This window comes from Crinia signifera, chromosome 5, assembly GCF_055691185.1.
Source record: "Crinia signifera chromosome 5, ASM5569118v1, whole genome shotgun sequence".
Classification (NCBI taxonomy): Eukaryota; Metazoa; Chordata; class Amphibia; order Anura; family Myobatrachidae; genus Crinia; species Crinia signifera.
The window spans coordinates 3,930,990-4,062,025 of NC_139221.1; the positions used below are offsets into that span (position 1 = coordinate 3,930,990).

At 45.1% G+C, this 131,036-nt stretch overlaps 1 protein-coding gene across 5 annotated transcripts; it reads right to left on the reverse strand.

Moving 5' to 3' along the window:
• Positions 1–39,404: 39,404 nt before the first annotated feature.
• On the reverse strand, positions 39,405–120,780 carry SMARCD3 (SWI/SNF related BAF chromatin remodeling complex subunit D3). 5 transcript variants are annotated; one of them, XR_014474763.1, is made up of 13 exons: positions 120,554–120,780; positions 120,422–120,464; positions 103,598–103,786; positions 76,772–76,894; positions 72,387–72,482; positions 71,225–71,326; positions 69,928–70,089; positions 61,419–61,516; positions 52,276–52,411; positions 43,660–43,782; positions 43,446–43,547; positions 40,524–42,857; positions 39,405–40,479 (listed from the first exon to the last, which is right to left on the reverse strand). XR_014474763.1 is itself a non-coding variant. In XM_083186528.1 (12 exons), exons 1-12 carry the CDS (start codon positions 120,730–120,732, stop codon positions 42,804–42,806), a joined length of 1,341 nt encoding a protein of 446 aa, XP_083042654.1. In that variant the 5' UTR covers positions 120,733–120,780; the 3' UTR covers positions 39,405–42,803. The 5 variants fall into 5 exon arrangements, 2 of the variants coding, with proteins under 2 accessions (XP_083042654.1, XP_083042653.1); XR_014474761.1 differs by having other exon boundaries at positions 39,405–39,995; positions 40,084–42,857; XR_014474762.1 differs by having other exon boundaries at positions 39,405–39,687; positions 39,732–42,857.
• Positions 120,781–131,036: the final 10,256 nt, after the last annotated feature.

Sequence of the window (131,036 nt, forward strand, 5' to 3'; positions counted from 1 at the left end):
TTGCAATATTTGCGGATAACACAAAGTTGAAATTAACTCAGGAGAGGATGTGGAAACGCTACAAAGTGATTTAAATAAACTGGAAAGGTGGGAAATGCAGTTTAACGTTGAAAAATTCATTATGGGAACAGAAATTAACAAGCTACTTATAGGCTAAATGGAATTATTATAGGGAATTCTGCTATAGAGAAGGACTTGGGAGTCATCATAGATGAAAAATTGGGTAATAGTGCACACTGCTCACTGGCATGCATTAAAAGGGGAATGGATTCAAGGGATGCCAATGTGATAGTGCCTCTTTACAAGGCATTGGTGAGACCACACTATATTGTGTTCAGTTCTGGGCACCGCACCTTAAAAAGGACATAAATGAATTGGAACAGGTACAGAGAAGGGCGACTACGCTAGTAAAAGGTATGGAATCACTAGAATACAAGGATAGGTTATACCAGGCTGAATATGTTCTCACTGGAGAAACGGAGGGTGAGAGGTGATATGATTAGTATGGTCAAATACAGGATTGGGAATCATATGGAACTGGGAGATGATTGGTCAGTAACAGGCCTATACTTAGGACACGCGGCATGTACGGAGGCTGAGAGGTGATATTAGTATGTTCACATACATGATTGGGAATCATATGGAACTGGGAGATGATTGGTCACTAACATACCTATACTTAGGACACGCGTCATGTACTGAGGCTCGAGGAAAAGAAATTCCATACTGCATTAAGAAGAGGATTCTTCACCATCAGAGCAGTAACATCCTGGAAATCATTGCCGGTGGGGTGGTTACAGCAACTACTGGTAATGAATTTAAATGAAAACTGGATGCATTTCTGGCCACTAAGGGAATCCTATAGATATGACTTACTCATAGTCAGTAGTTACAAGTTAGATAGGATGAACTCGATGGACTAACGTCTTTTTTCAGCCTTAATTACCATGTTACTATGTTACCCTTGCAGATCAACACCTCAACTCTGGCACACCAAATTTACCAGATATCTGCAAACATGGTCATGTAATAGGATATCACACTCTAAAGCAGACTTCCTCCGTTACATATTTATGTTCCCATCACACAGTCATACTTCAAGAACATCATCTCATCCCAATCTTCTAACCCCTGGCGCTATCTGCCCTTGACTTTGCCACCTACTTCACATCCAAACAGACCATGAGCAAACCGGCCCTCCTTTCCCAACCACCCCTCCCCATCCATTTCACCAATAGTATGACTTCTTTATCCCTGGTATCTGGAGATGAAGTAATGGCTCTCATCCGGTCGTCACCCCCCCCCCCACACACACACACACACACCCTCCCGCCTTCTCCGCTACCTCTCTCCTTTTGCCTGCTCCCACCTTGCACATCACAATCTCTCCCTCTCACCGGGCACTGTCCCCTCTGCCTTCAAGCATGCCCTTATCTCCCCAATTATTTTAAAAACCTAACATTGATCCTAACACTCTCCAAGAACTGACACATCTCTCTCCAACTACCGACCCATCAACCCCCCTTAAGTGCCTAACTTTCCTCCCACTCCCTGCTTGACCTATTCCAGTCTGGCTTCCGTTCTCTCCACTCCACTGAAACTGCCCACACAAAAGTCTGCATTGATCTTTATGCTGCCAAATCTCTCCTCCAAATCCTTTACTCCCTTGGTCTGTGTGATACTGCTTAGTCCTGGCAGTCCTCCTGCCTCTCTCCCCTCTCCTGGCTGTTCTACAGATGAAGCAGCTCTCATTAGAGATATTCTATCGCCAATCGCCACTGCTTGCCACCCACCAGAAGGGGGCACGCGAGTGTGACTGTCCTCCTACCTCTCTCTGGTCATGGCTGTTCTACTTCTCTGCCCTCTCCTGGCTGCCTTCCTGCCTCTCTCTCCTCTCGACTGTCCTCCCGCCTCTCTCTCCTCTCCTGACTGTCTTCCTGCCTCTCTCTCCTCTCCTGACTGTCTTCTTGCCTCTCTCTCCTCTCCTGACTGTCTTCTTGCCTCTCTCTCCTCTCCTGACTGTCTTCTTGCCTCTCTCTCCTCTCCTGACTGTCTTCTTGCCTCTCTCTCCTCTCCTGACTCTCCTCACGCCTCTCTGAACGCTCCTTCTCCATCTCCTATCATGACTCCACCTCCCCCACTTCCACTAACAGTAGGTGTGCCCCAAGGCTCGGCTCTTGGTGCTCCTCTCTCTCTCTGTAAATATATATCCTCTCTAGGGCCCTTATTCTGATCGGTGCAGATATTCCCGCATTCTTACGGAGCGGTCCGCACGCCACGGTGTTCTGCCGCGTGCGGCCATCGTCCGTAGAAACGCCCACGGGTCCTCCGCATTCGGACGGACTCACTCTTTAAGAACAGGGCGTGTTTACGGACGACATACAAACCATGCGTGTGCGGGAGAAACACTCAGATTCTGCACGGTATTACAGAGTATTACAGAGTATGCTCGGGAATACCGCATCCGAACGGGAGCCAAGCGGTGCTACCGCACGTAAGCGGAGTATTTACGCCAAACAACCCACTATTATGTATCTTCTGCAATACATCACATGACCCACTTATTCAATTACCTATCCTCATAAAAAACTTCTTATTTTGAATTGGAATCAATTAGATGCCAATATATCCTTACAAGCATGCCTAACACATGCATTGCACACATTAACCCTTACAGCAATTGAAGTGCAATGGTTTCAATTAAAGCACTGACAAGCGTCCTATTAGTGAGTAATGAGTAAAGGAGTCGATTCTATTGGGTTCAGGTGTTAATGCTTGTAGTCATTAGGCGTACGTTCGCCTACCGCATGAACGAGTGGTGTCCGCAAAGCAATAGTACACTTGTGGACACCGCACATTTCTTCCCTTTTTGATCGCGTGCATTCGGAGTGCTATCCGAATGTACGCCCCCCAACATAAGTGTACTCCCCCGTGTCCGCCCATGTTTCCGCCCCGTTTTGCCCACTTTGAAACTACGCCCATGTGTCATTCCGCATGACGCCCATAATACGCCCATATTTCCCGACTGATTGCGGGGAACAGTTTGGGACGGGATTTGGCCGAACTGGTACGGAGTCATGGCCTGGCACATGCGCGTTGCGTTCTCCACGCATGCGCAGACGGCGTAAAGACGCCATCCGAAAGTATGCTGTAAAGTACGCGTCAATCAGAATAAGGGCCATGGTGAGCTTATTCACTCTTCTGCCCTACAATATCACCTCTCTCCTGACCTCTCTCCTCCAACTCTTTCCAACTCTTCTGATCTCTCTCCGCTATCTCTTCTAGGATGTCCCTCCGCTTTCTTATACTTAACACGTCTAAAGCTGGATACACATGATAACATTATTTTTCCAATCTGACTGCTTGGATCTGGTCATTTCTATCCATTTTTCAGCTTTTAAGAGTAAATGGTTGATTGAAATTTGTTCCCAGATTCCCATTTACAACCAGACAGATTGTAAAAGATAATCTTATACAGGTCGGTTAGCCCTTATCCGAAATGCTCAGGACCAGGAGCATTCGGATAGGGGATTTTTCCAGATTTTGGGAATAGTTTGTTTTTTCATACTCCCCAAGTCCCCAGGTGTCCTGCAGTGTTCCTCAGCATCCAAGACATTCCTAGTCCCAATGATGCATTGTGGGTGTGGTGATGATGTCATTGGGACTGCGAATGCCTTGAAAGATGGACGCCACGGAACACTGCAGGACAGCTAGGGGCTAGGTGAGTATAAAAACACTTTTGATAAGTGCTGGGAGGGAGGTTGGGTCCACCCTACAAGAAAATGAGATATTCTGAAAAACTACGGTTTGCGGAATATTTCGGTTTTTGGATGTCGGGATAAGGGATACCCAACCTGTAGTGTGTATACAGCTGAAGGCTGAGCTGATCACCTTCCCACCCTCCCACATAACCTCACCTCCCACACTGTCACTATATATTGATAGGACAACTGTCTCTAGTCCCTAAGTGGGCTGGTTCACTCTCAGAGGCAAATTCCTTCTCAAATGGACAGAACCATGTGCACTGCAGGTGGGGCAGATGTAACATGTGCAGAGAGAATTAGATTTGGATGGGGTGTTTCTTCAAAGTGAGATCTATATTGCAGTGTAGAAATAAAGCAGTCAGTATTTTCACTGCACAGAAACAAAATAACTCACCCAAATCTAACTCTGCACATGTTACATCTGCCCCACATGCAGTGCAGCATCTGTCCATTTGAGGAAATGAGACGCTAAATTGTCCTTTCCGAGCAGAACTCTGATGAATGACCACTGCACAGCAGGGAGCAGGCTTTGTGTCTGTAGTTCCTGTGTAAAGGTGTTAGTAGTGGGACTTGTGTATGAGATGTGTCAGGGTATCCATGCTTCCTGTCTATTTGGTAAATAACCTAGGGAAATTGGATTGAACCTTTTGTCATGTAATCTGGATATAATTATGCATTGGAAATAAGATGGTCTGATTGATATATGAATATATATAGGGTATCGGGATCTGACCATGCCAGTGTGTTTTCTGCCTATATAAAGAGGGCCTGTGAGCCTTGGTATTTGTACATCTGCCTGTATCTGAACGCTGGAACATCTGTATGCTGTGCCTCCTAGGGGTCTAGGAGAGGGTCCTTTTCAGGAATTATATTTGAGCAATAAACATCCTTTGCCTCAAGACGACCGTTTTCATCTTGCGATCAGCGGGAATCAGCCAAATGTAATCCCGTTCTCTGACTGTACTGGGTAAAGGATCCAGCGTCTCACCATTCTGCTCTGCCAACTATGGAAGCAGAGGTCTGGTCTGTGACCAGTGGGGGACCAACTGATGTCAGTCGGTGGTATGTCAGCAGAGTGTCAACGCATACAGCCTAGCGGGTAGTACTCAGGTGCCTGCCTTTGGGCCTGAGGAGGTTTCCTTGGTTCCAGACCCCACGTGGTAGGAGTCTGGTGGTGGCAGCAATATCCCCGTCCACTGCGTAGTGGGTGGAGTCAGTAACGGGTGGTTACTGATGGTAACAAGGAATCCCCTTATTGGCCAGGTCCCGTGAAACTGTGATTCCGGAGGAGGGAGCCAGAGCATGGGCAGGCGTCCAATCACACAGCCCCACATACCTCTCAGTTATTATATCACTTATACTACACATATATATACATGGCCACATATATACTCTCTGAAGAAGCCGCTGACAACCATGAGCAGGCGGGGAAAAGCGTAAGAGGAATATCTTATTGGCATTACATTTAAGAGGACTGGTACCCTCTCGACCACTCCGCTCTGCACAAGATCTGCGTCTCTCATCTGAGCGGATCACTAGCTCCCATTCACTATTACAGGACTTTCATCGGGCTGCTCCCATCCTATGGAATGCCCTTCCACGCACAGTAAGACTCTCCACCAGCCTCCAAACATTCAAGCGTTCCCTGAAAACTCACCTCTTCAGGCAAGCCTATAATGTTTAAGTTCTACATGCATAACCCTCTGAGGCACTTATGTATTATATAGCTACCCTTCTGGACTTGTAACTTGGTGGGACTGCTATGGTATTACTGGTGCCTGTCCTTGTGTTTCCCCCTATATCCCTATAGATTGTAAGCTTGCAGCAGGGCCCTCCTACCTCCAAGTCTGTATGTTGTTACCCAGTTTGTTTTATCACTGTCTACTATTGTAAAGCGCAACGGAATCTGCTGCGCTATATAAGAACCTGTAAATAAATAAATAATAAATAAATAAATACCCTAAAAACCATTACGACCAGCTTACCTGAAAAACCACTCCGGATAAAGTTGTACATTTGGCTAACCAGCGCCATCAACTGGGAGAACAGGATATAGCAGCACAGGGTCATCTGTAAGGTACCAAATTTTAAAACTGTCTGGCCAGACGAGAAAAGGGATTATAAAGCCCTCTAACAACTAGAGAACAGTCTTTCTGCCTCGAGCAATCCCAACTAGAACAGCAGCACCTAACAACGAGTGAGGTCTGGCCGACCAAAATGACTATTATAGTAATTATAGTCATTACTATTGAATCTAAAATCGACTTGGTGTAGCGCAGGACTTTTTTGTTTTTCACTTATACTACACGCACCATCATATTATCTCATCTCCAGCCCCACACACCTCTCAGTTATTATATCACTTATACTACACGCACCATCATATTATCTCATCTCCAGCATCACACACCGCTCAGTTATTATATCACTAATACTACACACACCATCATATTATCTCATCTCCAGCATCACCCACCGCTCAGTTATTATATCACTCATAATACACGCACCATCATATTATCTCATCTCCAGCCCCACACACCGCTCAGTTATTATATCACTTATACTACACGCACCATCATATTATCTCGTCTCCAACATCACACCGCTCAGTTATTATATCACTTATACTACACGCACCATCATATTATCTCATTTCCCGCATCACCCAGCGATCAGTTATTATATCACTAATACTACACGCACCATCGTATTATCTCATCTCCCGCATCACACCGCTCCGTTATTATATCACTTATACTACACGCACCATCATATTATCTCATCTCCAGCATCACACACCGCTTAGTTATTATATCACTAATACTACACACACCATCATATTATCTCATCTCCAGCATCACCCACCGCTCAGTTATTATATCACTAATACTACACGCACCATCATATTGTCTCATCTCCAGCATCACCCAGCGCTCAGTTATTATATCACTAATACTACACGCACCATCGTATTATCTCATCTCCAGCATCACACACAGCGCTCAGTTATTATATCACTAATACTACACACACCATCATATTATCTCATCTCCAGCCCCACACACCGCTCAGTTATTATATCACTTATACTACACGCACCATCATATTATCTCATCTCCAACATCACACCGCTCAGTTATTATATCACTTATACTACACGCACCATCATATTATCTCATCTCCAGCCCCACACAAGGCTCAGTTATTATATCACTAATACTACACGCACCATCATATTATCTCATCTCCAGCATCACACAGCGCTCAGTTATTATATCACTAATACTACACACACCATCATATTATCTCATCTCCAGCATCACACACCGCTCAGTTATTATATCACTAATACTACACGCACCATCATATTATCTCATCTCCAGCATCACACACCTCTCAGTTATTATATCACTAATACTACACGCACCATCATATTATCTCATCTCCAGCATCACACACCGCTCAGTTATTATATCACTAATACTACACGCACCATCATATTATCTCATCTCCAGTCCCACACACGGCTCAGTTATTATATCACTAATACTACACGCACCATCATATTATCTCATTTCCAGCATCACACACCGCTCAGTTATTATATCACTAATACTACACGCACCATCATATTATCCCATCTCCAGCCCCACACACCTCTCAGTTATTATATCACTAATACTACACGCACCATCATATTATCTCATCTCCAGCCCCACACACCGCTCAGTTATTATATCACTAATACTACACGCACCATCATAGTATCCCATCTCCAGCATCACACACCCCTCAGTTATTATATCACTAATACTACACGCACCATCATATTATCTCATCTCCAACATCACACACCGCTCAGTTATTATATCACTAATACTACACGCACCATCATATTATCTCATCTCCAGCCCCACACACCGCTCAGTTATTATATCACTAATACTACACGCACCATCATAGTATCCCATCTCCAGCATCACACACCCCTCAGTTATTATATCACTAATACTACACGCACCATCATAGTATCCCATCTCCAGCATCACACACCCCTCAGTTATTATATCACTAATACTACACGCACCATCATATTATCTCATCTCCCGCTTCACACCGCTCAGTTATTATATCACTAATACTACATGCACCATCATATTATCTCATCTCCAGCCCCACACACCTCTCAGTTATAATATCACTAATACTACACGCACCATCATATTATCTCATCTCCAGCCCCACACACCTCTCAGTTATTATATCACTAATACTACACGCACCATCATATTATCTCATCTCCAGCATCACCCACCGCTCAGTTATTATATCACTAATACTACACGCACCATCATATTATCTCATCTCCCGCATCACACCGCTCAGTTATTATATCACTAATACTACATGCACCATCATATTATCTCATCTCCAGCATCACCCACCTCTCAGTTATTATATCACTAATACTACACGCACCATCATATTATCTCATCTCCAGTCCCACACACGGCTCAGTTATTATATCACTAATACTACACGCACCATCATATTATCTCATCTCCAGCATCACACACCGCTCAGTTATTATATCACTAATACTACACACACCATCATATTATCTCATCTCCAGCATCACCCACCGCTCAGTTATTATATCACTCATAATACACGCACCATCATATTATCTCATCTCCAGCCCCACACACCGCTCAGTTATTATATCACTTATACTACACGCACCATCATATTATCTCGTCTCCAACATCACACCGCTCAGTTATTATATCACTTATACTACACGCACCATCATATTATCTCATTTCCCGCATCACCCAGCGATCAGTTATTATATCACTAATACTACACGCACCATCGTATTATCTCATCTCCCGCATCACACCGCACCGTTATTATATCACTTATACTACACGCACCATCATATTATCTCATCTCCAGCATCACACACCGCTTAGTTATTATATCACTAATACTACACACACCATCATATTATCTCATCTCCAGCATCACCCACCGCTCAGTTATTATATCACTAATACTACACGCACCATCATATTGTCTCATCTCCAGCATCACCCAGCGCTCAGTTATTATATCACTAATACTACACGCACCATCGTATTATCTCATCTCCAGCATCACACACAGCGCTCAGTTATTATATCACTAATACTACACACACCATCATATTATCTCATCTCCAGCCCCACACACCGCTCAGTTATTATATCACTTATACTACACGCACCATCATATTATCTCATCTCCAACATCACACCGCTCAGTTATTATATCACTTATACTACACGCACCATCATATTATCTCATCTCCAGCCCCACACAAGGCTCAGTTATTATATCACTAATACTACACGCACCATCATATTATCTCATCTCCAGCATCACACAGCGCTCAGTTATTATATCACTAATACTACACACACCATCATATTATCTCATCTCCAGCATCACACACCGCTCAGTTATTATATCACTAATACTACACGCACCATCATATTATCTCATCTCCAGCATCACACACCTCTCAGTTATTATATCACTAATACTACACGCACCATCATATTATCTCATCTCCAGCATCACACACCGCTCAGTTATTATATCACTAATACTACACGCACCATCATATTATCTCATCTCCAGTCCCACACACGGCTCAGTTATTATATCACTAATACTACACGCACCATCATATTATCTCATTTCCAGCATCACACACCGCTCAGTTATTATATCACTAATACTACACGCACCATCATATTATCCCATCTCCAGCCCCACACACCTCTCAGTTATTATATCACTAATACTACACGCACCATCATATTATCTCATCTCCAGCCCCACACACCGCTCAGTTATTATATCACTAATACTACACGCACCATCATAGTATCCCATCTCCAGCATCACACACCCCTCAGTTATTATATCACTAATACTACACGCACCATCATATTATCTCATCTCCAACATCACACACCGCTCAGTTATTATATCACTAATACTACACGCACCATCATATTATCTCATCTCCAGCCCCACACACCGCTCAGTTATTATATCACTAATACTACACGCACCATCATAGTATCCCATCTCCAGCATCACACACCCCTCAGTTATTATATCACTAATACTACACGCACCATCATAGTATCCCATCTCCAGCATCACACACCCCTCAGTTATTATATCACTAATACTACACGCACCATCATATTATCTCATCTCCCGCATCACACCGCTCAGTTATTATATCACTAATACTACATGCACCATCATATTATCTCATCTCCAGCCCCACACACCTCTCAGTTATAATATCACTAATACTACACGCACCATCATATTATCTCATCTCCAGCCCCACACACCTCTCAGTTATTATATCACTAATACTACACGCACCATCATATTATCTCATCTCCAGCATCACCCACCGCTCAGTTATTATATCACTAATACTACACGCACCATCATATTATCTCATCTCCCGCATCACACCGCTCAGTTATTATATCACTAATACTACATGCACCATCATATTATCTCATCTCCAGCATCACCCACCTCTCAGTTATTATATCACTAATACTACACGCACCATCATATTATCTCATCTCCAGTCCCACACACGGCTCAGTTATTATATCACTAATACTACACGCACCATCATATTATCTCATCTCCAGCATCACACACCGCTCAGTTATTATATCACTAATAATACACGCACCATCATATTATCCCATCTCCAGCCCCACACACCTCTCAGTTATTATATCACTAATACTACACGCACCTTCATATTATCTCATCTCCAGCCCCACACACCGCTCAGTTATTATATCACTAATACTACACGCACCATCATAGTATCCCATCTCCAGCATCACACACCCCTCAGTTATTATATCACTAATACTACACGCACCATCATATTATCTCATCTCCAACATCACACCGCTCAGTTATTATATCACTAATACTACACGCAACATCATATTAGCTCATCTCCCGCATCACACACCGCTCAGTTATTATATCACTAATACTACACGCACCATCATATTATCTCATCTCCAGCATCACACACAGCGCTCAGTTATTATATCACTAATACTACACGCACCATCATATTATCTCATCTCTAGCATCACACACCGCTCAGTTATTATATCACTAATACTACACGCACCATCATATTATATCATCTCCAGCCCCACACACCTCTCAGTTATTATATCACTAATACTACACGCACCATCATAGTATCTCATCTCCCGCATCACACACCGCTCAGTTATTATATCACTAATACTACACGCACCATCATATTATCTCATCTCCAGCATCACACACATCGCTCAGTTATTATATCACTAATACTACACGCACCATCATATTATCTCATCTCCAGCCCCACACACCGCTCAGTTATTATATCACTAATACTACACGCACCATCATATTATCTCATCTCCAGCCCCACACACCTCTCAGTTATTATATCACTTATACTACACGCACCATCATATTATCTCATCTCCCGCATCACACACCGCTCAGTTATTATATCACTAATACTACACGCACCATCATATTATCTCATCTCCAGCATCACACCTCTCAGTTATTATATCACTAATACTACACGCACCATCATATTATCTCATCTCCAGCATCACACACGGCTCAGTTATTATATCACTAATACTACACGCACCATCATATTATCTCCTCTCCAGCATCACCCACCGCTCAGTTATTATATCACTTATACTACACGCACCATCATATTATCTCATCTCCCGCATCACCCACCACTCAGTTATTGTATCACTTATACTACACGCACCATCATATTATCTCATCTCCAGCCCCACACACCGCTCAGTTATTATATCACTAATACTACACGCACCATCATATTATCTCATCTCCAGCCCCACACACCGCTCAGTTATTATATCACTTATACTACACGCACTATCATATTATCTCATCTCCAGCCCCACACACCGCTCAGTTATTATATCACTTATACTACACGCACCATCATATTATCTCATCTCCCGCATCACCCACCGCTCAGTTATTATATCACTTATACTACACGCACCATCATATTATCTCATCTCCAGCCCCACACACCGCTCCGTTATTATATCACTAATACTACACGCACCATCATATTATCTCCTCTCCAGCCCCACACACCGCTCAGTTATTATATCACTAATACTACACGCACCATCATATTATCTCATCTCCCGCATCACACACCGCTCAGTTATTATATCACTTATACTACACGCACCATCATATTATCTCATCTCCCGCATCACACACCGCTCAGTTATTATATCACTAATACTACACTCACCATCATATTATCTCATCTCCAGCATCACACACCGCTCAGTTATTATATCACTAATACTACACGCACCATCATATTATCTCATCTCCAGCCCCACACACCTCTCAGTTATTATATCACTAATACTACACGCACCATCATATTATCTCATCTCCAGCATCACCCACCGCTCAGTTATTATATCACTAATACTACACGCACCATCATATTATCTCATCTCCCGCATCACACCACTCAGTTATTATATCACTAATACTACACGCACCATCATAGTATCCCATCTCCAGCATCACACACCCCTCAGTTATTATATCACTAATACTACGCGCACCATCATATTATCTCATCTCCAGCCCCACACACCGCTCAGTTATTATATCACTTATACTACACGCACCATCATATTATCTCATCTCCAGCATCACACACCGCTCAGTTATTATATCACTAATACTACACGCACCATCATAGTATCTCATCTCCCGCATCACACCCCACTCACTTATTATATCACTAATACTACACGCACCATCATATTATCTCCTCTCCAGCATCACCCACCGCTCAGTTATTATATCACTAATACTACACGCACCATCATATTATCTCATCTCCAGCATCACACACCCCTCAGTTATTATATCACTAATACTACACGCACCATCATATTATCTCATCTCCAGCATCACACACCCCTCAGTTATTATATCACTAATACTACACGCACCATCATATTATCTCATCTCCAGCCCCACACACCTCTCAGTTATTATATCACTAATACTACACGCACCATCATATTATCTCCTCTCCAGCATCACCCACCGCTCAGTTATTATATCACTAATACTACACGCACCATCATATTATCTCATCTCCAGCATCACACACCCCTCAGTTATTATATCACTAATACTACACGCACCATCATATTATCTCATCTCCAGCATCACACACCGCTCATTTATTATATCACTTATACTACACGTACCATCATATTATCTCATCTCCAGCATCACACACGGCTCAGTTATTATATCACTAATACTACACGCACCATCATATTATCTCATCTCCAGCCCCACACACCGCTCAGTTATTATATCACTAATACTACACGCACCATCATATTATCTCATCTCCAACATCACACCGCTCAGTTATTATATCACTAATACTACACGCACCATCATATTATCTCATCTCCAGCCCCACACACCTCTCAGTTATTATATCACTAATACTACAAGCACCATCATATTATCTCATCTCCAGCATCACACACCGCTCAGTTATTATATCACTAATACTACACGCACCATCATATTATCTCATCTCCAGTCCCACACACCGCTCAGTTATTATATCACTAATACTACACGCACCATCATATTATCTCATCTCCCGCATCACACACCGCTCAGTTATTATATCACTAATACTACACGCACCATCATATTATCTCATCTCCAGTCCCACACACCGCTCAGTTATTATATCACTAATACTACACGCACCATCATATTATCTCATCTCCAGCATCACACCGCTCAGTTATTATATCACTAATACTACACGCACCATCATATTATCTCATCTCCAGCCCCACACACCTCTCAGTTATTATATCACTAATACTACACGCACCATCATATTATCTCATCTCCAGCATCACACACCGCTCAGTTATTATATCACTAATACTACACGCACCATCATATTATCTCATCTCCAGTCCCACACACCGCTCAGTTATTATATCACTAATACTACACGCACCATCATATTATCTCATCTCCCGCATCACACACCGCTCAGTTATTATATCACTAATACTACACGCACCATCATATTATCTCATCTCCAGTCCCACACACCGCTCAGTTATTATATCACTAATACTACACGCACCATCATATTATCTCATCTCCAGCATCACACACCGCTCAGTTATTATATCACTAATACTACACGCACCATCATATTATCTCATCTCCAGCCCCACACACCTCTCAGTTATTATATCACTTATACTACACGCACCATCATATTATCTCATCTCCAGCATCACCCACCGCTCAGTTATTATATCACTTATACTACACGCACCATCATATTATCTCATCTCCCGCATCACCCACCGCTCAGTTATTATATCACTAATACTACACGCACCGTCATATTATCTCATCTCCAGCCCCACACACCGCTCAGTTATTATATCACTAATACTACACGCACCATCATAGTATCTCATCTCCCGCATCACACACCGCTCAGTTATTATATCACTAATACTACACGCACCATCATATTATCTCATCTCCAGCATCACACACATCGCTCAGTTATTATATCACTAATACTACACGCACCATCATATTATCTCATCTCCAGCCCCACACACCGCTCAGTTATTATATCACTAATACTACACGCACCATCATATTATCTCATCTCCAGCCCCACACACCTCTCAGTTATTATATCACTTATACTACACGCACCATCATATTATCTCATCTCCCGCATCACACACCGCTCAGTTATTATATCACTAATACTACACGCACCTTCATATTATCTCATCTCCAGCATCACACCTCTCAGTTATTATATCACTAATACTACACGCACCATCATATTATCTCATCTCCAGCATCACACACGGCTCAGTTATTATATCACTAATACTACACGCACCATCATATTATCTCCTCTCCAGCATCACCCACCGCTCAGTTATTATATCACTTATACTACACGCACCATCATATTATCTCATCTCCCGCATCACCCACCGCTCAGTTATTATATCACTTATACTACACGCACCATCATATTATCTCATCTCCAGCCCCACACACCGCTCAGTTATTATATCACTAATACTACACGCACCATCATATTATCTCATCTCCAGCCCCACACACCGCTCAGTTATTATATCACTTATACTACACGCACTATCATATTATCTCATCTCCAGCCCCACACACCGCTCAGTTATTTTATCACTTATACTACACGCACCATCATATTATCTCATCTCCCGCATCACCCACCGCTCAGTTATTATATCACTTATACTACACGCACCATCATATTATCTCATCTCCAGCCCCACACACCGCTCAGTTATTATATCACTAATACTACACGCACCATCATATTATCTCCTCTCCAGCCCCACACACCGCTCAGTTATTATATCACTAATACTACACGCACCATCATATTATCTCATCTCCCGCATCACACACCGCTCAGTTATTATATCACTTATACTACAGGCACCATCATATTATCTCATCTCCCGCATCACACACCGCTCAGTTATTATATCACTAATACTACACGCACCATCATATTATCTCATCTCCAGCATCACACACCGCTCAGTTATTATATCACTAATACTACATGCACCATCATATTATCTCATCTCCAGCCCCACACACCTCTCAGTTATTATATCACTAATACTACACGCACCATCATATTATCTCATCTCCAGCATCACCCACCGCTCAGTTATTATATCACTAATACTACACGCACCATCATATTATCTCATCTCCCGCATCACACCACTCAGTTATTATATCACTAATACTACACGCACCATCATAGTATCCTATCTCCAGCATCACACACCCCTCAGTTATTATATCACTAATACTACGCGCACCATCATATTATCTCATCTCCAGCCCCACACACCGCTCAGTTATTATATCACTTATACTACACGCACCATTATATTATCTCATCTCCAGCATCACACACCGCTCAGTTATTATATCACTAATACTACACGCACCATCATAGTATCTCATCTCCCGCATCACACCCCACTCACTTATTATATCACTAATACTACACGCACCATCATATTATCTCCTCTCCAGCATCACCCACCGCTCAGTTATTATATCACTAATACTACACGCACCATCATATTATCTCATCTCCAGCATCACACACCCCTCAGTTATTATATCACTAATACTACACGCACCATCATATTATCTCATCTCCAGCATCACACACCCCTCAGTTATTATATCACTAATACTACACGCACCATCATATTATCTCATCTCCAGCCCCACACACCTCTCAGTTATTATATCACTAATACTACACGCACCATCATATTATCTCCTCTCCAGCATCACCCACCGCTCAGTTATTATATCACTAATACTACACGCACCATCATATTATCTCATCTCCAGCATCACACACCCCTCAGTTATTATATCACTAATACTACACGCACCATCATATTATCTCATCTCCAGCATCACACACCGCTCAGTTATTATATCACTTATACTACACGCACCATCATATTATCTCATCTCCAGCATCACACACGGCTCAGTTATTATATCACTAATACTACACGCACCATCATATTATCTCATCTCCAGCCCCACACACCGCTCAGTTATTATATCACTAATACTACACGCACCATCATATTATCTCATCTCCAACATCACACCGCTCAGTTATTATATCACTAATACTACACGCACCATCATATTATCTCATCTCCAGCCCCACACACCTCTCAGTTATTATATCACTAATACTACAAGCACCATCATATTATCTCATCTCCAGCATCACACACCGCTCAGTTATTATATCACTAATACTACACGCACCATCATATTATCTCATCTCCAGCCCCACACACCTCTCAGTTATTATATCACTAATACTACACGCACCATCATATTATCTCATCTCCAGCATCACCCACCGCTCAGTTATTATATCACTAATACTACACGCACCATCATATTATCTCATCTCCCGCATCACACCACTCAGTTATTATATCACTAATACTACACGCACCATCATAGTATCCCATCTCCAGCATCACACACCCCTCAGTTATTATATCACTAATACTACGCGCACCATCATATTATCTCATCTCCAGCCCCACACACCGCTCAGTTATTATATCACTTATACTACACGCACCATCATATTATCTCATCTCCAGCATCACACACCGCTCAGTTATTATATCACTAATACTACACGCACCATCATAGTATCTCATCTCCCGCATCACACCCCACTCACTTATTATATCACTAATACTACACGCACCATCATATTATCTCCTCTCCAGCATCACCCACCGCTCAGTTATTATATCACTAATACTACACGCACCATCATATTATCTCATCTCCAGCATCACACACCCCTCAGTTATTATATCACTAATACTACACGCACCATCATATTATCTCATCTCCAGCATCACACACCCCTCAGTTATTATATCACTAATACTACACGCACCATCATATTATCTCATCTCCAGCCCCACACACCTCTCAGTTATTATATCACTAATACTACACGCACCATCATATTATCTCCTCTCCAGCATCACCCACCGCTCAGTTATTATATCACTAATACTACACGCACCATCATATTATCTCATCTCCAGCATCACACACCCCTCAGTTATTATATCACTAATACTACACGCACCATCATATTATCTCATCTCCAGCATCACACACCGCTCATTTATTATATCACTTATACTACACGTACCATCATATTATCTCATCTCCAGCATCACACACGGCTCAGTTATTATATCACTAATACTACACGCACCATCATATTATCTCATCTCCAGCCCCACACACCGCTCAGTTATTATATCACTAATACTACACGCACCATCATATTATCTCATCTCCAACATCACACCGCTTAGTTATTATATCACTAATACTACACGCACCATCATATTATCTCATCTCCAGCCCCACACACCTCTCAGTTATTATATCACTAATACTACAAGCACCATCATATTATCTCATCTCCAGCATCACACACCGCTCAGTTATTATATCACTAATACTACACGCACCATCATATTATCTCATCTCCAGTCCCACACACCGCTCAGTTATTATATCACTAATACTACACGCACCATCATATTATCTCATCTCCCGCATCACACACCGCTCAGTTATTATATCACTAATACTACACGCACCATCATATTATCTCATCTCCAGTCCCACACACCGCTCAGTTATTATATCACTAATACTACACGCACCATCATATTATCTCATCTCCAGCATCACACCGCTCAGTTATTATATCACTAATACTACACGCACCATCATATTATCTCATCTCCAGCCCCACACACCTCTCAGTTATTATATCACTAATACTACACGCACCATCATATTATCTCATCTCCAGCATCACACACCGCTCAGTTATTATATCACTAATACTACACGCACCATCATATTATCTCATCTCCAGTCCCACACACCGCTCAGTTATTATATCACTAATACTACACGCACCATCATATTATCTCATCTCCCGCATCACACACCGCTCAGTTATTATATCACTAATACTACACGCACCATCATATTATCTCATCTCCAGTCCCACACACCGCTCAGTTATTATATCACTAATACTACAAGCACCATCATATTATCTCATCTCCAGCATCACACACCGCTCAGTTATTATATCACTAATACTACACGCACCATCATATTATCTCATCTCCAGTCCCACACACCGCTCAGTTATTATATCACTAATACTACACGCACCATCATATTATCTCATCTCCCGCATCACACACCGCTCAGTTATTATATCACTAATACTACACGCACCATCATATTATCTCATCTCCAGTCCCACACACCGCTCAGTTATTATATCACTAATACTACACGCACCATCATATTATCTCATCTCCAGCATCACACCGCTCAGTTATTATATCACTAATACTACACGCACCATCATATTATCTCATCTCCAGCCCCACACACCTCTCAGTTATTATATCACTAATACTACACGCACCATCATATTATCTCATCTCCAGCATCACACACCGCTCATTTATTATATCACTTATACTACACGTACCATCATATTATCTCATCTCCAGCATCACACACGGCTCAGTTATTATATCACTAATACTACACGCACCATCATATTATCTCATCTCCAGCCCCACACACCGCTCAGTTATTATATCACTAATACTACACGCACCATCATATTATCTCATCTCCAACATCACACCGCTTAGTTATTATATCACTAATACTACACGCACCATCATATTATCTCATCTCCAGCCCCACACACCTCTCAGTTATTATATCACTAATACTACAAGCACCATCATATTATCTCATCTCCAGCATCACACACCGCTCAGTTATTATATCACTAATACTACACGCACCATCATATTATCTCATCTCCAGTCCCACACACCGCTCAGTTATTATATCACTAATACTACACGCACCATCATATTATCTCATCTCCCGCATCACACACCGCTCAGTTATTATATCACTAATACTACACGCACCATCATATTATCTCATCTCCAGTCCCACACACCGCTCAGTTATTATATCACTAATACTACACGCACCATCATATTATCTCATCTCCAGCATCACACCGCTCAGTTATTATATCACTAATACTACACGCACCATCATATTATCTCATCTCCAGCCCCACACACCTCTCAGTTATTATATCACTAATACTACACGCACCATCATATTATCTCATCTCCAGCATCACACACCGCTCAGTTATTATATCACTAATACTACACGCACCATCATATTATCTCATCTCCAGTCCCACACACCGCTCAGTTATTATATCACTAATACTACACGCACCATCATATTATCTCATCTCCCGCATCACACACCGCTCAGTTATTATATCACTAATACTACACGCACCATCATATTATCTCATCTCCAGTCCCACACACCGCTCAGTTATTATATCACTAATACTACAAGCACCATCATATTATCTCATCTCCAGCATCACACACCGCTCAGTTATTATATCACTAATACTACACGCACCATCATATTATCTCATCTCCAGTCCCACACACCGCTCAGTTATTATATCACTAATACTACACGCACCATCATATTATCTCATCTCCCGCATCACACACCGCTCAGTTATTATATCACTAATACTACACGCACCATCATATTATCTCATCTCCAGTCCCACACACCGCTCAGTTATTATATCACTAATACTACACGCACCATCATATTATCTCATCTCCAGCATCACACCGCTCAGTTATTATATCACTAATACTACACGCACCATCATATTATCTCATCTCCAGCCCCACACACCTCTCAGTTATTATATCACTAATACTACACGCACCATCATATTATCTCATCTCCAGCATCACACACCGCTCAGTTATTATATCACTAATACTACACGCACCATCATATTATCTCATCTCCAGTCCCACACACCGCTCAGTTATTATATCACTAATACTACACGCACCATCATATTATCTCATCTCCCGCATCACACACCGCTCAGTTATTATATCACTAATACTACACGCACCATCATATTATCTCATCTCCAGTCCCACACACCGCTCAGTTATTATATCACTAATACTACACGCACCATCATATTATCTCATCTCCAGCATCACACACCGCTCAGTTATTATATCACTAATACTACACGCACCATCATATTATCTCATCTCCAGCCCCACACACCTCTCAGTTATTATATCACTTATACTACACGCACCATCATATTATCTCATCTCCAGCATCACCCACCGCTCAGTTATTATATCACTTATACTACACGCACCATCATATTATCTCATCTCCCGCATCACCCACCGCTCAGTTATTATATCACTAATACTACACGCACCGTCATATTATCTCATCTCCAGCCCCACACACCGCTCAGTTATTATATCACTAATACTACACGCACCATCATAGTATCTCATCTCCCGCATCACACACCGCTCAGTTATTATATCACTAATACTACAGGCACCATCATATTATCTCATCTCCAGCATCACACACATCGCTCAGTTATTATATCACTAATACTACACGCACCATCATATTATCTCATCTCCAGCCCCACACACCGCTCAGTTATTATATCACTAATACTACACGCACCATCATATTATCTCATCTCCAGCCCCACACACCTCTCAGTTATTATATCACTTATACTACACGCACCATCATATTATCTCATCTCCCGCATCACACACCGCTCAGTTATTATATCACTAATACTACACGCACCTTCATATTATCTCATCTCCAGCATCACACCTCTCAGTTATTATATCACTAATACTACACGCACCATCATATTATCTCATCTCCAGCATCACACACGGCTCAGTTATTATATCACTAATACTACACGCACCATCATATTATCTCCTCTCCAGCATCACCCACCGCTCAGTTATTATATCACTTATACTACACGCACCATCATATTATCTCATCTCCCGCATCACCCACCGCTCAGTTATTATATCACTTATACTACACGCACCATCATATTATCTCATCTCCAGCCCCACACACCGCTCAGTTATTATATCACTAATACTACACGCACCATCATATTATCTCATCTCCAGCCCCACACACCGCTCAGTTATTATATCACTTATACTACACGCACTATCATATTATCTCATCTCCAGCCCCACACACCGCTCAGTTATTATATCACTTATACTACACGCACCATCATATTATCTCATCTCCCGCATCACCCACCGCTCAGTTATTATATCACTTATACTACACGCACCATCATATTATCTCATCTCCAGCCCCACACACCGCTCAGTTATTATATCACTAATACTACACGCACCATCATATTATCTCCTCTCCAGCCCCACACACCGCTCAGTTATTATATCACTAATACTACACGCACCATCATATTATCTCATCTCCCGCATCACACACCGCTCAGTTATTATATCACTTATACTACAGGCACCATCATATTATCTCATCTCCCGCATCACACACCGCTCAGTTATTATATCACTAATACTACACGCACCATCATATTATCTCATCTCCAGCATCACACACCGCTCAGTTATTATATCACTAATACTACATGCACCATCATATTATCTCATCTCCCGCATCACCCACCACTCAGTTATTGTATCACTTATACTACACGCACCATCATATTATCTCATCTCCAGCCCCACACACCGCTCAGTTATTATATCACTAATACTACACGCACCATCATATTATCTCATCTCCCGCATCACACACCGCTCAGTTATTATATCACTAATACTACACGCACCATCATATTATCTCATCTCCAGTCCCACACACCGCTCAGTTATTATATCACTAATACTACACGCACCATCATATTATCTCATCTTCAGCATCACCCACCGCTCAGTTATTATATCACTAATACTACATGCACCATCATATTATCTCATCTCCAGCCCCACACACCTCTCAGTTATTATATCACTAATACTACACGCACCATCATATTATCTCATCTCCCGCATCACCCACCGCTCAGTTATTATATCACTTATACTACACGCACCATCATATTATCTCATCTCCAGCCCCACACACCGCTCAGTTATATCACTAATACTACACGCACCATCATATTATCTCCTCTCCAGCCCCACACACCGCTCAGTTATTATATCACTAATACTACACGCACCATCATATTATCTCATCTCCCGCATCACACACCGCTCAGTTATTATATCACTTATACTACAGGCACCATCATATTATCTCATCTCCCGCATCACACACCGCTCAGTTATTATATCACTAATACTACACGCACCATCATATTATCTCATCTCCAGCATCACACACCGCTCAGTTATTATATCACTAATACTACATGCACCATCATATTATCTCATCTCCAGCCCCACACACCTCTCAGTTATTATATCACTAATACTACACGCACCATCATATTATCTCATCTCCAGCATCACCCACCGCTCAGTTATTATATCACTAATACTACACGCACCATCATATTATCTCATCTCCCGCATCACACCACTCAGTTATTATATCACTAATACTACACGCACCATCATAGTATCCCATCTCCAGCATCACACACCCCTCAGTTATTATATCACTAATACTACGCGCACCATCATATTATCTCATCTCCAGCCCCACACACCGCTCAGTTATTATATCACTTATACTACACGCACCATTATATTATCTCATCTCCAGCATCACACACCGCTCAGTTATTATATCACTAATACTACACGCACCATCATAGTATCTCATCTCCCGCATCACACCCCACTCACTTATTATATCACTAATACTACACGCACCATCATATTATCTCCTCTCCAGCATCACCCACCGCTCAGTTATTATATCACTAATACTACACGCACCATCATATTATCTCATCTCCAGCATCACACACCCCTCAGTTATTATATCACTAATACTACACGCACCATCATATTATCTCATCTCCAGCATCACACACCCCTCAGTTATTATATCACTAATACTACACGCACCATCATATTATCTCATCTCCAGCCCCACACACCTCTCAGTTATTATATCACTAATACTACACGCACCATCATATTATCTCCTCTCCAGCATCACCCACCGCTCAGTTATTATATCACTAATACTACACGCACCATCATATTATCTCATCTCCAGCATCACACACCCCTCAGTTATTATATCACTAATACTACACGCACCATCATATTATCTCATCTCCAGCATCACACACCGCTCAGTTATTATATCACTTATACTACACGCACCATCATATTATCTCATCTCCAGCATCACACACGGCTCAGTTATTATATCACTAATACTACACGCACCATCATATTATCTCATCTCCAGCCCCACACACCGCTCAGTTATTATATCACTAATACTACACGCACCATCATATTATCTCATCTCCAACATCACACCGCTCAGTTATTATATCACTAATACTACACGCACCATCATATTATCTCATCTCCAGCCCCACACACCTCTCAGTTATTATATCACTAATACTACAAGCACCATCATATTATCTCATCTCCAGCATCACACACCGCTCAGTTATTATATCACTAATACTACACGCACCATCATATTATCTCATCTCCAGCCCCACACACCTCTCAGTTATTATATCACTAATACTACACGCACCATCATATTATCTCATCTCCAGCATCACCCACCGCTCAGTTATTATATCACTAATACTACACGCACCATCATATTATCTCATCTCCCGCATCACACCACTCAGTTATTATATCACTAATACTACACGCACCATCATAGTATCCCATCTCCAGCATCACACACCCCTCAGTTATTATATCACTAATACTACGCGCACCATCATATTATCTCATCTCCAGCCCCACACACCGCTCAGTTATTATATCACTTATACTACACGCACCATCATATTATCTCATCTCCAGCATCACACACCGCTCAGTTATTATATCACTAATACTACACGCACCATCATAGTATCTCATCTCCCGCATCACACCCCACTCACTTATTATATCACTAATACTACACGCACCATCATATTATCTCCTCTCCAGCATCACCCACCGCTCAGTTATTATATCACTAATACTACACGCACCATCATATTATCTCATCTCCAGCATCACACACCCCTCAGTTATTATATCACTAATACTACACGCACCATCATATTATCTCATCTCCAGCATCACACACCCCTCAGTTATTATATCACTAATACTACACGCACCATCATATTATCTCATCTCCAGCCCCACACACCTCTCAGTTATTATATCACTAATACTACACGCACCATCATATTATCTCCTCTCCAGCATCACCCACCGCTCAGTTATTATATCACTAATACTACACGCACCATCATATTATCTCATCTCCAGCATCACACACCCCTCAGTTATTATATCACTAATACTACACGCACCATCATATTATCTCATCTCCAGCATCACACACCGCTCATTTATTATATCACTTATACTACACGTACCATCATATTATCTCATCTCCAGCATCACACACGGCTCAGTTATTATATCACTAATACTACACGCACCATCATATTATCTCATCTCCAGCCCCACACACCGCTCAGTTATTATATCACTAATACTACACGCACCATCATATTATCTCATCTCCAACATCACACCGCTCAGTTATTATATCACTAATACTACACGCACCATCATATTATCTCATCTCCAGCCCCACACACCTCTCAGTTATTATATCACTAATACTACAAGCACCATCATATTATCTCATCTCCAGCATCACACACCGCTCAGTTATTATATCACTAATACTACACGCACCATCATATTATCTCATCTCCAGTCCCACACACCGCTCAGTTATTATATCACTAATACTACACGCACCATCATATTATCTCATCTCCCGCATCACACACCGCTCAGTTATTATATCACTAATACTACACGCACCATCATATTATCTCATCTCCAGTCCCACACACCGCTCAGTTATTATATCACTAATACTACACGCACCATCATATTATCTCATCTCCAGCATCACACCGCTCAGTTATTATATCACTAATACTACACGCACCATCATATTATCTCATCTCCAGCCCCACACACCTCTCAGTTATTATATCACTAATACTACACGCACCATCATATTATCTCATCTCCAGCATCACACACCGCTCAGTTATTATATCACTAATACTACACGCACCATCATATTATCTCATCTCCAGTCCCACACACCGCTCAGTTATTATATCACTAATACTACACGCACCATCATATTATCTCATCTCCCGCATCACACACCGCTCAGTTATTATATCACTAATACTACACGCACCATCATATTATCTCATCTCCAGCCCCACACACCTCTCAGTTATTATAGCACTTATACTACACGCACCATCATATTATCTCATCTCCAGCATCACCCACCGCTCAGTTATTATATCACTTATACTACACGCACCATCATATTATCTCATCTCCCGCATCACCCACCGCTCAGTTATTATATCACTAATACTACACGCACCGTCATATTATCTCATCTCCAGCCCCACACACCGCTCAGTTATTATATCACTAATACTACACGCACCATCATAGTATCTCATCTCCCGCATCACACACCGCTCAGTTATTATATCACTAATACTACACGCACCATCATATTATCTCATCTCCAGCATCACACACATCGCTCAGTTATTATATCACTAATACTACACGCACCATCATATTATCTCATCTCCAGCCCCACACACCGCTCAGTTATTATATCACTAATACTACACGCACCATCATATTATCTCATCTCCAGCCCCACACACCTCTCAGTTATTATATCACTTATACTACACGCACCATCATATTATCTCATCTCCCGCATCACACACCGCTCAGTTATTATATCACTAATACTACACGCACCTTCATATTATCTCATCTCCAGCATCACACCTCTCAGTTATTATATCACTAATACTACACGCACCATCATATTATCTCATCTCCAGCATCACACACGGCTCAGTTATTATATCACTAATACTACACGCACCATCATATTATCTCCTCTCCAGCATCACCCACCGCTCAGTTATTATATCACTTATACTACACGCACCATCATATTATCTCATCTCCCGCATCACCCACCGCTCAGTTATTATATCACTTATACTACACGCACCATCATATTATCTCATCTCCAGCCCCACACACCGCTCAGTTATTATATCACTAATACTACACGCACCATCATATTATCTCATCTCCAGCCCCACACACCGCTCAGTTATTATATCACTTATACTACACGCACCATCATATTATCTCATCTCCAGCCACACACACCTCTCAGTTATTATATCACTTATACTACACGCACCATCATATTATCTCATCTCCCGCATCACACACCGCTCAGTTATTATATCACTAATACTACACGCACCTTCATATTATCTCATCTCCAGCATCACACCTCTCAGTTATTATATCACTAATACTACACGCACCATCATATTATCTCATCTCCAGCATCACACACGGCTCAGTTATTATATCACTAATACTACACGCACCATCATATTATCTCCTCTCCAGCATCACCCACCGCTCAGTTATTATATCACTTATACTACACGCACCATCATATTATCTCATCTCCCGCATCACCCACCGCTCAGTTATTATATCACTTATACTACACGCACCATCATATTATCTCATCTCCAGCCCCACACACCGCTCAGTTATTATATCACTAATACTACACGCACCATCATATTATCTCATCTCCAGCCCCACACACCGCTCAGTTATTATATCACTTATACTACACGCACTATCATATTATCTCATCTCCAGCCCCACACACCGCTCAGTTATTATATCACTTATACTACACGCACCATCATATTATCTCATCTCCCGCATCACCCACCGCTCAGTTATTATATCACTTATACTACACGCACCATCATATTATCTCATCTCCAGCCCCACACACCGCTCAGTTATTATATCACTAATACTACACGCACCATCATATTATCTCCTCTCCAGCCCCACACACCGCTCAGTTATTATATCACTAATACTACACGCACCATCATATTATCTCATCTCCCGCATCACACACCGCTCAGTTATTATATCACTTATACTACAGGCACCATCATATTATCTCATCTCCCGCATCACACACCGCTCAGTTATTATATCACTAATACTACACGCACCATCATATTATCTCATCTCCAGCATCACACACCGCTCAGTTATTATATCACTAATACTACATGCACCATCATATTATCTCATCTCCAGCCCCACACACCTCTCAGTTATTATATCACTAATACTACACGCACCATCATATTATCTCATCTCCAGCATCACCCACCGCTCAGTTATTATATCACTAATACTACACGCACCATCATATTATCTCATCTCCCGCATCACACCACTCAGTTATTATATCACTAATACTACACGCACCATCATAGTATCCCATCTCCAGCATCACACACCCCTCAGTTATTATATCACTAATACTACGCGCACCATCATATTATCTCATCTCCAGCCCCACACACCGCTCAGTTATTATATCACTTATACTACACGCACCATTATATTATCTCATCTCCAGCATCACACACCGCTCAGTTATTATATCACTAATACTACACGCACCATCATAGTATCTCATCTCCCGCATCACACCCCACTCACTTATTATATCACTAATACTACACGCACCATCATATTATCTCCTCTCCAGCATCACCCACCGCTCAGTTATTATATCACTAATACTACACGCACCATCATATTATCTCATCTCCAGCATCACACACCCCTCAGTTATTATATCACTAATACTACACGCACCATCATATTATCTCATCTCCAGCCCCACACACCTCTCAGTTATTATATCACTAATACTACACGCACCATCATATTATCTCCTCTCCAGCATCACCCACCGCTCAGTTATTATATCACTAATACTACACGCACCATCATATTATCTCATCTCCAGCATCACACACCCCTCAGTTATTATATCACTAATACTACACGCACCATCATATTATCTCATCTCCAGCATCACACACCGCTCAGTTATTATATCACTTATACTACACGCACCATCATATTATCTCATCTCCAGCATCACACACGGCTCAGTTATTATATCACTAATACTACACGCACCATCATATTATCTCATCTCCAGCCCCACACACCGCTCAGTTATTATATCACTAATACTACACGCACCATCATATTATCTCATCTCCAACATCACACCGCTCAGTTATTATATCACTAATACTACACGCACCATCATATTATCTCATCTCCAGCCCCACACACCTCTCAGTTATTATATCACTAATACTACAAGCACCATCATATTATCTCATCTCCAGCATCACACACCGCTCAGTTATTATATCACTAATACTACACGCACCATCATATTATCTCATCTCCAGCCCCACACACCTCTCAGTTATTATATCACTAATACTACACGCACCATCATATTATCTCATCTCCAGCATCACCCACCGCTCAGTTATTATATCACTAATACTACACGCACCATCATATTATCTCATCTCCCGCATCACACCACTCAGTTATTATATCACTAATACTACACGCACCATCATAGTATCCCATCTCCAGCATCACACACCCCTCAGTTATTATATCACTAATACTACGCGCACCATCATATTATCTCATCTCCAGCCCCACACACCGCTCAGTTATTATATCACTTATACTACACGCACCATCATATTATCTCATCTCCAGCATCACACACCGCTCAGTTATTATATCACTAATACTACACGCACCATCATAGTATCTCATCTCCCGCATCACACCCCACTCACTTATTATATCACTAATACTACACGCACCATCATATTATCTCCTCTCCAGCATCACCCACCGCTCAGTTATTATATCACTAATACTACACGCACCATCATATTATCTCATCTCCAGCATCACACACCCCTCAGTTATTATATCACTAATACTACACGCACCATCATATTATCTCATCTCCAGCATCACACACCCCTCAGTTATTATATCACTAATACTACACGCACCATCATATTATCTCATCTCCAGCCCCACACACCTCTCAGTTATTATATCACTAATACTACACGCACCATCATATTATCTCCTCTCCAGCATCACCCACCGCTCAGTTATTATATCACTAATACTACACGCACCATCATATTATCTCATCTCCAGCATCACACACCCCTCAGTTATTATATCACTAATACTACACGCACCATCATATTATCTCATCTCCAGCATCACACACCGCTCATTTATTATATCACTTATACTACACGTACCATCATATTATCTCATCTCCAGCATCACACACGGCTCAGTTATTATATCACTAATACTACACGCACCATCATATTATCTCATCTCCAGCCCCACACACCGCTCAGTTATTATATCACTAATACTACACGCACCATCATATTATCTCATCTCCAACATCACACCGCTCAGTTATTATATCACTAATACTACACGCACCATCATATTATCTCATCTCCAGCCCCACACACCTCTCAGTTATTATATCACTAATACTACAAGCACCATCATATTATCTCATCTCCAGCATCACACACCGCTCAGTTATTATATCACTAATACTACACGCACCATCATATTATCTCATCTCCAGTCCCACACACCGCTCAGTTATTATATCACTAATACTACACGCACCATCATATTATCTCATCTCCCGCATCACACACCGCTCAGTTATTATATCACTAATACTACACGCACCATCATATTATCTCATCTCCAGTCCCACACACCGCTCAGTTATTATATCACTAATACTACACGCACCATCATATTATCTCATCTCCAGCATCACACCGCTCAGTTATTATATCACTAATACTACACGCACCATCATATTATCTCATCTCCAGCCCCACACACCTCTCAGTTATTATATCACTAATACTACACGCACCATCATATTATCTCATCTCCAGCATCACACACCGCTCAGTTATTATATCACTAATACTACACGCACCATCATATTATCTCATCTCCAGTCCCACACACCGCTCAGTTATTATATCACTAATACTACACGCACCATCATATTATCTCATCTCCCGCATCACACACCGCTCAGTTATTATATCACTAATACTACACGCACCATCATATTATCTCATCTCCAGTCCCACACACCGCTCAGTTATTATATCACTAATACTACACGCACCATCATATTATCTCATCTCCAGCATCACACACCGCTCAGTTATTATATCACTAATACTACACGCACCATCATATTATCTCATCTCCAGCCCCACACACCTCTCAGTTATTATATCACTTATACTACACGCACCATCATATTATCTCATCTCCAGCATCACCCACCGCTCAGTTATTATATCACTTATACTACACGCACCATCATATTATCTCATCTCCCGCATCACCCACCGCTCAGTTATTATATCACTAATACTACACGCACCGTCATATTATCTCATCTCCAGCCCCACACACCGCTCAGTTATTATATCACTAATACTACACGCACCATCATAGTATCTCATCTCCCGCATCACACACCGCTCAGTTATTATATCACTAATACTACACGCACCATCATATTATCTCATCTCCAGCATCACACACATCGCTCAGTTATTATATCACTAATACTACACGCACCATCATATTATCTCATCTCCAGCCCCACACACCGCTCAGTTATTATATCACTAATACTACACGCACCATCATATTATCTCATCTCCAGCCCCACACACCTCTCAGTTATTATATCACTTATACTACACGCACCATCATATTATCTCATCTCCCGCATCACACACCGCTCAGTTATTATATCACTAATACTACACGCACCTTCATATTATCTCATCTCCAGCATCACACCTCTCAGTTATTATATCACTAATACTACACGCACCATCATATTATCTCATCTCCAGCATCACACACGGCTCAGTTATTATATCACTAATACTACACGCACCATCATATTATCTCCTCTCCAGCATCACCCACCGCTCAGTTATTATATCACTTATACTACACGCACCATCATATTATCTCATCTCCCGCATCACCCACCGCTCAGTTATTATATCACTTATACTACACGCACCATCATATTATCTCATCTCCAGCCCCACACACCGCTCAGTTATTATATCACTAATACTACACGCACCATCATATTATCTCATCTCCAGCCCCACACACCGCTCAGTTATTATATCACTTATACTACACGCACTATCATATTATCTCATCTCCAGCCCCACACACCGCTCAGTTATTATATCACTTATACTACACGCACCATCATATTATCTCATCTCCCGCATCACCCACCGCTCAGTTATTATATCACTTATACTACACGCACCATCATATTATCTCATCTCCAGCCCCACACACCGCTCAGTTATTATATCACTAATACTACACGCACCATCATATTATCTCCTCTCCAGCCCCACACACCGCTCAGTTATTATATCACTAATACTACACGCACCATCATATTATCTCATCTCCCGCATCACACACCGCTCAGTTATTATATCACTTATACTACAGGCACCATCATATTATCTCATCTCCCGCATCACACACCGCTCAGTTATTATATCACTAATACTACACGCACCATCATATTATCTCATCTCCAGCATCACACACCGCTCAGTTATTATATCACTAATACTACATGCACCATCATATTATCTCATCTCCAGCCCCACACACCTCTCAGTTATTATATCACTAATACTACACGCACCATCATATTATCTCATCTCCAGCATCACCCACCGCTCAGTTATTATATCACTAATACTACACGCACCATCATATTATCTCATCTCCCGCATCACACCACTCAGTTATTATATCACTAATACTACACGCACCATCATAGTATCCCATCTCCAGCATCACACACCCCTCAGTTATTATATCACTAATACTACGCGCACCATCATATTATCTCATCTCCAGCCCCACACACCGCTCAGTTATTATATCACTTATACTACACGCACCATTATATTATCTCATCTCCAGCATCACACACCGCTCAGTTATTATATCACTAATACTACACGCACCATCATAGTATCTCATCTCCCGCATCACACCCCACTCACTTATTATATCACTAATACTACACGCACCATCATATTATCTCCTCTCCAGCATCACCCACCGCTCAGTTATTATATCACTAATACTACACGCACCATCATATTATCTCATCTCCAGCATCACACACCCCTCAGTTATTATATCACTAATACTACACGCACCATCATATTATCTCATCTCCAGCATCACACACCCCTCAGTTATTATATCACTAATACTACACGCACCATCATATTATCTCATCTCCAGCCCCACACACCTCTCAGTTATTATATCACTAATACTACACGCACCATCATATTATCTCCTCTCCAGCATCACCCACCGCTCAGTTATTATATCACTAATACTACACGCACCATCATATTATCTCATCTCCAGCATCACACACCCCTCAGTTATTATATCACTAATACTACACGCACCATCATATTATCTCATCTCCAGCATCACACACCGCTCAGTTATTATATCACTTATACTACACGCACCATCATATTATCTCATCTCCAGCATCACACACGGCTCAGTTATTATATCACTAATACTACACGCACCATCATATTATCTCATCTCCAGCCCCACACACCGCTCAGTTATTATATCACTAATACTACACGCACCATCATATTATCTCATCTCCAACATCACACCGCTCAGTTATTATATCACTAATACTACACGCACCATCATATTATCTCATCTCCAGCCCCACACACCTCTCAGTTATTATATCACTAATACTACAAGCACCATCATATTATCTCATCTCCAGCATCACACACCGCTCAGTTATTATATCACTAATACTACACGCACCCTCATATTATCTCATCTCCAGTCCCACACACCGCTCAGTTATTATATCACTAATACTACACGCACCATCATATTATCTCATCTCCCGCATCACACACCGCTCAGTTATTATATCACTAATACTACACGCACCATCATATTATCTCATCTCCAGTCCCACACACCGCTCAGTTATTATATCACTAATACTACACGCACCATCATATTATCTCATCTCCCGCATCACACACCGCTCAGTTATTATATCACTAATACTACACTCACCATCATATTATCTCATCTCCAGCATCACACACCGCTCAGTTATTATATCACTAATACTACATGCACCATCATATTATCTCATCTCCCGCATCACACACCGCTCAGTTATTATATCACTAATACTACACTCACCATCATATTATCTCATCTCCAGCATCACACACCGCTCAGTTATTATATCACTAATACTACATGCACCATCATATTATCTCATCTCCAGCCCCACACACCTCTCAGTTATTATATCACTAATACTACACGCACCATCATATTATCTCATCTCCAGCATCACCCACCGCTCAGTTATTATATCACTAATACTACACGCACCATCATATTATCTCATCTCCCGCATCACACCACTCAGTTATTATATCACTAATACTACACGCACCATCATAGTATCCCATCTCCAGCATCACACACCCCTCAGTTATTATATCACTAATACTACGCGCACCATCATATTATCTCATCTCCAGCCCCACACACCGCTCAGTTATTATATCACTTATACTACACGCACCATTATATTATCTCATCTCCAGCATCACACACCGCTCAGTTATTATATCACTAATACTACACGCACCATCATAGTATCTCATCTCCCGCATCACACCCCACTCACTTATTATATCACTAATACTACACGCACCATCATATTATCTCCTCTCCAGCATCACCCACCGCTCAGTTATTATATCACTAATACTACACGCACCATCATATTATCTCATCTCCAGCATCACACACCCCTCAGTTATTATATCACTAATACTACACGCACCATCATATTATCTCATCTCCAGCATCACACACCCCTCAGTTATTATATCACTAATACTACACGCACCATCATATTATCTCATCTCCAGCCCCACACACCTCTCAGTTATTATATCACTAATACTACACGCACCATCATATTATCTCCTCTCCAGCATCACCCACCGCTCAGTTATTATATCACTAATACTACACGCACCATCATATTATCTCATCTCCAGCATCACACACCCCTCAGTTATTATATCACTAATACTACACGCACCATCATATTATCTCATCTCCAGCATCACACACCGCTCAGTTATTATATCACTTATACTACACGCACCATCATATTATCTCATCTCCAGCATCACACACGGCTCAGTTATTATATCACTAATACTACACGCACCATCATATTATCTCATCTCCAGCCCCACACACCGCTCAGTTATTATATCACTTATACTACAAGCACCATCATATTATCTCATCTCCAGCATCACACACCGCTCAGTTATTATATCACTAATACTACACGCACCCTCATATTATCTCATCTCCAGTCCCACACACCGCTCAGTTATTATATCACTAATACTACACGCACCATCATATTATCTCATCTCCCGCATCACACACCGCTCAGTTATTATATCACTAATACTACACGCACCATCATATTATCTCATCTCCAGTCCCACACACCGCTCAGTTATTATATCACTAATACTACACGCACCATCATATTATCTCATCTCCCGCATCACACACCGCTCAGTTATTATATCACTAATACTACACTCACCATCATATTATCTCATCTCCAGCATCACACACCGCTCAGTTATTATATCACTAATACTACATGCACCATCATATTATCTCATCTCCAGCCCCACACACCTCTCAGTTATTATATCACTAATACTACACGCACCATCATATTATCTCATCTCCAGCATCACCCACCGCTCAGTTATTATATCACTAATACTACACGCACCATCATATTATCTCATCTCCCGCATCACACCACTCAGTTATTATATCACTAATACTACACGCACCATCATAGTATCCCATCTCCAGCATCACACACCCCTCAGTTATTATATCACTAATACTACGCGCACCATAATATTATCTCATCTCCAGCCCCACACACCGCTCAGTTATTATATCACTTATACTACACGCACCATCATATTATCTCATCTCCAGCATCACACACCGCTCAGTTATTATATCACTAATACTACACGCACCATCATAGTATCTCATCTCCCGCATCACACCCCACTCACTTATTATATCACTAATACTACACGCACCATCATATTATCTCCTCTCCAGCATCACCCACCGCTCAGTTATTATATCACTAATACTACACGCACCATCATATTATCTCATCTCCAGCATCACACACCCCTCAGTTATTATATCACTAATACTACACGCACCATCATATTATCTCATCTCCAGCATCACACACCCCTCAGTTATTATATCACTAATACTACACGCACCATCATATTATCTCATCTCCAGCCCCACACACCTCTCAGTTATTATATCACTAATACTACACGCACCATCATATTATCTCCTCTCCAGCATCACCCACCGCTCAGTTATTATATCACTAATACTACACGCACCATCATATTATCTCATCTCCAGCATCACACACCCCTCAGTTATTATATCACTAATACTACACGCACCATCATATTATCTCATCTCCAGCATCACACACCGCTCAGTTATTATATCACTTATACTACACGCACCATCATATTATCTCATCTCCAGCATCACACACGGCTCAGTTATTATATCACTAATACTACAAGCACCATCATATTATCTCATCTCCAGCCCCACACACCGCTCAGTTATTATATCACTAATACTACACGCACCATCATATTATCTCATCTCCAACATCACACCGCTCAGTTATTATATCACTAATACTACACGCACCATCATATTATCTCATCTCCAGCCCCACACACCTCTCAGTTATTATATCACTAATACTACAAGCACCATCATATTATCTCATCTCCAGCATCACACACCGCTCAGTTATTATATCACTAATACTACACGCACCATCATATTATCTCATCTCCAGTCCCACACACCGCTCAGTTATTATATCACTAATACTACACGCACCATCATATTATCTCATCTCCCGCATCACACACCGCTCAGTTATTATATCACTAATACTACACGCACCATCATATTATCTCATCTCCAGTCCCACACACCGCTCAGTTATTATATCACTAATACTACACGCACCATCATATTATCTCATCTCCAGCATCACACCGCTCAGTTATTATATTACTAATACTACACGCACCATCATATTATCTCATCTCCAGCCCCACACACCTCTCAGTTATTATATCACTAATACTACACGCACCATCATATTATCTCATCTCCAGCATCACACACCGCTCAGTTATTATATCACTAATACTACACGCACCATCATATTATCTCATCTCCAGTCCCACACACCGCTCAGTTATTATATCACTAATACTACACGCACCATCATATTATCTCATCTCCCGCATCACACACCGCTCAGTTATTATATCACTAATACTACACGCACCATCATATTATCTCATCTCCAGTCCCACACACCGCTCAGTTATTATATCACTAATACTACACGCACCATCATATTATCTCATCTTCAGCATCACCCACCGCTCAGTTATTATATCACTTATACTACACGCACTATCATATTATCTCATCTCCAGCCCCACACACCGCTCAGTTATTATATCACTTATACTACACGCACCATCATATTATCTCATCTCCAGCCCCACACACCGCTCAGTTATTATATCACTAATACTACACGCACCATCATAGTATCCCATCTCCAGCATCACACACCCCTCAGTTATTATATCACTAATACTACACGCACCATCATATTATCTCATCTCCAACATCACACCGCTCAGTTATTATATCACTAATACTACACGCAACATCATATTATCTCCTCTCCAGCATCACCCACCGCTCAGTTATTATATCACTAATACTACACGCACCATCATAGTATCTCATCTCCCGCATCACACACCGCTCAGTTATTATATCACTAATACTACACGCACCATCATATTATCTCATCTCCAGCCCCACACACCGCTCAGTTATTATATCACTTATACTACACGCACCATTATATTATCTCATCTCCAGCATCACACACCGCTCAGTTATTATATCACTAATACTACACGCACCATCATATTATCTCATCTCCAGCCCCACACACCTCTCAGTTATTATATCACTTATACTACACGCACCATCATATTATCTCATCTCCAGCATCACCCACCGCTCAGTTATTATATCACTTATACTACACGCACCATCATATTATCTCATCTCCCGCATCACCCACCGCTCAGTTATTATATCACTTATACTACACGCACCATCATATTATCTCATCTCCAGCATCACACACCTCTCAGTTATTATATCACTAATACTACACGCACCATCATATTATCTTATCTCCCGCATCACACACCTCTCAGTTATTATATCACTAATACTACACGCACCATCATATTATCTCATCTCCAGTCCCACACACGGCTCAGTTATTATATCACTAATACTACACGCAACATCATATTATCTCATCTCCAGCATCACTCACCGCTCAGTTATTATATCACTAATACTACACGCACCATCATATTATCTCATCTCCAGCATCACACACCGCTCAGTTATTATATCACTAATACTACACGCACCATCATATTATCTCATCTCCAGCCCCACACACCGCTCAGTTATTATATCACTAATACTACGCGCACCATCATATTATCTCATCTCCAGCCCCACACACCGCTCAGTTATTATATCACTAATACTACACGCACCATCATATTATCTCATCTCCAACATCACACCGCTCAGTTATTATATCACTAATACTACACGCACCATCATATTATCTCATCTCCCGCATCACCCACCGCTCAGTTATTATATCACTTATACTACACGCACCATCATATTATCTCATCTCCAGCATCACACACCTCTCAGTTATTATATCACTAATACTACACGCACCATCATATTATCTCATCTCCAGCCCCACACACCTCTCAGTTATTATATCACTTATACTACACGCACCATCATATTATCTCATCTCCAGCATCACACACCGCTCAGTTATTATATCACTAATACTACACGCACCATCATATTATCTCATCTCCCGCATCACCCACCGCTCAGTTATTATATCACTTATACTACACGCACCATCATATTATCTCATCTCCAGCATCATCAGCATTTTACACCATCAGTTATCTCTGATCATGGCTTGGTGATGGTTGGGAAATCTCTGTCCCTCAGCCACAACATTTGTACACAGTTTCTACAGGAAGCAATAATGAGGGTCTAATTCATAGGTAGAAAGCACATTTATTTCAATGTCATATTGTGACTACACATATAGCAGCTACAACATTAATACACAGGGTTAAACAGCTACATCTACCCAGTACTAACACCCCAACTACCCACCCTGTGCTAGAGCCCACTCACTCCGACTAGAGATCTTACCTAGTGTGATGAATCAATTATGAGAGAAATGTAGTCAATCCTCACGGGCAGTATCTTGTACGGAGCAGTGACATGTAAGCAATAGAAATGTTTGGTACTTTGCAAGAGGCAGGGGGCGGTACCTAGTATGGAGCAGTGATGTGTAATTGAGCCTCATGGGCGGTACCTAGTATGGAGCAGTGATGTGTAATTGAGCCTCATGGGCGGTACCTTGTATGGAGCGGTGATGTGTAATTGAGCCTCATGGGCGGTACCTTGTACGAAGCAATGGCTTTTACTTTAGTCACATGGTTCTTAAGAAACTGTAGTGTACTAATTCATAAGTAATTCACCCTTATGGGAACTACTTTGCAGGGAGCAGTGACGTGTAAGTCATTATCATGGCCAGTCCCTTGTAGGGAGCAGAAAAAGCCACAGACATGGGTGGCACCTTGCAGGGAGCAGTATTGTGTAATTCATCCTCATGGGCGGTACCTTGTAGGTAGTAGTATTATGTAATACATCCTCATGGGCGGTACCTTGCAGGGAGCAGTGTTATGTAATTCATCCTCATGGGCAGTACCTTGCAGGGAGCAGTGTTATGTAATTCATCCTCATGGGCAGTATCTTGCAGGGAGCAGTGTTATGTAATTCATCCTCATGGGCAGTACCTTGCAGGGAGCAGTGTTATGTTATTCATCCTCATGGGCGGTACCTTGCAGGGAGCAGTGTTATGTTATTCATCCTCATGGGCGGTACCTTGTAGGTAGTAGTATTATGTAATACATCCTCATGGGCAGTACCTTGCAGGGAGCAGTGTTATGTAATTCATCCTCATGGGCAGTACCTTGCAGGGAGCAGTGTTATGTAATTCATCCTCATGGGCAGTACCTTGCAGGGAGCAGTGTTATGTAATTCATCTTCATGGGCAATACCTTGTAGGTAGTAGTATTATGTAATTCATCCTCATGCGCGGTACCTTGCAGGGAGCAGTATTGTGTAATTCATCTTAGGGGGCGGTATCTTGAAAGCAGCAGTGATGTGTAATTCATTCTCATGGGCAGTACCTTGTAAGGAGAATTCATCATGGGTGGTACCTTGCAGGGAGCAGTGAAAGTCAAAGACATGGGATGAACCTTGTAGAGAGCAGTGATGTGCAATTCATCCTCATGGGCGGTACCTTGTGTTCCAACTCTGCTGTAGAAGTGTAAGCACCAGGAGGAGCAGGGTGACAGTGTTAGTAGTAAATGATAGACACTGCTCCCTATAATGCATGTGTACCTCAGTTACACTGCTCTCTATAAAGCATGTGTTCCTCAGTTACACTGCTCCCTATAATGCATGTGTACCTCAGTTACGCTGCTCCATATAATACATGTGTTCCACAGTTACACTGCTCAATATAAAGCATGTGTTCCTCAGTTATACTGCTCCCTATAAAGCATGTGTTCCTCAGTTACGCTGCTCCATATAATACCTGTGTTCCAGTTACACTGCTCCCTTTAATGCATGTCCTCCTCAGTTACACTACTCTCTATAATGCATGTCCTCCTCAGTTACACTACTCCCTATAATACATGTATTCCTCAGTCACACTACTCCCTATAATGCATATCCTCCTCGGTTACACTGCTCCCTATAATACAGATGTTCCTCAGTTACACTACTCCCTATAATGTATATCCTCCTCAGTTACACTGCTCATCATAATACAGATGTTCCTCAGTTACACTGATCCCTATAATACAGATGTTCCTCAGTTACACTGCTCATTATAATACAGATGTTCCTCAGTTACACTGATCCCTATAATACATGTCCACCTCAGTTACACTGCTCATTATAATACAGATGTTCCTCAGTTACACTGATCCCTATAATACATGTATTCCTCAGTTACACTAATCCCTATAATGCATGTATTCCTCAGTTACACTGCTCATTATAATACAGATGTTCCTCAGTTACACTGCTCATTATAATACAGATGTTCCTCAGTTACACTGATCCCTATAATACATGTCCACCTCAGTTACACTGCTCATTATAATACAGATGTTCCTCAGTTACACTACTCCCTATAATGCATGTCCACCTCAGTTACACTGCTCATTATAATACAGATGTTCCTCAGTTACACTGATCCCTATAATACATGTATTCCTCAGTTACACTACTCCCTATAATGCATATCCTCCTCAGTTACACTGCTCCCTATAATGCATGTCCTCCTCAGTTACACTGCTCCCTATAATACAGATGTTCCTCAGTTACACTACTCCCTATAATGTATGTCCTTCTCAGTTACACTGTTCCGTATAATACAGATGTTCCTCGGTTACACTACTCCCTATAATGCATGTGCTCCTCAGTTACACTGCACATTATAATACAGATGTTCCTCAGTTACACTGCTCATTATAATACAGATGTTCCTCAGTTAAACTGCCCCTATAATACATGTGCTCCTCAGTTACACTGCTCCTTATAAAGCATGTCCTCCTCAGTTGCACTGCTCATTATAATACAGATGTTCCTCAGTTACACTGCTCGCTATAATACATGTGCTCCTCAGTTACACTGCTCCTTATAATGCAAGTCCTCCTCAGTTGCACTGCTCATTATAATACAGATGTTCCTCAGTTACACTGCCCCTATAATACATGTGCTCCTCAGTTACACTGCTCCTTATAATGCATGTCCTCAGTTGCACTGCTCATTATAATACAGATGTTCCTCAGTTACACTGCCCCCTATAATACACGTGCTCCTCAGTTACACTGCTTATTATAATACAGATGTTCCTCAGTTACACTGCCCCCTATAATACATATCCTCCTCAGTTACACTACTCCTGATAATGCAGATGTTCCTCAGTTACACTGCTCATTATTATACAGATGTTCCTCAGTTACACTGCTCCTGATAATGCAGATGTTCCTCAGTTACACTGCTCCTTATAATGCATGTCCTCCTCAGTTACAACCCAGGCACTCATCACTATTATCGGTTAATTGGCACTTTCACTAGTCAGAAACTGAATCTCTTGTTATGGGGCATGTGACAAGTTCGAGAGGACAGGTCTCGGTTGTCGCAGAGGGAGGAGCCACGTCCTCCATGCAGCATGCAGGAGCCTCAGATGAGAGGCAGCACCAGAGGTGTATGAGGACTTGTCCTGTGAATGTATCATGAAGGAGCGGTTGGGGGCCACACGTCAGCAGAGGAAAGTGCCACTGACTGTGACAAGGGGCCCCGGAGATTACGTGTTTCTGACGCCCAGAGATTGTTCCAGCTCTTGTCGCCTCTGCTGGATCTGTAAGACAAGTGCACATTATCCATATTATAGTAATGATGACACAGAGACACGAAGCGCGCAAGTTCTATCAGAAAATGTGCGACGTTTCCCTTAATACACAGTGTGTGCAGTGTGACGTGTGTATGGGCAATGGGAGACCACACAGGGCAGTAACTGGCATCAATATATACACTGCAGAGGAACAGTATATACCTGCAGAGGGGCTAAGGGTGGCACCTGAAAGCAGAGGGTTGGGATGAGTGGGAGCAATACATGGGCCCAGCAGTGACTGACCATTCATACACGTGGACAGGTCTGGCATTAAACCTGCCCCAATCTAATCTCCTGATCCTCTGGACAACCCCTTTTGTGGGCACAATTACGCCGGACAGTCTTACGGTTCTCTACCATCCTGCAGAAAATGACTGTGAGGACGCAGAGGCTGTACTGCCCTGTACAAGGCGCCACACAAATCTGCGCGGACACACCCTTACCGGGCGTACGGCTCTGCATGGTCTATACACTGAGCTTCATAGCTCTGTGTCAGGCACTGAACATGCACTGAAAAAATACATACGTGTCACATACGTGGCACTGGCTGCTCACCTTGCAGTAGAAGTATCGGCTGACGGCCTCCTGAGACCACGGCTCCTGATAAAAGTCTGCTCTTCTCTCCTGTTCTGGATTTCCCACCACATCCGTCATAATCTAGGAAGAGAGGAACATCTGGCGCCGTTAGTGAGAGGGTGAGAGTAGCCGGCATGCAGAGGGCAGCGTGACGTGTGGCAGTGGGGCACAGAGGATCATGGGATGTCCTTACCTTCAGGTCTCTGCTCTGAGATAACAGCCACTCCTGGATGTAGCCCTTCGGATCTCTAGAGAAGCTCAGCATGAAATCTCGCTGTATCTTCAGCTGATTAATGGATTCGATTGTCTCATGGATCTAAGGTGAGAAATGAAGAAATGAGGCAACACAGATCTGTGAGCCACTGAGACCGCCATATGCAGACCATGCTGCACATGAGAGGGAAGGTGAGCCACTGGGACCGCCAGACGCTGACCCTGCTGCACATGAGAGGGAAGGTGAGTCACTGGGACCACCAGACGCTGACCCTGCTGCACATGAGAGGAGGGTGAGTCACTGGGACCGCCAGACGCTGACCCTGCTGCACATGAGAGGAGGGTGAGTCACTGGGACCACCAGAGGCTGACCCTGCTGCACATGAGTGGAGGGCGTGTCACTGGGACCACCAGACGCTGACCCTGCTGCACACGAGAGGAGGGTGAGTCACTCGGACCACCAGACGCTGACCCTGCTGCACATGAGAGGATGGCTTGACACTGGGACCACCAGACGCTGACCCTGCTGCACATGAGAGGAGGGTGAGTCACTCAGACTGCCATACACTGACTCTGCTGCAAATGAGGTGAGGGTGAGCCACTGGGACTCCCAGACGCTGACCCTGCTGCACATGAGGGGAAGGTGAGCCACTGGGACTGCCAGACGTTGACCCTGCTGCAAATGAGGGGAAGGTGAGTCACTGGGACTGCCAGACGTTGACCCTGCTGCAAATGAGGGGAAGGTGAGTCACTGGGACTGCCAGATGAGGACCCTGCTGCACATGAGGGGAAGGTGAGCCACTGGGACCGCCAGACGCTGACCCTGCTGCAAATGAGGGGAAGGTGAGCCACTGGGACTGCCAGATGAGGACCCTGCTGCACATGAGGGGAAGGTGAGCCACTGGGACCGCCAGACGCTGACCCTGCTGCAAATGAGGGGAAGGTGAGCCACTGGGACTGCCAGATGAGGACCCTGCTGCACATGAGGGGAAGTGAGCCACGGGGACCGCCAGACGCTGACCCTGCTGCACATGAGGGGAAGGTGAGCCACTGGGACCGCCAGACGCTGACCCTGCTGCAAATGAGGTGAGGGTGAGCCACTGGGACTGCCAGGTGAGGACCATGCTGCACATGAGGGGAAGGTGAGCCACTGGGACCGCCAGACGCTGACCATGCTCCAAATGAGGGGAAGGTGAGCCACTGGGACCGCCATACGCTGACCCTGCTGCACATGAGGGGAAGGTGAGCCACTGGGACCGCCAGACGCTGACCCTGCTGCACATGAGGGGAAGGTGAGCCACTGGGACCGCCAGACGCTGACCCTGCTGCAAATGAGGGAGGGGCGAGTGACTGGGACCGCCAGGCACTGACCCTGCTACAAATGAGGGGAGAGCGAGTCATTGGACCGCCAGACACTGACCCTGCTGCAAATGAGGGGAGGATGAGTCACTTGGACCACCATATGCTGACCCTTCTGTACATGACACCTGTATACCGCGTGTGACTGAGGCTGTATACGGAGCAGACTGTGCTGAGTGATGTGGTATGTGACACCTGTATACTGCGTGTGTGACTGAGGCTGTATACGGAGCAGACTGCGCTGAGTGATGTGATATGTGACACCTGTATACTGTGTGTGACTGATGCTGTATACGGAGCAGACTGTGCTGAGTGATGTGGTATGTGACACCTGTATACTGCGTGTGTGACTGAGGCTGTATACGGAGCAGACTGCGCTGAGTGATGTGATATGTGACACCTGTATACCGCGTATGACTGAGGCTGTATACGGAGCAGACTGCGCTGAGTGATGTGATATGTGACACCTGTATACTGCGTGTGACTGAGGCTGTATACGGAGCAGACTGCGCTGAGTGATGTGATATGTGACACCTGTATACCGCGTATGACTGAGGCTGTATACGGAGCAGACTGCGCTGAGTGATGTGATATGTGACACCTGTATACTGCGTGTGACAGGCTGTATACAGAGCAGACTGTGCTGAGTGATGGGATATGTGACACCTGTATACTGCGTGTGACTGAGGCTGTATACGGAGCAGACTGCGCTGAGTGATGTGATATGTGACACCTGTATACCGCGTATGACTGAGGCTGTATACGGAGCAGACTGCGCTGAGTGATGGGATATGTGACACCTGTATACCGTGTGTGACTGAGGCTGTATACGGATTAGACTGCACTGAGTGATGTGATATGTGACACCTGTATACCGCGTGTGACTGAGGCTGTATACGGAGCAGACTGTGCTGAGTGATGTGATATGTGACACCTGTATACTGCGTGTGACTGAGGCTGTATACGGAGAAGACTGCGCTGAGTGATGTGATATGTGACACCTGTATACTGTGTGTGACTGAGGCTGTATACGGAGCAGACTGCGCTGAGTGATGGGATATGTGACACCTGTATACCGCGTGTGACTGAGGCTGTATACGGAGCAGACTGTGCTGAGTGATGTGATATGTGACACCTGTATACTGTGTGTGACTGAGGCTGTATACGGAGCAGACTGCGCTGAGTGATGTGATATGTGACACCTGTATACCGCGTATGACTGAGGCTGTATACGGAGCAGACTGCGCTGAGTGATGGGATATGTGACACCTGTATACCGTGTGTGACTGAGGCTGTATACGGAGCAGACTGCGCTGAGTGATGTGATATGTGACACCTGTATACCGCGTGTGACTGAGGCTGTATACAGAGCAGACTGTGCTGAGTGATGGGATATGTGACACCTGTATACTGCGTGTGACTGAGGCTGTATACGGAGCAGACTGCGCTGAGTGATGTGATATGTGACACCTGTATACCGCGTATGACTGAGGCTGTATACGGAGCAGACTGCGCTGAGTGATGGGATATGTGACACCTGTATACCGTGTGTGACTGAGGCTGTATACGGATTAGACTGCACTGAGTGATGGGATATGTGACACCTGTATACCGCGTGTGACTGAGGCTGTTTACGGAGCAGACTGTGCTGAGTGATGTGATATGTGACACCTGTATACTGCGTGTGACTGAGGCTGTATACGGAGCAGACTGCGCTGAGTGATGTGATATGTGACACCTGTATACTGTGTGTGACTGAGGCTGTATACGGAGCAGACTGCGCTGAGTGATGGGATATGTGACACCTGTATACCGCGTGTGACTGAGGCTGTATACGGAGCAGACTGTGCTGAGTGATGTGATATGTGACACCTGTATACTGTGTGTGACTGAGGCTGTATACGGAGCAGACTGCGCTGAGTGATGTGATATGTGACACCTGTATACTGCGTGTGACTGAGGCTGTATACGGAGCAGACTGCGCTGAGTGATGTGATATGTGACACCTGTATACTGCGTGTGACTGAGGCTGTATACGGAGCAGACTGCGCTGAGTGATGTGATATATGACACCTGTATACTGCGTGTGACTGAGGCTGTATACGGAGCAGACTGCGCTGAGTGATGTGATATGTGACACCTGTATACTGCGTGTGACTGAGGCTGTATACGGAGCAGACTGCGCTGAGTGATGTGATATATGACACCTGTATACTGTGTGTGACTGAGGATGTATATGGAGCAGACTGTGCTGAGTGATGTGATATGTGACACCTGTATACTGCGTGTGACTGAGGCTGTATACGGAGCAGACTGCGCTGAGTGATGTGATGTGTGACACCTGTATACTGTGTGTGTGACTGAGGCTGTATACGGAGCAGACTGCGCTGAGTGATGTGATATGTGACACCTGTATACCGCGTGTGACTGATGCTGTATACGGAGCAGACTGCGCTGAGTGATGTGATATGTGACACCTGTATACTGCGTGTGACTGAGGCTGTATACGGAGCAGACTGTGCTGAGTGATGTGATATGTGACACCTGTATACTGCGTGTGACTGAGGCTGTATACGGAGCAGACTGCGCTGAGTGATGTGATATGTGACACCTGTATACTGCGTGTGACGGAGGCTGTATACGGAGCAGACTGCGCTGAGTGATGTGATGTGTGACACCTGTATACTGTGTGTGACTGAGGCTGTATACGGAGCAGACTGCGCTGCGTGATGTGATATGTGACACCTGTATGCCGTGTGTGACTGAGGCTGTATACGGAGCAGACTGCGCTGAGTGATGTGATATGTGACACCTGTATACCGCGTATGACTGAGGCTGTATACGGAGCAGACTGCGCTGAGTGATGTGATATGTGACACCTGTGTACTGCGTGTGACTGAGGCTGTATACGGAGCAGACTGCGCTGAGTGATGTGATATGTGACACCTGTATACTGTGTGACTGAGGCTGTATACGGAGCAGACTGCGCTGAGTGATGTGATATGTGACACCTGTATACTGCGTGTGGCTGTATACGGAGCAGACTGATGTGATATGTGACACCTGTATACCACGTGTGACTGAGGCTGTATATGGAGCAGACTGCGCTGAGTGATGTGATATGTGACACCTGTATACCGCGTGTGACTGAGGCTGTATATGGAGCAGACTGCGCTGAGTGATGTGATATGTGACACCTATATACTGGGTGTGACTGAGGCTGTATACGGAGCAGACTGCGCTGAGTGATGTGATATGTGACACCTATATACTGCGTGTGACTGAGGCTGTATACGGAGCAGACTGCGCTGAGTGATGTGATATGTGACACCTGTATACTGTGTGTGACTGAGGCTGTGCATGGAGCAGACTGCGCTGAGTGATGTGATATGTGACACCTGTATACCGCGTGTGACTGAGGCTGTATACGGAGCAGACTGCGCTGAGTGATGGGATATGTGACACCTGTATACCGTGTGTGACTGAGGCTGTATACGGATTAGACTGCACTGAGTGATGTGATATGTGACACCTGTATACTGCGTGTGACTGAGGCTGTATACGGAGCAGACTGCGCTGAGTGATGTGATGTGTGACACCTGTATACTGTGTGTGTGACTGAGGCTGTATACGGAGCAGACTGCGCTGAGTGATGTGATATGTGACACCTGTATACCGCGTGTGACTGATGCTGTATACGGAGCAGACTGCGCTGAGTGATGTGATATGGGACACCTGTATACTGTGTGTGTGTGACTGAGGCTGTATACGGAGCAGACTGCGCTGAGTGATGTGATGTGTGACACCTGTATACTGTGTGTGTGACTGAGGCTGTATACGGAGCAGACTGTGCTGAGTGATGTGATATCCGACACCTATATATCGCATGTGACTGAGGCTGTACACGGAGCAGACTGCACTGAGTGATGTGATATGTGACACCTGTATACTGCGTGTGACTGAGGCTGTATACGGAGTAGACTGCGCTGAGTGATGTGATATGTGACACCTGTATACTGTGTGTGTGACTGAGGCTGTATACGGAGCAGACTGCGCTGAGTGATGTGATATGTGACACCTGTATACTGTGTGTGTGACTGAGGCTGTACACGGAGCAGACTGCACTGAGTGATGTGATATGTGACACCTGTATACCGCGTGTGACTGAGGCTGTATATGGAGCAGACTGCGCTGAGTGATGTGATATGTGACACCTATATACTGGGTGTGACTGAGGCTGTATACGGAGCAGACTGCGCTGAGTGATGTGATATGTGACACCTATATACTGCGTGTGACTGAGGCTGTATACGGAGCAGACTGCGCTGAGTGATGTGATATGTGACACCTGTATACTGTGTGTGACTGAGGCTGTGCATGGAGCAGACTGCGCTGAGTGATGTGATATGTGACACCTGTATACCGCGTGTGACTGAGGCTGTATACGGAGCAGACTGCGCTGAGTGATGGGATATGTGACACCTGTATACCGTGTGTGACTGAGGCTGTATACGGATTAGACTGCACTGAGTGATGTGATATGTGACACCTGTATACTGCGTGTGACTGAGGCTGTATACGGAGCAGACTGCGCTGAGTGATGTGATGTGTGACACCTGTATACTGTGTGTGTGACTGAGGCTGTATACGGAGCAGACTGCGCTGAGTGATGTGATATGTGACACCTGTATACCGCGTGTGACTGATGCTGTATACGGAGCAGACTGCGCTGAGTGATGTGATATGTGACACCTGTATACTGTGTGTGTGTGACTGAGGCTGTATACGGAGCAGACTGCGCTGAGTGATGTGATGTGTGACACCTGTATACTGTGTGTGTGACTGAGGCTGTATACGGAGCAGACTGTGCTGAGTGATGTGATATCCGACACCTATATATCGCATGTGACTGAGGCTGTACACGGAGCAGACTGCACTGAGTGATGTGATATGTGACACCTGTATACTGCGTGTGACTGAGGCTGTATACGGAGCAGACTGCGCTGAGTGATGTGATATGTGACACCTGTATACTGTGTGTGTGACTGAGGCTGTATACGGAGCAGACTGCGCTGAGTGATGTGATATGTGACACCTGTATACTGTGTGTGTGACTGAGGCTGTACACGGAGCAGACTGCACTGAGTGATGTGATATGTGACACCTGTATACTGTGTGTGTGACTGAGGCTGTATACGGAGCAGACTGTGCTGAGTGATGTGATATCCGACACCTATATATCGCATGTGACTGAGGCTGTACACGGAGCAGACCACATGTGTGACCCCAGGTATTCTGGCATGTCCATGGGCATAATGTCCCATAATAAATGTAACACTACACGTTCCTCGGATATATATAGAATAAATGTAACACTACACATTCCTTGGTTATATATATAATAAATGTAACACTACACGTTCCTCGGATAGATATAGAATAAATGTAACACTACAGGTTCCTTGGATATATATAATAAATGTAACACTACATGTTCCTCGGATAGATATAGAATAAATGTAACACTACACGTTCCTTGGATATATATATAATAAATGTAACACTACATGTTCCTCGGATATATATAGAATAAATGTAACACTACACGTTCCTCGGATATATATATATATATATAATAAATGTAACACTACACGTTCCTTGGATATATATATATATATATAATAAATGTAACACTACACGTTCCTTGGATATATATAGAATAAATGTAACACTACACGTTCCTCGGATATATATATATATATATATATATATAATAAATGTAACACTACACATTCCTCGGATATATATATATATAATAATTCTAACACTACACGTTCCTCGGATATATATTGAATAAATGTAACACTACACGTTCCTCGGATATATATAATAAATGTAACACTACTCGTTCCTCGGATATATATATAATAAATGTAACACTACACGTTCCTCGGATATATATAATAAATGTAACACTACACGTTCCTCGGATATATATATAATAAATGTAACACTGCATGTTCCTCGGATATATATATATATATATATATATATATATATATATATATATATATATATAATAAATGTAACACTACATGTTCCTCGGATATATATATAATAAATGTAACACTACACGTTCCTCGGATATATATATATAATAAATGTAACACTACACGTTCCTCGGATATATATATAATAAATGTAACACTACACGTTCCTCGGATATATATATAGAATAAATGTAACACTACACGTTCCTCGGATATATATATAATAAATGTAACACTACATGTTCCTCGGATATATATATATAATAAATGCAACACTACATGTTCCTCGGTTATATATATAATAAATGTAACACTACACGTTCCTCGGATAGATGTAGAATAAATGTAACACTACATGTTCCTCGGATATATATATAATAAATGTAACACTACACTTTCCACGGATATATATATATATATATATATATATATAATAAATGTAACACTACACGTTCCTCAGATATATATAATAAATGTAACACTACATGTTCCTCGGATATATATATAAAATAAATGTAACACTACACGTTCCTTGGATATATATATAATAAATGTAACATTACACGTTCCTCGGATATATATATATAATAAATGTAACACTACACGTTCCTTGGATATATGTATATAATAAATGTAACACTACACGTTCCTCGGTTATATATATAATAAATGTAACACCACACGTTTCTCGGATATATATATATACAGTATAATAAATGTAACACTACACGTTCCTTGGATATATATATATAATAAATGTAACACTACACGTTCCTTGGATATATGTATATAATAAATGTAACACTACACGTTCCTCGGTTATATATATAATAAATGTAACACCACACGTTCCTCGGATATATATATAATAAATGTAACACTACACGTTCCTTGGATATATGTATATAATAAATGTAACACTACACGTTCCTTGGATATATGTATATAATAAATGTAACACTACACGTTCCTCGGTTATATATATAATAAATGTAACACCACACGTTCCTCGGATATATATACAGTATAATAAATGTAACACTACACGTTCCTCGGATATATATATATACAGTATAATATATGTAACACTACACGTTCCTTGGATTTATATATATATAATAAATGTAACACTACACGTTCCTCGGATATATATAATAAATGTAACACTACACGTTCCTCGGATATACCTTGTTATCCAGTGCGGATATCTCTTGCTGGTTAGCTGTGGACAGCAGAAAACTGCTCATCTGACTCTTGAGAGGATCTTCCACCTCCACGTCAATGTCGTAGCAAGCAGTCTTCTTTTGGTCGGTGGGGTCCACACTGCAAGGACAGGTCCAGTGACCCAAAACGTGATGAATTAAGTACCCACAATAATTAAGATAACATTGCATATAAGTGGGAGATTGTGAGCTTAGATAGTGCAGTACTGGTTCTATGTCTGTATTTATTATATGTTTAACCTTTTACTGACCACTTCTCTTATTTACATGTTTGAAACAACCTATACTATAGACCAGTGGTAGCCAACTCCAGTCCTCGAGAGCTACCAACAGTTCACATTTTCCAGCTCACCTCGCAGGTACACAGGTGCACTCATTACAAACTGACACAATTTGAAAGATCCACAGGTGGAGCTAATTACTTCACTTGTGATTCTGTGAGGAGATATGGAAAACATTAACTGTTGGTAGCTCTCGAGGTCTGGAGTTGGCTACCCCAAGTATAGCCCATCTGTACGGTTTAATTGAATACTGTATTCCATGCAGTAGCCAGTGTATAAAATACCAATTTTTGGGGCTGTTCCCACTCCCCCCAGACTCACATACTTACTCCAGTTGGAAATTTTGGATTACATTTGGAAACCCCTGTAAAAATCCTGCTTTTGTCACTGGAGATGGTTGAGACCGCGTAAGAGATGAATGAGACGTCGAAGAAAAAGGTGATATGGTGTAGGGCTTGGAAGATGGGTGAGAGGGTGTGGGAGATGAGTGAGAAGGTATGGGAGATAGGTCAGAGGGTGTGGGAGATAGGAAGTGTAGTACATGGGTGGGGTGATGAAAGAGAGAGATAAGAAGAGATGGGTGAGACCATGTAGGAGAGAGATGAGACGTGTAGGAGATACTGTAGGTGAGACAGTGTAAGAATTGATGAGTGAGAAGTTGTGGTAGAAGCGTTGTATGAGATGGGTAATACTATATAGGAGATGGATGATAGGGTGTAAGAGATAGGTATGTTGGTGTAGGATTTGAGGGGTGACATAGTGAAGAACATGGGTGAGAGGGTATAGGAGATAGGTGAGATGGAATAGGAGGGAGGAGAGCGGGTGCAGGAGATGGGTGAAAGGATGGAGAAGATGGTTGAGATGGTCTAAGAGTATATAGGAGATGGGTGAGAGGATATAGGACTGGGGTAGCCAATTCCAGTCCTCGAGAGCTACCAACAGTTAATGTTTTCCATATCTCCTCACAGAATCACAAGTGAAGTAATTAGCTCCACCCGTGGATCTTTTAAAATGTGACAGTGAGTAATAAGTGCACCTGTGCAGCAGCTAGGTTTTCTGGAAAATGTGAACTGTTGATAGCTCTCGATGACTGGAGTTGGCTACCAATGATAAAGGAGATGGGTGAGATGCTATAGAAGATATGTAGGAGGGTGTAAGAGATAGGTCAGATTGTGTAGGAGATAGATGAGATGATGTAGGCTATAGGTAAGAAGATATAGGAGGTAGGTAAAAGGTTGGAGGAGATAGATGAGGCGGTGTAGTAGGAAGGTGTCACGGACCCACCGGTCGCCTGTTCAAATACGTCAATCTGAGCAGCTCCGGCTGTGACTGGGGTTCACTTTGGACACTCGGGTTCCCTCTTTGAGGTACACTGCCACCAGCCAAAGCCTAATTTTAGCTCTTTGAAACTGTGCAAGGAGCGGCTTGGCTCGCACCTGACCACACAATGCAATATAAAAATGGTAATGCTCTCTCCGTTGGCTTACAGGATCCTAAGAACACAAAACCAGAACTGAGAATATGTATTATTTATTCCTAGAAATACTACAGAGCTTTAGTGATAAAAAATGGTTACAAGATATTACAATGATTTTAAAAGTACACACAAGAGAAATGCAATTCAGAAATAAAAGGGAATAAAAAAGAATGACAGAACTGTATCCTACACCCAAATAATCATTCTGTAGTGGGGGGGGGGGGGGGGGGAGGAGAGTGTGTGTCTCCACAAGAAATCTCTGGTCGCTTACAGCCAGTTTGCTCTACCCCCAAGTAGTGACAGTGACCTACAGTATTTGACAAGAGGGACAGTTATACCTGCAGCCTCCCTCATCCCTCCCACCCTTGGGATTTTTAACCATTCCCTTGCCGAGCCTAGGGAATGTCCATAGATACAGGATCTGTCATATGAAGTATTCGTCTGCTGTTTTCAAAGGGATTTATAACTGGCAGGCTTCCCTGATAAGAGGTCTAAACTGGATGGGGGGAGACAAGCTCTGTCCTCTCCATGGTTTCCAGGGGCTTCAGATCTTTATCTGACATCCTACCTTCAAAGGATTACTACAGATGGTCACTCTCAGGGAATGTCCACAGTGCTTACACTCTGCAGGGGTCACATTAGGGTTACACACCTACTACATGACATGCCCTGATCTCACACATAATAATAGCAGACATATTTTTACACACAATACCAGAAATACATTAATCTCACACATAATAATAACAGCAGACATACTTTATTTTGATCGATCACCTGATCTGATCGTTACAGAAGTTGAGATGTTGGAGGAGATAGATGAGGTGGTGTAGGAGGTAGGTGAGAGGTTGGAGTAGATGAGGTGGTGTAGTAGGTAGGTGAGAGGTTGGAGTAGATGAGGTGGTGTAGTAGGTAGGTGAGAGGTTGGAGTAGATGAGGTGGTGTAGTAGGAAGGTGAGAGGTTGGAGTAGATGAGGTGGTGTAGTAGGTAGGTGAGAGGTTGGAGTAGATGAGGTGGTGTAGTAGGTAGGTGAGAGGTTGGAGTAGATGAGGTGGTGTAGTAGGAAGGTGAGAGGTTGGAGTAGATGAGGTGGTGTAACAGGTAGGTGAGAGGTTGGAGTAGATGAGGTGGTGTAACAGGTAGGTGAGAGGTTGGAGTAGATGAGGTGGTGTAGTAGGTAGGTGAGATGTTGGAGGAGATAGATGAGGAGGTGTAGTAGGAAGGTGAGAGGTTGGAGTAGATGAGGTGGTGTAGTAGGTAGGTGAGAGGTTGGAGTAGATGAGGAGGTGTAGTAGGAAGGTGAGAGGTTGGAGTAGATGAGGTGGTGTAGTAGGTAGGTGAGATGTTGGAGGAGATGAGGTGGTGTAGTAGGTAGGTGAGAGGTTGGAGTAGATGAGGTGGTGTAGTAGGTAGGTGAGAGGTTGGAGTAGATGAGGTGGTGTAGTAGGTAGGTGAGAGGTTGGAGTAGATGAGGTGGTGTAGTAGGAAGGTGAGAGGTTGGAGTAGATGAGGTGGTGTAATAGGTAGGTGAGAGGTTGGAGTAGATGAGGTGGTGTAGTAGGTAGGTGAGAGGTTGGAGTAGATGAGGAGGTGTAGTAGGAAGGTGAGAGGTTGGATTAGCGAGATAGTTACATAGTAGAAAAGGCTGAATAAAGCCTTGCGTGCATCTAGTTCAACCTAGATTTTTATATATTATCCCTTGTTGTATAGCCTGTTCTGAAAATTTTAAAGAAAGATTATGATTCTTATTTGTACCCATGGAGGTTTTTAACCAATAAATGTTTATCCAACCTTATTTTAAACGTATTTATTGTTTCTGCCGACACCACTTCTCCTGGAGGAGAGTTCCAAAGTTTGACTGCATTGACCGTAAAGAAATTTTTTCTTTCATAACTTAGATTCCCCATACCCCTAATTAGCTTTGTTGCTCTTCTTTGATTTTTTCTACTTCTATGATGTCCTTTAGATGGGGTCTAACCAATGATTTGTACAGAGGCATAATTACTTTTGAGTCCCTAGTTTCCATGCCCCTTTTAATACATGCCAGAATTCTGTTGGCCTTTTTTGCTGCTATGTGACATTGAGCATTACACCCCAGTTTGTTATCTATTTGGACTCCCAGATCCTTTTCCAGTACTGAATTACCCAATTCACCCCCACTTAGGTTATAACTAGCACACTGGTTATGTCTCCCAAGGTACATGACCTTGCATTTATCCACAGTGAAACCTCATCTTCCACATTTTTGCCCACTTGTCTAGATTGTAAAGATCATTTTGAAGCATGGTGACATCTTCTGTTAAATTAATAACTCTGCTCAATTTTGTATCATCCGCAAAGATGGATACATTGCTGAGTAACCCCATCCCAATATCGTTAATAAAAATGTTAAATAAAATGGGCCCTAGAACCGAACCCTGTGACACTCCACTTAGTACTGGTATCATATTTGATACGGCACTGTTCACAATTACTCTTTGTTCTCTATTACACAGCCAGATCCCAACCCATCTACAGATAATTGCCCCTAATCCCAGGTCCTCCATTTTATTTATCAACTTCTGAGATGAGGCATTGTAGTAGGTAGGTGAGAGGCTAGAGGAGATACATGAGGTGGTGTAGTAGGTAGGAGAGAGGCTGGAGGAGATACACGAGGCAGTGTAGTAGGAAGGTGAGATGTTGGAGGAGATAGATGAGGTGGTGTAGTAGGTAGGTGAGAGGTTGGAGTAGATGAGGCGGTGTAGTAGGCAGGTGAGAGGTTGGATAGTGAGATAAAGTGGTGTAGTATGTAGGTGAGAGGTGAGAGGATATGGAGGCAGTGTAGTAGGTATGTGAGAGGTTGGAGGAGATAGATGAGGCGGTGTAGTAGGTAGGTGAGAGGTTGGAGGAGAGAGACGAGGCATGAAGTAGGTAGGTGAGAGATTGGAGAAGATAGATGAGGCGTGTAGTAGGTAGGTAAGAGGTTGGAGGAGATAGATGAGGCAGTGTAGTAGGTAGGTAAGGGGATGGAGAAGACAGATAAGAAAGTGTAGTAGGTAGGTGAGAGGTTGGAGAAGATAGATGAGACGTATAGTAGGTAGGTGAGAGGATGGAGGAGACAGATGAGACATGTAGTAAACATAGAAACATAGAATTTGACGGCAGATAAGAACCACTTGGCCCATCTAGTCTGCCCCTTTTTTAAACATGTTACCTCAAACCATATTTGATCCTTATTTTTTTGTAAGGATATCAATATGCTTATCCCAAGCATGTTTAAATTCTACTACTGTATTTGCGTCTACCACCTCTGATGGTAGGCTATTCCACTTATCTACTACTCTTTCTGTGAAGTAATTCTTCCTCACATTTCCCCTGAATCTTCCTCCCTCTAGTTTCAGTGCATGTCCTCGTGTTCTGTTGCTCCTCTTCCTGTGAAGAATATCTCCCACCTGTACCTTGTTATAACCCTGATATATGTGAAAGTTTCTATCATGTCCCCCCTTTCCCTTCTCTGCTCTAAAGTATACATATTAAGATCTTTTAGTCTTTCCTGGTACATTTTGTGATGTAGGCCATGCACCATTTTAGTTGCCCTTCTTTGTACAGTCTCTAATGTATTTATATCCTTCTGGAGATATGGCCTCCAGCACTGAACACAATACTCTAGGTGAGGGCGTACCAATGACCTATACAGTGGCATTATTACTTCTTTCTTTCTACTGCTGATACCTCTCCCTATGCAACCAAGCATCTGACTTGCCTTCTTCATTGCTTTGTTACATTGCCTACCTGCTTTTAAGTCCCCTGAAATAGTGACACATAGATCCCTCTCTTCCTCAGTAGTTTCCATTATAGTGCCATTTATACTATATTTAGTCTTTGGATTTCTGAGACCCAAGTGCATGATTTTGCATTTTTTGGCATTAAACTGTAGTTGCCATGCTCTTGACCATTCCTCTAATCTACCTAGATCCTCAATCATTTGTTTTACCCCTCCTGGTGTGTCTACCCTGTTGCATACCTTTGTGTCATCTGCAAAAAGGCACATTTTACCCTCAATTCCATTTGCAATATCACCAATAAAGATATTAAAAAGCACCGGTCCAAGTACAGATCCCTGGGGTACTCCACTTGTAACCTTTCCCTCCTTTGACTGTACTCCATTTACTACAACTCTGTTTTTTGTCCTGCAACCACGCTCTTAAACTATCTTAGAATCCAATTCCAAGCTTTCAAGTTTATTTAACAGTCTGTGATGTGGGACAGTGTCAAAAGCTTTACTAAAGTCTAGATAAGCTACATCTACAGCCCCACCTTGATCTATTACTTTAGTCACCCAGTCAAAAAAGTCAATAAGATTTGTTTGACATGATCTTCCCCCAGTAAACCCATGGCTGTTTTGGATCCTGTAAATTGCTGGTTTTGAGATATTCTACAACTCTTAGTTTTAAGAGTGTTTCCATCAATTTCCCTACTACTGATGTAAGGCTCACTGGTCGATAGTTGCTTACCTCTTCCTTGCTTCCACTTTTGTGCGGTGGGACTACATTTGCTGTTTTCCAGTCCTCTGGGATTACTCTAGTAGCTAGTGACTGGTTTACTAATTCTGTTATTGGTTTTACCAGCTCCCCTTTAAGCTCTTTTAGTATCCTTGGATGTATCCCATCTGGCCCCATTGATTTATCCACTTTCAGTTTTGAGAGTTCTGTGAGGACTTTCTCCTCTGTAAATGTACTTGTCTCTCCCTCAGTTTTCTGACTATACTTGCAACTTAACTGTGGCCCCTTCCCCTCTCTGTCAGCAGTGAATACTGAGCAGAAATAATTATTAATATTATCTGCTATTACATTGTCCCCCTCAAGAAAACTTCCACTCTCTGTCTTCAGTCTAATTATTCCACTTTTTGTTTTTCTCCTTTCACTTATATACCCAAAAAAAGTTTTCCCCCCTTTACCCACTGACTGGGCCATTTTCTCTTCAGCCTGTGCTTTTGCACATCTGATTACATTCTTAGCCTCCTTCTAACAAGATACACCTCTTTGTCCTCATTCTTCTGCATCTGCTTAAATTTCTTAGTAGATAGGTAAGAGGATGGAGGAGATAGATGAGGCGGTGTAGTAGGTAGTAGAGAGGATGGAGGAGATGGATAAGGCAGTGTAGCAGGTAGGTGAGAGGTTGGAGGAGAAAGATAAGGCATGAAGTAGGTAGGTGAGAGGATGGAGATGATAGATGAGGTAGTGCAGTACGTAGGCGAGAGGTTGGATTAGCGAGATAAGGCGGTGTAGTAGGTAGGTGAGAGGTTGGGTAGCAAGATAAGGCGGTGTAGTAGGTAGGTGAGAGGCTGGAGATGAGGCGGTGTAGTAAGTAGTTGAGAGGATGGAGGAGATAGATGATGCGGTGTAGTAGGTAGGTGAGAGGTTGGAGGAGATAGATGAGGTGTGTAGTAGGTACAGTAGGTGAGAGGTTGGAGGAGATAGATGAGAAATGTAGTTGTAGGTGAGAGGTTGGAGGAGATAGATGAAGCGGTGTAGTAGGTAGGTAAAAGTTGGAGGAGATAGATGAGGAGTGTAGTAGGTAGGTGAGAGGTTAGAGGAGATAGATAAGGCGGTGTAGTTGGTAGGTGAGAAGTTGGAGGAGATAGTTGAGAAGTGTAGTTGGTAGGTGAGAAGTTGGAGGAGATAGTTGAGGTTTGTAGTAGGTAGGTGATAGGTTGGAGGAGATCGATGAGGCATGTAGTAGGTAGGTGAGAGGTTAAAGGAGATCGATGAGGCATGTAGTAGGTAGGTGAGAGGTTAAAGGAGATCGATGAGGCATGTAGTAGGTAGGTGATAGGTTGGAGGAGATAGTTGAGTTGTGTAGTAGGTAGGTGAGAAGAGGCATGTAGTAGGTAGGTGAGAGGTTGAAGGAGATAGATGAGACATGTAGTAGGTAGGTGAGAGGTTGGAGGAGATAGATGAGGCGTGTAGTAGGTAGGTGAGAGGTTGGAGGAGATAGATGAGACATGTAGTAGGTAGGTGAGAGGTTGGAGGAGATAGATAAGACATGTAGTAGGTAGATGAGAGGTTGGAGGAGATAGATGAGGCGTGTAGTAGGTAGGTGAGAGGTTGTAGGAGATAGATGAGGCATGTAGTAGGTAGGTGAAAGGTTGGAGGAGATAGATGAGGCATGTAGTAGGCAGGTGAGAGGTTGGAGGAGATAGATGAGGCATGTAGTAGGTAGGTGAGAGGTTGGAGGAGATAGATGAGGCGGTGTAGTAGGTAGGTGAGAGGTTGGAGGAGATAGATAAGGCGGTGTAGTAGGCAGGTGAGAAGTTGGAGGAGATAGATGAAGTGGTGTAGTAGGCAGGTGAGAGGTTGGAGGAGATAGATAAGGCATGTAGTAGGTAGGTGAGAGGTTGGAGGAGATAGATGAGGCATGTAGTAGGTAGGTGAGAGGTTGGAGGAGATAGATGAGGCGGTGTAGTAGGTAGGTGAGAGGTTGGAGGAGATAGATGAGGAGGTTTAGTAGGTAGGTGAGAGGTTGGAGGAGATAGATGAGGAGGTGTAGTAGGTAGGTTAGAGGATGGAGGAGATAGATGAGGCATGTAGTAGGTAGGTGAGAGGTTGGAGGAGATAGATGAGGCGGTGTAGTAGGTAGGTGAGAGGTTGGAGGAGATAGATGAGGCGGTGTAGTAAGTAGGTGAGAGGTTGGAGGAGATAGATGAGGCGGTGTAGTAGGTAGGTGAGAGGATGGAGGAGATAGATGAGGCATGTAGTAGGCAGGTGAGAGGTTGGAGGAGATAGATGAGGTGGTGTAGTAGGCAGGTGACAGTTTGGAGGAGATAGATGAGGCGTGTAGTAGGCAGTTGAGAGGTTGGAGGAGATAGATGAGGCATGTAATAGGTAGGTGAGAGGTTGGAGGAGATAGATGAGGTGGTGTAGTAGGCAGGTGAGAGGTTGGAGGAGATAGATGAGGAGTGTGAGAGGATGTAAGAGACACACGTGAAGTTGTGCATATCACTAGACTCTGACAACATTGCGAGCTTCCACAATATAACCATTTCCATGGAAATCTCTGGTTTCTGGACCTCATCTGGTAAAGCAGTTACGCTGATAATATGATGACCAAGATCAGGGAGCCATCATTGTAATATACAAGGAAAGTGGAGACGTGGCCTAGTCCCCCCCATCACTAGACACACTACAGATACTAATAACTCGCAGCATGCCTCTGGTAAGTGTGGTAACACACAACTATCACTGACATATACTGCACCACACTGCTGCCACATATTGGACATTGTCCTAGGGCCTGCCATAAGCCAGCCGCTACCTCCCACATATGGTGCCACCACCTGCACGTCATACCGCCATGGCTGCGCTCTCACCTGATAATGTGGTTGATGACAATAGGGTCTGGCGGAAGGAGCAGGTTTGTCAATCTCTGTGGGATCTCCGAGAACTTCAATCGGGGACAGTCAAAAATCTGGGAAACGTGAGAGACCATAAACGCCAGACCATGTTCCTCACCGTCCTACAACAAGGCTCCGAACAACATTGTACACAAGGAACAGCAAATGTTCCACAACAGACCGAACAATGGGGGCAGCGCAGTGCCCCCCACATGCCCAGGGGAAGGGTGGCTCCAACACAACACAAAGCTGGTATGGATGGAGGACCAGGTAAATGTTATATACAGCTCTGTGGTGGAGGCCCCAAGCTATTCTACAAGGGTGGACCTCTGATTGGCCAGAGTGAGCATGTTCCCGTAACCTTCCTCTGGTGTGCATCAGTGCAATCTGTTCTCCGACAGTCAGGACCAGGTCATAATGTCATCCTCTGTGATTGGTCTATGGAAAGCCGTCCCAGTGGTACCTGATAGTATACCCTGTGCTCGGCTGCTGGATCCTGGTGCCTCAGTCATGTAAGATTATTCCCAACTTCACCAGTGTCCAATTACTCTCTCCCAGGGCTGGTTGTTCACCGCAGTCACCGCCATCCCAGACTTGTTTAACTGTCACATATTTGGAATAGGTAGAGGAAAGCACTCTCTACTTGTGGGGGCACTCTTATACAGTAAATGTGTATTTATAATTTGATATAGATTGATATAAATTTTAGTGGGTACCGCTATACACATCTAGGGACCCCATATTGTGATTATTTGGTAAAGGGATATGTTCCCTCCATGTATTAAATTAATACTAAACTTTTAATAATTATAAAAAAAGGGGGGGTGACACACATAAATACATCCGTTTAAACACACAAATAGAAACAGTATATGCTGGAATTGGGGAAGGGGTTCTGTATTCAGTAAGTACTGAGGTGTGATACTATACCCTGGGGAAGGAGTTCTGTGTTCAGTAGGTATTGAGGTATGATACTATATCCCGGGGAAGGAGTTTTGTAATCAGTAGGTATTGAGGTGTGATACTATACCCTGGGGAAGGAGTTCTGTGTTCAGTAAGTACTGAGGTATGATACTATACCCTGGGGAAGGAGTTCTGTGTTCAGTAAGTACTGAGGTGTGATACTATACCCTGGGGAAGGAGTTCTGTGTTCAGTAGGTATTGAGGTTAAGGAGTTCTGTATTCAGTTAGTATTGAGGTGTGATACTATACCATGGGAAGGGGTTCTGTATTCAGTGGTATTGAGGTATGATACTATTCCCTGGGGAAGGAGTTCTGTGTTCAGTAGGTATTGAGGTGTGATACTATACCCTGGGGAAGGAGTTCTGTGTTCAGTAGGTATTGAGGTTAAGGAGTTCTGTATTCAGTAAGTACTGAGGTGTGATACTATACCCTGGGGGAGGAGTTCTGTATTCAGTAGGTATTGAGGCGTGATACTATACCCTGGGGAAGGAGTTCTGTATTCAGTAAGTACTGAGGTGTGATACTAGACCCTGGGGAAGGAGTTCTGTGTTCAGTAGGTACTGAGGTGTGATACTATACCCTGGGGAAGGAGTTTTTTTATTCAGTAAGTACTGAGGTGTGATACTATACCCTGGGGAAGGAGTTCTGTATTCAGTAAGTACTAAGGTGTGATACTATACCCTGGGGAAGGAGTTCTGTATTCAGTAGGTATTGAGGTGTGATACTATACCCTGGGGAAGGAGTTCTGGGTTCAGTAAGTACTGAGGTGTGATACTATACCCTGGGGAAGGAGTTCTGTGTTCAGTAGGTATTGAGGTTAAGGAGTTCTGTATTCAGTAAGTATTGAGGTGTGATACTATACCATGGGGAAGGGGTTCTGTATTCAGTGGTATTGAGGTATGATACTATTCCCTGGGGAAGGAGTTCTGTGTTCAGTAGGTATTGAGGTGTGATACTATACCCTGGGGAAGGAGTTCTGTGTTCAGTAAGTATTGAGGTTAAGGAGTTCTGTATTCAGTAAGTACTGAGGTGTGATACTATACCCTGGGGGAGGAGTTCTGTATTCAGTAGGTATTGAGGCGTGATACTATACCCTGGGGAAGGAGTTCTGTATTCAATAAGTACTGAGGTGTGATACTAGACCCTGGGGAAGGAGTTCTGTGTTCAGTAGGTACTGAGGTGTGATACTATACCCTGGGGAAGGAGTTTTTTTATTCAGTAAGTACTGAGGTGTGATACTATACCCTGGGGAAGGAGTTCTGTATTCAGTAAGTACTGAGGTGTGATACTATACCCTGGGGATGGAGTTCTGTATTCAGTAGGTACTGAGGTGTGATACTATACCCTGGGGAAGGAGTTCTGTATTCAGTAAGTACTGAGGTGTGATACTAGACCCTGGAGAAGGAGTTCTGTGTTCAGTAGGTACTGAGGTGTGATACTATACCCTGGGGAAGGAGTTTTTTTATTCAGTAAGTACTGAGGTGTGATACTATACCCTGGGGAAGGAGTTCTGTATTCAGTAGGTAGTGACAGTTTCACATAGAGACAGTTTGTCAATAATCAAGTATTGGTGGTATACAGTGTAGCAGACTCATATTATATCAAATAGACGATTTTTCCTTTAAAGATGATACATGTAATCGCATGCGATTTTATAGGGTGTGCGATGCCATTACATTAGCTATACAATGATATCATTGTATGACATACAATGATGTTTTACATACCCCCTCACTATCCACGCCACCCCGAAGCGTGGCGAGAGCAGCGTGCCCCGCGAGGAGCGGCGGAACGCGTCCTTCGATGTTTTAATACCCCCACTATCATGTCGGCGTGGAGTTCATTTTATATAGTGTGGCGAGCCCAGCGAGCCACCAAGCCCAAAGCGTGGCAAGCGCAGCGAACCCCACGTGGGGACGCGGATTACTGTATTGTATTCCGCGTCCGCTTGCCATACTATATAAGATCAACTCCACACCGACGTGGATAGTGGGGGTATGAAAAGGTCGGATGACGCGTTCCACTGCGCTCGCCACGCTTCGGGGTGGCGTGGATAGTGGATAATGGGGGGGGGGCTAAAACATCATTGTATGTCATACAGTGATATTATTGTATAGCTAATGTAATGGCATCGCACACCCTATAAAATCTTGCGGGAGGTGCGATGCGATGAGATCCCCCAGGGCTAAGAGAGCAGTGAATAAATTACATAGGAAAATCGCATCGCACCCCACGGTCCTTACAATGGCCCATGTGATGCGATTTTCCTACGCAGAATAGTCCACTAAGCAAATTGCTTAGTGGGCCCTGTGATAATACACAAGTACCCAAAACTCCTTCCCCAGGGTATATAATCACACCTCAGTACTTACTGAATACAGCACTCCTTCCCCAGGGTATAGTATCACACCTCAGTACTTACTGAATACAGCACTCCTTCCCTAGGGTATAGTATCACACCTCAGCACTTACTGAATACAGAACTCCTTCCCCAGGGTATAGTATCACACCTCAGCACTTACTGAATACAGAACTCCTTCCCCAGGGTATAGTATCACACCTCAGCACTTACTGAATACAGAACACCTTCCCCAGGGTATAGTATCACACCTCAGCACTTACTGAATACAGCACTCCTTCCCCAGGGTATAGTATCACACCTCAGCACTTACTGAATACAGAACTCCTTCCCCAGGGTATAGTATCACACCTCAGCACTTACTGAATACAGCACTCCTTCCCCAGGGTATAGTATCACACCTCAGCACTTACTGAATACAGAACTCCTTCCCCAGGGTATAGTATCACACCTCAGTACTTACTGAATACAGCACTCCTTCCCCAGGGTATAGTATCACACCTCAGCACTTACTGAATACAGAACACCTTCCCCAGGGTATAGTATCACACCTCAGCACTTACTGAAAACAATACAGCATATACTGTAGCTATTTGTGTGTTTAAATGGCTGTATTCATGTGTGTCACCCCCCCTCCCCTCTTTTAAAAATAATTATTAAAAAAGTTAAGCTTTCATTTAATTCACGGAGGGAACATATCCCTTCACCAAATAATCACAATTTGGGGTCCCTAGATGTGTATAGCGGTACCCGCTAGAGTTTATATCAATCTATATAAAATTACAAATACACATTTATAAGAGTGCTTTCCTCTTCCTATTCCAAATACATATGTTACTCTCCTGGGTGCACCTCCACACTAACTATCTAGTAATGAGGAAGTAATTGTGGATCCTACATACTATTGAACATATACATTACAAATACAGACCTGTGCGGTTCTTCTCTCCCTTCCCACCACCCCTTCTCCTTTTCCTTGTTTTTTATGACTGCCACATATATCAACTATTGGATACGCTAATTACTAGATATACCCACTATCGGGGACTATAATTACCAGATATACCCGCTATCGGGGACTATAATTACCAGATATACCCGCTATCGGGGACTATAATTACCAGATATACCTGCTATCGGGGACTATAATTACCAGATATACCTGCTATCGGGGACTATAATTACCGGATATACCCGCTATCGTGGACTATACAGTAATTACCAAATATACCCGCCACCGGGGACTATAACTACCAGATATATACCTGCTACCGGGGACTATAATTACCATATATATACCCGCCACCGGGGACTATAACTACCAGAAATACCCGCTATTGGGGACTATAATTACAGGTTAAACCCGCTATCGGGGACTATAATTACCAGATATTCCCGCTATCGGGGACTAGAATTGCCAGATATTCCCGCTATCGGGGACTATAATTACCAGACATACCCGCTATCTGGGACTATAATTACCAGATATACCCGCTATCGGGGACTATAATTACCAGATATTCCCGCTATCGGGGGACTAGAATTACCACGTATTCACGCTATCGGGGACTATAATTACCGGATATACCCGCTCTCGGGGACTATAATTACCACGTATTCACGCTATCGGGGATTATATTTACCGGATATACCCGCTATCGGGGACTATAATTACCACATATTCCCGCTATCGGGGACTATAATTACCACGTATTCACGCTATCGGGGACTATATTTATCGGATATACCCGCTATCGGGCACTATAATTACCACATACACCCGCTATCGGAGACTATAATTACCGGATATACCCGCTACCAGGGACTATAATTACCGGATATACCCGATATCGTGGACTATAATTACTAGATATACCCGCTACCGAGGACTATAATTACCACGTATTCACACTATCGGGGACTATATTTACCAGATATACCCGCTATTGGGGACTATAATTACCACATACACCCACTATCGGGGACTATAATTACCACATACACCCGCTATCGGGGACTATAATTACCACATACACCCGCTATCGGGGACTATAATTACCACATACACCCGCTATCGGGGACTATAATTACCACATACACCCGCTATCGGGGACTATAATTACCACATACACCCGCTATCGGGGACTATAATTACCACATACACCCGCTATCGGGGACTATAATTACCACATACACCCGCTATCGGGGACTATAATTACCACATACACCCGCTATCGGGGACTATAATTACCGGATATACCCGCTACCGGGGACTATAAATTACCAGACATACCCGCTATCGGGGACAATAATTACCACATATACCCGCTATCGGGGAATAACGCTGTATACCTGTGGTGGCTGTATCACGCTGTATACCTGTGGTGGCTGTATCACGCTCTATACGTGTGGTGGCTGTATCACGCTGTATACCTGTGGTGGCTGTATCACGCTGTATACCTGTGGTGGCTGTATCACGCTGTATACCTGTGGTGGCTGTATCACTGTGTCACGCTGTATACCTGTGGTGGCTGTATCACGCTGTATACCTGTGGTGGCTGTATCACGCTGTATACCTGTGGTGGCTGTATCACTGTCACGCTGTATACCGGTGGTGGCTGTATCACTGTTACGCTGTATACCGGTGGTGGCTGTATCACTGTTACGCTGTATACCGGTGGTGGCTGTATCACTGTTACGCTGTATACCTGTGGTGGCTGTATCACTGTTACGCTGTATACCTGTGGTGGCTGTATCACGCTGTATACCGGTGGTGGCTGTATCACTGTTACGCTGTATACCTGTGGTGGCTGTATCACTGTTACGCTGTATACCTGTGGTGGCTGTATCACTGTTACGCTGTATACCGGTGGTGGCTGTATCACTGTTACGCTGTATACCGGTGGTGGCTGTATCACTGTTACGCTGTATACCTGTGGTGGCTGTATCACTGTTACGCTGTATACCGGTGGTGGCTGTATCACTGTTACGCTGTATACCGGTGGTGGCTGTATCACTGTTACGCTGTATACCGGTGGTGGCTGTATCACTGTTACGCTGTATACCGGTGGTGGCTGTATCACTGTTACGCTGTATACCTGTGGTGGCTGTATCACTGTTACGCTGTATACCGGTGGTGGCTGTATCACTGTTACGCTGTATACCTGTGGTGGCTGTATCACTGTTACGCTGTATACCTGTGGTGGCTGTATCACTGTTACGCTGTATACCGGTGGTGGCTGTATCACTGTTACGCTGTATACCGGTGGTGGCTGTATCACTGTTACGCTGTATACCTGTGGTGGCTGTATCACTGTTACGCTGTATACCTGTGGTGGCTGTATCACTGTTACGCTGTATACCGGTGGTGGCTGTATCACTGTTACGCTGTATACCTGTGGTGGCTGTATCACTGTGTCACGCTGTATACCGGTGGTGGCTGTATCACTGTTACGCTGTATACCGGTGGTGGCTGTATCACTGTTACGCTGTATACCGGTGGTGGCTGTATCACTGTTACGCTGTATACCTGTGGTGGCTGTATCACTGTTACGCTGTATACCTGTGGTGGCTGTATCACTGTTACGCTGTATACCTGTGGTGGCTGTATCACTGTTACGCTGTATACCGGTGGTGGCTGTATCACTGTTACGCTGTATACCGGTGGTGGCTGTATCACTGTTACGCTGTATACCGGTGGTGGCTGTATCACTGTTACGCTGTATACCTGTGGTGGCTGTATCACTGTTACGCTGTATACCTGTGGTGGCTGTATCACTGTTACGCTGTATACCTGTGGTGGCTGTATCACGCTGTATACCTGTGGTGGCTGTATCACGCTGTATACCGGTGGTGGCTGTATCACGCTGTATACCTGTGGTGGCTGTATCACGCTGTATACCTGTGGTGGCTGTATCACTGTGTCACGCTGTATACCTGTGGTGGCTGTATCACTGTGTCACGCTGTATACCGGTGGTGGCTGTATCACTGTTACGCTGTATACCGGTGGTGACTGTATCGCGGTGTTACGCTGTATACCTGTGGTGGCTGTATCACTGTTACGCTGTATACCTGTGGTGGCTGTATCACTGTGTCACGCTGTATACCTGTGGTGGCTGTATCACTGTTATGCTGTATACCTGTGGTGGCTGTATCACTGTTACGCTGTATACCTGTGGTGGCTGTATCACTGTTACGCTGTATACCTGTGGTGGCTGTATCACTGTTACGCTGTATACCGGTGGTGGCTGTATCACTGTTACGCTGTATACCGGTGGTGGCTGTATCACTGTTACGCTGTATACCGGTGGTGGCTGTATCACTGTTACGCTGTATACCGGTGGTGGCTGTATCACTGTTACGCTGTATACCTGTGGTGGCTGTATCACTGTTACGCTGTATACCTGTGGTGGCTGTATCACGCTGTATACCTGTGGTGGCTGTATCACGCTGTATACCTGTGGTGGCTGTATCACGGTGTATACCTGTGGTGGCTGTATCACGCTGTATACCTGTGGTGGCTGTATCACGCTGTATACCTGTGGTGGCTGTATCACGCTGTATACCTGTGGTGGCTGTATCACGCTGTATACCTGTGGTGGCTGTATCACGCTGTATACCTGTGGTGGCTGTATCACGCTGTATACCTGTGGTGGCTGTATCACTGTGTCACGCTGTATACCTGTGGTGGCTGTATCACGCTGTATACCTGTGGTGGCTGTATCACTGTTACGCTGTATACCTGTGGTGGCTGTATCACGCTGTATACCGGTGGTGGCTGTATCACGCTGTATACCTGTGGTGGCTGTATCACGCTGTATACCTGTGGTGGCTGTATCACTGTTACGCTGTATACCTGTGGTGGCTGTATCACGCTGTATACCTGTGGTGGCTGTATCACTGTTACGCTGTATACCTGTGGTGGCTGTATCACTGTTACGCTGTATACCTGTGGTGGCTGTATCACTGTTACGCTGTATACCGGTGGTGGCTGTATCACTGTTACGCTGTATACCTGTGGTGGCTGTATCACTGTTACGCTGTATACCTGTGGTGGCTGTATCACTGTTACGCTGTATACCTATGGTGGCTGTATCACTGTTACGCTGTATACCTTTGGTGGTGGCTGTATCGCGGTGTATCACACTGTCACAAAGACTCACCTGTTGGAAGTACTTGTCCCCACTGATATACTCTTTGTCGTGACAATCCTGGAGCTTATTCGTCTTTATATATTGCCAGAGCGCCTGGATAATTACTGCCCGCGTCTGAGTGTGAATTCCGAGCAGTCGGGCGAGACGTGGATCCAATTTGAATTGTGGAGGCTGCGGATAAGACAAAGTAATGGGGAAGGAGCAGGGACAGGTTAGAAGTCTCTTCTCAGCGTAATAAGAAACGTTACAGTGATAACTGATATGATGGGGACTTAGTGTTGTGTATTACCGTATGGTGTAGTAGTGGTGTGTATTGCAGTACGGTGTAGTAGTGGTGTGTATTGCAGTACGGTGTAGTAGTGGTGTGTATGGCAGTATGGTGTAGTAGTGGTGTGTATTGCAGTACGGTGTAGTAGTGGTGTGTATGGCAGTACGGTGTAGTAGTGGTGTGTATTGCAGTACGATGCAGTAGTGGTGTGTATGGCAGTACGGTGTAGTAGTGGTGTGTATTGCAGTACGGTGTAGTAGTGGTGTGTATTGCAGTACGGTGTAGTAGCGGTTTGTATTGCAGTACGGTGTAGTAGCGGTGTGTATTGCAGTACGGTGTAGTAGTGGTGTGTATTGCAGTATGGTGTAGTAGTGGTGTGTATTGCAGTACGGTGTAGTAGTGGTGTGTATGGCAGTACGGTGTAGTAGTGGTGTGTATGGCAGTACGGTGTAGTAGTGGTGCGTATGGCAGTACGATGCAGTAGTGGTGTGTATGGCAGTACGGTGTAGTAGCGGTGTGTATTGCGGTACGGTGTAGCAGTGGTGTGTATGGCAGTACGGTGTAGCAGTGGTGTGTATGGCAGTACGGTGTAGCAGTGGTGTGTATGGCAGTACGGTGTAGCAGTGGTGTGTATTGCAGTACGGTGTAGTAGTTGTGTGTATTGCAGTACGATGCAGTAGTGGTGTGTATGGCAGTACGATGCAGTAGTGGTGTGTATGGCAGTACGGTGTAGTAGTGGTGTGTATTGCAGTACGGTGTTGTAGTGGTGTGTATTGCAGTACGATGCAGTAGTGGTGTGTATGGCAGTACGGTGTAGTAGCGGTGTGTATGGCAGTACGGTGTAGTAGTGGTGTGTATTGCAGTATGGTGTAGTAGTGGTGTGTATGGCAGTACGGTGTAGTAGCAATGTGTATGGCAGTACGGTGTAGTAGCGGTGTGTATGGCAGTACGGTGTAGTAGTAGTGTGTATTGCAGTACGATGCAGTAGTGGTGTGTATGGCAGTACGGTGTAGTAGCGGTGGGTATTGCAGCGGGCACCTGGTAGTCCAGCATCAGCAGTAAGGTACAACGCACGCTGACATCTCCGGGTCGCTTCACCTGAAACCCATCAGTCTCTTGTGTACTCGGAGTCCTGTGCCACTGAGAGGGGGAGACCATAAGCTGGGAGCAACACACACTTTGGGCCACTGCCCCCCACCCCAACATTCACAGAGAGATAGGGGCCCTCACAGAGACCGGGCTCTCCACCCTGACATTAACTGAGCAAGACAGGGGCCCCCACCCTGACATTCACTGAGCAAGACAGGGCCCCCCACCCTGGTATTCACTGAGCAAGAGCAGGGCCCCCCACCCTGACATTCACTGAGCGAGACAGGGCCCCCCACCCTGACATTCACTGTGCGAGATAGGGCCCCCCACCCTGACATTCACTGAGCAAGACAGGGCCCCCCACCCTGGTATTCACTGAGCAAGAGCAGGGCCCCCCACCCTGACATTCACTGAGCAAGACAGGGCCCCCCACCCTGACATTCACTGAGAGAAAGGGACCCGCAAACCCAACATGCACCTGCTACACGCATCCAAGGACACACACATGTTCCGCTACACGCATCCAAGGACACACACATGTTCCGCTACACGCATCCAAGGACACACACATGTTCCGCTACACGCATCCAAGGACACACACATGTTCCGCTACACGCATCCAAGGACACACACATGTTCAGCTACACGCATCCAAGGACACACACATGTTCAGCTACACGCATCCAAGGACACACACATGTTCAGCTACACGCATCCAAGGACACACACATGTTCAGCTACACGCATCCAAGGACACACGCATGTTCATCTACACGCATCCAAGGACACACGCATGTTCAGCTACACGCATCCAAGGACACACGCATGTTCAGCTACACGCATCCAAGGACACACGCATGTTCAGCTACACGCATCCAAGGACACACGCATGTTCATCTACACGCATCCAAGGACACACGCATGTTCAGCTACACGCAACCAAGGACACACGCATGTTCAGCTACACGCAACCAAGGACACACGCATGTTCAGCTACACGCATCCAAGGACACACGCATGTTCAGCTACACGCATCCAAGGACACACACATGTTCAGCTACACGCATCCAAGGACACACGCATGTTCAGCTACACGCACCGTCAGACCCACCTCCACCAGGTGATTATCAGGTCCATATAGGTCTTTATCAAGCTCGATCACCAAACTCTTGAAGAACGATGAGAACTTTCGCTTCATCTTGCTGGGCTATGGACAGAGACATCCCCTATAGATTACTATGGACAGAAACATCCCCTACAGATTACTATGGACAGAGGCGTCCCCTATAGATTACTATGGACAGAGACATCCCCTATAGATTACTATGGACAGAGACATCCCCTACAGATTACTATAGACAGAGACATCCCCTATAGATTACTATGGACAGAGACGTCCCCTATAGATTAATATGGACAGAAACATCCCCTATAGATTACTATAGGCAGAGACATCCCCTATAGGTTACTACAAAGACATCCCCTATAGATTACTACAGACAAAGACATCCCCTATAGATTACTATGGACAGTATATATTCCCCAGCTACAGGGCTAAGGACAGAGACATCCCCTATAGATTACTACAGACAAAGACATCCCCTATAGATTACTATGGACAGTATATATTCCTCAGCTACAGGGCTAAGGACAGAAACATCCCCTATGGATTACTATGGACAGAGACATCTCCTATAGATTACTATGGACAGAGACATCCCCTATAGATTACTAAGGACCGCAAAATCCCCTAAAGATTACTACAGACTGTATATAATCACCGGCTACATGGCTAAGGACAGAGACATCCCCTATAGATTACTATGGACTGTATATAATCACCGGATACAGAACTAAGGACAGAGACATCCCCTATAGATTACTATGGACAGTATATAATCACTGGATACAGGGCTAAGGACAGAGACATCCCCTATAGATTACTATGGACTGTACATAATCACCGGATACATGGCTAAGGACAGAGACATCCCCTATAGATTACTACAGACTGTATATAATCACCGGCTACATGGCTAAGGACAGAGACATTCCCTATAGATTACTACGGACTGTATATAATCACCAGCTACATGGCTAGGGACAGAAAAATCCCCTATAGATTACTATGGACAGTATATAATCCCCGGCTACAGGGCTAAGGACAGAGACATCCCCTATAGAATACTATGGACAGTATATAATCACCGGCTACAGGGCTAAAGACAGAGACCTGCCCTATAGATTACTATAGACAGTATATAATCCCCAGATACAGGGCTATGGACAGAGACATCCCCTATAGATTACTATGGATGTTATATAATCACCGGCTACATGGCTAAAGACAGAGACCTGCCCTATAGATTACTATGGGCAGTATATAATCACTGGATACAGGGCTATGGACAGAGACATCCCCTATAGATTACTATGGGCAGTATATAATCACCGGATACAGAACTAAGGACAGCGACATCCCCTATAGATTACTATGGATGTTATATAATCACCGGCTACATGGCTAAAGACAGAGACCTGCCCTATAGATTACTATGGGCAGTATATAATCACTGGATACAGGGCTATGGACAGAGACATCCCCTATAGATTACTATGGGCAGTATATAATCACCGGATACAGAACTAAGGACAGAGACATCCCCTATAGATTACTATGGACAGTGTATAATCCCCGGATACAGGGCTAAGGACAGAGACATCCCCTATAGATTACTATGGACAGTATATAATCACCGGCTACAGGGCTATGGACAGAGACATCCCCAATAGATTACTATGGGCGGTATATAATCACCAGCTACAGGGCTAAGGACAGAGACATCCCCTATAGAATACTATGGACAGTATATAATCACCAGCTATATGGCTAAAGACAGAGACATCCCCTATAGATTACTATGGACTGTATATAATCACTGGATACAGGGCTAAGGACAGAGACATCCCCTATAGAATACTATGGACAGTATATAATCACCGGCTACATGGCTAAGGACAGAGACATCCCCTATAGATTACTATGGACAGTATATAATCACTGGATACAGGGCTAAGGACAGAGACATCCCCTATAGATTACTATGGACAGTATATAATCACTGGATACAGGGTTAAGGACAGAGACATCCCCTATAGAATACTATGGACAGTATATAATCACCGGCTACATGGCTAAAGACAGAGAATTTCCCTATAGATTACTATGGGCAGTATATAATCACCGGATACAGAACTAAGGACAGAGACATCCCCTATAGATTACTATGGACAGTATATAATCACTGGATACAGGGCTAAGGACAGAGACATCCCCTATAGATTACTATGGACAGTATATAATCCCCGGATACAGGGCTAAGGACAGAGACATCCCCTATAGATTACTACGGACTGTATATAATCACCGGCTACATGGCTAAGGACAGAGACATTCCCTATAGATTACTATGGACAGTATATAATCCCCGGCTACAGGGCTAAGGACAGAGACATCCCCTATAGATTACTACGGACTGTATATAATCACCGGCTACATGGCTAAGGACAGATACATCCCCTATAGATTACTATGGACAGTATATAATCCCCGGCTACAGGGCTAAGGACAGAGACATCCCCTATAGATTACTACGGACTGTATATAATCACCGGCTACATGGCTAAGGACAGAGACATCCCCTATAGATTACTACGGACAGTATATAATCACCGGCTACAGGGCTAATGACAGAGAAATCCCCTATAGATTACTACGGATAGTAAATAATCACAGGCTACATGGCTAAGGACAGAGAAATCTCCTATAGATTACTACGGACAGTATATAATCCCCGGATACAGGGCTAAGGACAAAGAAATCCCCTATAGATTACTATGGACAGTATATAATCACTGGATCCATGGCTAAGGACAGATACATCCCCTATAGTTTACTATGGACAGTATATAATCCGTGGGTACAGAACTAAGGACAGAGACATCCCCTATAGATTACTATGGACAGTATATAATCACTGGATACATGGCTAAGGACAGATACATCCCCTATAGATTACTATGGACAGTATATAATCCGTGGGTACAAAACTAAGGACAGAGACATCCCCTATAGATTACTATGGACAGTATATAATCACTGGATACATGGCTAAGGACAGAGAAATCCCCTATAGATTACTACAGACTGTATATAATCACCGGATACAGGCCTAAGGACAGATACATCCCCTATAGATTAATATGGACAGTATATAATCACTGGATACAGGCCTAAGGACAGATACATTCCCTATAGATTACTATGGACAGAATATAATCACCGGCTACATGGCTAAAGACAGAGAAATCCCCTATAGATGACTAAGGACAGTATATAATCACTGGATACAGGCCTAAGGACAGAGACATTCCCTATAGATTACTATGGACAGTATATAATCACCGGCTACATGGCTAAGGACAGAGGCATCCCCTATAGATTACTATGGACAGTATATAATCACTGGATACAGGCCTAAGGACAGATACATCCCCTATAGATTACTATGGACAGTATATAATCCATGGGTACAGGCCTAAGGACAGAGACATCCGTTATAGATTACTATGGACAGGATATAATCACCGGATACAGGCCTAAGGACAGAGACATCCCCTATAGATTACTATGGACAGTATATAATCACCGGATACATGGCTAAGGACAGAGACATCCCCTATAGATTACTATGGACAGTATATAATCACCGACTACATGGCTAAGGACAGATACATCCCCTATAGATTACTATGGACAGTATATAATCACCGGCTACATGGCTAAGGACAGAGACATCCCCTATAGATTACTATGGACAGTATATAATCACCGGATACAGGCCTAAGGACAGATACATCCCCTATAGATTACTATGGACAGGATATAATCACCGGATACAGGGCTAAGGACAGATACATCCCCTATAGATTACTATGGACAGGATATAATCACCGGATACAGGGCTAAGGACAGATACATCCCCTATAGATTACTATGGACAGTATATAATCACCGGATACAGGGCTAAGGACAGATACATCCCCTATAGATTACTACGGACTGTATATAATCACAGGCTACATGGCTAAGGACAGATACATCCCCTATAGATTACTATGGACAGTATATAATCACCGGATACAGGCCTAAGGACAGATACATCCCCTATAGATTACTATGGACAGGATATAATCACCGGATACAGGCCTAAGGACAGATACATCCCCTATAGATTACTATGGGCAGTATATAATCACCGGATACAGGGCTAAGGACAGATACATCCCCTATAGATTACTATGGACTGTATATAATCACTGGGTACAGAGCAGAATCGCTTTGCTTCGCTGTATCGATCACACAGACTGTGGCGGAGTATGAGGATACGCATGTGTATAACACCAGTAATGAGCATGATGGGTAATAGTACTTACATCATCCAATAACTTCCCCTCCACACGCAGCTCCCAGGATGCAATGCTTCCATCCGAATCTTCAGCGTCCGGCTTCGCAGGATTAAATGTGTTGGAAATATACAGCCGCAACTTGCGCTTTTGCTACGTCACAAAAGTAAAAAAATATCATTATAAATATATCTATCCATTTATATATATATATCTATCTATCTATCTCTATCTAAATGTATGTATGTATGTATGTATGTATGTATGTATGTGTATATATATATATATATACATATATATATATATATATATATATATACACACACACACACAATATATAGCGAGCAGCACTCCTTCTCCAAATCGTCAGCCGGGTGCCTTCCAGGTATCCCAGCTAAGGGACCCACAAACAATTTCCACAGATGAGGCGGCACTCACAACAGCAAAAAAGTAGTCGACAGTCTTTATGTCGTCATCAACGTTTCGAGATTTTATTTCTTATCTCTTCTTCAGGTATCCTTCAGGTAAGAAATAGAATCTCGAAACGTTGATGACGACATAAAGACTTCGACTACTTTTTTGCTGTTGTGAGTGCCGCCTCATCTGTGGAAATGATATATATATATATATATATATATATATACACACATATACAGTACATACAAACATACCAGTCCTATTCCCCGGAAGAGGAAATAATCATCACTCAGAAGACGGTTATAAGAGCAAAGATAACTTATATTAGTGAGGGGAACATTTCGGGGGTATGAGCCCCGTCCTCAGCACCAAACCTACGTAATAGGTACCTGAGGTTGGTACAGCGAGTCGTGTGCTGCGGTAACAGAATGCATTTTAGGAAGCGAATATAGTACAGGGACCACTGGCCACTCGCAAAAGATGGCCGCAAAGATCTGGGATGACATCTTCCCGCTCTCTACTGCCTGATAAACACCGGTGGGATTATTGGGGAGCTGTTTATATACAGTATGATCTGACAGCTGGCTGTATCATTTGTCAGCGGGCCTAATGACAATGTTGTCACATTTCCCCAATGAACTTTGGGCGGGATGCTCTAACATATATCCCCCCCCCCCCCCAGTTTGGGGCTGAGGACAGGGCTAATACCCCGAAATGTACCTCTCACTAACATATGTTATCTTTGCTCTTATATAAACGGTTTAATATACCGAAACGTCGCTGCAAAGGACTTGTGTGTATTGCATTATTTTCTTTACTAAAACCTACGAGTGCCTATTCTCTCCAGGTGCCGGACACGTTCCCGACAGTCAAGTTCCCGACAGTCATTTACCCGACTTCGGGATCCCGACTGTGAAAACTCCGACAGCCGGGTGCCCGACGGCCACCCGCTATTTTCCCTCGTGGAGGTCCACGACCCCCATAGAGGGAGAATAGAATAGGTGGCGAGCGCAGCGAGCCCGCAAGGGGCTTTTTTGCGCTCGCCATGCTGTCTGAGTTCCGGCCAGTCGGGATCCCGATTGTCGGAACCCCATACCACACCCTTCTCTTCACCCCTACTTAATGTGTTTGAACACACTGAAAGGCACCGAGGTGGCTGCATATATACCCTGCGAGTGCCGACTCCACCCTCTCTACTAATTATATATATATATATATAAATGTATCCGTGGTATCTTACTTGAAGAAACCAAGAAGCACTCAAGGGACTTTTCTTAAGTGAAAAAATGGTGGCGATTTATTCCATTACATCTACAGCAACGTTTTAAGATCTCTCAGATCTTTTCATCAGGATAACAATCAAACTATTAACTCTGTCCAGGAGAAAGGAGTGCTGGACCGAGATAGATACACACACACACACACACACACACACACACACAATAGTGGTTCTGGTGCCTCTGACTTTTTACCCTATACACGGTTATAGTGCAATATCCAGTGAGATAACTAGAAGAAAAAGTCAAATCTTTTTTTATTTTGTGTAAATCTTCGGTAAGTCAATACATGGTATACTGTCACGTTCCATGAACCTGGTGAAGCACCAGCCGGAGTGTAGCGGAGGCTGGGTGCTTTGATGTAGGGCTGTTGCATGGGCGACAGAGCAGAATGAGGCCAATGAGTAAAATGAAACCTTTTAATGAAAGAGTCTTATACACAGTAATAATGGTGATGATACAATAATATTATGACTGAAGATAATGATGAAGGAACTGAAGACAATAATAATATGACTGATGATGATGATGATATGACTGAAGATATTGATGAAGGAATTGAAGACAATGATGATATGACTGAAGATAATGATGAAGCCAATGAGAATGGAGATTGCAGAGTGAGGTTGTGGCTGCAGGGGACCAGGGATACTGGGCCACGGATGATAACCGTCGGGACGAGAGGAGAGAGGATCACACCTTTGGGCTATTAACCTTAATGTCCATATGAATCCCTATAGGCGGCAATGGAGATTCCGTGGTAGTATTTGGAGAATGCAGTGGACGACCAGCAAGAGTAGGAAGGTAGCGGCTTCACACGAAGGACAGGGAGTCAGGCTGTAGCTGGGAGTAGCTGCAGGAATTGTCAGACGATGCACAGCGAGCTGCTATCTGTAGGACAACATTGTACTGACTACCGGTCTGGCCCAGCTTGTCAGTATTTATGCGCAGAGCTGTGAGGTGATTGGCCGGAGGGGTGACATCACGGCTAGTGCTGTGAGGCATAGGCTCCAGGAACCAACAAGATAGCCACCGCCTGTAGGGCGACACAATTCAGCCAGCGAGGAATACTACGCGGAGGCGCTGCAGCCGGCGCTTCCTAACCTGAGGCCTAGGAGGACGCGGACGCCATCATTGCGGATTTCGCCTCACGCCGCCTGGAGCCAGAACTCCAGGACACTGCGAACCAGAACTGACACCCGGAGAAGGAACAGACGCCATGGTGGGTGACAGAGCGGCAGAGCACTGCAGGTCGGGACCGGAACCAGGAGCGGAGGTGAGCGCCAAGGTGGAGGACATAGCGCCAGGGCACTGTAGGTCAGAAACAGCACTGGGAGCGAAGGTAACTGCCATGGTGGTCGTGACAGTATACGGTGGAATAATCTTCAAATCAATAGAGAAAATAACCAACGCATTTCATCTGAAAGACTTCATCAGGGGTAATAGATTTTTGTCTACAAACATAAACATTGTGTCAATAAAGGATATACAAAACATTCTTTGCCATTTATCAGCACTTTTATAATGGTTCTGAACACAAAGGATGAAGACAGAATGTTATGGGTGTAAGAAAGAGAAAAATAATAAGTACCTTCTAGTAAAGAACATCTTTATTTATATGGGAAGGTTGGATCCTTGAGTTTTGGGTAAAATTTAGTAGGGGTGATCCTACAAAGGGTAAAAATAACCTTATTAGTGAAATCGAATACTATGGTTCTTTCTCTAATTGTGAGGAAAGTGAACAAATGTGGAAGTAATTACATAACATACCAAATAGGTGTGGAACTGCTGACTCCTGGTGGCAGGTTATCCAACATATATTTTTATATTGTTGATAAATCTATTTTTTATACATTACAAATAAAAACATAATTAAAAATAAATATTCTATTTTACAAAAATATCCGTTAGAAACAATGAAGAATAAAACAAATGACAATGACAATATGGTACTTAATTATGCAATCCCGGATCACGACTGTCAATCCCTCCCGACAGCCGCATTCCTGGCGCATTTGCACTTTGCAAGACAGCAAATCAGCAGGCGGGATTCAATGTCCCGTCTGCCGATCGGCAAAAAGGGGGCATAGACGGCCGTGGATTGTTGATCTGCTTTCAGATCCGCGGCCGATATCGGCAGAACGGGCCCCACAGCTTCTAAAGTCGGGGTCATTCCGCCGTGAACCGTTTACAATGCTGTCAGTAAAGAAAGCATTGAATAGGGCCCCGCAGCTATTTCCCTTGCCGGAGGATTGTATAGCCCCCTTAGTTGTTTAATTAGGGTTATTTTAATTGCTCAAAAAGTCCTATATACTGTGTTTGGGGCAGAGAGTATATTTATACTTCTATGTAAAATCCTCCAATTGGTATCTGGAAGGTATTTTATATCATTATTATTGTAGGATCACCCCTAAACTATTTCCAACCTGGATGATATAATGATATCCTCTAACCGGGATGGGCAGTTTATTGTTATCACGCCGGTATGTATACTTACCCTTTCTCTACAATAGATGAACTTTACCCTGGTGTATTTAATTGGAGCGTATATATATTTCTGTGCTGCAGATACATACGTCAAAGTTTTATTAAGGAATGAATCCACATAAGCGACTTATTTCCATAATTATCAGAGGTATGTACATTGACCTATTCCTCAGTTATTGAATATGGTTATCAAAAATGTGGAAAATTATTTTTTTATAATTGTGTAAATTTTGTAGGCCCTAAACTAAATTTTACCCAAAACTCAAGGATCAAAGCTTATTCACGAGAAGGTACTTCTTCTTATTATTATTCTCTTTCTTACACCCATAACAATATGTTTGTCACCTCCATCGCCTTCTCAGAAACAGAAACGTTATTGGCCATTACAATGCATTACATTACATTACAATACAACGGTTCCATATGCAAAAAGGGAAGGAAATAGCTGTGCTAAACTACACCAAACACAATGTCACTTGTTACCAAAGTATTGGGTGTGTAGACCATATACACAACTGCGCACAAATAAATGTAGGAATGGTCTATGCAGTAGATGTGTGTATATGTATATACAGACACACACGGAGATCACCTGTATACCAACATACGCAGACGGTTCTAGCAGCGTTTATACAGGGAAATCCCATTCCCATAGAAACAAGAGCGTTGCAAAGAATCCATAGAATGCACTGGAAACAATGAATATATTAAACAATAAAATATTTATTAAGCTAAAAAATGCACTGGCCAGTGGTATAAATGTTAACAAAACATAGTTTTGGTGGATATCAAAAATAAAACATATTACTAAAAAGAAAAGAAGTCCTACAACAGGTAATGAACCAGAATTATATTATTAGGAATAAACTTTTCTGATTGAGGAGATTGTTAGTTCAACCTTAGGTGTTAGTTGTTCTACAGCAGAATTAGTGAAGTCAAAAAAGTCTCTATGGGGAACTCTTGGTGTCCGAGAGTACTGTGCAATCCTCTTATGAGGTAGGTGGTGGAAACGTCAGTCCACTTTAGGGAGATGGAGGCAAGAACTCTGTATTCCCTGCTTGTGAGCCACCCAGACTTAGATGGCAATTGGATTGTCTTTTGATTAGGGCACATGTTCAACTTGTGAATGGCTATGGAGAAAAAACTTTTTGCCATCCTGGACGACCTGGCAGAGATGGTTCTGAAGGGTTTGCCTGATGGTAGAATGTCTAGTAGGTTATGGCCAGGGTGGAGCTTGTCTGCTACAATCTTCCTTGCAGGCTTCTGCACCCTGGCTGAGTAAAGATCCCTTACAGGGGGGTGTTCAGTCCCGATGATCTTCTCTGCAGTCCTCACCACTCTATGGAGTATTTATTTATCAGTCTCATTAGCTCCTCCTACCAGACTGAAATAGAGGTGCATAGGACGGACTCCACGATCGCTGTGTAGAAGACGCGCAGCAGCTCTTGTTGGATTTCCTGAGTTGCCGTAGGAAGAACAGCCGCTGCTGGGCCTTTTTGATGATAGTGCTTATATTGGACCCCCATTTGAAGTCTCAGGAAATTTTTGTCCCCAGAAATTTGTAGGATGAAACCCACGACACCTCGCAGTTTGAGATGACTAGTGGGACCAAGGCATTTGGTTTTCTTCTAAAGTCTACCCCCATCTCGACTGTTTTGGTGGATTTAGTTATGTTTGCAGACAAAAATTTGATGATGTCTTTCAGATGCAACGCGTTAGTTATTCTGTGTAGATTGACGATTATTCCACCGTATACCATGTATTGACTTACCGAAGATTTATACATAATAAATAAAGATTGGACTTTTTCTTCTCCTTGATATTGGACTGTAACATTATACCTCATGTGTATATGGTAAAAAACAGGGATTTTGTATTTACCGTAAATCCTTTTCTCCGAGTCCACAGGCGTCACTGGAGTTACACTGGGGAATAGAAGGCTACCACAGGGAGCATGGGCACTTTAAAAAATAAATTAGTGTGACCAACTCCTCCCCTTCTACTTTCCCTCCCAGGCAGTCATAAAGATCGTGCCCGAAAGGGAGCAGAAAGATATAACACACATCCGAGAGGAGGTTCATCACAACATAACATCATTCAATACGTATAGTAGAAAAAGAAAGAGATAAGTGAAAACAACATTACACACAGAGTCAAACAAGACGAAACAGGTGTCTAATAACCGTATTTATATAACCCTGACAAGGGAAAACTCCAGAGGTTACCCATTAGGAACCTAACAGGTGGAGAACAGCGCTGAGGTGGGCGTCCAGTGACACCTGTGGACTCGGAGAAAAGGATTTACGGTAAGTACAAAATCCCTGTTTCTCCTTCATCCACTAGGTGTCACTGGAGTTACACTGGGGATGTCCCAGAGCTTGCAACCCGGGTGGGTGAGCGCTGAGATCCCCTTAAAACAGAGCGGCCAAACTGAGAAGCTGGTGCCGCAAAGGTATCAAACCTATAAAATCGCACAAAGGTGTGCCGACCTGACCATGTCGCAGCTCGACAGAGCTGTTGCAGGGATACCCCACGTGCAGCCGCCCATGAAGGACCCACCGATCTGGTGGAGTGCGCCCCTATGTTAGAAGGAGGCCTCTGAGCCTCAGCAAGGTATGCCTGATGAATTGTCAGACGGATCCATCTGGCCAGCGTTTGCTTCGAAGCTGGCCATCCACGATGCACCGGGTCGTAGGTAACAAACAAGACATCCGTCTTGCGAAAAGAAGCCGTGCGAGAGACAGACACGCAGGGCCCTCACCACATCCAAAGACCTATCCTCTGGTGAAGCCTCTGTAAATGCTGGAACCACGATGGGTTGGTTCACGTAGAACGCTGAGACCACCTTTGGAAGAAAGGAAAGACTGGTACGGAGCTCCGCTCTGTCCGGATGAAATTGAAGGAACGGTAAACGACAAGAAAGCACACCCAATTCCGAAACACGTCTGGCCGAGGCCAGAGCCAGCAGAAGAACCACCTTCCAAGTGAGATAATGAAGATCCACTTCTTCTAACGGCTCAAATACCGATGATCTTAAATATCGGAGAACCAACTCCAGGTCCCAGGGAGCCGTAGGTGGTCGAATAGGGGGCTGAAGCCTCAGCACCCCCTGGAAAAAGTGTGAACTTCAGGAATGAGGGCCAGACGTTTTAAGAAAAAAACGGAAAGAGCTGAAACCTGAACCTTTAGGGTATTCAGCCTAAGTCCAGAGTTCAAACCCTCCTGTAAAAACAGAAGAAGTCGAGCCTTCTTGAACAGAGTAGAGGACACTCTGCGTCTTTCGCACCAAGCCACATAGGATCTCCAAATCCGATGATAGTGTCTGGAGGTGACTTCCATCCTGGCCCTCATCATTGTAGTATTACCGCCCTAGGGATACCTGCATGTCTCAAGATGGACCTCTCAGCAGCCACGCCGTCAAATGCAGACGTCCTAAATCTGGGTAGATGAAAGGACCCTGACTGAGGAGGTCCTCTTGCAGAGGCAGAGGCCATGGCTCGTCGATCAGAAGATCCATCAGGTTGGTGTACCACGAGCGCTGGGGCCAATCTGGTGCTATCAGAAGCGCTGTTACCCCCTCCCTGCGAATGCGTTGTAATACCCGAGGTATCAATGGAAAGGGAGGGAAGAGGTAAACGAACTGAAACGGCCAAGGAGCGACCAGAGCGTCCACCCCTGCGGCCTGAGGATCTTGAGTCCGCGCAAAGTATATTGGGAGCTGGAAGTTGTGGCGGGACGCCATCAGGTCCGCCTGAGGACAACCCCCACGATGTACTAGGGTCTGAAACACCTGTGAGTTGAGGCACCATTCCCCCTGGTGGGCATCCTGCCGACTTAGAAAGTCGGCCTCCCAATTGTCTACTCCGGGAATGAACACTGCTGACAGAGCCTGAGCATGGTCCTGAGCCCAGAGGATGATCCTGCTCACTTCCTTCACCGCCGCCCGGCTCCGAGTGCCGCCCTGCTTGTTTATGTAGGCGACGGCTGTAGCAGTGTCGGACTGGATTCTGATGGCTCTGCCCCGCAGAAGGTGTCCCGCCTGTAGAAGAGCATAGTAGACTGCTCTGAGTTCCAGCACATTGATGGAGAGTAAGCTCTCCTGCCTCGTCCACAAACCCTGGAACTGGTGTTCCAGAGTTACCGCTCCCCAGCCTCGTAGGCTGGCGTCTGTGGTGAGGAGAATCCACTCCCATATGCCGAACCTCCTGCCTCTTTGCAGGTTTGCTGAGTTTAGCCACCACAGCAGGGACAGACGGGCTCGAGGGGACAGGGTCACCCATTGTTGAAGATGTAGGTGAGACCCTGACCACTGGTGAAGGAGAGACAACTGGAATTGGCGCGAGTGGAAGCAGCCGTACTGTACCGCCTCGAAGGAGGACACCATATTCCCCAAGAGTCTGGTGCATAGGTGCACCGATACTTGCGTATGTCGCAAGACCGACCGGACCAGGACCTGCAGAGACTGAATCCTGTCGGGTGGCAGGAAAACTTTCATCTGCTGGGTGTCTAGAATCATCCCCAAGAAGAGAAGGCGTTGAGACGGCTGTAACTGAGACTTTGCAAAGTTCAGAATCTACCCATGACTGATGAGTCTCCTGGGTGAGCTGTATGTTGGACAACAGAGCCTCCCTTGAACGATTCTTCAGAAGAAGATTGTCCAAGTAGGGGATGATGGTAACCCCCTGAGCCCTGAGGACCTCCATCATCACCGCCATCACCTTGGTGAAGACCCTGGCGGCCGATGAGAGACCGAACGGCAGGGCCTGGAACTGCCAGTGTTGGTCCTGTATAGAGAACCGGAGGAAGGCCTGGTGAGGAGGCCAGGTAGGGATGTGCAGGTACGCATCCCTGATATCCAAAGATACCAGGAACTCTCCCTGTTCCAGTCCCTGTATCACCGACTGCAGGGACTCCATTTTGAATTTGACCGCTTGTAGGAACGGATTCAAATCCTTGAGATTTAGAATGGGCCTCACCGAGCCGTCCGGCTTCGGTACAAAGAACAGACTGGAGTAGTATCCCTGAGTACACTGATCTTCAGGTACTGGTATCACAACTCCTGTTGTCCGCAGCTTGTTGATTGCTGACAACAGAAGTTGCGCCTTGTCCCCTGAGACTGGGAGACCGGTCTTGAAAAACCTGTTTGGAGGGAGCAACCGGAAATGGATCTTGTAACCCTGGGTTACCAGATCCCTTACCCATGAGTCCTGACAAGACTGCAGCCAGATGTGACAGAAGGACAGCAGTCGGGCCCCGACCCTGGGATCCCCCAGATGGGACCGTGGACAGTCATGCGGCTGGCTTTGTGGACTTGGGTTCCTGGATCGCTGCAGAGGCACCTCTGCCTCGTCCTCTGGAACCTTTAGATGGAGCTCCGCCTCTGGAACGACCTCTGAATCTGTCCGTCGGCCGAAAGGAACGAAAAGAGGGCCTTTGAGGGGTCCTGCGTGTAGTCGGTGGAGCCGCTGAGGGAAGGTTGCTTGGGATATCCACTTGTCGAGCTCTGGCCCGAAAAGAACCTCCCCATTGAACGCCAGGGCCTCCACCGCACGCTTGGACTCTGCGTCAGCCTGCCATTGGCGTAACCAGAGAGCTCTGCGAGCAGAGATGGATAAGGCCGAAACTTTGGCTGCAACCATGCAGACGTCAGAAGAGGCTTCTATCAAATACAAGGATGCCTCTTGGATCTGTTCAGCAAGCTGAACAATGGAGGCAGGGTCAGAGCCCTCACGAACCTCTGTTAGGATCTGAGAAGCCCACACCCCCATGGCCTTATTTCCCCAGCATCCGACCTGGGCCGGACGCTGAATAATTCCAGCCGCAGAAAAAAATATTCTTAAGAGTTACCTCCAACTTACGGTCAGACGTGTCCTTAAGAGAACTGTCTTTTTAGACAGTCGTGAGACTGACGAGTCCACTACTGGTGGAATCTCAATCCTCTTTCTACCCTCCGGTGGGAGAGGATAAGCAGACAGAAACCGCTGCGGTACCTGGAACTTTTTGTCAGGGTGATTCCAAGCCTGCAAAACATGTTCATCTAACTCCTCAGCTGGAGGAAAGGTGGGTGTCTGTCTTTGTCTCTTCCCAAAGAAAGAGGGACGCACAGGAATGTCTGTGTCATCTGACACCTTGCAGGCAATCTAAACCATGTGTATGAGGTCCTCCAAGCCTTGTGTGGCTGGGGCCGGCTCTTGCGTATACAACGCTTGAGCCTCAGGTTCATCCACAACATCATCATCATTACCTGGAAGGGCAAATTCGCCCTCCTCCAGATCAGGCATATCCTCATACTCCCCAGAATCCCCAGAGGGCTGTAATACCCTTTTCCTGAGTAAGGTAGGGGGATTTTGTCTAGAAGATGAAGCAATGGCGCCCTCTGCTGGTGTCAAGGCCTTTGTTAAGCTCTGCACAGCAGAAGTCAAGGAAGCCTGTTGAGTTCTGGAAGTCTCTCTGTCCTTTTGAGCTGCAGAGAGCTCGCAAGCTAAATGAGACATCACATCAGCTAATTGTGATGCCCAAACAGGGGTATGAACGGGGGACTCTGGAGCTGGGGGTAAAGCAGCGCATTTATCACATACAGAGTCTCCCTCCTTAGAAGGTGTAAATCTTACAGCACACTTCTTGCAAGTAACCCCCTTGGAGCTACCCCCTGCCATGGTCAACAGAACACCCAGTAATCACCACACACTACCAGACTGAACACAGATAGTAGGTATAGGATAGGCAGCAATATATACTGGAAGGGAGAGACAGTAAAAGAGCTGTCACAGAGCTTTGTACAGCGCTATGGTATATAACCTAGGAGCGCTATAGCTCTATTTGAGACACAGCCCAAACTGTCTCCACCTAGCTCTAATCCCCACTGTAACTCACAGACCGGATAGAGCGTTCAGCAGGACGGTCACCAGGGGACAGGGATCGCCCAACTGCAGTCTCAGGATAGATCTGCAGCGCAACAGTGGAGCCTCCAGCAGCGTGTTCAACGGCGCCAAATGTCCAAGATGGCCGCCGTGACTTGCAGGAACGCTGGGGTATGCCAAGGCCTGCTGGGAAGTACCGCGCGGTGACTCCGCCCCCCGCCTGGCAGCTCCGTCACCCATAATGGCGCCAGGTTTAAAAAACCCTCTGCTGCACCGCCGTTTGTGTCCCTGACCTTCCTCTAACAGGAAGGCAGGGTAATACTCACAGTGCTGCGGCCATGCCGTCGGCGGTGGGGCTGGGGGAGGATCGGGTGCACGCTGCGTGTGAGCGGCGCCCGTTACAGCTCCAGAGACGGTGGTCTCTGTCAGCCAGGGAGCCGGGCGCAAACCCTATAAGCAGCAGCCGGCTCCCTCCAGCAGGCTCCCACGTCGCAGGCAGATAGTAGCAGCAACTATCTGCCTGTCCTCAAAGGCAAAACTTGCTGCTTTGTGCCCTAATTACAAAAAGCCCAGGAGATGAGCCAAATGTGACCCGCTCCCTTTTGGGCACGATCTAAGACTGCCTGGGAGGGGAAGTAAAAGGGGAGGAGTTGGTCACACTAATTTATTTTTTAAAGTGCCCATGCTCCCTGTGGTCGCCTTCTATTCCCCAGTGTAACTCCAGTGACACCTAGTGGATGAAGGAGAAAGTTACAGGCACCAGAACCTCTATTGGTGTGTGTGTGTGTGTGTGTGTGTATCTCATTCATCGGACACACATCTGTAGAACAGCAGACTTGGTTCCTTGTGTCACTGTGGGGCCCTCTCATCTGCCAATATACTACCATACATCACTGTGCCGCCTGATCCCTTCCCGAACTCAGCAGCTAAGCAGTGACTGGCCGGATCAGTACCTTCTGGGAGCCCATTAGGGAATATCTGGTGCTGACAGCAGAAGCACCAAGTGTTCCATGAGAAGCATTCCTCTACTCTTTGGATAATATTCATTGAGACTATACTCCATCTCCAGACGTTGATATATGATAATGGTCGTTTGTGGACAATGTCAAACAATTTGTTGAACCAATTTCTGAACTGATTTTTGAACCAATTTCTGAATTAAATATGGTTAGTGTGCCAGCTGTGCGGAACACTGATTTTGATATAGTTTAATACAGTGATTTTCAACCTTTTTACCTCGCGGCACATTGGCCCCGAAAGAACAAAAACCCAAATCTTATGGCCACCATATAAAAAAAACAATCACACTGATCCCCTCAGGTATCAAAAATAAAATACATCGGCCCTTTACATGAAAAGAAGAGACCAGTAAATAACAGTGGAACTGGTGGTGGCAGTAAACTTGGTTTGGGCATCTCTAGATCTGGGGGCACACTTGAGAACAGCTCAAGGCACACTAGTGTACACGGCACAGTGGTTGAAAAACACTGGTTTAATATTTATGTTATTAAATGCTTGAACCATAGAAGCTATCAGTATTGTATGCCTCTCGTGGGTATGAAACCTGTAATCTGAACCCACCACATAATCACTGTCTACTTATTACGTTTTCATTACATTTATTGATTGATAACCTACACATCCAGCTTATCTGTGAAATAAGTGACGATTTTTAAGTGGTGTAATAAAAGTTATATCTTATTCTCATTTATTCTTTCACTACTTATATAAAAGTGTGCCTAAAACCCTTTCTGTTCTTCCTTTATCTTTCTGAGACATACCTCTATAAAAAGTTACAGGCGCCAGAACCACTATTGTTGTATATTGTTGTCATATTGTTCCCAGCTTAGTGGTTAGGCTGCCAGAGAGCCAGTTCAGACATCCTTTAATATACTGTACCCACAACATGGCGGCACTCACAGGATAACAAATAGAAATCAACCACAGAGCGGTATGAAGTACATTTGTTATCCTGTAAGTGCTGCCGTGTTGTGGGTATGTATATATATATATCCAGCCTCAGTACATCGTACAGCGTGATATACCTCATACATCCAGCCTCAGTACACCATGCAGCGTGATATACCTCATACATCCAGCCTCAGTACACCGTGCAGCGTGATATACCTCATACATCCAGCCTCAGTACACCGTGCAGCGTGATATACCTCATACATCCAGCCTCAGTACACCGTGCAGCGTGATATACCTCATACATCCAGCCTCAGTACACCATGCAGCGTGATATACCTCATACATCCAGCCTCAGTACACTGTGCAGCGTGATATACCTCATACATCCAGCCTCAGTACACCATGCAGCGTGATATACCTCATACATCCAGCCTCAGTGCAGTGTGATATACCTCATACATCCAGCCTCAGTACATCGTGCAGCGTGATATACCTCATACATCCAGCCTCAGTACACCGTGCAGCGTGATATACCTCATACATCCAGCCTCAGTACACCGTGCAGCGTGATATACCTCATACATCCAGCCTCAGTACACCGTGCAGCGTGATATACCTCATACATCCGGCCTCAGTACACCGTGCAGCGTGATATACCTCATATATCCAGCCTCAGTACACCGTGCAGCGTGATATACCTCATACATCCAGCCTCAGTACACCATGCAGCGTGATATACCTCATACATCCAGCCTCAGTGCAGTGTGATATACCTCATACATCCAGCCTCAGTACACCGTGCAGCGTGATATACCTCATACATCCAACCTCAGTACACCGTGCAGCGTGAGATACCTCATACATCCAGCCTCAGTGCAGGAGGAGGGTGTGTGTGCTGTAGCTCCTGAGAAGGTAGAGAATCTGTACTCTAGCAGTGGCTCCTCCTCCAGGTATCCCCAAGCCAGGGGACCCAGGTGGGGGAAGCATTCGGGCAAGCCCTGGTGCTTTGGGCCTGCTACAACCAGCAATGGTGAAAGGCAAAGGACGGGCTATCGGGAACAAGCCCCAGAGGAAGAAAATCCCTGCTGCTGCCTCAACATCTGCAGCAGGAGCCTCTGATAAAGATCCCAAAGATGGCAGAAGGAAAGTCCCCCCGGATGAATCCGGAGGTACCCCTGTAGCAAGCCAGCTGCAGGGGGAAGTGATGGAGGAACCCGGCGGGGAGGCCAACGCCGGCGGCGGCATAGCAGCTACCGTGGGGGGACAAGATTCGCTGTCTGAGAATGAAGATGATGATGATATTGAACTGAAAGAAGATGAATCCAGTGAAGAAGAAAGTGAAAATGAAGCTTTTGCTAAGATGACCCTGCAGGAGCTAAGTGCAGAAGTTGAGAAAGTGTGTTGCAGAATGTATAATGCAAAGAAGCAAAGAAACTCCTGCCGCAGTTGGGAGCGCCAGATGTGGAGAGACCGCATAATATTATGCACTAATACTATAAGTAAGCTGAAAAGTCACATTGCTAAGAAAAGGAAACAAAAAGACTGTGTAAACGTGAAACCAGCAGAGCAGGGGTTAATTGCAACCCAGTCACTGCAGGATTTCCCTGTTGCTGAGAGCCAGGTGCAGGAGCCTGCAGATCCAGAACAGGGAGTGGCCGGCTGCAAGGAGGTCAGAGAGAGGTCAGACCAGACTCCAGCTGAGAGGGAGAATCCAGAGCCGGGGGATGGGCAGATGACACTGGCTGATGAGAAGCTGAGTCCAGACCAGCCAGAAGACATTGCACACAGTATGGACTGCTCAGAGGTCAGTGTGGTGAAGGATGGTGGCCAGAAGCCTGGACAGAGCCTTGTGAAGAAGGCTGGAGGAACTGCTAATAACAATGACATTGCACACAATATGGACTGCTCAGAGGTCAGTGTGGTGGTGGATGGTGGCCACAAGCCTGGTCAGAGCCTTGTGGAGAAGGCTGGAGGAACTGCTAATATTGCATTGGAGAGTAAAATGACTCAGGGCCAGAAGTGCCTGGACACTGATAAGTTGTTGCCTGGGGAAAGGCAGGTCATGGAGACTGTGTATGGGGATATGATGGTCCCAGAAAGGGCAGGGGCAGCGCTTAAAATCATTGCTCAGAGTATCCAGAGCAAAAAGGTGCCGTTACCTGCTGCTGCTGGGGGTAATGGGTCTGACCCTGTCTGCAATGTATCACCTGTATCATATGCAAATGTGCTGAAACAGACAGGTAGCAACAATATGGACAGGCAGAGTCAGGTCACGGGCCAGGAGGTAAATGGGAGACGGAGGCATGTTGTTCAGTTTAAATGGGTGGATACAGATCCGGTACCCCCAAAGGAAAAGTTTTTAAATATGATATTTACATTAAATTGTTGTGCCCGTGACTTGACAGCCTGTATCCATCCGGAAAGATCCCCAATCTTTGATTTGAGTTTCTTGCGGGAGGATAAAATGAATGAAGTGGTGGAGCAATGGGGAGTAAAGAGGCACGAGGTAGCATACAAAGGGTACCTCATTTCATCAAAGTCCAGAGTGGAAAATGTTAGGGTCCGAATTCTAGTGCGGGACGAAACTATCCCAGCCAACGATATCAAATACTGGTTGAGTAGGCAGTGCAGCTTGCAAGGGGACCTGCAGAAAGTAGATCACACGTTGGGGGTATGGGGAGGTGCATGGACCATTCAGGTTAGGCTGCACCAGGTTGGGGGGAGGAAAGTGCATCTCCCTTCAGCTGCGTACATAGGTAGGGACCGCATTCAGGTGTTCTATCCGGGCCAACCAAGGACCTGCTTTCGTTGCGGGGAGGAGGGACATACCAGCAGTGAATGTGGAGTGGTAAAGTGTTCTCTCTGCAACGAGGCAGGTCACCTCTCGGGGTCATGCAATACAGTGAAATGTAATTTGTGTGGCCTCGAGGGGCATCCCTATAGTAGGTGTCCAGAGTCAATGCGCCATCCGGATAGAGCACCTGAAGGTGGAGCAGGGGGTAAGTTCAAGAAAGTAGTATTGGAGGGGCAGACAGTGGTAACATGGGTGAAGGATCAGGAACAGAGGAAGGAGGAACAGTTTCAGGAAGTAAGGAGAAACAAAAGTGCCACAAAGAGGAAAGGGGAGGAGGAGGTGATAAGTCTAGCCAATAGATTTTTAGCCTTTTCAGGAGAAGAGGAGGATAGTGAAAGTGAAGAGGAGGGAGAGGAGGAGATTTATAAGGAGGGGGAGAGTTTAGTCCTGAGAAAAAATATAGCTGATGGAGGGAGGAGAAAGAAAGGAAACGCAAGCAAGGAAGGGAAAAGGAAAAAGCTCAGGAAAAAGAGTAGAAGGGAGGAGGAGGTGGTAGAGAAAGTGGAAAGACTGTCCTTGGAAACAGGGAAAGTAGTGCAGATTAGCAGTCAGAAAGGAAAAGGGGAGGGAGAGGGAAAGGAGGTAGAACGGGAGGAAGCAGAGGAACGGGGAGGAATAGACAAGGCAAAGCCTGAGGATAATAGGGAAACGTTGATAGGCTTTTCAGCTAGGCCTCCTGATCCTGGGAAAGGGGATGTAGGTTTGTCTGAGAGGTCGGTTGATGGTAAGGATGTGTTGGGTGGAGGGGAATGCAAGGATGGTGGTGGGTCAGGTGAAATAAGGGAAAAGTGAGATATGGCCCTACTCTATGATTTTTTCCATGGATCCCCAAACCATACGATGTGCCACGATTAATGTGGCTTCCGTGTTATCTGAACGAGCTCGTTTTATGGCCTTTGATTTTTTCAACACGGTTGAGGTTGACATCTTTTTTCTCCAAGAGACCAGAGTGGGGACCCTTGAGGCCCTGCATAGGGCCAAAAGGGAATGGAGGAGAGGCCCTTCATTCTGGTCTCTTGCGGCCGAGCCGTATAGTGGGGTGGCGGTGCTTTTTTCCGACATGGTAACTGTGCACAGAGTCATAGAACTTGAAGTAGGAAGATGTATGGTTTTGGATATCACCTTTAGGGGACAGGACCTAAGGCTGATTAATATCTATGGCCCCCAAAAAGCTTGGGATAGGAAATGTCTCTTCGAGGTGATAAAACCTTTCTTATTCACAGCCCAGCAGGTCGTTTTTGGTGGTGACTTTAACACCGTGGTAAGACCAAAAGACAGAGGAGGTGCCAGAAACGGTAGGACCCTGGGCCATGATGCTAAATTTTTAGTTAGAATGGCTAGACAGGCTGGTTTGGTAGATGTCCATATTAGACATAATCCGGACCTCACGGGTTTCACCTATCATAATGGTCAGAGGAAGAGTAGGATAGACAGATTTTTTGTTAAAGAAAATTCAAAAACTCTGCCTCCCAAGGTGGAGCCGGTAGAATTTTCTGATCACTGCTTCTTTAGTTTTTCATTGAATGCCTCGCAGTCCATCCAGAAAGGGAGGGGTCTGTGGAGGCTGAACTCTGAGCTTCTCAAGGAAGAGGGTGTGAAACAGTCTCTTAGGGATCTCTTTGAGGACCATGAATCACTGTTGGAGGCAGGTTGGAGTAGATCTGAGTGGTGGGAGGTGATGAAAAAGAAGGTCCGGGGTTTTTTCAAAAGACTGGTTAAAAACAGAGGCTTGAAAAAGAAAAGTGCCTACCATGTTCTTAAAAGGAAACTGGATTTCTTGATCTCTGAGAGTGGAGATGGTGGGGAAATCTCCAGGGTGAAGTCTCAGATGAAGGATCTGCAGTATGACCGATTGGCATCTTTGATTCTGGAGAGGGATTATGGTACATACCACTCGCCAGATCCCTATCAGAGTTGTAGAAAAGCAATCGAGGTAAGAGAAGTTACTGGCCTATATGACGAAAGGGGTGTGCTTCAGGAGAAGAGGGAAGGCATCCTGGAAGTCATTAGGGCTTATTATTCTGATCTCTTGTCAGAGAAGGCACCTATCAGAGAGAAGATGGAAACGTTTCTGAGGGGGACACCAGGTCTGATGGAACCAGATGGCTCTCTTGATTGTTTGGACAATAGGATCGGAGTAGATGAAGTTAGGGAAGCAATTGACGGTTTAACGTCAAAAAAGTCACCCGGGCCTGATGGCCTAACATCGGAGTTTTATAAAGAGTTCTCTGATGTCTTAGCTCCCCGTCTCACGGAGGTTTTTAACTCAAGCCTGGAAGAGGGGGAACTGCCCCCCTCCATGAGACGGTCGGCTCTCATCCTACTGTCCAAAGGGAAAGACCCAACCCATGTTGAGAATTGGCGCCCCATAGCTCTTCTCAACACGGATAGAAAGATTTTGGCAAAAGTGTTTTTCAACAGAATTGTGGAGTTCTCTAAGAGGCTTCTTTCCCCCTCCCAGCACTGTACAGTGAAAGGGCGCAGCACCTTTAGTGCGGTCCTTGGTGTCCGGGAAGCCGTGGAGCGGTGCAGGGCTGGGAAGGATGGAAAATTCCTGCTGGCTTTGGACCAGTCTAAGGCTTTTGACCGTGTCAATCAGGAGTATCTGTGGAGATTGCTTGAAAGGTATGGCTTCCCGCCAAAGATAATCAATTGGCTAAAGATTCTTTATAAAAAGGCCGAAAGCTTTCCACTTGTTAATGGTTGGGTTGGGCCCATGTTTGAGGTGGACTCGGGTGTGCGACAGGGATGTCCTCTGAGCCCTCTTCTATACGTGTTCGCAATTGATCCCTTCAGAAGGAGGATTGAGAGTGGCAGGTTGAAGGGGGTTCAGCTGGCGCCGGAGTTTGCCTTAAAGGTGGTAGCCTATGCAGATGATGTCACAGTGGTATTGTCAGCGGAGGAGGAGGCAGAAGACATTAACCAACTAGTAACTGATTTTTCAGGGGCTTCAAGTTCCAAGATAAATCAGGACAAGTGTGAAGTTTTCTGGATGGGGGAGGGAGGGAAAGAATTTCCCCTCCCGGACACTCTCCCCAGGCCTAAAAATAGTATTAAAATTTTGGGCATCCAATTTGATCACGGAGATTACTCCTTACTAAATTGGGACAGGAAGCTGGAGGATGCCACCAGGAAAGTAAACTCCTGGAAAGGGTGTAAGTTCTCCCTAAGAGAAAGGGTTGACATATGCAAAACCTACTTGGTACCAATATTTTTGTACGTCAGCTATGTCTGTTTTTTGCCTCAATCGTTGTGGTCTAAATTGTGTTCCTTGTTCTTCCAGATGTTCTGGGGGAACAAGATGAACATAGTCAAGAGAGGAATCACGTACAGATCGAGGGAGGAAGGGGGCCAGGAGATGGTCAACCCTATAGTTTTCTTTGTAACAACTTTTTTGAAGTTGAATATGGGTAGTCTGTTTTTGGACGACCCCCCTCGATGGGTACATGGTTTCATGGAGTGGTTGTCTCCCTATATTAGAGCATGGATAGATGGAGGTCAGATGAAAAAGCCCTGGACCAGGCGAGGTTACCTCCCGATCTACGTGATTCAGTCCATAAAGATGATTTCCAAGTGGGGCCTGAAGGTGGGTGATGTGAGAGAACTTTCAAGGAAGGAGTTGGGGAAGGTGATCTTGCAGACCTATTTTTATGCTCCATTGGCTCTAAGGGACTGTCCAGGGACTGTCTGTTCAGATGGGCTTAAACTGCTTAATAATCAGAGGATCCCGCTGAAGTTTAGAGATATTGCCTGGCTCTCTTTCCAAGGAAGACTTTACGTTAGAGGGAATGTCGGGATGAGAAGTGCCAATGATCGTGTTTGCCCACGTGAGGAATGTCCTGGGGAGGTGGAGACAATGGACCACTTCTTTCTTGAATGTCCCTTTAATGTAGCAGTTTATAAGGACGTTTCAGTGACTCTGGGGATCCCTTGTCTTTCGGGGCTGAGTTACCCGGAATGGGCCTACGGGGCATTCAAAGGTTATGGGAATTTTGATTTATGCACGATTTTCATAGTTAGTTTAGCGGTTAGGTACCACACGTGGAATGCACGGTGTCAGGTTACATTAAGACAAAAAATCCTCCCTGTTAGGACGGTGGTGGGTCTTGTCTTACACGAGGTGAAAGTGATGATGGAGATGGAAAAGGAGAAGCTGGATGCCATCAGCTGGTCCCGCTTGTGGGGTCAGCTGAAACCTCCTTAGTAGGTGGCGGAAGGTGGATCCTGGAACATGCTGGATTCTTTGCTATTTTCTGACACTCATAGAGGGGAAAGTTGAGGAATGCTAAAAGAAAGGTTTACATGCATGCTTTGTCAATATCTGATTTTTTCCTTAATTAATGTCGGTTGGAATGGAAGTAAGGGGGGAGTGGTAGAAATGATATATGAGGTTTTGTGAGTATGGGTAAAGAATGTGTTTTATGTGTTAAAGGTGATGGGTTAGGGTGAGGGTGATGGGGATGAGTGATAGGTATGAATGATGGGAGAGTGAGTGATTGGGAAGAGTGTAAGGATAAGTGAGAATGATGGTTGGTATAGTGTGGTGTGGCAGGTGGAATGAATAGGGGAGTACGGGTATGGAAGGGTTTGAATGGTTTTGGATGGAGTAAGGATACAGTTCTCATTTCCCAGATCGGGAGGTAGTAGATGGTAGGTCTAAACCATAGTTACAGGAATGTTATTGAAGAGGGATGGTGAAGGTTGGTGGGGAGGGGGGCGGGGTGGGGGGAGGGTTTTCTGGTTTGATTCTATATATGTAAAAAGGATGTATATATGTATATATTTTTGTATAAAATGGATGTAATTTTCAATAAAAGAAGCATTACCTCATACATCCAGCCTCAGTACACCATGCAGTGTGATATACCTCATACATCCAGCCTCAGTACACCGTGCAGCGTGATATACCTCATACTGTACATCCAGCCTCAGTACACCATGCAGCGTGATATACCTCATACAACCAGCCTCAGTACACCGTGCAGCGTGATATACCTCATACATCCAGCCTCAGTACACCGTGCAGCGTGATATACCTCATACATCCAGCCTCAGTACACCGTGCAGCGTGATATACCTCATACTTCCAGCCTCAGTACACCGTGCAGCGTGATATACCTCATACATCCAGCCTCAGAACACCGTGCAGCGTGATATACCTCATACATCCAGCCTCAGTACACCGTGCAGCGTGATATACCTCATACATCCAGCCTCAGTACACCGTGCAGCGTGATATACCTCATACATCCAGCCTCAGTACACCGTGCAGCGTGATATACCTCATACATCCAGCCTCAGTACACCGTGCAGCGTGATATACCTCATACATCCAGCCTCAGTACACCGTGCAGCGTGATATACCTCATACATCCAGCCTCAGTACACCGTGCAGCGTGATATACCTCATACTTCCAGCCTCAGTACACCGTGCAGCGTGATATACCTCATACATCCAGCCTCAGTACACCGTGCAGCGTGATATACCTCATACATCCAGCCTCAGTACACCGTGCAGCGTGATATACCTCATACATCCAGCCTCAGTACACCGTGCAGCGTGATATACCTCATACATCCAGCCTCAGTACACCGTGCAGCGTGATATACCTCATACATCCAGCCTCTGTACACCATGCAGCGTGATATACCTCATACATCCAGCCTCAGTACACTATACAGCGTGATATACCTCATACATCCAGCCTCAGTACACCATGCAGCATGCGATACCTCATACATCCAGCCTCAGTACACCGTGCAGCGTGATATACCTCATACATCCAGCCTCAGTACACCGTGCAGCGTGATATACCTCATACATCCAGCCTCAGTACACCCTGCAATGTGATATACCTCATACATCCAGCCTCAGTACACCACAGTGTGATATAGCTCATACATCCAGCCTCAGTACACCATACAGTGTGATATACCTCATACATCCAGCCTCAGTACACCGTGCAGTGTGATATACCTCATATATCCAGCCTCAGTACACCGTGCAGCGTGATATACCTCATACATCCAGCCTCTGTACACCGTGCAGCGCGAGATACCTCATACATCCAGCCTCAGTACACCGTGCAGCGTGATATACCTCATACATCCAGCCTCAGTACACCGTGCAGCGTGATATACCTCATACATCCAGCCTCAGTACACCGTGCAGCGTGATATACCTCATACATCCAGCCTCAGTACACCGTGCAGCGTGATATACCTCATACATCCAGCCTCAGTACACCATACAGTGTGATATACCTCATACATCCAGCCTCAGTACACCATACCGCGTGATATACCTCATACATCCAGCCTCAGTACACCGTGCAGCGTGATATAACTCATACATCCAGCCTCAGTACACCGTGCAGCGTGATATACATCATACATCCAGCCTCAGTACACCGTGCAGTGTGATATACCTCATACATCCAGCCTCAGTACACCATGCAGCGTGATATACCTCATACATCCAGCCTCAGTACACCATGCAGCATGATATACCTCATAATCCAGCCTCAGTACACCGTGCATCGCATACCCTCCAACTGTACCGAATTTGCCGGTACAGTACCGTTTTTTAACAGTCTGTACCGGCAAATACAGTTTGTACCGAATGTACCGATTTCACAGCTTCACTTCACTACTCTAGCCTGTACCATATCATAAGACGTGATTCGTCAGCTGCCATCTGTGGGCGCGATGTTATTGGCTGGTTCTCCGTTTGTTAGTTGTGCAGCATTGTTATTGGCTGGCTGATGCTGCAGCGATGTGATTGGCTGGCGGCAGTGCAGCGATGTGATTGGCTGGCGGCAGTGCTATGGAGCTGAGCTGCTGCGGCTACCTCTTCTTCTCCGGGAGTAGAGGATGCACAGGGGAGAGCTGGCGGCTGTGTGTGCTTCCCTCTCCATTATCGCTTTCCTGTACAGTGTACGGGGTGTGCTACGGCAGGAGATCCCAGGCGGCTCTCATGCCCCGGCGGGCGTGAGGGATGATCTCCTGGATGTCTTTGCAGCAGTCATTACAGTGTAGCAAGTAGGTGCTCAGCCTGGCAGGCTGCACTAAATCACTACATCTTTCTTCTTCTATCCAGCACCCTGTCACACCTGTTTGCCTGCAGCTCATGTCACATGGTGGCTTGGTAGGCTGCTGGCATATTAAATAAGTATATTTAATATACTTATTTAATAGCCAGCAGCCCTCCAAGCCACCATGTGACATGAGCTGCATGATGTGTGTAGTAGTTGGTGCATAGTACATATACGGAAAGGGGACGTGGTTACACCCTTTTTTTCAGTGACCACGCCCCTTTGTTCATGGCCACGCCCCCTTTCCGAATGTGTACCGATTTTTTATCTTCAAATGTTGGAGGGTATGGCATCGTGATATACCTCATACATCCAGCCTCAGTACACCATGCAGCGTGATATACCTCATACATCCAGCCTCAGTACACCGTGCAGCGTGATATACCTCATACATCCAGCCTCAGTACACCGTGCAGCGTGATATACCTCATACATCCAGCCTCAGTACACCATGCAGCGTGATATACCTCATACATCCAGCCTCAGTACACCATACAGCGTGATCTACCTCATACATCCAGCCTCAGTACACCATGCAGCGTGATATACCTGTACCTCATACATCCAGCCTCAGTACACCATACAGCGTGATATACCTCATACATCCAGCCTCAGTACACCATGCAGCGTGATATACCTCATACATCCAGCCTCAGTACACCGTGCAGTGTGATATACCTCATATATCCAGCCTCAGTACACCGTGCAGCGTGATATACCTCATACATCCAGCCTCTGTACACCGTGCAGCGCGAGATACCTCATACATCCAGCCTCAGTACACCGTGCAGCGTGATATACCTCATACATCCAGCCTCAGTACACCGTGCAGCGTGATATACCTCATACATCCAGCCTCAGTACACCATACAGTGTGATATACCTCATACATCCAGCCTCAGTACACCATGCAGCGTGATATAACTCATACATCCAGCCTCAGTACACCATGCAGCGTGATATACCTCATACATCCAGCCTCAGTACACCATGCAGCATGATATACCTCATACATCCAGCCTCAGTACACCATGCAGCGTGATATACCTCATAATCCAGCCTAAGTACACCGTGCATCGTGATATACCTCATACATCCAGCCTCAGTACACCATGCAGCGTGATATACCTCATACATCCAGCCTCAGTACACCATACAGCGTGATATACCTCATACATCCAGCCTCAGTACACCATACAGCGTGATATACCTCATACATCCAGCCTCAGTACACCGTGCAGCGTGATATACCTCATACATCCAGCCTCAGTACACCGTGCAGCGTGATATACCTCATACATCCAGCCTCAGTACACCATACAGCGTGATCTACCTCATACATCCAGCCTCAGTACACCATGCAGCGTGATATACCTGTACCTCATACATCCAGCCTCAGTACACCATACAGCGTGATATACCTCATACATCCAGCCTCAGTACACCATGCAGCGTGATATACCTCATACATCCAGCCTCAGTACACCGTGCAGTGTGATATACCTCATATATCCAGCCTCAGTACACCGTGCAGCGTGATATACCTCATACATCCAGCCTCTGTACACCGTGCAGCGCGAGATACCTCATACATCCAGCCTCAGTACACCGTGCAGCGTGATATACCTCATACATCCAGCCTCAGTACACCGTGCAGCGTGATATACCTCATACATCCAGCCTCAGTACACCATACAGTGTGATATACCTCATACATCCAGCCTCAGTACACCATGCAGCGTGATATAACTTGTGAGGTTAGCAAACTGACCGTAAGACTGTAATTATGATATTTTATTAGGTGTAGTAATTAATGTACTATTTTAGTCCATCTGTACCCGCTTATTCTCCATAGATGTTTCTATCCCCCAAATCTGTGTGTATTCCCAGATCATATAGTATTAGGCTGTAGAACTCCACAGTAATGAATGTACATTTTAGGTCTCTTGTTCACTGCAGATGTTTCTATCCCCCATATCTGTGTGTACCATAGTATTAGATGCTGTTAAGCAAATATGGTCGGACAGGAAATACCCAGGAAAGAATTCACCAAAAGGTTATGTCCAATTACCATACTTTTGTTCCTGCTATCACAGGAGGGTGGTAGCTGAGGGACAATCTTCACAGGGGGTGATCCAATTCCCCTGCTATCAACAGGAAGGTTGTTCACAGGGGGTAATCAGGACATAATGTAATCAGATTGTGTTTGTGTCTCTATCTTCAGTTCCTGTGTGTCAATACCAGACTTAGTGGAACCGGGCACCACAGGGGGTGATCAAATTCCCCTGCTATCAACAGGAAGGTTGTCCACAGGGGGTGACCACCACACAACGTAATCAGCTGGTTATTGTTCGTTGTATTGATACTCCCTTGCATATCACTGGTCACTAGCAGACTTACTGGAACCGACCCAGCAGGGGGGCTGCAGCAGATGGCCAGCTGGATATTACCTGGGGGGATGTGTCTGACTCTGGGGTCCACCAATCCGAACCAAGTACCGGCCCACTGGCAGTTTAAGCCCCGTGGGAAATTGGAAGTTTTTAAAATGACTGGCACACAAGCCAGGAGAGAGATTTGATGGACTGTCCTGGACTAAGAGGTTATGCTCTGTCTAGGTATCGTGTGGACTTATATGCTATCACTGCTGTGGGGAATAAGTGATAGTTTTGTGCTTTGGACTGTGATGCTACAAGGACTTTGCTACCCGGATGTTTTTATGCTACATTTGCCTCTTTTTCCTGTCTTCATCTACATGTGTGTGCTGTGATAAAAATAAACCATATTTTGGTTTCATCTGCTCGGTGTCTGAGTGATTGAGGAAACCCGTATCCTCACATAACTCATACATCCAGCCTCAGTACACCATGCAGCGTGATATACCTCATACATCCAGCCTCAGTACACCGTGCAGCGTGATATACCTCATACATCCAGCCACAGTACACCGTGCAGCGTGATATACCTCATACATCCAGCCTCAGTACACCGTGCAGCGTGATATACCTCATACATCCAGCCTCAGTACACCGTGCAGTGTGATATACCTCATACATCCAGCCTCAGTACACCGTGCAGCGTGATATACCTCATACATCCAGCCACAGTACACCGTGCAGCGTGATATACCTCATACATCCAGCCTCAGTACACGTGCAGCGTGATATACCTGTACCTCATACATCCAGCCTCAGTACACCGTGCAGCGTGATATACCTCATACATCCAGCCACAGTACACCGTGCAGCGTGATATACCTCATACATCCAGCCTCAGTACACGTGCAGCGTGATATACCTGTACCTCATACATCCAGCCTCAGTACACCGTGCAGCGTGATATACCTCATACATCCAGCCTCAGTACACCGTGCAGCGTGATATACCTCATACATCCAGCCTCAGTACACCGTGCAGCGTGATATACCTCATACATCCAGCCTCAGTACACCATGCAGTGTGATATACCTCATACATCCAGCCTCAGTACACCATACAGCGTGATATACCTCATACATAGTCACACCACAGAATGGCGGGATGTTACGTGTAGGGAGGATTCATGTATACAGCAGTTCCAGATGATACTGTACATTATATATGTACCTGCTGATTATATCAAATGTATACCCTGTATAATATAGGCACATTATTCATATACTGTATAACACTTATACACTGAACATTATATAGGTACGCCCTCTGGGATTTACCTCAGATAGATCCCTCTGACCTCTGTGATTTACCTCAGATAGGTCCCTCTCTGATTTACCTCAGATAGATCCCTCTGTGATTTACCTCAGGGAGTTCTCTTTTATACCCTTGCATATGATTTACCGTCAGCAGTCGCACGTAACTGGTCACCTATGATCTATGTCAGATGTGCTCTTCAGTGTGACTTTACCATACGATTGCCCTGAGCTACCTTAAAGTGATCCTGTGCCCTCTGTGATCTACCTCTGATAATCCTCTGCACTCTGTGTTCTGCCTCCGAAAATTCTCTACTCTCAGAGGTCCTCTGACCTTTATAGGTCTCTTCAGGGCTTCTTGGATATCAACACGTTTCCTCATTATGGTTTGGTCCAACTTTCTCTCAAATGCCAAAAGGTCCATATATGCCTGAGACTCGGGAACCAGTTCTCGGATCTAGAGGAGAAGAGTCCAACAATGAGGATGAGCAGTACATTATATCACATCACCCAGACTATCCGTAATGTTCCAGAACGGTTATTCCCACGTCTGGGACATATGACAGAAAACCTTTCAGAGATGCACAATTATTCCTCACAGCTAATCGGGGGAACAACTTCAGATGGATAATATACGATACATCATCTGACAAGTGTGAGGCCACTGTGTAACTAAAATGTGCTGTCAGACAAGTGCGCAATGACGTATGTGCCCGCATATAATAACACACGCACACACACACATGCTATGGGCCCGTTTCAGACCTGAACAAACAGCTGTGAATTTCGCACATCGGTCGATTATCAATGAACTGCGCATGCGTATGGGCCGCAATGTGCGATGCTGGCGAGCGATGAAGTCCTGCTTTTTGAATTTGCAAGCCGTTTGCGCGGTGATGTCGGTCTCTGGCTACTCCTCGCTTCTGGTGACTGGTGACCAGTGATTGAGAGGAAGTAGGCTGAGAGTGTCTGGGAAACCACAGGCGGGCCCGGCAATAGGCCGGATATGCCGATGACTGTTGACCAGTGATTGAGAGGAAGTAGGCTGAGAGTGTCTGGGAAACCACAGGCGGGCCCGGCAATAGGCTGGATATGCCGATGACTGTTGACCAGTGATTGAGAGGAAGTAGGCTGAGAGTGTCTGGGAAACCACAGGCGGGCCCGGCAATAGGCCGGATATGCCGATGACTGTTGACCAGTGATTGAGAGGAAGTAGGCTGAGAGTGTCTGGGAAACCACAGGCGGGCCCGGCAATAGGCCGGATATGCCGATGACTGGTGACCAGTGATTGAGAGGAAGTAGGCTGAGAGTGTCTGGGAAACCACAGGCGGGCCCGGCAATAGGCCGGATATGCCGATGACTGGTGACCAGTGATTGAGAGGAAGTAGGCTGAGAGTGTCTGGGAAACCACAGGCGGGCCCGGCAATAGGCCGTATATGCCGATGACTGGTGACCAGTGATTGAGAGGAAGTAGGCTGAGAGTGTCTGGGAAACCACAGGCGGGCCCAGCAATAGGCCGGATATGCCGATGACTGGTGACCAGTGATTGAGAGGAAGTGGGCTGAGAGTGTCTGGGAAACCACAGGCGGGCCCGGCAATAGGCCGGATATGCAGATGACTGGTGACCAGTGATTGAGAGGAAGTGGGCTGAGAGTGTCTGGGAAACCACAGGCGGGCCCGGCAATAGGCCGGATATGCAGATGACTGGTGACCAGTGATTGAGAGGAAGTGGGCTGAGAGTGTCTGGGAAACCACAGGCGGGCCCGGCAATAGGCCGGATATGCAGATGGCTGGTGACCAGTGATTGAGAGGAAGTGGGCTGAGAGTGTCTGGGAAACCACAGGCGGGCCCGGCAATAGGCCGGATATGCAGATGACTGGTGACCAGTGATTGAGAGGAAGTGGGCTGAGAGTGTCTGGGAAACCACAGGCGGGCCCGGCAATAGGCCGGATATGCAGATGACTGGTGACCAGTGATTGAGAGGAAGTAGGCGGAGAGTGTCTGGGAAACCACAGGGTACTTGTGTAGTTTCATGGCGCCACTGTGCGCGCACTCTGTGTTTACTCTGTGTTTGAAACTTGGCAGCTTGCCAGACTTCCTTACTGTACCAAGCTAATGTATGCGCGGGTACTTGTGTAGTTTCACGGTGCATGCGTATAAGCGGGAGCGCCCCTGTGCAAATCTGCAAAAAAACGTCTAGTTTTAGCGTACTGATAAACAGTCAGAAGTTGGGTCCCAATCAGAAACGGCGTCTAAGTTAGTCAGATTGAGCGGTCAGTCAGCTGTAGTATTGTAACGTAGTCAGTCAGAGTGGTACGCAGTTACCGTAGTCAGTCAGCTGTAGTATTGTAACGTAGTCAGTCAGAGTGGTACGCAGTTACCGTAGTCAGTCAGCTGTAGTATTGTAACGTAGTCAGTCAGAGTGGTACGCAGTTACCGTAGTCAGTCAGTAGTAGGATTGTGTGAGAAATGGACGTATATGATGGCAAACCTGACTATTTTCTCTCTGCCCCAGACGGAGGAGGATGCGGTGGCATTCCTGCAGGGCCACCAATTCCTGCCACACACCCAGACCTGCCCCAACGGTCACCCCATGAGGCGCTGCCATATCCGCAGCTGCCACAAAAAAGTCAGCGTCCGGTCAGCTCAGTGGTTTAGTGGGTGTCATTTGACATTTGTCACCCTAATCCGCTTCGTTTACTGCTGGGCTGAAGAGCTGACCAGCATCTGGTTCTGCGAGCATCACCTGGGCATATCGCAGAAGATGACCGTGATGTATAACAACTTGATGAGGGAGGCCTGCACTGTTGTTCTTCTATCGCAGCCTCAGCAGCGCAATGGTGGGCCAGGCACCATCGTGGAGGTGGACAAGAGCCTCTATGTACAGTTGGCCGCATGTTATCCCAGCAGTGGGTCTTTGGGGGCATCTCGAGGCAGACAGGCCAGTGCTTCATCACTGCAGTGGAGCGGTGTGATGCGAGCATGCTAATGGCTGCCATTGAGGCCCACGTGGAACCTGGTACCACGATCTACAGCCACTGCTGGAGGGCGTATAACACGCAGCAGTTGGAGCAGGCTGGGTACCACCACGCCAGGGTCAATCATAGCTACCAATTTGTGGATCCCGACACCGGGGTTCAAACCCAGAACATAGAACGGTTGTGGGGTGCTTGCAAGTGGCATTGCATTGTGTTCTACCCTTGACTGCTGACCACAACTTCTGGCTGATGCTCCATCCTGATATTCTGCAGTGTTACTGTTGCTTCTATCCAGTGCCTTGTAATCTCTGCGGGAACTGTGTGATATCCCTCCGCTGCCGCCAAATGTGAGGATACCGGGTGACCTGGGTACCTGGGGTTCAGGGATTACACAGCAGAGCGGGTTACAATGAAAACAGGGGAACTTTATTCAGAGAGACCCAGTAACCAGCAGCAGCAGGATTATACTGACATCGTCCATTCACAGATCAGCCAAGAGGATGGTCTAACTAAAACACCTGACTAAAGTTAAAGAAAAAAGGCAGCTCGCCAGCCCTACCTAACACGACTAAAAGCGCCAGCGACCTAGTCGCCCACCAGCTGCGACCTCGTCGCATACACAACAATAACACCACACCAAAGAACACACAAAATGGAACACAAAGAATGGTACTTGTGTACTTTCACGGCTCCCATCGCATGCAATCGCATGCCATATGTAGTGGCATGTGATGGCATGCGATGCGGTGCGATTTTCCTGTATTTTTATGCATTTTTAATAAAATCGCATCTGATGCGATGCGATGTCATTTTTCACAGAAATTATGGACATGAGTTGACATCATGTAAAATGCACCCCAAATGTCATTTTTCACACTGTACCACCCCCACTATCAACGCCAACCCGAAGCGTGGCGAGCGCAGCGAGCCCGCGAGGGGCGGCGGTATGCGTCCTATGACCTATTCATACCCCCACTATCCACGTCGGCGTGGAGTTGAGAACAGAAAGTGTGGCGAGCGCAGCGAGCCACCGAGCCCGAAGCATGGCGAGCGCAGCGAGCCCCGCGAGGTATCCGTGTCCCATCGCGGGCTTCACAGGTATCCGTGTCCGCTCGCCACGCTTTGGGCTCGGTGGCTCGATGCGTTCGCCACACTTTCTATTCTCAACTCCACGCCGACGTGGATAGTGGGGGTATGAAAAGGTCACAGGACGCGTACCGCCGCCCCTCGCGGGCTCGCCGCGATTCGGATTGGCGTTGATAGTGGGGGTGCTACAGTGTGAAAAATGACATTTGGGGTGCATTTTATATGATGGCAACTCATGTCCATAATTTCTGTGAAAAATGACATCACATCGCATCAGATCTCATGCGATCGCATGCGATGCGATTTTTCTCTGTACGATGCACATCGTGGGAGCCGTGAAAGTACACAAGTACCCAAAGAATATCCCACTGGGCTCTCCCAGTCCGGAAAAACTGAGGATGAGAAAACTGCAGGATCGAACCCTTAGGTTTCCTCAAGGGGCGGATACGTACAAAAAAGGAAAATAAGGCCCAGGAGGGCACCAAGCAAAAAGTAGAGAACCGGGTCCCCAACCGGGGAACTTACGGTACCGGGAACAAGTAGCTGACCGACCGGAGAACTTCTGGGGAGATAGACAGCAGCAGACAGACTCAGAGAGATGGCCGAGACCAGACAGGTGTCCAGTACTGAAGCAGAAGCTATAACCGGCGGGTCTGGTAGGGCTGGCTCCCTTAAAAAGGGAGTGTGACCAATGGGCTATGGCTTGCTGATAATCCCAGCTGGGACAGCGTGCGCTGAACAGCGTACTGCATGCTGCCCAGCAACGCGCCCGGCGTCCCTCCTCCCTGGCTTGCTCTGTTGCCGGGTAACCCCGACAGCTTCCGCCGGGGACACAGACCTGGCGTCCCTGGTTGCTAAGCAACCAGACGGGATGCTCCGAGAAGGGTGGGCGGCCGGACACCCCTCAGCTGCCGGAGCACTCCTCCGGCGCCTGGCACCAGCGGCTTCCGCCGGACACGAAGCAGCGCTGCTGGTTGCCGGGCAACCAGCCAAGACGCTTGGGGAGCGCCGGACAGCTGAGCACCCCTTCACTGCCCGGACACTCCCCCGGCACCTAACAGTACTCTCCCCTTGAGGAGGGGTTAGCAACCCCTTATTACCGGGTTTGCCAGGGAAATCGCGAAAGAATTCCTTCTTCAACCTTGGGGCATGTAAATTCCTCTCAGAGACCCAGGACCTCTCTTCGGGACCGTACCCCTTCCAGTGAACCAAAAATTGGAGAGACCCATGCACGAATTTGGAATCCAGGATCTTTTCCACCAAGAACTCTGGTTGACCGTGTATCTTCACTGGAGCCTTTCCCTGAATTAACTTCCGAGGGAACTTTTTTGAGGTCTGTACCGGCTTCAAGAGAGAGGAATGGAATGTATTGGTGATCCTAAGTGATCTGGGAATCTGCAATCGGAAAGTCACCGGGTTGATCTTTTTGACAATGAGGAATGAACCAATAAATTTTGGTCTAAACCTGGCTGAAGGTCGGCGAATCTTGATATTATGAGTGGAAAGCTAAACTCTCTGACCCACCTTGAAACTGCAAGGCCGTCTTGAACACACAAATTTTTTTTTCCTGCAAAGCGGCTTTTTTAAGAGCCGCACGTATCTTCCTCCAGGTTGTTCTTAATCGGGAAGTGGTTGAAGAAGGTGTTACTGGCTCTTCTGGTCCCCAGGGCATTGGCTTTAGGGTGAAACCCATAAACCGAAAAAAATGGTGACACCTTGGTGGAAGAATGATGTGCATTATTGTAAGCAGACTCGGTCATGGGCAGAAACTCTGACCAGTCATGCTGTGTCTTCGAGACAAAACAGCACAAGTACTGCTTTAACGACTGGTTGAGTCGTTCCGTCTGCCCATTTGATTCTGGATGGTAAGCGGAGGTCAGGCTACCCTTTAACCCAGTGGTTCCCAAACTATTTTCAATCATGGCACCCCTAAGTATCAGAACATTGTTCACGACACCCCTAGCCCAAACGTTTCTAATTGAGAAAATAATAAATGAATATTAAAGTAAGTAAATTGTGTTTATATCTATTCCTTCGTGTCAGTTATGTGATGGGGGACAGGATTCACTTCTGTTTGTCCACAATATGCCTATTATATTGGTCATGAAATAATTTTAATGGGTCATGGAACACCAATCCGGGGCACCCCTGCAAGTCCTCCAAGGCACCCCAGGGTGCCACGGCACACAGTTTGGGAACCACTGCTTTAACCTTTAAGGCCGCGCAGAAATTTCTCCAGAATCGGGCCACAAATTGAGGCCCCCGATCCGACACAATGTCTTTGGGTAACCCATGAAGTCTGAACACATGGAGCAAAAACAACCTGGCCAACTCTTTAGCTGAAGGCAACTGGGGCAAAGGAACAAAATTAGCCATTTTGCTAAACCGGTCAATGATGACCCAAACCACTCGAAAACCAGAAGATACAGGCAGATCAACCATGAAGTCCATGGCGATATGCGACCATGGCCTGGAGGGAATGGCTAGCGGCATTAGTTGCCCAGTCGGCACAACTCTAGGAGTTTTAAATCTCGCACAATCTGGGCATGAAAGAACAAAATCTCTAGTATCAGCGCCAATATCTGGCCACCAAAAACTCCAACCTAGAAGTTTTAAGGTCTTCTTGATACTGGGGTGCCCAGCAATTCTACTTTTGTGAAATTCTGCTAACACCTCTCTCCTTAACGACGGTGGAACATACAGGCGTCCAACAGGCTCGAGACTGGGAGCCTGATCCTGAACCCGAAGAAGATGTTCCTGCAGGGTCTGTGTAAGACCAGAATGAATCTGTGACCTTGGTAGGATGGGTAAAGGAGGTTCTTTAAGTTCCTGTTTTGGAAGAAAGCTGCGGGAGAGTGCGTCCGCACAAACATTCTTTGAACCTGGTCTAAACGAGATAATGAAATTAAAACGTGTGAAGAATAATGCCCATCGGGCCTGTCTTGCGTTAAGGCGTTTAGCGGATTAGAGGTATTGTAGATTTTTGTGGTCTGTAATCACCAGAACCTGATGTTTGGCCCCCTCCAGCCAGTGCCTCCACTCCACGAAAGCCCATTTAATGGCAAGTAATTCCCGATTTCCCACATCATAGTTGGCCTCTGCTGACGAGAATTTACGAGACATAAAGGCACAGGGAAAAAGAAATGAGGAATCGGGGTCCTTCTGGGATAATACGGCCCCTGCTCCCACCTCGGAGGCATCTACTTCCACCACGAAGGGTCGCTCCGGATCAGGATGTCTCAGAATGGGCGCTAAAACGAAGGCCCGCTTTAAATGCTTGTTCCGCCTGCAATGGCCACACGGAGGAATCCACCCCCTTTTTGGTGAGGGCCACTATGGGGGCGACCAAATCAGAGAAGGAGTGAATGAACCGTCTGTAATAGTTTGCGAACCCCAGAAATCTCTGAATGGCCTTCAAGCTAGTAGGTCGCACCCAATCTAAGACCGCCTGCAGTTTTTTAGGTTCCATGCGGAATCCATCCGCAGAGATAATATATCCCAGAAAGGATACTGCAGGGACTTCAAACTCGCACTTCTCTGGTTTAGCAAAGAGATGGTTCTCGCGAAGTTTCTGAAGAACCTGACGGACTTCCACCCGATGTTCCTTCAAGGCACTAGAATAGATCAAGATATCGTCCAAGTAGACTACCGCGAATCTCCCAAGGAAGTCCCTGAGAACATCGTTAATGAAGTCTTGGAAGACTGCAGGTGCGTTAGACAACCCAAAGGGCATGACCAGGTATTCATAGTGCCCAGTTTGGGTGCTAAAAGCTGTCTTCCATTCGTCTCCTGCTCGGATGCGCACGAGATTGTACGCCCCACGAAGGTCTATTTTGGAGAAGATCCTAGCAGAGCGGAGTTGGTCAAACAGGACTGAAATCAAGGGTAAAGGGTAAGTGTTTTTAACCGAGATCTTGTTGAGAGCCCTGTAGTCGATACAGGGCATGAGTGACCCGTCCTTTTTAGACCCTGCGCTCAACAGGGACTTTGAGGGTCTGATGAACCCTTTTGCGAGGTTCTCCTTAATGCATTCGTCCATAGACTGTGTTTCTGGCCCAGACAAGGAATAAAGTCTTGCTTTAGGGTACTGTGCCTCTGGCAACAACTCAATTGCGCAGTCATATAGACGGTGAGGTGGAAGTTCATCCGCTTTGCCTTTGGAGAAGACGCCAGTGAAGTCTGAGCACCAGACAGGAACACCCTCAAGCGATGCCGTTGCCACCAATACCGGACGGTTCATACAGTGACCCGAGCACTGGTTACCCCAGTGGGCAATTTCTCCTGCCTGCCAATCCACCTGAGGATTGTGAGCTTTTAGCCATGGATGTCCCAAAACTATGGGTACTGTGGAGCAGGAGGTTAAATAAAAGGAAATAATTTCCTCATGAAAAATTCCAACCACCAAGCGCAATGGGGGTGTCTGAAATGAAATAATCCCATTGGTGAGAGGACTACCATCCAGACCCCGCATAATGAGGGTTTTGTCGAGACTTAACTGAAGAATACCAATCTCTTTGGCAAAAGAAATGTCAAGAAAATTCCCGGCGGCCCCGCTATCAATGAAAACGGATACTGGGGTCTTTCTACCGCCATACTGAATCTCTGCTGGTACTAGTAGTGCATTATGAGAGGTGATGAGCTGCAGACCAAGGTGAACCCCCTCAATTTTCACTTGGTCCGAGCATTTCCCGACCTATTCGGGCAATTGCGTAGGACGTGACCTTTATTGCCACAATAAAGGCAAAGACCTGAGCTCATTCTCCGTGCTCTCTCGTCTGGGGAGATACGAAAGGCCCCCATTTGCATGGGTTCGTCTTCCTCCTCGGTCGGTGTATAACCGATTGAGGTTGGCCGGAGAACGGCTCCTCTTTCAGACCTCCGTTCCCTGAGGCACCGATCAATTTTAATGGATAGTTCCATAAGCTTATCAAGGGTCTCTGGTGCAGGATATTGAATTAAACTATCCTTTATGGCATCGGATAGCCCTTGCCGAAATTGGCTCCGAAGAGCTGGGTCGTTCCACCCACAATTGTTTGACCAACGACGAAACTCGGTACAATAAGTTTCCGCCGGGTTCCTCCCTTGTTTTAGAGCACGTAAGTGGCTCTCGGCGGAGGCCTCCCTGTCTGGATCGTCATATAATAATCCTAGTGATTTAAAGAAGGCATCAACTGAACGAAGTGCTGGATCCTCAGGTTTAAGACCAAAGGCCCATGTCTGAGGGTCACCTTGAAGTAATGAAATGACTAGTCCTATTTGTTGTCGCTCTGACCCTGAAGACTGTGGCCTAAGTCTAAAGTAAAGTTTACAACTTTCACGAAAGTTGAAGAAATCCTTGTGGTTCCCATTAAACCGGTCAGGAAGATTCATCTTAGGTTCAGGGGTCGCTGCCGGTGAACCCTGAGAAGCATCTTCCTGAGAATTAACTCATAAAGACAACTCCTGAACCATTTGCGTGAGACCTTGAAGTTGATTGGCAAATGCCTGAGCGGAGGTTGGGGTAGTAGGATTCATAGTGCCTGTGAATATTTAGTAATGACCAAGAGCCCACCGAGGGTGACACCCTGACGACCTGGCTGATCTCAAGGTTTTTTTTTTTTTTTGGGACGGTTATAATGTTAGGTTTCGGGTGTACACCCAGTCGGGACTGCTGTTTAGGACAGCCACGGCGGGTTTCTACTCTGACTCTATTGACCCCCTGGATTGGGTAACCGACTCCTGCAGGAACTAGGCTTCGCCTGTAGCCGCCACGTTTGAAAGGGCGAGTTAGGCCCGCCCTAGCTCTGGTGCAGCCAGGAGTTATGTACGGACAAGGAGTCGGGACCCACTCCAGGGAACGACCAAGAGGATGGTCTAACTAAAAGACCTGACTAAAGTTAAAGAAAAAAGGCAGCTCGCCAGCCCTACCTAATGCGACTAAAAGCGCCAGCGACCTAGTCGCCCACCAGATGCGATCTCGTCGCATACACAACAATAACACCACACCAAAGAACACACAAAATGGAACACAAAGAATATCCCACTGGGATCTTCCAGTCCGGGAAAACTGAGGATGAGAAAACTGCAGGACCGAACCCTTAGGTTTCCTCAAGGGGCGGATACGTACAAAAAAGGAAAATAAGGCCCAGGAGGGCAGCAAGCAAAAAGTAGAGAACCAGGTCCCCAACCGGGGAACTTACGGTATCGGGAACAAGTAGCTGACTGACCGGAGAACCTCTGGGGAGATAGACAGCAGCAGACAGACTCAGAGAGATGGCCGAGACCAGACAGGTGTCCAGTACTGAAGCAGAAGCTATAACCGGCGGGTCTGTTAGGGCTGGCTCCCTTAAAAAGGGAGTGTGATCAATGGGCTATGGCTTGCTGATGATCCCAGCTGGGACAGCGCGCGCTGAACAGCGTCCTGCACGCTGCCCAGCAACACGCCCGGCGTCCCTCCTCCCTGGCTTGCTCTGTTGCCGGGTAACCCCGACAGCTTCCGCCGGGGACACAGACCTGGCGTCCCTGGTTCCTAAGCAACCAGGCGGGGCGCTCTGAGAAGGGCGAGCACTCCTCCTGCGCCTGGCACCAGTGGCTTCCGCCGGACACGAAGCAGCGCAGCTGGTTGCCGGGCAACCAGCCGAGACGCTCGGGGAGCAACGGGCAGCTGAGCACCCCTTCACTGCCCGGACGCTCCCCCGTCGCCTAACAGTCTAGCTGTGCCCCTCACCTCTCCACACAGAGCGGCACTGAGATGGGACGGCACCCCAACCTCCGGTTAGTCTAGCTGTGCCTCTCACCTCACCACACAGAGAGGCACTGAGAGGGGACGGCACCCCAACCTCCGGTTAGTCTAGCTGTGCCTCTCATGTCACCACACAGAGAGGCACTGAGAGGGGACGGCACCCCAACCTCCAGTGACTATAGCTGTGCCTCTCACCTCACCACGCAGAGCAGCACTGAGAGGGGACGCCACCCCAACCTCCAGTTAGTCTAGCTAACATTTAATAGGATGCGGGGGGGTTTGGTGATATTTTCTGAAATCGCAGTTAATGAGATGTGAAATGTGGCATAATGAGGGTTTTGTCGAGACTTAACTGAAGAATACCAATCTCTTTGGCAAAAGAAATGTCAAGAAAATTCCCGGCGGCCTTGCTATCAATGAAAACGGATACTGGGGTCTTTCTACCGCCATACTGAATCTCTGCTGGTACTAGTAGTGCATTATGAGAGGTGATGAGCTGCAGACCAAGGTGAACCCCCTTAATTTTCACTTGGTCCGAGCATTTCCCGACCTATTCGGGCAATTGCGTAGGACGTGACCTTTATTGCCACAATAAAGGCAAAGACCTGAGCTCATTCTCCGTGCTCTCTCGTCTGGGGAGATACGAAAGGCCCCCATTTGCATGGGTTCGTCTTCCTCCTCGGTCGGTGTATAACCGATTGAGGTTGGCCGGAGAACGGCTCCTCTTTCAGACCTCCGTTTCCTGAGGCACCGATCAATTTTAATGGATAGTTCCATAAGCTTATCAAGGGTCTCTGGTGCAGGATATTGAATTAAACTATCCTTTATAGCATCGGATAGCCCTTGCCGAAATTGGCTCCGAAGAGCTGGGTCGTTCCACCCACAATTGTTTGACCAACGACGAAACTCGGTACAATAAGTTTCCGCCGGGTTCCTCCCTTGTTTTAGAGCACGTAAGTGGCTCTCGGCGGAGGCCTCCCTGTCTGGATCGTCATATAATAATCCTAGTGATTTAAAGAAGGCATCAACTGAACGAAGTGCTGGATCCTCAGGTTTAAGACCAAAGGCCCATGTCTGAGGGTCACCTTGAAGTAATGAAATGACTAGTCCTATTTGTTGTCGCTCTGACCCTGAAGACTGTGGCCTAAGTCTAAAGTAAAGTTTACAACTTTCACGAAAGTTGAAGAAATCCTTGTGGTTCCCATTAAACCGGTCAGGAAGATTCATCTTAGGTTCAGGGGTCGCTGCCGGTGAACTCTGAGAAGCATCTTCCTGAGAATTAACTCATAAAGACAACTCCTGAACCATTTGCGTGAGACCTTGAAGTTGATTGGCAAATGCCTGAGCGGAGGTTGGGGTAGTAGGATTCATAGTGCCTGTGAATATTTAGTAATGACCAAGAGCCCACCGAGGGTGACACCCTGACGACCTGGCTGATCTCAAGGTTTTTTTTTTTTTTTGGGACGGTTATAATGTTAGGTTTCGGGTGTACACCCACAGTCGGGACTGCTGTTTAGGACAGCCACGGCGGGTTTCTACTCTGACTCTATTGACCCCCTGGATTGGGTAACCGACTCCTGCAGGAACTAGGCTTCGCCTGTAGCCGCCACGTTTGAAAGGGCGAGTTAGGCCCGCCCTAGCTCTGGTGCAGCCAGGAGTTATGTACGGACAAGGAGTCGGGACCCACTCCAGGGAACGACCAAGAGGATGGTCTAACTAAAAGACCTGACTAAAGTTAAAGAAAAAAGGCAGCTCGCCAGCCCTACCTAATGCGACTAAAAGCGCCAGCGACCTAGTCGCCCACCAGATGCGATCTCGTCGCATACACAACAATAACACCACACCAAAGAACACACAAAATGGAACACAAAGAATATCCCACTGGGATCTTCCAGTCCGGGAAAACTGAGGATGAGAAAACTGCAGGACCGAACCCTTAGGTTTCCTCAAGGGGCGGATACGTACAAAAAAGGAAAATAAGGCCCAGGAGGGCAGCAAGCAAAAAGTAGAGAACCAGGTCCCCAACCGGGGAACTTACGGTATCGGGAACAAGTAGCTGACTGACCGGAGAACCTCTGGGGAGATAGACAGCAGCAGACAGACTCAGAGAGATGGCCGAGACCAGACAGGTGTCCAGTACTGAAGCAGAAGCTATAACCGGCGGGTCTGTTAGGGCTGGCTCCCTTAAAAAGGGAGTGTGATCAATGGGCTATGGCTTGCTGATGATCCCAGCTGGGACAGCGCACGCTGAACAGCGTCCTGCACGCTGCCCAGCAACACGCCCGGCGTCCCTCCTCCCTGGCTTGCTCTGTTGCCGGGTAACCCCGACAGCTTCCGCCGGGGACACAGACCTGGCGTCCCTGGTTCCTAAGCAACCAGGCGGGGCGCTCTGAGAAGGGCGAGCACTCCTCCTGCGCCTGGCACCAGTGGCTTCCGCCGGACACGAAGCAGCGCAGCTGGTTGCCGGGCAACCAGCCGAGACGCTCGGGGAGCAACGGGCAGCTGAGCACCCCTTCACTGCCCGGACGCTCCCCCGGCGCCTAACAGTCTAGCTGTGCCCCTCACCTCTCCACACAGAGCGGCACTGAGATGGGACGGCACCCCAACCTCCGGTTAGTCTAGCTGTGCCTCTCACCTCACCACACAGAGAGGCACTGAGAGGGGACGGCACCCCAACCTCCGGTTAGTCTAGCTGTGCCTCTCATGTCACCACACAGAGAGGCACTGAGAGGGGACGGCACCCCAACCTCCAGTGACTATAGCTGTGCCTCTCACCTCACCACGCAGAGCAGCACTGAGAGGGGACGCCACCCCAACCTCCAGTTAGTCTAGCTAACATTTAATAGGATGCGGGGGGGTTGGTGATATTTTCTGAAATCGCAGTTAATGAGATGTGAAATGTGGCAAAATTGTGCATTTTTGCTGTGAAATCGCACATTCTGAATTGGCGATTTTAGTAACGCTGGAACTCGCATCCAGATGTTTTCCCATTTTAAAGGTATACAAATTGCATATTTAATGAGATGCGAATTCGGGAGAGCGTTACTAAAAATCGCCACACAAGCACAACAGGTTGTCATTTGCGAACATTGAGATCTGTGCATGGTTCTATGTTAAAATATGTGAAAAAGAAAATTTTTGAAAAAAAAAATGGCGCGAAGTCCCCCCTCCAGAGCATAACCAGCCCCAGACTAATTGAGCCTGACCTGGTTCCAAAAATATGGGGGACAAAAAGCTTAGGGGTCCCCCGTATTTCTAAAACCAGCCCCGGACTCTTGGACCGTTCCTGGTTCCAAAAAAAGGGGGGACAAAAAAACTGGGGTCCCCCTGTATTTTGGAACAAGCATCGGGCTCCAACAGCCCGCAGTGTCATGCCACCATGGCTGTTCAGCCCTGGACAGGGTACCCGGGGGAGTGGGGACACCCCCCCCCCAATAAAGGGGTCATCCCCCCAGACTTCACCCGTCCAGAGCTGAAGCCCGGGGCTGTCACCGGCGTCGACCTGATACGGTTAAACCACTCATACAAAACATTGCTTTTTACAGGTGAACCACAAGTCCCAGCATGCGGGGCATTAATGGGCCCCCTTGGACTTGTAGTCCACCTGTATAAAAAATGTTGAAAAAAAAATAAACACAGACACAGAGAAAAGTAAAAGTTTTACACATACACTAATTTTACACCTACAGTATACTCACAAATCCAGGCTCCAGCGTTGTCTCTGTCATCTCCTGCAGCAGCTCACCCCACACTGACTGCAGGGTGAGCCGGCTTCCTCCGCTGTCAGAGTGTTACAGAAGCACTCCAAGGGATTATACATCCATGGAGACGCCTACAGCCAATCAGGGCTGAGTGGATCTAAAGCACTCTGACAGTGCGATTGTCCGCTGCCAGAATATCAGAGTCAGTGCAGGGTGAGCGGCTGCAGGTGGGAGGAGGGAGTCAGTGCTGGAGCCTGGTGTTGTAAGTATAGGTGTAAAAATAACACCCTCATCCACAGAGCCAGAACTAGAAATTTTGGAGCTGTGTCCAGAACCTAGTATTTTTACGTAGAGACAGAAAGATGTGTGGTCTTGCTGGAGAGTGGTGTGATCACACAATAGTACCAAATCACACAACGTCACACAGTAGTGCAACCTTATTCACACACATCATTATTGTTCTGCACCCCAGTTCCTAGGTTTTCCTGCATAGCTGAGTCACTTGGCCGTTTCCACATGGAAGCTTTGACTTTTTGTCAGCAAGTCTTCCATGAAGATCACTTCTGGCCAGACTTCTCCGAACAGTAGATGGGAGTACCTGGATCCCACTGGTTTCTGCCAGTTCTGAGCAGATGGTACTGCTGGACATCTTCCGATTCTGAAGGGAAGAAACATGATGTGTCTTTCATCTGATGCACTGTTTCCTTGGCCGATCACTGCGTCTGTGGTGCTTATGGTTTCCCATTTCTTTGAGCTTCTTCAAAAGAGCTTGAACAGCACAACATGAAACCCTGGCATGCTGTGAAATCTTGTCTGGGAGAGACCTTGCTGATGCAGTATAACTACCTTGTGTATTGTTGTTGTGCTCTGTCTTACGGCGTAGGACCTGTGACATGAAGCAGTCTTCCACATCCTCACCTTTGTAGCACAGGTTGGCTGCTCCTCACCCAGTTTTAAGCCTCCTGCACAGATGTTTCTGATCTAGTTAATGACTGTTTCAACCTACCCATGAAAATTATGATCATTGTCCCGTTTGGTATGATTGGTTAATCATACAAGTGACTATAATCATACAAAATCCCTCACTGTGTGCAAGAACCTAGAAGATCTGATACTGTATAGAAGGCAAAGGGCTGTCACGCCAAATACTGATGTGATTTAGGTGTCTCAGCCCTGAACAGAAGGTTCAGTCACTTTGTATTTTGTAAGTTAGTAACTATTAACACTTCTATTTTTCCAAAAGCATTCTTCCTGTGTGTAGGGGTACTACAGCACTACTTCCACGCAGATGAGCCCAAGGTGGCAAGAACGAGTGTAGGGCTACTACAGCACTACTTCCACGCAGATGAGCCCAAGGTGGCAAGAATGAGTGTTGGGGTACTACAGATCTACTTCCACGCAGATGAGCCCAAGGTGGCAAGAACGAGTGTAGGGGTACTACAGCACTACTTCCACGCAGATGATACCAAGGTGGCAAGAATGAGTGTTGGGGTACTACAGCACTACTTCCACGCAGATGAGCCCAAGGTGGCAAGAACGAAATTAGGGGTAATACAGCACTAATTCCACGCAGATGAGCCCAAGGTGGCAAGAACGAGTGTAGGGGTACTACAGCACTACTTCCATGCAGATGACACCAAGGTGGCAAGAACGAGTGTTGGGGTACTACAGCACTACTTCCATGCAGATGACACCAAGGTGGCAAAAACGAGTGTGGGGGTACTACAGCACTACTTCCACACAGATGAGCCCAAGGTGGCAAGAACGAGTGTAGGGGTACTACAGCACTACTTCCACGCAGATGAGCCCAAGGTGGCAAGAACGAGTGTAGGGGTACTACAGCACTACTTTCACGAAGATGAGACCAAGGTGGCAAGAACGAGTGTTGGGGTACTACAGCACTACTTTCACGCAGATGAGCCCAAGGTGGCAAGAACGAAATTAGGGGTAATACAGCACTACTTCCATGCAGATGAGCCCAAGGTGGCAAGAACGAGTGTTGGGGTACTACAGCACTACTTCCACGCAGATGAGCCCAAGGTGGCAAGAACGAGTGTAGGGGTACTACAGCACTACTTCCATGCAGATGACACCAAGGTGGCAATAACGAGTGTTGGGGTACTACAGCACTACTTCCATGCAGATGAGCCCAAGGTGGCAAGAACGAGTGTAGGGGTACTACAGCACTACTTCCATGCAGATGACACCAAGGTGGCAAAAACGAGTGTAGGGGTACTACAGCACTACTTCCACACAGATGAGCCCAAGGTGGCAAAAACGAGTGTAGGGGTTCTACAGCACTACTTCCACGCACATTATCCTTGGTGGTATTCGGGTCACAAAGTTTAGCTCTATGTGGCAAGAACAGAAGTGTGAAGGGCACTATTATGGTAACACAGATAGGGGGGCGAGACATAGGTGGGGGGTTACTAGGGTCACATATTGTTAAAAACACTACTTGTACAGAACAAGCTGTTGTTACTTGGCCACACAGAGAATCTCTACGTGGGAAGAACAGGAGTGATACCGATTACCTCTAGGTGGTGATAAAGGGGGATTAGGTAGCATGCGCTTAACTTGGAATGATGTTTGGAACAATGACTCACCCGCTGAGGAAGGATCTTGTCCGCCATCTTCCTTCTCTTTGCGCTACAGACAGTGAGAGGAAAGGGGGTGTATTAATAGGTGGTTGTCACACCTCCACTGTATTTAGAAACTCACAGACAGTTGTTCCTTACCTCCGACTCCGCCCCTGTGAGGGCGTTTGCTGCTGAACTTGTGGCGGAGCTGATCGCTTTCTAGTTGGTTCCATTACTGCAGGTGGGATTCCTGGACGAACAGATGGGCTTCCACCAAATGGGGGTCCTGGAGGTCCCATAGGGGCACCTTGATGAGGCATGCGGGCCCCAGAGGGCATCCCAGGGCGCTAAGGTGACAAGACAACAATGGAATGAGTAACACGCTACACATGGATGCAAACCTATGACATTCCGCTATGTAGATGGGTCTATAGTCTGTCTCTATAACCCTTAAAGACACGGTTCTGAAGCTAAGAGGGGCTATGGCATCAGTTTAGTACAAAAACTGCGGCAAGCTTATCCTACGGCTGTACACCACTTTCCAGGTGTTTACGTGTCCCTGCTGGGTCCAACCAAATTATACATGTCCATTCAGCAAGCAGCCACCAGCAGAGGGAGCCACAGAGGACAATGACTGCAATAAAGCTATCAATCAGCACTCTACATAATATAGATCACTACCCAATTATATACAGTACAGTACAGTACATGTCACTATATAACTATATACAGTACAGCACATGTCACTACCTAACTATATACAGTACAGTACATGTCACTACCTAACTATATACAGTACAGTACAGTGTCTAACTATATACAGTACAGTGCCACTACCTAACTATATACAGTACATGTCACTACCTAACTATATACAGTACATGTCACTACATAACTATATACAGTACATGTCACTATATAACTATGTACAGTACAGTATAGGTCACTACCTAACTATATACAGTACAGTACATGTCACTACATAACTATATACAATAGAGTTCATTCTAGCACCAGCTATCTTTGAAAACCCATGCAGTTCCTGTTCCCTGCCTGTTCCGCTGTCTGCTGTGGTGTTTCTAGCACAGGTCTGGTTTGCATATCAGTGCTGATATACCGACCACACTGTGCGAGAAGCAGTACAGCAGACAGTGACATCCCAGGCAGGGAAGAGGAACTGCATGGGTTTTCAAAAATAGCGGGTGCTAGAAAGAACACTATACAGTACAGCACATGTCACTATATAACTATATACAGTACAGTACATGTCACTACCTAACTATATACAGTACATGTCACTACCTAACTATATACAGTACAGTGTCTATCTATATACAGTACAGTGTCACTATATAACTATATACAGTACAGTATGTGTCACTACCTAACTATATACAGTACAGTGTCACTACCTAACTATATACAGTACAGTACATGTCACTATATAACTATATACAGTACATGTCACTACCTAACTATATACAGTACATGTCACTACCTAACTATATACAGTACAGCATCAATACCTAACTATATACAGTACAGTGTCACTACCTAACTATATACAGTACAGTACATGTCACTACCTAACTATATACAGTACAGCATCAATACCTAACTATATACAGTACAGTGTCACTACCTAACTATATACAGTACATGTCACTACCTAACTATATACAGTACAGCATCAATACCTAACTATATACAGTACAGTGTCACTACCTAACTATATACAGTACAGTGTCACTACCTAACTATATACAGTACAGTACATGTCACTACCTAACTATATACAGTACAGTGTCACTACCTAACTATATACAGTACATGTCACTACCTAACTATATACAGTACAGCATCAATACCTAACTATATACAGTACAGTGTCACTACCTAACTATATACAGTACATTACATGTCACTACCTAACTATATACAGTACAGAGTCACAGGTAACAGGTGAGTTATCACTGCCCATAGTACATGTCACTAGTACAGTACATGTCACTATATAACTATATACAGTACAGTTCATGTCACTACCTAACTATATACAGCACAGTACAGTGTCACAGGTAACAGGTGATATATCCCTGCCCATAGTACATGTCACTATATAACTATATACTGTACAGCGTCACAGGTAACAGGTGAGATATCACTGCCCATAGTACATGTCACTATATACAGTACAGTGTCACAGGTAACAGGTGAGATATCACTGCCCATAGTACATGTCACTATATAACTATATACAGTACAGCGTCACAGGTAACAGGTGAGATATCACTGCCCATAGTACATGTCACTATATAACTATATACAGTACAGTGTCACAGGTAACAGGTGAGATATCACTGCCCATAGTACATGTCACTATATAACTATATACAGTACAGCGTCACAGGTAACAGGTGAGATACCACTGCCCACAGTACATGTCACTATATAACTATATACAGTACAGTGTCACTGGTAACAGGTGAGATATCACTGCCCACAGTACATGTCACTATGTAACTATATACAGCACGGTACAGTGTCACAGGTAACAGGTGAGATATCACTGCCCATAGTACATGTCACTATATAACTGTATACAGTACAGTGTCACAGGTAACAGGTGAGATATCACTGCCCATAGTACAGTACATGTCACTATATAACTATATACAGTACAGTGTCACAGGTAACAGGTGAGATATCACTGCCCATAGTATATGTCACTATATAACTATATACAGTACAGTACAGCGTCACAGGTAACAGGTGAGATATCACTGCCCATAGTACATGTCACTATATAACTATATACAGTACAGTGTCACTGGTAACAGGTGAGATATCACTGCCCACAGTACATGTCACTATATAACTGTATACAGTACAGTGTCACTGGTAACAGGTGAGATATCACTGCCCATAGTACATGTCACTATATAACTATATACAGTACAGTGTCACAGGTAACAGGTGAGATACCACTGCCCACAGTACATGTCACTATATAACTATATACAGTACAGTGTCACTGGTAACAGGTGAGATATCACTGCCCATAGTACATGTCACTATATAACTGTATACAGTACAGTGTCACAGGTAACAGGTGAGATATCACTGCCCACAGTACATGTCACTATGTAACTATATACAGCACAGTACAGTGTCACGGGTAACAGATGAGATATCACTGCCCATAGTACATGTCACTATATAACTATATACAGTACAGTGTCACAGGTAACAGGTGAGATATCACTGCCCATAGTACATGTCACTATATAACTATATACAGAACAGTGTCAGAGGTAACAGGTGAGATACCACTGCCCATAGTACATGTCACTATATAACTATATACAGTACAGTGTCACAGGTGAGATATCACTGCCCATAGTACATGTCACTATATAACTATATACAGTACAGTGTCACAGGTAACAGATGAGATATCACTGCCCATAGTACATGTCACTATATAACTATATACAGTACAGTACAGTGTCACAGGTGAGATATCACTGCCCATAGTACATGTCACTATATAACGATATACAGTACAGTGTCACAGGTAACAGGTGAGATATCACTGCCCATAGTACATGTCACTATATAACTATATACAGTACAGTACAGTGTCACAGGTGAGATATCACTGCCCATAGTACATGTCACTATATAACTATATACAGTACAGTGTCACAGGTAACAGGTGAGATATCACTGGCCATAGTACATGTCACTATATAACTATATACAGTACAGTGTCACAGGTAACAGGTGAGATATCACTGGCCATAGTACATGTCACTATATAACTATATACAGTACAGTGTCACAGGTAACAGGTGAGATATCACTGCCCACAGTACATGTCACAATATAACTGTATACAGTACAGTGTCACAGGTAACAGGTGAGATTCACTGCCCATAGTACATGTCACTATATAACTGTATACAGTACAGTGTCACAGGTAACAGGTGAGATATCACTGCCCATAGTACATGTCACTATATACAGTACAGTGTCACAGGTAACAGGTGAGATATCACTGCCCATAGTACATGTCACTATATAACTATATACAGTACAGTGTCACAGGTAACAGGTGAGATATCACTGCCCATAGTACATGTCACTATATAACTATATACAGTACAGCATCACAGGTAACAGGTGAGATATCACTGCCCATAGTACATGTCACTATATAACTGTATACAGTACAGTGTCACAGGTAACAGGTGAGATATCACTGCCCATAGTACATGTCACTATATAACTGTATACAGTACAGCGTCACAGGTAACAGGTGAGATATCACTGCCCATAGTACATGTCACTATATAACTATATACAGTACAGTGTCACAGGTAACAGGTGAGATATCACTGTCCATAGTACAGTACATGTCACTATATAACTATATACAGTACAGTGTCACAGGTAACAGGTGAGATATCACTGCCCATAGTACATGTCACTATATAACTATATACAGTACAGCGTCACAGGTAACAGGTGAGATATCACTGCCCATAGTACATGTCACTATATAACTATATACAGTACAGCGTCACAGGTAACAGGTGAGATATCACTGCCCATAGTACATGTCACTATATAACTATATACAGTACAGCGTCACAGGTAACAGGTGAGATATCACTGCCCATAGTACATGTCACTATATAACTATATACAGTACAGTGTCACAGGTAACAGGTGAGATATCACTGCCCATAGTACATGTCACTATATAACTGTATACAGTACAGTGTCACAGGAGAGATATCACTACCCATAGTACATGTCACTAAATAACTATATACAAAACAGTGTCACAGGTAACAGGTGAGATATCACTGCCCATAGTGCATGTCACTATATAACTATATACAGTACAGTGTCACAGGTAACAGGTGAGGTATCACTGCCGATAGTACATGTCACTATATAACTATATACAGTACAGCGTCACAGGTAACAGGTGAGATATCACTGCCCATAGTACATGTCACTATATAACTATATACAGAACAGTGTCACAGGTAACAGGTGAGATATCACTGCCCATAGTACATGTCACTATATAACTATATACAGTACAGCGTCACAGGTAACAGGTGAGATATCACTGCCCATAGTACATGTCACTATATAACTGTATACAGTACAGTGTCACAGGTAACAGGTGAGATATCACTGCCCATAGTACATGTCACTATATAACTATATACAGTACAGTGTCACAGGTAACAGGTGAGACATCACTGCCCATAGTACATGTCACTATATAACTATATACAGTACAGTGTCACAGGTAACAGGTGAGGTATCACTGCCCATAGTACATGTCACTATATGACTATATACAGTACAGCGTCACAGGTAACAGGTGAGATATCACTGCCCATAGTACATGTCACTATATAACTATATACAGTACAGCGTCACAGGTAACAGGTGAGATATCACTGCCCATAGTACATGTCACTATATAACTATATACAGTACAGTGTCACAGGTAACAGGTGAGATATCACTGCCCATAGTACAGGTCACTATATAACTATATACAGTACAGTGTCACAGGTAACAGGTGAGATATCACTGCCCATAGCACATGTCACTATATAACTATATACAGTACAGCGTCACAGGTAACAGGTGAGATATCACTGCCCATAGTACATGTCACTATATAACTATATACAGTACAGTGTCACAGGTAACAGGTGAGATATCACTGCCCATAGCACATGTCACTATATAACTATATACAGTACAGCGTCACAGGTTAACAGGTGAGATATCACTGCCCATAGTACATGTCACTATATAACTACAGTATATACAGTACAGTGTCACAGGTAACAGGTGAGATATCACTGCCCATAGTATTCATATGGGAGTGATATAAACAGTAGTGGGGGTACGTGAGTGTTATACACAGTAGAGGGGGTATGTGAGTGTTATACACAGTAGAGGGGGTATGTGAGTGTTATACACAGTAGAGGGGGTATGTGAGTGTTATACACAGTAGAGGGGGTATGTGAGTGTTATACACAGTAGAGGGGGTATGTGAGTGGTATACACAGTAGAGGGGGTATGTGAGTGGTATACACAGTAGAGGGGGTATGTGAGTGGTATACACAGTAGAGGGGGTATGTGAGTGGTATACACAGTAGAGGGGGGAATGTGAGTGGTATACACAGTAGAGGGGGGAATGTGAGTGGTATACACAGTAGAGGGGGGTATGTGAGATGTATACACAGTAGAGGGGGTATGTGAGTCTTATACACAGTAGAGAGGGGTATGTCAGTGTTATACACAGTAGAGGGGGTAAGTCAGTGTTATACACAGTAGGGGTATGTGAGTGGTATACACAGTAGTGGGGTATGTGAGTGTTATACACAGTAGAAGGGGGTATGTGAGTGTTATACACAGTACAGGGGGTATGTGAGTGTTATACACAGTATAAGGGGGTATGTGAGTGTTATACACAGTAGAGGAGGTATGTGAGTGTTATACACAGTAGAGGGGGTATGTGAGTGTTATACACAGTAGAGGGGGTATGTGAGTGTTATACACAGTAGAGGGGGTATGTGAGTGTTATACACAGTAGAGAGGTATGTGAGTGTTATTCACAGTAGAGGGGGGTATGTGAGTGTTATACACAGTAGAGGAGGTATGTGAGTGTTATACACAGTAGAGGGGGTATGCTAGTGTTATACACAGTAGAAGGGGGTATGTGAGTGTTATACACAGTAGAGGGGGTATGTGAGTGTTATACACAGTAGTGGGGGTATGTAAATGTTTTACACAGTAGTGGGGGTATGTGAGTGTTATACACAGTAGTGGGGGTATGTGAGTGTTATACACAGTAGAGGGGGTATGTGAGTGTTATACACAGTAGAGGGGGTATGTGAGTGTTATACACAGTAGAGGGGGTATGTGAGTGGTATACACAGTAGAGGGGGGAATGTGAGTGGTATACAAAGTAGAGAGGGGTATGTCAGTGTTATACACAGTAGAGAGGGGTATGTCAGTGTTATACACAGTAGGGGTATGTGAGTGTTATACACAGTAGAAGGGGGTATGTGAGTGTTTTACACAGTAGAGGGGGTATGTGAGTGTTATACACAGTAGAAGGGGTATGTGAGTGTTATACACAGTAGAAGGGGGTATGTGAGTGTTATACACAGTAGAGGAGGTATGTGAGTGTTATACACAGTAGAGGGGGTATGTGAGTGGTATACACAGTAGAGGGGGGAATGTGAGTGGTATACAAAGTAGAGAGGGGTATGTCAGTGTTATACACAATAGAGGGGGTATGTCAGTGTTATACACAGTAGGGGTATGTGAGTTATACACAGTAGAAGGGGGTATGTGAGTGTTATACACAGTAGAGGGGGTATGTGAGTGTTATACACAGTAGAAGGGGGTATGTGAGTGTTATACACAGTAGAGGGGGTATGTGAGTGTTATACACAGTAGAGGGGGTATGTGAGTGTTATACACAGTAGAGGGGGGTATGTGAGTGTTATACACAGTAGAGGAGGTATGTGAGTGTTATACACAGTAGAGGAGGTATGTGAGTGTTATACACAGTAGAGGGGGTATGCTAGTGTTATACACAGTAGAGGGAGGTATGTGAGTGTTATACACAGTAGTGGGGGTATGTGAGTGTTATACACAGTAGTGGGGGTATGTGAGTGTTATACACAGTAGAGGGGGGGATGTGAGATGTATACACAGTAGAGGGGGTATGTGAGATGTATACACAGTAGAGGGGGTATGTGAGTGTTATACACAGTAGAGGGGGGAATGTGAGTGGTATACACAGTAGAGGGGGGAATGTGAGTGGTATACACAGTAGAGAGGGGTATGTCAGTGTTATACACAGGAGGGGTATGTGAGTGGTATACACAGTAGAGGGGGCAATGTGAGTGGTATACACAGTAGAGGGGGGAATGTGAGTGGTATACACAGTAGAGAGGGGTATGTCAGTGTTATACACAGTAGGGGTATGTGAGTGGTATACACAGTAGTGGGATATGTGAGTGTTATACACAGTAAAAGGGGGTATGTGAGTGTTATACACAGTAGAAGGGGGTATGTGAGTGTTATACACAGTAGAAGGGGGTATGTGAGTGTTATACACAGTAGAGAAGGTATGTGAGTGTTATACACAGTAGAGGGGGGAATGTGAGTGGTATACACAGTAGAGGGGGGAATGTGAGTGGTATACACAGTAGAGAGGGGTATGTCAGTGTTATACACAGTAGGGGTATGTGAGTGGTATACACAGTAGTGGGGTATGTGAGTGGTATACACAGTAGAGGGGGTATGTGAGTATGACTGGGACATAGCTATACCAGGATATACTTTATTTAGGAAGGACAGAATGGGAAGAATTGGAGGAGGGGTTGCAATATATGTGAAAAAAGTATAAAGACTACCTTAATACAAAGTATTGAAGAAAAAACGGAGGCCCTTTGGGTGACCATAGAAACAGGGGAGAAGGTGATTCTTCGTATAGGGGTGATCTACAGACCACCAGGTCAGGAAGAGGAACTAGACAAGAGCCTATTGCAGGACATCAATAAAATGGCATTAAAAGGAGAGGTGATAATCATGGGAGACTTTAATCTACCTGATGTAAACTGGGAGCTGCCTGTTGCAAGTTCCACCAGAAGTAGGGACATGCTGAATTCCTTGCAAGGAGCATCCCTCCAGCAATTGGTGAGGGAGCCCACTCGTAAGGACGCAATATTAGACTTAATACTTACAAAGGGTGACAGAATATCGGACAAAAATGTGGGTGAAAATCTGGGATCCAGTGACCATCAAGCAGTATGGTTCAGAATAAAGACAGAGACTGACTCATCGCACACAAAAACAAAGGTGTTAGATTTTAGGAAGGCTGATTTTGTAGAGATGGGAAACTCTGTAAGGGATTCTTTGGCAGAGTGGAAGAACTTGGAAGGAGTGCAGGATAAGTGGGAAAAATTAAAAAGTGCAATTCTAAAAGCAACAGAACTTTGTGTCAAAAGAGTTAGGAAAAACACACGAAAAAGGAAGCCATTGTGGTTTGCAAAAGAAGTAGCAAGTACTGTGAATGCAAAAAAGTTGGCCTTTAAGAAATTTAAGAAGACGCAGAAGAATGAGGACAAAGAGGTGTATCCTGTTAGACAGAAGGAGGCTAAGAAGGTAATCAGATGTGCAAAAGCACAGGCTGAAGAGAAAATGGCCCAATCAGTGGGTAAAGGGGGGAAAATTTTTTTAGGTATATAAGTGAAAGGAGAAAAACAAAAAGTGGAATAATTAGACTGAAGACAGAGAGTGGAAGTTTTCTTGAGGGGGACAATGTAATAGCAGATAATATTAATAATTATTTCTGCTCAGTATTCACTGCTGAAAGAGAGGGGAAGGGGCCACAGTTAAGTTGCAAGTATAGTCCCTCCTCCTAACCTCTTTTGATCCTCCTATCCTGCCTCCGTTCCTAATTATCCTATTGTATTTCGTTCGTCCACCCACCTATTTTTAGTATGTTAACTCTTATGAGTAGGGTCCTCCTGCCTCACGTACTCACCCTACCTCATTACCTCACCTGTGCTCCTGTCCTGTTCTTCCCTTCCTCTACTTCATCTTCAGTCTCCTCGACAATTTCCACACCTACTTCTGAACTGATGCTGATTTTAGTTCTACCAGCTATACCCCTATTTATACTGTATTTTTCAACACACCCTGTACTTTACCTTGTAATTTGTTTTTTTTTGTTTGCTATGTACGGCGCTGCGGACACTTTGTGGCGCCTTATAAATAAACGTACTACTACTACTACTACTACTAGTCAGAAAACTGAGGGAGAGACAAGTTCATTTACAGAGGAGAAGGTCCTCACAGAACTCTCAAAACTGAAAGTGGATAAATCAATGGGGCCAGATGGGATACATCCAAGGATACTAAAAGAGCTTAAAGGGGAGCTGGTAAAACCAATAACAGAATTATTCAACCAGTCACTAGCTACTGGAGTAATCCCAGAGGACTGGAAAACAGCGAATGTAGTCCCACTGCACAAAAGTGGAAGCAAGGAAGAGGTAAGCAACTATCGACCAGTGAGCCTTACATCAGTAGTAGGGAAATTGATGGAAACACTCTTAAAACAAAGAGTTGTAGAATATCTCAAAACCAGCAATTTACAGGATCCAAAACAGCATGGGTTTACTGGGGGAAGATCATGTCAAACAAATCTTATTGACTTTTTTGACTGGGTGACTAAAGTAATAGATCAAGGTGGGGCTGTAGATGTAGCTTATCTAGACTTTAGTAAAGCTTTTGACACTGTCCCACATCACAGACTGTTAAATAAACTTGAAAGCTTGGAATTGGATTCTAAGATAGTTGAATGGATAAGAGCGTGGTTGCAGGACAGAAAACAGAGAGTTGTAGTAAACGGAGTACAGTCAAAGGAGGTAGGCAATGTAACAAAGCAATGAAGAAGGCAAGTCAGATGCTTGGTTGCATAGGGAGAGGTATCAGCAGTAGAAAGAAAGAAGTAATAATGCCACTGTATAGGTCATTGGTACGACCTCACCTAGAGTATTGTGTTCAGTTCTGGAGGCCA

Coding starts and splice junctions, on each gene's coding strand:
- SMARCD3 (XM_083186527.1), bottom strand. CDS start 120,732: ATGCCCTCTGGGGCCCGCATGCCTCATCAAGGTGCCCCTATGGGACCT. Junction 43,783..52,275: donor TATCCGCACTGGATAACAAG/GTATATCCGAGG, acceptor TTCTCACCTTAG/ATCCATGAGACAATCGAATC. Junction 42,858..43,445: donor GCCGATACTTCTACTGCAAG/GTGAGCAGCCAG, acceptor CTTGTCTTACAG/ATCCAGCAGAGGCGACAAGA.